Source organism: Mobula birostris, chromosome 30 (assembly GCF_030028105.1).
Source record: "Mobula birostris isolate sMobBir1 chromosome 30, sMobBir1.hap1, whole genome shotgun sequence".
In the NCBI taxonomy this organism is placed as follows: domain Eukaryota; kingdom Metazoa; phylum Chordata; class Chondrichthyes; order Myliobatiformes; family Myliobatidae; genus Mobula; species Mobula birostris.
In genome coordinates this window covers 17,452,542-17,596,720 of record NC_092399.1, presented here as the reverse complement: position 1 = coordinate 17,596,720, position 144,179 = coordinate 17,452,542, and the positions used below count along the sequence as shown (strand labels likewise).

General features: G+C 42.7%; 1 protein-coding gene, 1 long non-coding RNA gene and 1 pseudogene across 4 annotated transcripts; 1 reads left to right on the top strand and 2 right to left on the bottom strand.

Annotated features, from left to right (window-relative positions):
- Window positions 1-23,445: 23,445 nt before the first annotated feature.
- Window positions 23,446-112,317, bottom strand: LOC140190496 (uncharacterized). Of its 3 annotated transcripts, XR_011883619.1 has the most exons (4): window positions 112,140-112,317; window positions 96,936-97,120; window positions 36,381-36,557; window positions 23,446-24,751 (listed from the first exon to the last, which is right to left on the bottom strand). It is a non-coding gene; the product is annotated as an uncharacterized lncRNA (long non-coding RNA). The 3 variants fall into 3 exon arrangements; XR_011883617.1 differs by lacking the exons at window positions 23,446-24,751; window positions 36,381-36,557 and adding an exon at window positions 74,168-74,686 and having other exon boundaries at window positions 112,140-112,315; XR_011883618.1 differs by lacking the exons at window positions 23,446-24,751; window positions 36,381-36,557; window positions 112,140-112,317 and adding exons at window positions 74,168-74,686; window positions 97,233-98,447.
- On the bottom strand, window positions 94,675-95,346 carry LOC140190605 (annexin A3 pseudogene; annotated as a pseudogene).
- On the top strand, window positions 112,284-132,873 carry utp11 (UTP11 small subunit processome component). The gene is made up of 8 exons (XM_072247119.1): window positions 112,284-112,432; window positions 115,802-115,863; window positions 116,825-116,927; window positions 118,469-118,582; window positions 123,681-123,774; window positions 128,940-129,070; window positions 130,038-130,148; window positions 132,508-132,873. Exons 1-8 carry the CDS (start codon window positions 112,370-112,372, stop codon window positions 132,589-132,591), a joined length of 762 nt encoding a protein of 253 aa, XP_072103220.1. The 5' UTR covers window positions 112,284-112,369; the 3' UTR covers window positions 132,592-132,873.
- The last annotated feature ends 11,306 nt before the right edge of the window (window positions 132,874-144,179 follow it).

Sequence of the window (144,179 nt, the reverse complement as noted above, 5' to 3'; positions counted from 1 at the left end):
CTGATGGCATGAACACAAATTTTTCAAACTTCCAGTAATTGCCCCCCTCCTCATCTCCTTGACCATTCCCATTCCCATTTTCCTCTCTCAACTTCGCTGCCACTGTTACTGTGTGGTAACCGGAATCTCCAGAGCCGAAGGCCCCAAATCCTCAGCTTTGCTTGTTTCAGCAGCCGGGGCGAGGTCGATGGCGCTTGGGAGGCTGTGTCAGAGGGGCTGGTCGGAGGCTCAAAGTTTTCGGAAGGACGGACTCAGTGTCTACTGTGGTCGGCTGCTTCCGAGGCATCGGCAAGTTGACGGTGCCTGGAGGTTTATGGCAGGGAGTTTCTCCCTTTTGCCGCCTGCTATCGGGGACTTGGGAGTCGATCAACTTGGGGGCTTTGAGACTTTTTTACCATGCCTATGGTTTGTTCTTCATCAAATTATGGCATTGCTTTGCACTGCTGTAACTATATGTTATAATTATGTGGTCTTGTCAGTGTTAGTCTTTGGTTTGTGCTGTTTTCTGTGATATCACTCTGAAGAAACGTTGTATCACTTCTTAATGCATGTATGCATTTCTAAATGACAATAAAAGAGGACTGAGTGTTCTCATAATCTAAACTTATCTCCATACCTTACCCTCGCTCTGGTGCTCCTCCTCCTTCACTTTCTCCCATGGTCTTTTACCCTCTCCTTACAGATTCCCCCTTCTTCACCCCCTTATCTCTTTCAGCTATCAGTTTCCCAGCTCTTTACTTCACCCCTCCCCATCTCCCAGTTTCAGCCATCACCCACTACCTTGCACTTCTTCTTCCCCTCCCCCCCACCTTTTTGCTCTGACTTTTCATCTTTTTCTCCATTCCTGAAGAAGGGTCTCGGCCCAAAACGTCGACTGTACCCTTTTCCACAGATGCTGCCTGGCCTGCTGAGCTCCTCCAGCATTTTGTGTGTGTTGCTCTGGATTTCAAGCACCAGCAGATTTTCTCTTGTTTGAGTTTCCCACTCGTGACTACTTGTAAGTGAATAATGCTGGAAACTGTGTATGATCAAATATCTACTACCTTCTCTGTAAAATCTCCCTACTCTAACCTTGTCTCAGCTTATCTGCTACTGAAACGCTCATCCGTCCCTTTGTTACCACTACGTTTTGCGCTTTATATTAAAACAAAACCCATTTACCCAGCTGTTCCTCTGCAGCTCACACTGAGGCCAGACAGAGTGACCTGAACTAAAGGCAATATCTAAGGGTTTATTTGCAGACCTTTCTTGTTTTACTTCCCAGTGCCAGACAGTATTAAGTTGCTGGTCTGACACATACACTGACTCCCCTTCACAGCTGTGAAAGGCAAGAGGTTTCCATCTACTACTCCAAACAGAGGAGACATGGGAGATCGCAGATGCTGGAATCCAGAGCATCAATCTGATAGAGCAACTCAGTGGGTAAGGAGCAACTGAGGTTGGTGACTGGGGTGTAAGGGTGGGGGGTGAGGAGTGGAGAGGGGAGGGTTGTTGGGGGAAAGGAGTTGTAGTCATTTTGAGTCAAAACCCCGCATCAGGACTGGCATCGTTTTGACATCTTCAACCTTACTATTTTTTCTCTCCTTTTGTACTACTTAATATTTTAGTTATATATATATATATCTATACACACACACACACACCCGTATATACACATACACACACATATACACACACAGAGTAGATTTTGGTTAATGGGGCCGTCGGTAATCAGGGCAGTCACTTACTTGGGACACTTCTTAAAGGACAAAAACAAATTGAGAAAATAGCCGGGATCCCCTTCGTTTATTTCAGACACGATGCAGCTTAATTGGGGAAGGCGACCGTTGGCTGAACAGTTTCTAATTAGCGTCAGTCACGTGTACTTGTTAGACACTGCACCCTGCTGAGAGCGAACAGTTTTTAAACAGCGTCACTTGTGCGATTGTGCCTGCTCTGATTTTCTTCATTTGCAGTCAATCAAAAGAACATATCCACGTACATTGGATGAATTCCTCTGTTGATAATTATTAGAACAAACACCTAGTTTTATAGCACTGTAGTGGTTTTGGTAGTGTTCTAATTTATTCTGTATTTCATGTAAATACATCATTTGTTACATTATTCATCTTTTTTATACCTTTTTAACTATTTCCATAAAACTTAATTGGGGCAGCCCTTAATTGGGCCAAATGTATTGGTCCTGAGGTGTCTCAATTAACCGGAATCTACTGTAAGTGTACTTTATTGTAATTATTATATATATTTTTATACATATTGCACTTTATATGAGGTGTCCAGGGAGGGGTAGCGCCTCTGGTGAAGGGGCTTGTCGGGTCCATTCTGGGGCAGCTCTCTCACCTTTGGTCCCCACTGCACACTCAGCTCTCACCTGTTGCTCCAAGTAGCTGTGGGCCTGCAACAGCAGTCATACCCTGCACCTGGCACACCACTTCGACAGGCGGGCTAAGCCAGGTGAGGGTAGCCGGCGGCCTCGGTGAGAGAGGGACATGCCTGTCCGAGCATGAGAAGTCAGCTCTGAAGGAACAGGGTGGGTGAGGTCCTATGGCTTGAAAGGAGGCACTGTAATGCTCCATGGAGAGCGAAGGGCATGACAAGACACAAGAGTAATCACCGTTATCCACTGCAACCAAGGAAGACCTCTGCTTGTGATGCTTGTTCATACCACTGGACCCAGGCTTCTGAGTTTAAGACAGTGGAACTGCTCCAGCACAACAGCTTTTCCACTTTAAAAAACTCTCCTGCACAGGTTTCCTGTCATCGTCGGACATGATGGACAACCAGCGTATATTGTACTGTCTTGCTGCCACAAAACAACACATTTCATGCCATGTGCCAGTGATAATAAACCTTATTCTGATTCTGTACTCAATCCATTGAGTTCCTCCAACACCTGGCTTGGAACCATTCCAATCAGCCTGACAGGAGCTGCTTAATTTCATCTGGTCAATCAGTATTAATCTAGTCATTATTTTCAAATTTAGTAGACCCAATTACAAATTGCTCTGTGTTCAAATGTGCTATCATTCATTGCTAATTGGCATTCCCCTTTTAACTTGCTGGAGAAGTATGATGTCCCGAAAATTTGTATCTCTGATTCTAAAATTGAGGCATGTTGTTTCAACAATATAGCTCAGGACAATGTTCCATGGAGAATCTGAGAAATCCCCCCCCCCCTTTTCTCCAAACGACAATGTAAACGTGTCAAAATCTCAGACTACAAGGAGGATACAGGAACAATGTGTTGACTAGGATCTTATCACAAGCACAGACACAGATCACAAACAAGCCAGCGGTATACCCGACAGTCTGGGCAAGCTAATTGTGTGCTCTGCAAAAAAAAGCCTTCACTAATTTATGGAGGCCAGTAATTACTGCTTACTGAAATATACACACAAACCAAAATATGGCTATTGGTTACTAAATTCTTGTTGTTTCCTTTCCAGCTGTTTCTGCGGCTGTGTTTTTAGTTATCAGTATGTACAGCACAGATTAAAAATAAAGTTTCCCCAATCCTGTTCCCTTCTCTGGTTATTTACACGAAGCAATAGTTTCCATATAAATCCTCTACCCTCCTGCTCCCTGTCCAAAGCTGAAGCACAATGCCCCAAATGACCATTCATTACCCCGAGTTTCAAACTTGGGGATGCAGGAGAATAGTGAGCGTGGAATGAGGCGGGAAGGAATGAAATCCATTAAACATACCCATCCTGGTCCTCACACAAGGTCAAAACCATCTTTCCAGATCACCATCATTCAAGAGAAGACGTCTAGTCAATTTTTATTTCTCTTTATCAGCAGCAAGAGAGTGAAATCCCTTGTGATTCCAACCAGTAACTGAATCCATGGAGATCAGCAGTCAGGTCTGGATCTTCCTTCTTCAATGTTTCTACTTTCTTTTCCTTTCCTGAAACTATGACCCTGATCCTCATTTCTGCATATGTCAACCTTGGGAGCAATTAACTAGTAGGACTACCCTGAGACACAAGCTGAGCCAGATAATAAACATGTAATAACTTCATAAATGTAGTGAGACACAGTGCACATGCATCAAAGGAGTAGTAGTTTATTTGTATGGTGGCATACTTAGTACATGTTGAGTCTTCAGTCTTCTACTGTTATCTATATTCCAGGCAGCACCATCTTTAGAAAGGAAGAATATCACATTCCTCCTGGCTGACAGAATTCTAGGATCCTCGTATACAGGCATATAGGTGCATGATTAGATAACTAGACAGTTTTATCTGGAGTATTGAAGGATGAGGGAATATACAATTGAAGTCTATAACATAATGACAGTCATGGATAGGGTAGAGAGTCAGAATCTTTTCCCCCGTATAGACATGCCAAATACTAGAGTACATGCATTTGAGGCAAGGGAGAGAAAAGTTAGAAGGCAAATTCAAAGTTCAAAGTAAATTTATTATCAAAGTACATAAATGTCACCATATACAACCCTGAGATTCATTGTCTTGCAGGCATACTCAATAAATCCATAGATAATAACCATAACAGAATCAATGCAAAATTGGACCAACTTGGGTGTTCAACCAGTGTACAAAAGACAATAAACTGTGCAAATACAGAAAGAAGAAAAGAAGGAAAGAAAGAAAGAAAAAATAAGCAAGCAAGCAAGCAATCAAATTTGAAAGTGAGTCTATAGCTTGTGGGAACTCTTCAGTGAACGGGCAAATGAAGTTGAGTGAAGTTATCCCCTTTGGTTCAAGCATCTGACGGTTGAGGGGTAATAGCTGTTCTTGAACCTGCTAGTGTGAGTTCTGAGGTTCCTGTACCTTCCTCCTGATGGCAGCAGTGAGAAGAGGCCACGTCCTGCGTGGTGGGGGTCCCCGATGATGGATGTTCCTTTCCTACGACTGTGTTTTGTGTAAATATGCTCTATTGTGGGGAAGTCTTTACCTGTGATGGATTGGTCTGTATCCACTACACTTAGTAGGATTTTCCATTCAAGGGCATTGGTGTTTCCATACCAAGCGGTGATGCAGCCAGTCAATATACTCTCCACCACACATCTATAGAAGTTTGTCAAAGTTACACAGGTGCCTGAAACAGCATCAACGTTGTGGGACAAAGGGCCTGTTCCTGTGCTATTTTCCATGTTCTCTATGTACTTTACTCCTTTTTTATTAAAAGTGGCCTTTTAGATTAGATTAGATTAGATTATAAGGACACGTAGTCCTCTTTTATTGTCATTTAGTAATGCATGCATTAAGAAATGATACAATATTCCTCCGGTGTGATATCACAAAACACAGGACAGACCAAGACTGAAAAAACTGACAAAAACCACATAATTATAACATATAGTTACAACAGTGCAACAATACCATAACTTGATGAAGAACAGGCCATGGGCACAGCAAAAAAGTTCAAAGTCTCTCGAAAGTCCTACATCTCACGCAGACAGGAGAAGGAAGAAAACTCTCCCTGCCATGCCCAACCACAGTCTGACTCTGAGTCGTCCGAAAACTTCGAGCTCTGATCAGCCCTCCGACACCAAGTACCAAGCACCATCTCTGCCGAACGCTTCAACCCCAGCCTCAGTCGCCAGCAGCAGGCAAAGCCGGGGAGTTTGGGGCCTTCCTTCCGGAGATTCTCAATCGCACAGTAGCAGCAGCAGCAAACTGGGCATTTCAGAAGTTCCTCCAGATGTTCCTCTGTGCTTCTCACGTCTGTCTTCATCAAATCAGAATTGTGCATGGTGTCCTACTTACAAATACGATATCATTTCACCAGAGAGCTGCGCGCGCTGCGTCGCGCCGCCATCTTCTCTTACCACCGAAAAAGTGGCCTTTTAAATGAACAACAAGTATAAAGTAATCCAGTTATTGGCTTTTAGATAAAAGGCTACTCTATTTCTCTTTCTAGAGATGCTGCCTAAGCTGCTGAGTGTTTTTAGCGCAATCTGTTTCTACTGATAGCTTACTGAGTCTTCCTGATCTCAACTGAAACCAGAAGGTGTGGGACTCTCGTGTATGAAGATTCTCAAGGAATCCTATTTGCCTAAGATCTCTGTGTATACCAATCAGAGACCAAAGCCAGCAAGCCGCAGCACCAGACAGCAGCAGCAATTTACCCCTAGCACAGAAATAAGATTCTATGTGAGAGGTCAAAGGAAAATATTAGGTTTGATAAGATCAAAGGATTCAAAGTACACTTATTATCAAAGAATGTATAAGTTATACAACCTTGATATTTGCCTGCTTACAGACAGCCACAAAGCAAGAAACTCAAAAGAACATGATTAAAAAAAAGACCAACACCCAATGCGCAGAGAAAAAAAACACAAATCATGTAAACAGTAAAAGCAAGCAACAGCATTCCTAACCAAATTGAATCCGTAGACCCAGAGTCCCGAGTAGGCCCATAGCTTCAGTCTGTTCATCGCACAGCGGGACAAACTGCCGCAAAGCTCGCAGACATTCAGTGTGTAGCAGCCGGAGGACCCTCACAGCCTCAGAGTTGTGGAAGTGCGAGCAGAATCGGCCCAACCCTCTCCTCCGGTCCGGGCACCCTGCCGTTTCAGTCTATTTGGGCTGGTGTTTAAATTGTCCAAACACTGGATCATGCCCCACACTAGGACCTGGGCCCCACCGCAGCGGTATGCTCTGGACCTGTGCCCTGCTGCCCAGCCTGAGGCTGTGCTTAAATTTTCCAAACCAACTCAGTGCTTAGACTGATCCAACCTCACGCCTGCTTTAGGTGGACAGGGTCTGAAACTCCTCCACAATGATTCCTGTCGGATTTGCTCACTCCATCTTGACCTCCCCATTCCTCGAACATGTTGCGCTCTGACTTTGTATCTTTGCATCACAGCCGCACGGCTCAAACGTTGTCAGCCTTGCCTTCACTCACCTCTTCACTATGTGTGCTGAATGTTTATCACAAATTACAACAGAAAAGGTGTTATTAATAAAGTGCTTAGTCACACTTTTTGCCTTACTGACCGCCAGTAAGCTGTCGTCCAACTTCAGGAGCTTCATCTTAAACTGGAACGATAAGGTTCTTCAACAATTCCAAAGAAAAGGATGCCTGATATTTCTTTCAAATGAAATCGGTACGTTTAGTTGTGGAAATATTGTAAATACTCAGCAGTCGGGGCAGCATTTGTGGAGTGGGAAACTTAATTCATGATTCTGTTTGATGATCTTTCACCTGGCAATGGGTCATTGGCTTTAAAGATCACTTCTCTCTTCAAAAATACTACCTGAACTTTGAGTATATCCAACATCTGCTTTGCTTCAGATTTCTAGTCACGTGTAAAACTAGGTTAAAAAAATCCATTTCACTATTACCCATTTGAAATGTTAAACTTAAGTAGATCAGAAGCAGGTTTAGAGAGTACTCAGAATTGCTCTTCACTATTATTACACCCTCACAGTATTCTGCAGTACTGAAGATCCGGCTACAAGTTCACAACCAACAGTAGCCAGAAGCAACAATGAAAACAGAAATTAACCAGTGTACTTCACTGTGTTACAAACCACAATGTTACTACATGTAGATTTATATACTGACGACCATTATAAGTTACAGAGCCAGGCAATTTTTTCACTTTCTTCTTACTAAAATAGTTTTTATCAGAGCTGAAGACTCTGCCAAAGGAATGAAGGGGAAATGAAACTGAATGTTTTGGTATCTTAACACGCCTGTACCCAATGAAATACAGCATTGTAAGCTTTGAGTTGGCAGTTGTTCATTGAGTTTTCAATTGTTTCCATAGATTCAGATATAGAACAGAACAGGTACAGCTCCTGCTGAACAGACTGGAATTACTTACTGCCCATTACACCACTGGCATTTAGGGCTGCATTGGAGGTCCTCTGTCTCTTGTAGCATTCAAGGCTTCCTTTATCACGTCAGCAGCTTCCTCTCGGTTTTCGCTACCATCAGTCATGCAAGTCCCGAGTGGAAACGCAGCAAAACTGCCGCACTCAGATGCAGAAGGATTCTTCATTGTGGTTTTCATAACAACCTTGTTTTAACAGTCAGAGTTGTTAGCCCTGAATGGAACCCCCAAACCTGCAGGACCAGCGGACCTCTTTTAGTCTGGCCTCTACCCTTTGGCCTGTTTGGCATGGGTGACCATACCAGGAGCCGGAACATAAAGCCCTGACTCCAGCCGAGATAGCCCTTCGGGTCATTGAGACACGCAAGCCTCCAAACCATAACAAGGTCGTGGTCCTCTTGGAGGAACCACAATTAAGAAGCCACTTTAACTGTTTTTTCTCACTCACTTTTTCAGATGTGGGCATCAATAGACAATAGACAGTAGGTACAGGAGTAGGCACTCAGCCCTTCGAGCCAGCACCACCATTCACTGTGATCATGGCTGATCATCCACAATCAGTACCCTTTTCCTGCCTTCTCCCCATATCCCTTCACTCCGCTACCTTTGAGAGCTCTATCTAACTCTTTCTTGAAAGAATCCAGAGAATTGGCCTCCACTGCCTTCTGAGGCAGAGCATTCCACAGAACCACAACCCTCTGTGTGAAAAAGGTTTTCCTCAACTCCGTTCCAAATTGTGTACCCCTTATTCTTAAACTGTGGCCTCTGGTTCTGGACTCCCCCAACATCGGGAACATGTTTCCTGCCTCTAGCGTGCCCAGTCCAGTCACTGGCATTCATATTGCTCTTCTCTCACCACTCTTGAGAAGGCAGTGGGCAGCTGCCTTGTTGAACTGCTGCAATCCTCCTGGTGTATTGGTACCCCCTCTACCATCCTACACATTCTCTCCCTGCTCCACCAATAAACCTTCAAGAACCTATCCCAAAGCTGCCAAGACATCACAAGAAGCCTGCGTTCAAATTTACACATCAGCCCGGCAAAAAGCTGAGGGGAGATCTGATAGAAGTTTACAAGATTATTAGCGGCATAGAAAGAGTAGACAGCCAGTAGCTTTAACCCAGAGTTGAACCATCTAATACCAGACAGCAGATATATAAAATGAGAGGGGTATGTTTAAAGGAGATACGTAGGGCAAGTTTTTTAACACAGAGTGGTGGGTGCCTGGAATGCACTGCTTGGGCTGGTAGTGAAGGCAGGTATGATAGATGTATTCAGGAGACTTGGATAGGCGCATGAATGAGCAGGAAATGAAAGTACATGTCATTGTGCAGACAGCATGGATTAGTTTAGTTAGATATTTGATTACTAACATAATTAGTTTAGCGCAACCTTGTGAGCTGAGGAGTCTGTTCCTGTGCTGCACTCTTCTATATCTAAACAGTGAGTAAAAAAAAAATTCCTCACAGTACAGTAATTTCTTCCATGTCATTCCCTGTTAACAAAATGGCTTACTTTTTAACTATTCAAATACAAACGTACAAAGAGATATATTATAGAATCATATTGTTCTTCTTGGAGCAACACACACGAAATACTGGAGGAACTCAGCAGGTCAGGCAACATCAATGGTGGGAAATGAACAGTTGACCTTTTGGGCCAAGACCCTTCATCAGGATTGTGCTGATGCAGGGTCTCGGCCCAAAGTTTCAGCTGTCTATTTCCCTCCATAGATGCTGACTAACCTGCTGGGTTCCGTCAGTATTTTGGGCACGTAGCTCCAGAATTCCAGCATCTGCATAATCTCTTATATCTCTGAGAGGAAGGTCTCCAAGTTAAAATGATCATAGACTGCATCCCATAATTAACTCATAAGTGAGATGCAAGAGTGTTAGCCAGAAGAAACCACAGTCTAATCAGGGACAGGGGAAGCAGACAAACCAGTTCTCTTTGTTTCCTCCCATTTTGTGGACTCTGAACTGATTTTTGCTCTTGGATAATCAGTGCAACTGAATGTGGACACAAGGAACTTCAGGTAAATCTGAAACCATTCTCAGGGGAGTAGCTACTTATTAGGTAAAATGCCAGACCTACCAAAGAAGCAATCTGTAATCTTGTTAGACTCTGTCTGGGTTGCCTCATTTAGCTGGTTTGGACCAGTCAGAGTTGAAAGGCACAAATACACCAGGCTGGGGCGGACAGAGCCATGAAACAATGTTGGCTGTGGCCAACAATGACCAGTAAGAAGATGATCCAGGTAGGTCAGGTGACCTTGAGCCAATGGGATGGAGATCCAACAATTCAATTGACGAGGAACAGTATAAGAGTCGGGTGCTGCGATATACAGGGGAGATAACTCTCCAGCAACCAGAGACCAACCATCATGGATAAAGAGGACCCCACAGACATGTAGTGATTGGGACCACAAGGAATCCTTGGCCAATGTAGACTCCTTTCCCGGGTGATGCCTTTTCTCTTCATTGACTGTTCGTGGAGGCTCAGGGATTGTAGTAGGGTGCCCACGGGTAGATAGTTTGTGAGCCCAAGTGCTTTTTTAGTTGAAACAATAGAAGTTACTTGTCAGTAAATACAGATTCTCTGTGTCCCACTGATCATTATTACAAGGGGTGATTCTTGTAACAAGAGGGCCTCACCCATTCATATGCTGAAGTTAAAATCTACAGACATTGTGAGGCCTCCATTGGTCAGAGTTCACCATGGATATTGCGTCCTAGCTATCTAGATACACAAGCCTGGGCAGTATGATATGGAGAGCAAGCTGTTGCCCATGCAGCAAGCTCCCTCTCTCCATGCATCAGATGAACCCAAAGGAACAATAGAAACCAATACAGTTTGGTACCAGCAACATCACAGGAGTTGCCAGTCAGCATTGAACTCAATGTAGGACTACCTTAGGGACTCCAGCTCCAGATATTTCCCTCAGGTTTACACCCAAAACCTTCCCCATGAGTGGCTATAGCCTCAAGGCAGCGGAGGTTTGAGATCAGAGAGGCCCTTCTCCGAGATGAGCTGCCAACCATGGCTGACGAGTCTCACCTACCCAAAGCAACTGGTTTCAAGGTGCCAGTAACCTGCCTTCTCCTATTGGTTCCGCCAGGCTTGGTAGCTAAGCCACACATGAAGGCCAAGAGCTGGACTTGGTTGTCAGAAGCTATTTGAGGTGCACACCATTGGAAACATTTAATAGGTAATGGGAGTTTGTCCCCATTAGCACCCCTGGCTACAACAACCTATGATTATTTACTTCATAATCATTCAAATACAAAGGGGTATATTAGAGAATCATATTATTCTTCTTGGAGCAATACACACAAAACACTGGAGGAACTCAGCAAGCCAGGCAGCATCTATGGTGGGAAACGAATAGATGACTTTTTGGGCCAAGACACTTCATCAAGATTGTGTTGATGCAGGGTGTTGGCCCAAATTTGACTGACCTACTGAGTTCTGTCAGTATTTTGTGTGTTTTGCTCCAGATTTCCAGCATTTGCAGAATCTCTTCTATCTCTATTGCCATGTGTGATGCCAAGCAGAGCTACCGGACAGATGATGCTAATGAGAGAGATAATGGAAGACCATGGAGAAACATTCAAAATGCTAATAAGAGAGAAGAGAGAGATTAACAAGAAAGAAACACAATTCAGATATTGACAGACCGTTTGCTTTGAACCTGAACTGTTGGAAGTTTGATGAACAGGTGATACCCCAGCAGGAGGATAAAAAGAGCAGGTTTGCTAAGGCACAAGACACGCCACGAGACCCTGGAAAGAGCAGTGTGCCCCCACAAGTCAGTGGGAGTTTGGAGGACCGGTTCACGGGAATTGGTCAGAGGCTCACAGGGTGTAAAGGTACGATTGGTGGGAACCTGGGGTGTGTGTCCGCCCTTGCCTGGGTGCCGGGTTCACCACGGAAGAACGAACGTATCCGGAACGGAGGGGTCACAGTCGGTGACCACAGCGGGATCAGAAGACATCAAAAGGTCTGCCCAAAACCAACTGCATCTCTCGCTCTCTCTCTCTCCCCAACGGTATAACAACAGCGATTACTTCGAACTGCACTAAACTGAACTGAACTCTGCTTCACTTAAGACTGATGATTTTACCTCTAGACTGCGATAGAACTTGGTTGATTCCTATTACCCTATTTCTGTGTATATGTGTGTATTATCATTGCAAACCTGTTACATTTATATCCTTGCGATTAGTGTACTGTACTACTTATTTCTTTAATAAAACTTTATTAGTTCCTAGTAACCACAGACTCCAACGGGCGTTCCATTTCTGCTGGTTTTGGCAAACCAGTTTCGGGGTACGTAACACTATTAAAATAATCACAGACCACATTCCACAATTGACTCATAAATGAGACATTTAAGGGCCTCACCCATTCATATGCAGAGTTAAATTTGAAATTGACAGAACATTAAAAGACAAGCAAAGTGGTGAATCCAGTTTTTCACTTCGTAGTCTCCTACCTGATGGTTGAAGATCACAGAGGATGCTGGATGGATGGGTGGGATCCTTGATAATACTAAGGGCCCTCCACATTCAGCGCTCCTGATAAATGTCCTGATGGTTGGTAGGGAGACCCATATAACCATATAACAATTACAGCACGGAAACAGGCCATCCCGGCCTTTCTAGTCCGTGCCGAACACTTACTCTCTCCTAGCCCCACCGACCTGCACTCAGCCCATAACCCGCCATTCCTTTCCTGTTCATATAGCTGTCCAATTTAACTTTAAATGACAATATTGAACCTGCCTCAACCACTTCTACTGGAAGCTCGTTCCACACAACTACCACTCTCTGAGTAAAGAAGTTGCCCCTCATGTTACCCCTAAACTTTTGCCCCCTCTCAACTCGTGTCCTCTTGTTTTAATCTTCCCCACTCTCAATGGAAAAAGCCTATCCACGTCAACTCTATCAATCCCCCTCATAATTTTAAACACCTCTATCAAGTCCCCCCTCAACCTTCTACGCTCCAAAGAATAAAGACCTAACTTGTTCAACCTTTCTCTGTAACTTAGAAGATGACCCCTCTGATCCTCTCAGCTGTTCTCACAGTCCTTTGTAGGGACTTCAAGTCCGATGCTCAACTGCTCCCATACCAGAGAGAGATGCAGCTTATCAGGATGCTCAAAATGGTGCTCTTGTAAAACACAAACATGAGGAATTCTGCAGATGCTGGAAATTCAAACAACACACATCAAAGTTGATCGTACCTCTTCCTAGAGATGTTGCTGGCCTGCTGCGTTCACCAGCAACTTTGATGCGTGTTTCTTGAAAAAGACAGTTAAGATGGGGGTGGGGGGAGGCTTGCTTGCCTCAATGTTCTTTGGAAGTGAAGGCGCTGCTGTGCCTTCTTGTACAGGGAGGTGATATTAAGGGGCACCAGGTGAGGTCATCCTCACTGTGAATTTCCAGGAACTTTGATGCAAAGGGTACAGTTCACTGTATGCTTTGATGTACATTTTACAAATAAAGCTAATCTTTAACCTTTAAAATCTTCAAAGCCCCAAAGAATTGAGTCATTGAGAATGTTCTCGACTAACAATGATAGATCTTTGGGCATTAAGATAATCAAGAGATAAGGAAATTCTCCTGACTTCAAGCACAGGATTAGTTTTGATCTTATTGTATACAGGAGTAGCCTCAAGGAGCTGTTCCATTTTCTTATACTCCAGTTTTCTGTAGTTTTATGTTCTTTTGATGAATAGCATTGTTAAAATTGTGTCCCACCAGGAGTCAGTGCTTTCAGGAGCAAAGAAGGAGGAATCAATAAATAGGTAACAATAAAAGTATGGTCATCTTACAAAGCTAGGTCTGGTTGTTCAGTTCTCTCAATTCCCAATAAATACGTTCTGTGTGCCACCCATTAATGGAAAACATATTTTATTTCAATTTCATGGTTTATGATATTAATAAAGAGCTTATTTATATCACTACTCTAACTTTAAAATTAGATGTTCTAGTACTTCCACAAATTGTGGTTTAAACTAATTTGCGAGGGGGATGGGACCCGGAGCAATAGAGCAGTGAAAGAAGTGCATGGAGTAAAGCCAGATCTAACATACAGAGAGGCTTTGAGGAAAGAGAAGCAGAATAAACAGTGTAAAGACAGTAAGGTAGAAGGGCTGAAATGTGTGTACCTCAATGCAAGAAGCATCAGGAACAAAGGTGATGAACTGAGAGCTTGGATACATACATGGAATTATGATGTAGTGGCCATTACAGAGACTTGGCTGGCACCAGGGCAGGAATGGATTCTCAATATTCCTGGATTTCAGTGCTTTAAAAGGGATAGAGAGGGCAGAAAAAGGGGAGGAGGGGTGGCATTACTGGTCAGGGATACTATTACAGCTACAGAAAGGGTGGGTAATGTAGCAGGATCCTCTTTTGAGTCAGTATGGGTGGAAGTCAGGAACAGGAAAGGAGCAGTTACTCTACTGGGGGTATTCTATAGGCCCCCTGGTAGCAGCGGAGATACAGAGGTGCAGATTGGGAGGCAGATTTTGGAAAGGTGCAAAAATAACAGGGTTGTTATCATGGTTAACTTTAACTTCCCTCATATTGATTGGCACCTGATTAGTTCCAAGGGTTTAGATGGGGCAGAGTTTGTTAAGTGTGTCCAGGATGGATTCCTGTCACAGTATGTGGACAGGCCGACCGGGGGAATGCCATACTAGATCTAGTACTAGGTAATGAACCGGGTCAGGTCACAGATCTCTCAGTGGGTGAGCATCCGGGGGACAGTGACCACCGCTCCCTGGCCTTTAGCATTATCATGGAAAAGGATAGAATCAGAGCGCACAGGAAAATTTTTAATTGGGGAAAGGCAAATTATGAGGCTATAAGGCTAGAACTTGCGGGTGTGAACTGGGATGATGTTTTTGCAGGGAAATGTACTATGGACATGTGGCCGATGTTTAGAGATCTCTTGCAGGATGTTAGGGATAAATTTGTCCCGGTGAGGAAGATAAAGAATGGTAGGGTGAAGGAACCATGGGTGACAAGTGAGGTGGAAAATCTAGTCAGGTGGAAGAAGGCAGCATACATGAGGTTTAGGAAGCAAGGATCAAATGGGTCTTTTGAGGAATATAGGGAAGCAAGAAAGGAGCTTAAGAAGGGGCTGAGAAGAGCAAGAAGGGGGCATGAGAAGGCCTTGGCGAGTAGGGTAAAGGAAAACCTCAAGGCATTCTTCAATTATGTGAAAAAAAAAAGGATGACAGGAGTGAAGGTAGGACCGATTAGAGATAAAGGTGGGAAGATGTGCCTGGAGGCTGTGGAAGTGAGCGAGGTCCTCAATGAATACTTCTCTTCGGTATTCACCAATGAGAGGGAACTTGATGATGGTGAGGACAATATGAGTGAGGTTGATGTTCTGGAGCATGTTGATATTAAGGGAGAGGAGGTGTTGGAGTTGTTAAAATACATTAGGACAGATAAGTCCCCGGGACCTGACGGAATATTCCCCAGGCTGCTCCACGAGGCGAGAGAAGAGATTGCTGAGCCTCTGGCTAGGATCTTTATGTCCTCGTTGTCCACGGGAATGATACCAAAGGATTGGAGGGAGGCGAATGTTGTCCCCTTGTTCAAAAAAGTTAGTAGGGATTGTCCGGGTAATTATAGACCAGTGAGCCTTACGTCTGTGGTGGGAAAACTGTTGGAAAAGATTCTTAGAGATAGAATCTATAGGCATTTAGAGAATCATGGTCTGATCAGGAACAGTCAGCATGGCTTTGTGAAGGGCAGATCATGTCTAACAAGCCTGATAGAGTTCTTTGAGGAGGTGACCAGGCATTATAGATGAGGGTAGTGCAGTGGATGTGATCTATATGGATTTTAGTAAGGCATTTGACAAGGTTCCACACGGTAAGCTTATTCAGAAAGTTAGAAGGCATGGGATCCAGGGAAGTTTGGCAAGGTGGATTCAGAATTGGCTTGCCTGCAGAAGGCAGAGGGTGGTGGTGGAGGGAGTACATTCAGATTGGAGGATTGTGACCAGTGGTGTCCCATAAGGATCTGTTCTGGGACCTCTACTTTTCGTGATTTTTATTAACGACCTGGATGTGGGGGTAGAAGGGTGGGATGGCAAGTTTGCAGATGACACAAAGGTTGGTGGTGTTGTAGATAGTGTAGAGGATTGTCAAAGATTGCAGAGAGACATTGATAGGATGCAGGAGTGGGCTGAGAAGTGGCAGATAGAGTTCAATCCGGATAAGTGTGAGGTGGTACACTTTGGAAGGACAAACTCCAAGGCAGAGTACAAAGTAAATGGCAGGATACTTGGTAGTGTGGACGAGCAGAGGGATCTCGGGGTACATGTCCACAGATCCCTGAAAGTTGCCTCACAGGTGGATAGGGTAGTTAAGAAAGCTTATGGGGTGTTAGCTTTCATAAGTCGAGGGATAGAGTTTAAGAGTCGCGATGTAGTGATGCAGCTCTATAAAACACTGGTTAGGCCACACTTGGAGTACTGTGTCCAGTTCTGGTCACCTCACTATAGGAAGGATGTGGAAGCATTGGAAAGGGTACAGAGGAGATTTACCAGGATGCTGCCTGGTTTAGAAAGTATGCATTATGATCAGAGATTAAGGGAGCTAGGGCTTTACTCTTTGGAGAGAGGGAGGATGAGAGGAGACATGATAGAGGTGTACAAGATAATAAGAGGAATAGATAGAGTGGATAGCCAGTGCCTCTTCCCCAGGGCTCCACTGCTCAATACAAGAGGACATGGTAAGGAGTGGGAAGTTCAAGGGGGATATTAGAGGAAGGTTTTTTACTCAGAGAGTGGTTGGTGCATGGAATGCACTGCCTGAGTCAGTGGTGGAGGAGATACACTAGTGAAGTTTAAGAGACTACTAGACAGGTATATAGAGGAATTTAAGGTGGGGGCTTACATGGGAGGCAGGGTTTGAGGGTCGGCACAACATTGTGGGCCGAAGGGCCTGTACTGTGCTGTATTATTCTACGTTCTATGTTAACTTCCTGTGGAATAGGATTAACAAGGGCTTTTCTGTAAACTGAGCCGATAAAGGTGAGCCAAGCTGACTGGAAAGGTATCATTTCCCGCTACTGCCTGTAAGGAGTTTGTAAGTGAACAAGTGGGCTTCCTCCGGGTGCTCCGGTTTCCTGCCACAGTCTACAGACGTACCAGTTGATAAGTTAGTTGGTCACTGTAAATTTCCCCATCATTAGGATAGGATTAAATTAGGGATTGTTGGGCAGTTTAGCTCAAAGGGCCAGAAGGGCCTATTCTGCACTGTATCTCAATAAATAAATAAATCTGGTCAGAATGAGCTGATAAAAAGAAATAACAGCTGACCTTTGCTCTCCCTAAATTGGAGGAAGAAAAAAATCCTGAGAGTTCCTATTCCTGACCATATTTTAAGGTGCAATTGTATCCAATCAAGTACTGGAGTAAATGTGTGTCTGATTCTTAAGCCAACATTTGCCATCATCCAATTAAATTTCATAACAGGCAGCTTAGCAAACGTCTTCATTTTTTTAACACTGATTTAATCTACAAATTCAACCCCATGATATTGTCTTTTACAACTTTACCCAATTAAAAAGTGAAACACAACAGCAAGTTACTTCTGGATTTTCTTTTAGAAATCTGATCAACTTCTGCATCATGGTGCATCGAATGGCAATATTTCAATGCTCTTCATAGAGCATTGCAGGGGAACTTGGAGTAAGCTGTATGGGAGTGAACACTGTGGTAACTCATGGGACAATTACAATGCTGGACAGGGATTCATGTCAGGTTAATCCATTACTTTCCTCTCATCCTGTAGGGTCTGCTGTACAGTGCAACATACCCATCATCAATATTCAGTGCCTCAGGTGACTCCCTCATGCTCAGAATGTTCAATCCACCAAAGCATTCATCCTCCTAACTTACTGAAAGGCCATACACTACCCTTTGATATTGGCACAGATGTCCAAATCACTGTCTTCCAATCTCCAGATCCTCTTGTCCCCATCGTACACCTGAGGTTGCCATTGGAGACCTCAGACAGACTCACCTACCACACTGCTGCCTCAACCACCACCTCAGCCATGATCCTAGTACCCTCTGCCTCATTCTTTGTCATCCTTTGGTCATGGTTCTGAATAGGCATGGATAATTTCATCCTCAGTCTTATTTTTATTTACACAGTTTGTCTACTTTTATATATTGGTGTTAAGAACTCTTCATCTGTTAATGCATAGTGTTTCATGAAATTCTACTGTATTTCATTTTTCCCCTGTGGTTGTCTGAAAGAAAATGAATCTCAAGGTAGTATATGGTAACATATACTGCATACAGTATCCTTCAATAATAAATTTACTTTGAACTTTAAATGTTGAATTTTCCTCTAAACTCCCAAACCAGAGCCCATGACTAACCCAAAGTTAAAACAAATGACATTGGAAAATTCCTGCTGCCTGGACTCAATTGCCTGAACTTTTCAAAGTAAATGTTTTTCAGATACTAAAACATTAGCGGATAAGTTTCAAAAATGTTTAAATATTTGATTATATTAAATTAACACAGGAAATGATAGTACTTACCATTACTGAACAAATGGTTTAGTATCACAGTTAAGGTCATTTGGACTTATTTGTAGTCAGGCAGTACACCACATACTTAATAAGAATATTTAATTTTTGAGTAATATTAATTTCCAACTGCACAAAGTTACCACCCTACATCGATCAATCAACATTGTTAACATAAGAACAGTTAACAAGTAATTACATTCTATTGAGCTGTTTGATTGGGTGGTTAATAGAAATATTACCTTTATGAATGGAGACTCAAACCAACACTTTGGAAATGCAGCTCAAGTTCAGGCTCATTTTATACTCAATCTCTGTTGGTATTGAAAGTGGAAATGTCCCCTCAAAGGGAGTGAGAACTCCATAACAGCTTGTTGTGACTGTGAACGAAGTCACTGGAGAGACACTGAAGCTGGTGGATAAAAAAGTCTTCATTAGCCAAACAAGCAGGAATCAAACAGGAGACACTCTTGGAAGAAGAGGCCTGCCCAACCCAATATTACACAACATTTTATACGCTAAAGATCAAAGGTAACAGTAGGAAAATTCTATAGTTACAATGTATCTACAATGCTTCCTTTGAATTACATATAATTTGCAAACATATAGATCTTCACACCAATAATCCAGATACCCAAAATAAATGCTAATCCCCACTGACTCTAGGTTGCATTCATGCACATGCAGACATCTCAGGTCAATAAATGTTTCCTGGTTTGCAATCGACCCCAGTCTGCAGCTCCAAGAAAACTATTGTTTTGGGTGCATTGTAAACTCAGTCTACAATCTAAATTCAGGTCTGATGAACGGTTGCTTTGAAATTAATATTTGCTACATAATATAACTCTAGAAGATGCCCTAACACAGCTAATCACTCAAAATCACACTCTGGGGCTGTGTTATATTGACAGTGAAATGTTACCAGTTAACATAGATTGGTACATTGAGAGGACATTACCATCAGAAATCTCAATGCTAGATCAGACAATTTAAGAATGAAAACTGTGGGTACACTTCAAAAATAGTTGCTATTGTCACTTCTTAGAATTTAATATTATCTTGACCGTGATATATTGTGATCTTGAGGTGGCTGCTAACTGAGTAATGCAACCCTAGCTCCACTGGTTGATCCATATAGATGCTTCCATATGGAAATGCTGCCTATTGGTCAGGATTGTTTTTTCCAAGTTATTTGGGCTCTAACAGCAAAGCCATTCACTTTATGACGGACTCCCACTTGATTCAAGTTTTGGCACTGTTTGGGGTAGATGGCGGTCAGGTCTTGCCTGTTCACAATGCGCGCATCAGGTTTTCATCATGTCTTACAGTCTTGGTATACTGTATATTTCCATAACTGAGCCAAGAATGTAGCTCTCAGCTGGGACCTGAGAGTTGGTAAATGGTCTGTAATGTACATTCTGGGAGGAAATACCTAATGTGCTTTACCAATTAAAGCACAGTCCTGGGATACTCAAGGCACTAATAAATCCATAACATTAATCTGGAAAAAAATTAGTAAATCATATATTCAGCCAAATAACAGGTTGGCTAGCAACATAATTCTTCACATACACTGTAAAGTGATGCTGAGAGCCAAGCAGAGGAAATTTGTGGAAGTGTGTAAGAAACAGATGATTGCAGCAATGGAGCAAATATGGCCTCCACCTTGATGGGAGAACTCAAACAAGTTGAAGGAATTTTCTAAACAAGATTTATCTCTTGCCTTTATCTTCAAATTGTCTTCCACCTTGCATTGCAGCAGTTCTACACATTATCATTAATTTTTTCTTTGGAGGGGGTAAACATTGTGTTGCTTTATTGTGGGATTTTCTAAATTGTACTGTGTGTTTTGTCTGGAAATGAACAAAAGTCTTTCAGTTAGCTGTCTGCCACATTCCACATTAAAATACCACGGCTGTTATTCGAACATTACATCACTTTCTGCCTACCAGGAGAGTCTAAATGGGAAAAAATACAATAAGCTACAGAGTGCTGGGAAATTATATCCACATTCTAGAAATTCTCACCACCCAATTCAGAAATGTTTTACCAAAAACTATCCACTAAAGAGGAGACATCTGAAAATCCCAAAAATTAAACAATTGCATATTTAAATGGTATAATTTAATAATTGACAACACCTGTGGCCTGTTGAGTAATATGGGCCCAGACGTAACCTTAATCAGTTTGGATCAGAAGGTCCAATATTCAACAGGCATTTACTGCAGGAAAATGTCTCCAGGCACTTCAGAGGAACATGAAGAAAAATGACAGCTAAGCCAAAGGAGAGATAAGGATGGGATGATTGTATTTTTCTCAAGGAGGAATGGCTCACGGTAGGAGTGAGGGACAGATGGAGGTAATTCCGCAGAACTGCTGAAGACACAGTCACCATCTGTGGGTCAAGGATGGGAAAAAAAAACAGAAGTGGAACATCCAGGTTAGAGTAGGTGGATGGGTTTTAATCTTAGAATCAGGCTTAATATCATTGGCATATGTTGTGAAATTTGTTGTTTTCTGGCAACAGTACATTGCAATACATAATAATTAAAAACTATAAATTACAGTTAAAAGTGTACACATATATATAAATTTGATAAGTAATGCAAAGAAGAGTGCAGAAAGATTAGTTAGGTAGTGTTCATGTAGTCATTGTCCATTCAGAAATTTGATGGCGGAGGGGAAGGAACATTGAATGGGTGTCTTTAGGCTCCTGTACCTCCTCTTTGATGGTAGCAATGGGAAGACCGCATGTCCTGGGTGATGGTGGTCTTTAATAATGGATGCCGTCTTTTTGATGCATCACCCTTTGAAGGTGTCCTGGATGCTGGGGAGGCTGGTGCCCATGATGGAGCTGTCTGAGTTTACAACTTCCTGCAACTTTTTCCGATCCTGTCCAGTGGCCCCTCCATACCAGATGGTAATGCAACCAGTTAGAATGATCTCACGGTACATCTGTAGAAATTTGCGAGCGTCATGCCTTCTTTGTAATTGCATCAAAATGTTGGGCACAGAATAGATCCTCAAAGATGATGACACCCAGGAACTTGAAACTACTCACCCTTTCCACTTCTTATCCCTCAATGAGGACTGGTGTGTGCTCCCTCAACTTCTCCTCCCTGAAGTCCAAAATGAATTCCAAGGTCTTACTGATGTTGAGTGCAAGGTTGTTGCTATGACACCACTCAACCAGCTGATCTATCTCACCTGATGTAGGCCTGATCTTCTGTACTTTTCCTTACACACGATAAGGCTATTCAGGCAATCCAAGAGAGCAACTTCTTTACTGCCACTCTGGTTCTCCTTACTACCCTTTGTCATTGCAACTATCCCCTCTATTCTTGCTCCTGAGTTCACATCAGACCTCTGGGCTGTGATGGCCCGGAACCACGGCATTAGGACACATCACCCACAGTCCAATAGCCAATGCAAGTGCTTTCACTGCTCCTTAAAGACTGCTTTGAGGGCTTCCCTGACCGATGAGTCTTGGCATGATCAGCTCCCATGGGATTACGGCTGGGGCTCTGACTGCTTCAAAGGAGGACATGCAGCCGTCTGAGGTTAAGCTGGTATATGGGCAACCGTTACGAGTTCCAGGTGATTTCATTCCTGACACCGGCGTCCTACCCTCCTCAGTAAATTCAATTCCTTTTCACCTATTCCAACCTCCCATCATGGTAGACAGCACTATTGGGTTCCTGTTGACCTACATTCCACCTCGTTTGTTTTTGTCTACCATGAGGCACACCATTATCCTCTACAGTCCCCTTACCATTGGCCATTCTGCGTTTTGCAATGGGGAGAAAAGACTTTTATCATAGAAGAGGGGTAAACCTGAATGTATTTTAGCAGATCGCCTCAAACCAGCCCACTAAGATTTGGAGTATTCTGCTGCCATGCTCCTGGCGTCACAACAAGACCATGAGCGTGTCAATGCATTTCTAGAGGCATCTGTGGTTCCTCTACCCATGGAACACAGGACCCGAGCTGGGTGCTCGTTCGAGCTCCAGACAAGCTCACAATGGCAGTTTTAGTGAATTTGGAGGGGGGGGGGAAGGGTGACCTGTGTAGGGTAACATAATTGGGAGAAATGTACATGATTCACAACGACTGACGTTGAGTTGGGGTTTTGCTTTAAGAGGCTGGTCTGACATGATAATGTTATTCCGTAAAAGAATTTTTTTGATGCGCTTTTGGTGTAAAGGTTTTGGAGTTCAATAAAATGCGTTACGGGCTTCGTTAAACATTAAATGCCTCACTTCATTTTATTTGCGAAAACCTACAGGACTATCTTCCAAGCTTGGAAGCCACTGGAAGGGGTTGGGGGAGGTGCTCTACAGCATTTCTGACATGGTATACCGGGTGCTGTTGCCTGACTGGCAGAAGGCAGTTGTGCTGCATCAGGACTGGCTGGCGCTGTATCAGCCCTTGGCCACCACCGATCCAGCTAGGCTGCAGGAAGGAAGTTACCCTCCGGGTGCCCTGCCTCTTGCCTCACCAAACAGTGCCTTCCCTGGGGTGGGGGGAAGGGTGGCTACAGACAACCCCCAGCACCCCAGGTGGCAGCATCAACCACCACCGGGACCTTTGGACTCTGATGAGGGCTCTGGGGTTGCCGGGGACAGCTGACCCCTCAAGTGGGGGCAATGTGGTGCTCCAGGGGCATAGCCGACAACTCTCCCCTGCATTCCTAGCAGTCAGCGCTGCTTACTGTTCTTGTTTTAAAACGTATTCGCGGAATTATGGTGAGATGTTCAAGTTCATTTATTGTTACAGTTTAGCTCGGGTCACACAGTTGTTTGCTTGTGTGTTTTTGAGTCACCCTGACTGTAACTGGGGTGTGTAATCATCACCTCCCTGCCTGGAGGAGCTCAGCAGGCTAGACAGCACTGACAGCAAAAAGTAAACAGCTGATGTTTCGGGCTGCAACCTTTCATCAGGACTTGCGTGTGTGTGCGCGCGCGCGTGTGTGTATACATTTTTTTAAAAAATTAAACAAGTAGTGTAAAAAGAGAAAAATATATACAGTGATAGACTTTCCAGATATTTATTTTCCAGAAATACTTCTTCAACAGGCTGAGGGGCAAGCTCTTTGCCTGACAAAATTACAAAATCATTATAAATGAATATTACTGAAAAACTAAATAAAAAAACAAATTTTCTAACTAAATTAAATCAGGAAGTGTAAATTATATGATACTTACTTTTCTCCTTCACAGTTAATCCCTCTCCACTGAAATGAACGGGGCCACTGAACTTTCATTTGATGAAGGGTCCTGCATCGAAAGGCAGTAGAAACAGCTGTGGTCAGCCGTACAAAGGTTCAGGCTGTCTACGTTTGCTCATGCCTGCATCCTCCGAGCTCTTGCATTGTCATTGAGTTAAAAGCCACTGTTTTGCCTCTTAATGGAAAATTCAAGTCCTTAGTTCTGTTTCTGCTTCCAATGCCTGATCCTCTATTTCCAGGATTTTCTGTTTTTATTTCTGATTTCTCCCACCTGATGCACCTTGCATCTATCTGCAGCAGCTGTGCTGTGTTGGTCTCTGTGTTCCTACCTTGGGAAGAGGCAAATCAGTCAAGAGCTCCACTCTTAACTTCACTATGGTGAGCCCGGTACAAAACAGATGATGAAGAGGAATTATGAAATGGAACTGGACATGGTGAGGTTGGTTGACAGTCTGCACTCAATCTACACTCAGTATCAAGCCTTGAGTATAAGAAAGATTTCACTCCAATATCCTTGTGCAATCCATATTGGCAGACAGCTTGATTATTACCGGAGATGACATCTGTCTCTTCCATCAGCACCAGGTTCCAGCCACCACATGACCCATTTGATGTGGCATAAATTAACACAGCTGGGGACGAAAAGGTGCCAATTTTATATTTCATACTTAAATATAAAATTGTCTATATTGTAAGAGAAACAAACCCATCTTCTTGCATAATTATCCCAATTTTAGCATTCAGCATCGTAAGATCAAGCCTGAGGCTGTCTCAGGTTAACTGGACCTGGGATTATGCTTGTCCAGAGCCACCAAGGGCCTCAGACTATGAAATCATCACTGGTCTCCAAATTAATCAAATTTATCTCATGGTGTGAACCTTGGTGGAATCTATTGCAATAAGGCAAAGCAAGCCCCACATTCATGTTTGAAGTTGGATATTGGTATCCAAATAAGGGATTAAACCTGGAAGTACCTTGCTCCAAAAACAGAGAATCCTGGAAATTTCCATCTGGGCAAGTGAGATGCATGAGGAGAGAAACAGTCTGATTGTCAAAGGCCATTATCGTAACTAGACAAGGTTAGAAGAGCAAACAGTTTTGGCTAAGGCAGGAGGAGACTCTGTGTAGAGCGGAGGAAAACAGAACTCTGCAATAAAGAGAAAAAACAAAATGATTAAAAGAAGGTACAAAAAGTGATAATGAAAGCAGTTGATAAGGCATCATTGCTCTTAACTTTGCAAACACGAGGGAATCTGCAGATGCTGGAATTTCAAGCAACACACATCAAAGTTGCTGGTGAATGCAGCAGGCCAGGCAGCATCTCTAGGAAGGGGTACAGTTGACGTTTCAGGCCGAGACCCTTCGTCAGGACTAACTGAAAGAAGAGCTAGAAAGAGATTTGATAGTGGGAGGGGGAGATCCGAAAGGTCGACTGTACCTCTTCCTAGAGATGCTGCCTGGCCTGCTGCGTTCACCAGCAACTTTGATGTGTGTTGATTGCTCTTAACTTGCCCATTAAACAGCACTTCAATAGTAATTTTCAATAGTAAACTGAGATTATTTATTTATATAGTGTGATCTTTTGGTGCTTCCCTCTGTAGCAAGGCTGGACAAGCAGATATCCTTGTAGTTCTGCAGCAGAGATTTAAGATACATTGTATAGCCATGACTATGGTTACCATTCTGACCTTACAAAGAAACCACACACTGACTTCCGATTGCAGAGGCTCAAATTTGTTTTTATAGTCACAAAAAGCAGTATACCTTGTATTTTCATTAACTCAGATCTAAACACTGTCGTTTAATCCACACCTATGCAAACCTCAGATTACATCCAAGTATAACTCTGAAAAGCACACAATTTGACAAGTGTCTATCATTTCAAAACCATATATACTATCTGCAGACACCCACTTAATTTCCTTAATCGCAACCTATGTTCTGTATGACTGCACTGCTTTCTTAAATGACTAGTCCTTCTGGTTTCTAAAGATAATTGGCTATTTCTGAAACTCTGACTAATTTTAGACATCTTACAATTTCAAAGAAAAAAAACAAATCAAGCTGTTTTTCTTTGTTAAATTTGTAAATTAAATGCTCTTTCAACTGCCAAGCATTTCCAGTATTTTTTATTTATTTATTTCAGTTTTCTGGCATCAACAGCAATTTGTTTTCAATCCCAATATTATTGTATTGGACAGAGGGTTATGAAGATTGGTATACAGCATTGAAATGAGGAAAAACAGCACAAATAGAATCATAAGAAATAAATAGCAACAGAACAGAAATAAAACACAGAGCTGGAAGACAGGACTGAACTACCATGAGCACCACAGTAGCGCGACACTCTAACAGCTTGGGGTGTTCCAGAGTTCAGAGTTCAATTCTGGCACCGTGTGTAAGGGGTTTGTACGCTCTCCCTCTGAACTGTGTGGATTTCCTCTGGGTGCTCCAGTTTCCTCCCACAGTCCAAAAAAGAACTGGTCCTGTGGTTAGGCTCATGTTAAATAGGTGGGTTGCTGGTCAGCACAACCCATCGGGCTGGAAGGACCTGTTTCCGCACAGTATCTCTAAGCAAGCAGACAAATAAATGAGAGAACAAGAATAGCTAAGATAGATGTATAATGCATGTGTCTATTTACAACAAGCTTGATATGCAAGGGGAGTGAGTTCTGGATGCAAATAACCAAGTGCGATTATGACGAAGCAGCAACAGAGCATGGCAAAATGGCAGGATGGGTTGTAAATATTCCTGGATGTGATGTAATGAGGAGAGAAGTAGAAAGGACGAGAAAAGGAGAGGCAGTATTGATTAAAGAGACCGTTGTAGATTCAAGATGTCCTGGACTTATTGAGGACAGATCATAAACACCAGAGATTCTGAGGATACTGGAGATCTTGAGCAACACATGTAAAATGCCGGAGGAACTCAGCAGGTTAGGCAGCATCAATAGAGGCGGATAAACAGTCAATGTTCCAGGTTCAGACGCTTCATCAGGGTATTAGCCTGAAATGGTAACTGTTCTCCTCTATTGATGCTGCTTGACTTGTTGAGTTCCCCCAGCACTTCGCCGCAAGGATCAGTGCTGGTCCATTGTCGTTTGTCATCTACATCAACAATCTGGATGAAATTTGCAGATGACACCAAGGTTGGCAGGGGAAGGCATAGTGGACAGCAAGGAAGGCTATCAAAGCTTGCATTGGGATCTGGACCAGCTTGCAAAATAGGCTGAAAAATGGCAGATGGAATTTAATGCAGCCAAGTGTAGGACGTTGCACTTTGGAAGGACAAACCAGGGTAGGACTTACACAGTGAGTGGGAGGACACTAAGGAGTGTGGTGGAACAGAGGGATCTGGAGATACAGATCCATAATTCCTTGAAAATAGTGTTAGAGTTGGAAAGGTACATTGGCTTTCAGAAGTCAAAGCATTGAGTACAGGAGTTTGGATGTTATGTTGAAGTTGTATAAGATATTGGCGTATTGTGTCTATTTCTGGTCACCTACCTACAGGAAAGACATCAATAAGATTGAAAAGGTGCAGAGGAAATTTACAAAGATGTTGCCAGGACATGAGGACCTGAGATAGAGGGAAAGGTCGAATAGGTTCAGACTTCATTCCCTGGACTCTACGAGAATGAGGGGAGATCAGATGGAGGTATACAAAAATGAGAGGAATAAATAGGGCATATGTAAGCAGGCTTTTTTCACTGAGGTTGGGTGACACTAGAACTAGAGGTCATGGGTGAAAGGTGAAATGTTTAAGGGAACATGAGGGGGAACTTCTTCACTCAGGAGGTCGTGAGAGTGTGGAATAAGCTATCAGTGGAAGTAGTGGATTCCGGTTCGATTCCATCAACCAAGAGAAATTTGGATAGGCGCGTGAATGGAAGCGGTATGGATGGCTATTGTCCGGGTGCAGGTCAATGGGACTGGACAGGTTAATTGTTCAGCACAGACTAGATGGGCTGAAGGGCCTGTTTCTGTGCTGTAGTGTTCTATGATTTTATGACTTTAACTGGGTTAATTACTGGAATTTCAGGGAGGAAGAGAGGCAAAGGGCAAGGATGAGAAATGATTGTCAGAAAACATTAGAAGGAATCCAAAATATTTTACAGTCACTTAAACAGAAAAAGTTCAAAGTAAATTTATTATCTAAGTACATATATGTCACCATATTCAACACTGAGATCAATTTTCTTGTGGGCATATTCAAAAAATCCATAATAAAATAATAACTATAATAGAATCAATGAAAGACCACACCAACTGGGCATTCAATCAGTGTGCAAAAGACCACCAACTGTGTAAATACAAAAAGAAATAAATAATAATAATAAATAAATAAACAATAAATATTGGGAACATGAGATGAGGAGTCCTTGAAAGTGAGTCCGTAAATTGTGGGAACATTTTAATGATGGGGCAAGTGAAGTTATCCCCTCTGGTTCAAGAACCTGATTGTTCAGGAGTAATAGCTGTTCCTGAACATGGTAGTGTGAGTCCTGAGATACTGTACCTTCTTCCTGAAGGCAGCAGCAAGAAGGGAGCATGTCCTGGGTGGTGGGATACCAATTGAAATAGAGAGGTGCTACCTATCAGAAACCAGAAAGGAAATTTGATGCTCTTTTGTTCTTAAAGATACTCCTGAATGCTAAGCAACTGAACCTTCTTGACCAATCTCTCATGCGAGACCTTGTCAGAGTCCATGCTAAAGTCTACGTAGACAATATCCACTGCCTTGCCTTCAGTACCTTTCCTGGTGACTTCCTCAAAAATCTCTGTAAGATTGCTTAAGCACGACCTACCGCACACAAAGCCATGTTGACTATCCCTAATCCATCCTTGTGTGCAGTCAGAGAGTATTTTGTCCATGCATTTATGCAGTCTGTATGCAGATTCAGACTTGCAAAAGTCCAGAGCAAGAAGGAAACAGCAGGAGGAATGGTATCAGATGTAGCCCTGCAATGCAATCTCTAGTCGTTTTGTTTGTGATCAGTTCTGGAGGGAACTCATATCCACACTGTCTGGTAAGTGGGAGTTTTAGAAAAACAATTCTTGAACTACACAAGACAGAATGATGCATTTTGGGAGGAAATAAATAGCCCTTCGTCCTTTGCTCAGCACCATGTGATGGTATGTCCAGACAAGTTGACAAGGAAGTGACAAAGTCCATTCCCCTATGATGAAAAGGAGATGCCACTAATTTCTAAACAAAGCAAATGAATTTGAAGTCAAAGATTCCCACCCTTGAGCATTGTGACCAAACTGCTGAGTTTTACATTGTGACCACTGTTAATTTAATACAATTCCTCAACTGAAGTACAAACTATTCTCGCTTGGTTCAGATTCAAGAGATGAAAAGCCTGAGAAGACAGGAGCAGAAATACTCACCAAAATCTTACACCTGGATGAGGTCACAACAATAATAAAAGTTATTGTACTTGGACAGTTATTACCATGTAAAAAAAACTGTTTGAGCTTTCAGTCATAATCAGGTACCTTTCATCAAACCAAAACAACTTTATGAAAACATTGATCAAAGCACTGAAAATTCTGAGAAGCACAAAAGTTTTAAAACAAAAAAAAAGTTGAAGTAAATATTTAATGAAACAGTTAAATTATTGCCATACATAGTATCAAAACTCTACATCTCTAGAATACATTAAATAGAATATAGTTCTGAATAAATATTATGCTCTCTGAGTACTCAGGGAGACATCAGGGCATCAATATTACAATTAAGGATTTTGCCTAAATTGCCAAATTGAGTTCACATCAGTGAGCAGATTGTGTCTTCTGTGAAACATTTGCCTTCTGGGATAATCGTTATATCTTTTTCCAACATAATGGTGAGATAAATTATAGCAAGACGGTAGCAAGAGAAGCAATTCCCTGTATTTTAGCTAATGTACTATGTCACGTGGGGCACACAGAACTCTGCTCTGAGGCAACTGCTCTCCGAGCAAAACCTAACGGTTCGATTTGAAATATGTAAATAGTTTTATTGATGCAAGGCAACTAAATAAATAGCCATACAAACAACATGTCTCAATAAGGAAGATCTAGCGTTGTAAGATGCCCTAAGTCAGTTCACAGGAAAATTGTCAGACAGAATTGTTAAAGCACATGTTAAAGCACATAGCAGAATATTAGAGCAGATAATTAAAAACTTTGTCAAAGAGAAAATCTCCACAGGAATGGGAGAGAGAGAAGCAGAGACATTGATGGAAAACATTGATTAAGAACTTGAAATAATAAAATAGTTTTCACAAGTCAAGACATTGAAAGCCCAGTAATATCATAAAACACTGCAGTTAATATGTTCACACCAGGTTCCTTTACAAGACAATGAAATAGTGTCCAGTAAATCTGTTTTAGTGATGTTGGTTCTGAATTGGCCAGTATATTGGAGAATTGTAGGGCTGAATATGATTATAAAGATAGGGCAGGGTGGGGCAAAGGAGTGATTTGTTAACAAGGATCAGAATTTTAAAACTAATGCATTGCTTAACTAGGACCTCCATTAGATCAGTAAACTTATGTGTGCTATAGTGTGGAGACAATGAGATAAGTGGCAAGAGGAGAACTAAGAACTGTGACTATGAGGTGTTACACCACGGAAACCGGCATAAGCACGGGCCTGATGGGCCACAACGCTCGTGACAGACTTTAATCTTAACTATGAGGTGTTGAGGGTGATTATTCAGGAAGAAGCTTGAAGCACATAGTGGACTAGCTGGCGATTGAAAAAGGCGGGGTGTTGTGATCAGTCCGGTGATTGAAAATGGGTTAGTGGATCATCAAGTGCTCCATCACTGAGAGATAAGGGGATGGCCAGTGAGAAAGAGGAACGCTGATTACCCAGAGGATCTGGAGGAAACACTTCTACTCCTTCTGACCTACATGTAGAGTGGAAAATTGCTGTTCCTGGTCTTCTTTTGGCTGCCACATTTCCTAAGGCTTGTTACCTGGCCAATCAGTTGGCACAATAGAAGGGCAAGAGAAAGGCACAAAGTCTTCATGAAACATTAACTGGTGCGTGAAGTAAAAACAGTAAGTGCTAGAAATACTCAGCAGGTCAGGCAGAGTCTGTGGAGGGGCAAACAGAGTGAATTTCCAGATGAAGGATTCTCCATCAGGACTGAGAAAGTATCCTCTGTGGAATGCAAACCCACATTGGTGGGACCAATCATTCAGTCTGAACTCATGGGTTAGTGAAACTATGGCTGAAAATTTAGTTTTTTTTTGTCTATTTGACACCCTAAGGTTGTTCAATAACCTAAACAGTTAGCAATGTACACTTCGATGTCACTTGAGCAAAAAATCTTGTGTAACTGAGACCTTCCGCCCCACGTAAGGCACTGACCACTCACATTGAAGCTATCGTAAACTAGATCCCAAAAGAGGCTGATACCTGCTTCGGCCTTAGCTACAAAGGGACATAATGGGGGATCTGTGCCATCCATTGTCTTGCAAGGAATTTGCTCTCACCACCTCTTTCCTCTCATTGCCATCCTCTGTAAGGATACTGAATGGTTCTACAGGTATTATCTAAACTCAGTTGTGTTGTTTGAAACTCCTGATAACTACTGACATTCCCAATGGCTGAGGCCCCATTTCTGGATGTCTCCTTCAGCCAAAGATTCCAGAGTTTAATCCCAATGGCTCCCAATGATCTTCTTGTCGATATTCCCTGTGCCCAGTGACAACTTGATGCTTCCAATGTTCCTTTCAAATGATGTTTCTGACATCTGATAATTCCAATCATCTTTCAAGTTATAAAGTGACCCTTCTTTAGGACTAGAAAGGAAGGGGGAAGAGCAGAAAGGTGGGGGAAGGGAAGGAGGCTAGGTAGAAGATGACTGGTGAAGTCAGGTGGGTGAGGAATATAAAGGACTGGAGAAAAAAGAATCTGACAGGAGTTGAGAGTGGACCATAGGGAAAAGAAAACCAGGCAGAGTCATTAGGCAGGTGAGAAGGGTAAGAGGCCAGAGTGGGGAATAGAAGAAGAGGGGAGGGGGAGGGATTCTTTTTACCGGAATGAGAAATTGGTATTCATGCCATCTGGTTGGAGGCTAGCCAGACACAATGTAAAGTGTTGCTCCTCCACCCTGGGGCACAAGAGGAGGCCATCGATCAACATGTCGGAATGGGAATGGGAGTCAGAATTAAAATGTCTAGCCACAGGGAAGTTCCATTTTAGGTGGATGGAGCAGAGGTGCTTTACAAAGTTGTCCCCCAGTTTACAATGGGTGTCATCAGCGCAGAGGAGGCTGCACAGAAGCAATGGATGACCCCAGCAGATTCTCAGGTGATGCAGGTAAGGGCAGCATCCCTGGTGGAGGAAGGGAAGCACTGTTTTGTGAAGAAAGAGGATATCTCTGATGTCCTGGAAAAGAAAGCCTCATCCTGGGAACAGATGTGGTGAAGACGAATGTAATATTAAGGGAATATTATAAAAGGGAATATTATTTTCATAGGAGATAAGGTGGGAAGAGGTGTAGTCAAGATAATCATGGGAGTCAGTGGGTTTTATAAACGTTGTCGGTTGACAGTTTGTCTCCAGGGATGGGGAAAGAAAGGTCGAGAAAGGGGAAGGAGGCAGCAGAAATGGACCAAGTAAATTTAAGGGCAGGGTGGAAGTTGGAGGCAAAGTTGATGAAATTGACGGGCTCAGCATGTTTGCGTGAAACAAAACCCTTCTTTTAATGTCTGACTGTTGGACTGATCTCCACATGCCTTTCAATATGCTCTTGAAATAGGAAACCTCTTTCACATAAACTGTAGCCAATCATTAACCAAATCCTCATCTTGAAATATTTCACAAAACTGTACTTTAATCCGGTACCTCAGACAACAGCACTGAACTACCTGTGCAACCAAAGACAGGTAATGACTGCATCTCTCATAATCATGCTGGATCAAACAGCCATTCATCAATACTGAATAAATCACTAATGTTTGACATTGATAAAGATGTTAGTGATTAAATGTAATGGCCTTGGGCAAAGAACAGTTCTCACTTAGATAACCCATTGCGTTAGTCAGAAAAAAAAACATGCCTTAGTAGCCACTTACAGCCAATATGTCTGCTCTGAATTAATAGGACCAGCTGGTGAAAAATAGCTTGTGTAAGTTTGGATATTAACCCTTTAATACATGTTGGCTAATTCATCAGATTTGTCCTCCACTCAAAATGCTTGGAACATGGAGCTTTTATAAACAACACATTGATACAGCTGAGAACCAAGTACAAGACTTCATGGCAACAGCCTCATTTGTGGTCTTGTCATCTGTGTCAATGACCCAGTGAAGGATCATGGGACTACTCACATCACTCACGTCATGGCAGGTAATTTGAGTTTGGGATGATCACCAGATAATTCCTGCCTGTTACTGTTATCAAACTAGCCACTTAGCAGTGACATCTGAAACTCCCATACAGTAAAATCAATATGAAGGTCTTAACAACACTGAAGGGAAAGCGCCAATATTTCACAGGAGCTACGGAGGGTTCATGAAGCCTGAAGTCGACTAAAACTCGCACCTGTAAATACTCTCTAAGCTTCTCCAGCTGAAAACATGACAGCATGCAAAGTATGATCCTAATCTTGGATTAATTCCGATGAAGAATGAGGTTCCAAGAGAATGTGTCAGCCTCACTGACATCTTGTATCTCACCTCCAAGAAGCTTCCTACTTGTGTGGAGCTACTTTATCAGATCAACAGGAAATGGTTGAATCTTTGACATCCTCAGTCCTAACCACCCTCAGTCATATACCTGTAGCACAGGGATGATACGTATGAACATACTCCAAGTCATTCTTGACTCCTTCATTGAAAGTCTTACTAATCTTACTTCTAACATCCAGAAGACAAAGGTTGCTACCAAACAGCCCCCACCATTCTGACAATTGCAATCTACAGCAACATTATTACTTACTTACTTAACCCTATCCCCCCTACTGGGGCATCGACTGCTGACAGCAGCTCTCCAGAGTCCTCTATCCTGGGTCAGTCTTTCCAGTTGTCCCCATTTTCCAAATCCTTCCTCTCCCAGGGATGAGGTATTTGGAGCTTCTGTTAGTGTTTCTATAGCAATGGGACGCGGGTCTCCAACCGTCCTCCTTTTGCATTCGGGCTTGGAACTGTCCAAGGAGAGTACAGCAACATTACAGAAAGCAAGAATTATTTTCCAAATCTTGGAGGGCACCTATCATGGAAGGCAGACACTGACGTCAAAGTTAGACTGTGCCAACAGAACCTTGGGGAAGTTCAAGATCAGTTTCCACCAAGCAGCAGTGAGGCCTGGTTTCCAGAATGCTTCACAGAGAGATAAGCCTGTAACAGGCCCCTCAAAGCACCAACAGGATCTCTGCAAAACCCTTCAAATTGATTGGCAGCGTCAGTGAACCAATGTCAGTATCTTAGAGTCATAGAGTCATCAAAAAGTACAGCACAGAAGCAGGCTCCTTGGCCCATCTAGTCCATGCTGAAACCTTTTAAGCTGCCCACTACCATCGACCTGCACCAAGACCATAGCCCTCCATACCCCTACCATCCATGTACCTATCCAAACTTCTCTTAAACTTTGAAATCGAGCTTACATGCACCACTTGCACTGGCTGCTTGTTTCACACTCTCACAACCATCTGAGTGAAGACGTTTCTCCTTGTGTTCTCCTTAAACTTTTCACCTTTCACCCTTAACCCATGACCTCTAGTTGTGGTCCCATCAAACCTCAGTGAAAAAAGCTTGCTTGCATTTACCCTATCTGTAACCCTCATAATTTTGTATACCTCTATCAAATCTCCTCTCAATCTTCTATGTTCCAAGGAATAAAGTCCAAACCTATTTAATCTTTCCATATAACTCAGGTCCTGCAGACCCAGCAATATCCTTGTAAATTTTCTCTGTACTCTTTCAACCTTATCTACATCTTCCTTGTAGGTAGGTCACCAAAACTGCACAATGTCTCAAATTAGGCCTCACCATTGTCTAACAGAACTTCAACATAACATCCCATGTCCTGTACTCAATATTTTGATTAATGAAGGCTAATGTGCCAAAAGCTTTCTTTACGACCCTATCAACCTGTGATGCCACTTACAATGAGTTATAGACCTGTATTCCCAGATCCCTTTGTTCTACCGCACTCTTCAGTGCCCTACCATTCACTGTGTAAGAGCTACCCTGGTCTGAAGTGCGACACCTCGCAGTTGTCTGCATTAAATTCCATCTGCCATTTCTCAGCCCTTCCTTGTTGTCCACTACACCACAATCTTGGTGATCAAATCTTGGATCTTCTCCAAACATTAAGGCTCAGCCAGCTTCTGATATTGTCAATCAAGTTCCATCACAGCAAGAAGTTTCTGAAAAGGTTAGAAAAATATTTGCAAGGTATTCTTAATAAAGTTTAATACAGTATCCACATCCCTGGTTGGAGACTCCAAAAAAATGGTAAAGGAGCATTTAAGATACCAAGCCGTCTTGTCTCTTATGATACCTCCAAATATGCAATACAGCCTGGGGATCACTGTTGCTCTGCATAGAATTAGCATATCTCGAACAGCACAATACTTTACCAAAACAGTCTGCTGGTTGAATTCAACAGGTCAGGTAGCATCCATGGAGGCAGAGGGATATTCAGCATTTTGGGCTGAGATCTTGTATCAGGGTTGGAGACCCTGTGAACATGAACCAGGTGGGGCTCCAGTGCCAGAGGTAGGGACTGCAGTAATGGGAAATGAAGTAGGTTTGCTCTGCTCCAAATGATTATCCAGTGACCTCTATAGGAAACGCATTTACAGGAGGACAAGGAACGGCTCTGAAAGGAAGCGATGGTCTTTTATGTTAGATTATCTTGTAGGAAAGAATAGGATCATCACTGATGATTTCTGTCAGTTATTTTCCACATTATGGGAGTTCACTCACAAATGCAATCGAGATAATGGTGAGAACATTTCCACATCTACCCTTCATCTAGTTTGCCTTTCTTGCTTATGGAAAACTAGCTATTGATTTAATGAGCATGGAACATGACTGATTTGAATTTAACATGCTGTTAGTGTTTCACACAGTACTGTGCAAAAGTCTTAGACACATGTATATAGCTAGGGTACCCAAGACTTTTGCATAGTACTGTAGTAATTTTATGCGTTGCACTCTACTGCTGCCACAAAAAAAACAAATTTCATGATATACGTGAGTGATAATAAACCTGATTCTGATATGGGTTTCTATTGTGGACAGAGTGGGAAGCGGGCAGGGAGAGGGAAATCATGGTTGGGAAAAGGGGAAGGGAGGGAGGAAGGTGTGGGAAGCACTAGAGAGACATTCTGTATTGATCAATAGACCAGTTGTTTGGAATCAAATGACCTTGCCTGGTGTCTCAGGCCTGGATGTGTCCGCACCCACACCACCCCGCACCCCTGGCACTCCTTCTCTGCTACTGGTCCCACACCCGTCCCACAGTGCTCCTCCCTTGCCATTCCCAACATCCTCTGCTCCCGCTAGATTTACAAACGTGCTCTCCTTTCCATGTTGACAAATACGGTACTGTGCAGAGGTTGTGGGCACCCTAGCTATATACTCCACACAGACTCACAGAGTTACTTGGCACAGAAACAGGCCCTATAACTAAACTCATTCATGTCATTCAGGTTAGCTAAGCAATCTAATCCCATTTACCTGCACTTGGCTCATACCCCCCCTAAACCTTCCATATCCATGAGTCTGTCCAAATGGCTTTTAAACATTGTAATCATACCCACCTCCACCACTTCTTCTGGCAATCTCCCTTAAGCCTGGACAGCAGTGTGGGCGGGTGCAGGCCAGTCAGAGAACCTCACTATTTGTCCGGTTCTGGGTCTAGCCAAAGCAGCATTCACAGGTCCAGGCAACAGGCCACCAAAGGTTCTACGTGTCCCTCTTTGGATGCCTGGATGGCCCTGGAGAGAGAGGGAGAGCATGTCATTTTCACTGGCTCTCAAGAGGCCTTCCCGGACTATAGGGCACTGCAGGGGCTGGAGTGCAACCTGGCCAAGGATGGTTGTATTTTATTTTGAGAATTATATAAATATTCTGATGAAAGTTATGTAAATCTGTAAATATGTAAATAAACCTCTTTTTAAAAAATATTGGAATGGATAGTCTGTTTCCATAGCAACTCATACTTCTGACAGTTTAAGTAAACTGCTACCAGATGGTTTGATAGTTTTACAGAATAAAATTGATCCCTACCATCCGTGTAAGTGTACTTGAAAGTTAAATATTATATTTTTTACCTTTGTGTGTTTTGAATTGTTTACATGTCGCTTAACAAGTCTGGCATAGACAGACGGGGCAAATCCCTTCTGCGCATTCCACATAACTCATAAGTAATTTACTTGCCTCCCAGTAGTTGGCTCCACCCCCATTCCAGACAGCTGCCCTCATCAGGCCTCTGAGGCGAACGTCAAAGCAAAAGCTTTGCGAGCGCAATATGTCTTTATGCTTTCCCCAAGGAGGGAGATTACAAAGGTGAACATCCAAATCCACATCGATCTTGTTTGGAAAGGTACATTACCCCAGAAGCTTCCAATTTTCTTCCCTCAATATTTGAATATGAAGCTTGCACCTTCGAGTGCCCCTAAGACATTCCTTAACATTGACATCATTGACTAAGATTCTGTTTATTGAATCTCTCTTTAAAGTTAAGGTCCAATTTGTCCTTCTGATTCAGCAAACATCCAGGGGCTTTATTTAAAAGTGCTGTGTCATGGCATACTGTGACTGTTATGTACAAATGCCCACACATGCTAATAGTACTAGATCAAAAGTAATTTGTTACTTGCGTGAATCAGTACATTGTACCCCGATAAGAAAATGATTGAAAGTACCAGTACAAATGGGATAAGATTCAAAGTATGAATGTAGTATACATCTCTGAGATTTGTCTCCCAACAAAACAAAGAAAAAGCATGTAATCAGTTTAAAGAAAAAGAATATCAACCTCCCCCCTCCCACCCACGTGCAAAAAAACAACCAATTGTGCAAATGGCAACAAAATAAAATGAGTGAAAACACAGAATATAAAACACATCATCAAAAGGCATATTTCAGTTCAGCTCAGTGTTCATTATCTGCAGCCCACCCTCATTAAAATGTGTCCAAACTATCAAGAAAAAGGAGTGACCGGAAACTAGAACATATCATAAACGTGAATTAGAGGCCACGATCCACAAACTACATCGATTAAACCTCGCTCCAGCACCATCCTCCGACAGCACTGAGGGAGAGAGAAAGAGAGAATGGAAGGACCTTCCCTTGGGGCCAGCGAGTGAGAAGAGGAGAGAGGCAGTCACACGCAGACACTTCTCCAGCAGCAGTGAGCTAGAGACTGGTAGACGGCGCTGAGCACTAGTTTGCCTCTGCACCCGCCCTAATGATTTCAATCTTCCTCGGTGCTTTGATCGGCTAGGTCAGCAAGAGACGGAGTCTATCATGGTGTGCCTGAACCCCATCTCCGGGCTTCGTGGCGTTCATGCCACGCACTTTGCTCGCAACCTTGTGGAACCCTCTTGGAGACTAAAAAGCTCCAGGTTGCCCGATCGACCCGTAAACACACGACCAGGAGGTAGTTTACAGGCTCCAACAGTAGAAGAACCACATCCGAAATCAAAAGAAGACATGAAAAAAGTGAAAGAAGTTGCTCCGTGAGCTATGTTAGCAGTACACCAGACCAGCAAGAAATTTAAGGTGCTCTCTTCCCTGGTATGCCGGTAAAGTTTGATATATAGCAAGCACATAGCAAGAGCTCACCAACTTCTTAGCAGAATGAGGACTAATATTCACTATTTCTTTCTCTCTATTAGTGTGCTTCTGCAAAAATTTCAGTGTTCTGCTAAATCTGTGGCATAACAGAATAATTTCCAAATTCAGACTAAAGTTATTTCTTGTTAAGAGAGGGAAGATTCAAGAAACTAATCTTTTTAAACCAGGACGTATTGTTAGCTTTGACTCTGTGATTCAATATAATCCTGCAAATTGTAGACCAGGCGCCGTGGATGAGGATAATTCATGGAATCCCACAAATTCTGTCTTTCGGTGAAGTTGAGATGTTTGGCAATTCATTCAACCAGAGTTGCAGTCCTTTCACCAATACACCCACTCCTTATCACCCTAACAGTACAAACTGCTGTTTGTGGACTTTGTACAAGTTCCTTCTGCCACTCTTTGTGCAGTTCTATTGTACTTCAGAAGAATAAACTAAAAAGTCAAGTCTGTTGTTCATGCACCTCCTCAACTTCAAAATGTCAGGCATGCCACTGTTATCTTGTCAAACATAGTGCATCTGCTGACAATGGTCAATCATACCCAGTGGAGTTGTTAATTCTGACCCAGTCTTCTCCAAGGCTTCAGCAGTAAGTGGGCTCAATTTCCCCACATATCGACTGCCCAGTGTTAGTCTTCTATCACCATAATGTATTTTCACACTGACAGGCAAATTGAAAGAAGTTACACACACATACACACATGTAGAAGATCTTGCACAGATCTGACAGAATGTTTGAATTCCATTTGATAAAAGGGCTTGTCTATCAAATTTATGCTCTTTGTTACAATCAACATTAATACCAACCCACCTACATACTAAAAGTTCAACAGTCAAGAGAGGAAAAGATGCAAATGACAAACAAAGAGGCTTGTTACACCCTATGAAAGAACGAAGAAAGTGTGTGGAAGTTTAACACTGTTTATATAAGTTTAAAGGGTGGGTGGTACAGCTTAGAACCAGTGAATTTGTTACTAAGTTTCCAACATCCTTATTTAACTCCGGAATTAATGGCCATACTCTCATGGAGAAAAAAGGTCATCCACTTAAGACATAAACGAATAAGAATTACTTCTCTCAGAGGTGTTAGGGCGTATTCTGGAGATATGCAATATAATAAATATAATTTCAACAGAACCCAGTCTTCAGATCTGAATATGGATTGTAGATTGAATTTAAAATGCAGCTCAGACCAGTGGTCTTCCTGTAGCTGCATTCTGGAGTAAATTGAGATGTCTGCATATGCATGAATGTAATCAACAACCCACTGACCTGAAGTGTCTGCACAGGCATGAATACAAGTCAGGCTACGTCCACACTATGCTGGATAATTTTGAAAACGCCGATTTCGAGTAAAAATGACAGGCGTACACACTAAGTGTTTTTCAAAATATCTCTGTCCACATTAACACGGCTATTTGGGCTAATCTCCTCTACTGGGCACGCACAGGACACACAGAAAACAAGCGAAGAGCAAACGGTATACTTAGTGCGCGTTTGTCCAGTTACAGACTAGAAAAACTTCAAAGGAATTACTCTTGGCTCTCGCGCAGGAGGACTTAAAACTAAAAAAAACAAATATTGGAGCATATAGAGGCAACCGACAGGGAGATCACGGAGAGTATGACCCGGCTGACGACGAACATTGAAAAACTGACTAACTCTGTGGCATTAATAAAGCACCTTGTTAAATGTATAAAACATGTCTGCATCAGTGTTATCTTGTATTTCCATACAACGTTACATTAGGCTGTTACACATCTATTTTCAGAGAAATACTTGCATAAATAGGTAAACCACCTTCATACAGGCAAGGACAGAAAACAGGGCAAAGTGAGTTTGGCAACACACATCAACATTATTTATTCAGTAAGCTATGGGTCAAAGTATTTGGTCAGTACATTTCTAACTCTTCTGGCTTCAATCTCGTTGCCGTCTGTTCTGAAATTGTTAGGTTGTGTGGGGGGTTGCGTTCAAGAAAACAACGAAATGCCGCGCTGCGGCCATCTGTTCCGGCTCGTCATGACAGCGTTTTTAAATAGTCAAAAAAGCTCACTTTACAATTTAACTCTCACACCGTTCACACCGACTGCGCATTATAACAGCCGTATTGCAGAGCTTGCGCAGAACCAAGCAGAAGCAGAAAAGGTATTGTTGTTGTGGAGTTGTCATGACAGCGTTAAATCTCTCCGTTTACCCCGTACACACTACAATGGATATTAGGCATTTTCAGATTTATTCACTCTGGAGACTGTTTCTGAAAATCTCCGTTTTCGGGGGATGAAAACGCCGCTTTAGTGTGGACGGAGGGTCAAAACGAAGAGAAAGGGCTTCGTTTTCAAAATTATCTGGCGTAGTGTGGACGTAGCCTCAGAGACCATAGTAATTAACACTCATTTTGGCCATGTTGGTGGGAAGATCCAGCTATTTCGAAAATTACATGTAACTCAAAAGAAGCATTATGAAGGCATTGTAACTATAGAAATTGTCCTGCTATCTTTGTTCTTTAACATATAAAAATAGTCTGTAATGTTGGGTCGGGGAGACTCTCTCTCTGTTGAGTGTCTCCAAAGGCTGTCAGCTTGTGTGTCCCAAATACTTTTATATCTACCAACTGCATCTCTCCAGTGACAGTTATGACAAAAGGATCATGAATATTTGGAATTCTTTGTTCTGGAATGTGGTAAATGATGTGTCATTGAGTACATTCTGAGTTGCAAGAGAAATCAAGGGCTGTGTGATCAGGCAGTAAAGTGAAGTTCATGCTAATGACAACTTCAGTAGCTATCCTGAAGGTCAATATGGTCCATTTCTGCTTCAATTTTTTATGTAGTAAACTCGAATGGCTTGGGATAGGTATACAGAACCATCACAGAGGAGGTGAGCTGCTTATGCGCGTGTGAATTACTCGAGCAGAATTAAGGTTCAACCGAATTCATAACTCAATGGATTTCCTAGACTAACAGGACTCATTAGTGGCATTAACTGTGGAAACCAGATCAATTCCACTGAAATACTGAACTACAGCTGGGCACTTAACCTGCCAGGAGGAAAATCTTCATTTCCGATACATTTACTGGGAATTCACTTGCCACAGGCTGAAGAATTTTTTTTTTAACCCCATTAGGATAGATGGCACTTTGTGGCTTTCATTGGACCTTGGTCAAGTCTCAAAGGACCAGTACCAGCAACAGTAACTCTGTAGTAAAGTATCATCAGTAGCAGTATGATCACCCGAGTAGAGTATGAGGGTCTCCCAAGGGGTTATTCCCTTAATGCGGACGGGGGCACCTGTGAGTGAATTTGTTTAATGCGGGGAGGATGATGCAAGGGCAGTCACAACAGACAGATCAGGGTCAGGGTCCGAGCAACACACACAAAGTGCTGGAGGAACTCAGCAGGCCGGGCAGCATCTATGGAAAAAAAAAGTCCAGTTGACGTTTCGGGCCAAAACCCTCCGGCAGGACTGGAGGAAAAAAGCTGAGGAGGAGATTTCAAAGCTGGGGGGAGGGGAGAGAGAAAAACTCTAGCTGTTATATGAAAGCTGAAGGGGGAGGGATGAAGTAAAGAGCTGGGAAGGTGATTGGTGAAAGAGACAGAAGGCCATGGAAGAAACAAAAGGGGAATGCAAGATGACTGGAAACCTTTCACTGTTGCAGCTTTCCTCCGCTTTCACTGCTGTTACGATATGCCATCATCACTCACCGGCTCTACTGCTGAGGGCTTGCTTGGATCACTCTTTGCTGGAACCTTCCCCTTGACTTTACCCCCATGGTAGGGTCACCTACCAGGAGCTAAGCTGTGGACAGCAGCACTTCTTTGGATGTCAGAAACTCACAAGCCTCTCCACCATAACAACGTGATGATCCTCAGAGAGGTATCGTTCACAGGAAACAATAGGGACCGGATACAGAAATAGTTGAGCTTCCTTCATCTGCTTGGATAGCATCTGGTCAGGAGCAGATGGATCAGGTAGCGGGAAACTCCTGCTGACTGGCTGCTCACCTGTTACTGGTAGTTCACAGGCCACCACTACTCCCAAGGTTTTGCACCAGGCACATACCAGGGTTTTGCCAGAGATAAATAACGACTTACCAGTTACCAGCACATGCAAAATGATTGATGATATAATTGCCAGTTCTGGCAGTTCTGCCAACTATGTCTCCGATAATGTTAGTAAGAATGAATTGTATTTTTTCACTTCCCGCTTTTGCCTTGCACCATCACTCCTTTTGTCATCTCACCTCTCCTCCCTCCTTCCTGCTCTTTGGAAAGGAAGCAAGACTCCCACATAACAATTGTACTTTATTACTTATTCAATTGGGTATAAAAATACATAAAATTACTACAGTACTGTGCAAAAGTCTTAGGCACAAATATATAGCTAGGGTGCCTAAGACCTTTGTACAGAACTGTAGTAATTTTATGTAATGCACAGTACTGCTGCCGCAAAAAAAAAACAAAATTTCATGACGTGTGAGTGACGATAAACCTGCTTCTGATATGGGTCTCTATTGTGGACTGAGTTTGGGAAGGGGGCAAGGAAAGGGGGAATTATGGTTGGGAAAAGGGGAAGGGAGAAGGGAGGGAGCAGGACTCACCAGAGACATTCTATAATGATCAATCGACCAATTGTTTTGAATCAAATAACCTTGCTCGGTCTCGCAAGCCACCCCCCTGTTGCTGGCATTCCTGCTCTGCTACCAGTCCCACACACCTGACACTCCTCCCATGGCACTCCATGCTCACCATTCCCAAAACCCTTTGTTCCCACCAGATTTACAAACCTGCTCTTCACTCCACGTTGACAAATACAGTACTGTGCAAAAGGGTTAGGCACCTTAGCTATATATATATGCCTAAGACTTTTGCACAGTACTGTAAATACAGCCTGATTTCAATGAATTATTTTATCTGAGCAGTGGGAATGTGTAGCATAGTGAATTCACCCTCTGGCTGCCTGTTCTTTAATCTACTGCTAAATAAACGCTGCTCTCTTTGATACTAAAACAGAATGTACATCTTGTTCTGAAGAAGGGTCTCCGGATGAAAAGTGGACTGTTTACTCTTTTCCATAGATGCTGCCTGATCTGCTGAGTTCCTCCAGCATTTTGTGTGTGTTACTTTGGATTTCCAGCATTTACAGATTTTCTTGTGTTTATGATTTGTTTTGATTCTCAACTCAGTTGACACAGGCCATCAGAGTAAATCAGCCGATGAATTGGCACAAAGAACCTCACTCACAGATACAGTGGGAAAAGATACTTTTCCCCCAGTAACAATTCAGGAAACTTTTTTTAAGGATGGGTTATGGCATCAGTCGAGGAGAGGATATAGGCAGGCATGAGCGGAGGGTAAAATTGTCCTGGCTGTTTTGTGCAGTAATATAGAACTTTTAGTGCATTTCTGTATGTGGTGATGATTTCAGCTTTTTCCTAGTATTGGCAAAGAAAGAAGAAGGAAACAAGAAAACCACAGTCTAATTTTGACTGAGTAAGTGAAAACATAAATGCTTCCCCATCATTAGATAAACTAGCAGAGTGATTCCTAACCAGTGCTTGGAATTTCCAACAACCAGACACAGCTGGGAGCAATGTCACATTCTTCCAGCAATTCCAAACCATTGCATGAGGATTAAATGGAATTTGGGATCAGAAACTCCAATTACAATCAAAGGCCAGTACATGGTTCATTCCATCTTGAAATCTGATCGTAAGCACCGTTAGAATGTTAAACTCAGTTCTTTTGCTGTAACCAAACACATGCTGAAAGCTGCTAGTGTTAAAAACGTTTGGGGAGTTTCAGTTCTTGATTCACTTGAGTTTAGAAGAATGAGAGGAGAAGCAAATGAAACTGCAACATTCCTGTGGGATTTTTTTAGGCTGGAAACAGGGAAGATGTATATCCTATTTGAGGGGTTAAACACGAGGGTGGTGGGGTGGAAATATGTCTCTACCAAAGGAGGTGTAAGGTGTTCCGTCCCTCTGTCAGCCTGCAGGGTATCCTTGGGCAAGTTACACCACCTGCTTAGTAACCCCCCCACACCCCATCCCTCCCCCCCCCCGATCAAGGTCACATGAAGTCATGGGAGCAGGAGGTGGATGGTCGTATGAGCAGCTGGTGCATATCACAAGACCTGGTTATGCAACCAGTGATCCCAACCAGACAATCTCTGAACAGTATTAATAATGGCTGTGGTCAGCAGTCTTGTAAAGACACTGCCCAGAGGAAGACAATGGCAAACCACTTCTGTAGAAAAATTTGCCAAGGACAATCATGGTCACCATGATCACCTACCATGACACAAGATGATATAGTCAAAAAGGATTAGGGTGTTAGAAATGCATATGATGCTAGGAATCAATTGGAAATACAAGAGGACCTGGTGATAAGTTAAGTTTGCACATTTTCACCTATGGCTTTATTTAAATGACAAAGGTTTCATTAAGATGGTAGAATTAGAATCGAGGAGGAAACTGGTCACCTAAGAATTCTTTCCTCTCATTGAGTTACATATTACTTATTTATTGAGATACAGCACAGAATAGACCTTTCCGGTCCTTCTGAGTCACACTGCCCTGATTTAATCCTAGCCTAATCACAGGCAATTTTGCAATGACTAATTAACATACTAACCAGTACGTCTTTGGAATGTGAGAGGAAACCAATGAAAACCCACATGGTCATGGAGTACAAACTCCTTACAGGCAGTGGTGGGAATTGAACCTGGGTCATCTGTACTGTAAAGCTTTGTGTTAACCACTAAGCTACAATGCCACCCCAATGTGGAGAGGTTAAATGCGGATGAGGTTTTAATAAATTCCCATCATCATTGAGGCAGATGGCAGAACTCAAATGGCGATTACTCTCAGACCCACTAAATCAGTCCTGCATCCAAGAAAAAAGCTGTCTGTAATGGATGGACAGCACCCTAAGATAAAGAGCACCTCTTGAAGTGAAGTGTTAATCTGCTTTTGCCGCTTCTCACAAAAATCTCAAAATCAAAGCTAGGCTTTTGACTGATGGCCAATTTTCAGCCTTAGAAGTCTGCAAGCTAACTGTTAAAAAATTCCTTGGAATCAATCTCTTGTTCCTGATGATTTTGTGAAATAATTTATCTCAATCTCTCCTGACCATCAGCCACTGAAAGTAGTTGCTTTGTTTAACACAGCCAGAGGTAACACTGTTTACACCAACACTATTGGATCACACACTGTTCTGACATTGCACAAATTCACCTCACTCACAATACTTGAGGGTCACAATTCCTCCAGCATTTTGTGTGTGGTGCTCAAGGTTTTCAGCATCTTCAGAACTTGTCAGTACCTCCAGTTGAACTTCGTCTTTTTGTGTGTTTTCCCCCTAGCCGTCAGTCTGTGGTTTTGTATTGCCACCTGCTCTTGTTTGTTTTCATGCCCCATGTGCTCCTGTTCCCATTCCTGCTCTACTCCGGCCCCTGTATTACTGAGTACTCCACCTCTCAGCCCTTTCTGCTTTGCTGCCACTTCTGTCTCATTGTGCTCCACCTATCATCTGCCTCTCTGTTTACTGCTCAGTGTATTTTAGTCCTGTGTTTTCACCTGTTTGTTGCCAGATTGTGCCAGTGAGTTTTCCTGAGCCTTTCCAGCATTCGTATCTGAAATCTGTCTGAATATCGAATCTGCCTGTTTCCCGATTCTGGTTTTTGGATTTCTCTGGGATTTTTGATCTCCGCCTGAACTTTGACACTAACTTTGTTGCCCCTCTGGATTTGCTACTCAGTAAATATCAGAGTGCACACAGTACTTGGTCTGTGATTGAGTCCCTGCTCTAGCGTCCTTCCATAACCTCTTGTATTTATAAATTAGGAAACTGAACTATTTCCCCCTAAACTGACTGAAGCAACTAATGTAGATTAGATGACTAATTAAAATACCTGTTGCAAAAACACTTGAACAAATTGACACAAGTATATCAAGAATTCCCGATCAAAAAGGGCTCAGTATAAAGTTAATATCATATGTTAAGAATGCCATATGAATGAATCGCATATATCATTAAATGGCTCGGGCCATCAGAAAAGGTTAAGGAAGTTTTTCTGGTCACCAAACACTGTAACAAACTTGAGAAAAACTGCAGATGCTGGAAATCCAAAGCAACACACACAAAATGCTGGAGGAACTCAGCAGGTCAGGCAGCATCTATGGAAAAGAGTAAATAGTTGATGTTTTGGGGTAAGACCCTTTTTCAGGACTGAGATTGAAGGGGGTGAGAACTTGTATTGATGTACTGCTGAAATTATCCTCACTGGTTGTACTATGGTCTGGTATGACAACTTTAATGTGTGGGAATGCAAAAAGCTTAAGAGGGTAGTTGATAGTCCAACACCTCATGGATACATCCCTCTCCACCATCAGCGGTATCTATAGGAGGTGCTACCTCAAGAAGACAATACCTGTCATATCTGTCATCAAAGATCCCCATCACTTGGACCATGTCCTCATATCTACTATGTGACAGGAGGTACAAAAGTCTGAAGTCCCACACTACTAGGCTCAAGAAGAGTTATTTCCCTTCAACTATTTGATCCTTGAACCAATCAACATAATCCTAATCAATAGAGAATATGACCACTCGGTACTTTGGTTACCACTTAGCACTAAAATAAACTTTTTTTATTGTAATTGTGGTTTTTCTTGTAAAAATTAAGTTTGTTTTATACTCTTTGTGTGAATGCTGATAACAGGATGCTCTGTACCGGTGATGATGCTGGAAGCAAGCTTTTCATTGCATCTGTGCACATATGTACTTGTGCATATGACAATAAACTTGGCTTTGACTTTAGTTCTTGAACACGGGAAAACTCCCCAGGTCTTCTTCAAATAGAGACAGTTGGAAGGTGGGTTGAAAATGAGCATCTCCCACAGTATAGCCCTTTGTTTGCCATGGACCTATACAATTAAGCAAGGGACCCGTGGGCCCCAGGTTGGGAACCCCTGATTTAGATGCTCTCACGGCTTCCCTGAAAAAAAGTACATCATTCTCACTGACCCATGGGATCCCTTTTGAACCTTTATCGGAGCTGTATCCTGTGATGATACTGAGAATCTTAAGTCTCTTTGTAAGAACATGCCTAAGTCCAGTGAAAATTACAGGATGCTCTACCTCCCAAATCACTCATCCAGGTGCCAATTAAGCACCTCCAACCCAGAGATGACATATCCCAAACCGGCCTCACCAGCCACCTCAAAACTACAACAGAAGGAAGTCACCCTTGACCCTGAAGGAATGCTGAAAGAAAAGAATTCTCTAACCATAAACGGAAGCATCAACTGAGATTTTGTGATCTGATCTTTTGATTATGGCATACCTTGACATCATGACTCAGAGGATGTATGCTACCAACTCAATCTAAAATGATAACAAGATGGTCTGATTTATGTCTGGAATGACATTAATCGTGGCTGCTGGCTATATATTGAAATATTCATACCACTAAAGTGTGCTGTACTCCTGGGGATTGTGTGTTGACCAGCAGATCTGGCTCACAATAAAATCTGATTATATAAACCAGGCATTGATAGCTGGAATTCTAATCATACCTTAGTTAATTCTTTTTAGCCAAAGTTCTACGGAAGTTGGACAAGCAGTGATCAGCTGATAATATGCTGTGGTTTTAACTGATTAAACTTCAGTAACTTCCTGGCCTGTACATACTCAGGAGATTTAAGTTCTGTCTCTGCAAATCTGCCTTATAGAAAGTGTGATCTGGCCTAAGGGATATTGGCCAAAGGGAAATTCTGTCTAAGTTCCTCAATAGATTGGTTTGGTTTGGCTTAAATATGATATTGGGGTCTTGATAATCCCACTAACCAAAATTAGCTCCTTAAATTTCACCTAGAGTTCTGGTGAGAATAACTAACACGGGGATTTGTTCAGGCCTGCATAAAAATCAGACTAATGAGATAATGTGAATGTTAACCATACAAAGTAACAATGATCTATGCATAATTCCCTAGGTTTAAGATATAATAAGCCAAAAGGAATTGTTTTTTTCTCTCTCTCTAAATGACAGCAATCTTTTGACAGCTGAACATTAGTCATCTGGTTACATTAACTTCTGAAGAGAGCATCCAACCTAACTTAAGCTGACATATTGAAATAGAACTCTTTATAATTAGATTAATATCTCTATAAGTTTTAATGTTATGAGGTATTAACATGTTAATGGCCAAAAGGAATAATCTAAAAGCAAATATGGTCATGGTGTGCTACACAATACAGAAATAGGTCCATTGGTCTAACTGGTCCATGGTGACTAAGATTGCCATCTGAGCTGCTCCCATTTGTCCACATTTGGCCCATATCCCTCTAAATGAGGGGCTCCCAGCCTTTTTTATGCCATGGACCAAGGGGTCTGTGGACCCTGTTAGGGCATATTCTGGAGGTATGATATGTTTTGTAAAAACTAATTTTAACAGCAGCCAGTCTTCGGACCTGAATGTGGCTTGTAGATTAAACTTAAACCGCAGCTCTGAACAATGATCTTCCTGGAGCTGCATTTTGGGGGTTGATTGTAAACAAAGAAACACTCCAGTTGATCGCAGAAACCTGCGTATGGATGAATGTGGGCCAGAGTCGGTGGAAATTAATATTGATTTTGGGTGTCCAGAGTGTTGGTGCTTCATACATGGTGAGACCTGGATCGTTTACAAGTTTCATGGCCTGGGGGAAGTAGCTTTTTCCCATCCTAACAGACTTTGTCCCAATGCTACAGCACATCCTACCTGATGGTAGGGGGACAAAGAGACTGATGGATGGATGGGAGGGATAGAAACATAGAAAACCTACAGCACAATATAGGCCCTACGGCCCACAATGCTGTGCCGAACATGTACTTACTTAGAAATTACCTAAGGTTACCCATAGCCCTCTATTTTTCTAAGCTCCATGTACCTATCCAGGAGTCTCTTAAAAGATCCTATTATATCCACCTCTACCACCGTCACTGGCAGCCCATTCCATGCACTCACCACTTTCTGCATAAAAAACTTACCCTGACATCACCTCTGTACCTACTTCCAAGCACCTTAAAACTGTGCCCTCTTGTGTTAGCCATTTCAGCCCCGGGAAAAAGCCTCTGACTATCCACACGATCAATGCCTCTCATCATCTTATGCACCTCGATCAGGTCACCTCCCATCCTCCGTCGCTCCAAGGAGAAAAGGCCGAGTTCACTCAACCTATTCTCATAAGGCATGCTCCCCAATCCAGGCAACATCTTTGTAAATCTCCTCTGCACCCTTTCTATAGTTTCCACATCTTTCCTGTAGTGGAGTGACCAGAACTGAGCACAGTACTCCAAGTGGGGCGTGGCTAGGGTCCTGTATACCTGTAACATTACCTCTCAGCTCCTAAACTCAATCACACGGTTGATGAAGGCCAATGCACCGTATGCCTTCTTAACCACAGAGTCAACCTGCGCAGCTGTTTTGAGCGTCTTATGGACTCGGACCCCAAGATCCCTCTGATCCCCCACACTGCCAAGAGTCTTATCATTAATACTATATTCTGCCATCATACTTGACCTACCAAAATGAACCACCTTACACTTATCTGGGTTGAACTCCATCTGCCACTTCTCAGTTCAGTTTTGCATCCTATTGATGTCCTGCTGTAACATCCGACAGCCCTCCACACTATCCACAACACCCTTAACCTTTGTGTCATCAGCAAATTTACTAACCCATCCCTCCACTTCCTCATCCAGATCATTTATAAAAATCACGAAGAGAAGGGGTCCCAGAACAAATCCCTGAGGCACACCACTGGTTACCAACCTCCATGCAGAATATAACTCATCTACAACCACTCTTTGCCTTCTGTGAGCAAGCCAATTCTGGATCCACAAAGCAAGGTCCCCTTGTATCCCATGCCTCCTTACTTTCTCAATAAGCCCTGCATGGGGTATCTTATCAAATGCCTTGCTGAAATCCATATACACTACCTCTACTGCTCTACCTTCATCAATGTGCTTAGTCACATCCTCAAAAAATTCAATCAGGCTCGTAAGGCACGACCTGCCTTTGACATCTGACCTTGCAAAGTGAAACACCTCACACTTGTCTGGATTAAAATTTATATGCCATTTTTCCATCCATATTTCCAAATGTCCTGTTGTATCCTTAGGCAATCTTCCTCACTATCCACAATTCCATTAATCTTTCTGTCACCTGCAAACCTAGTAATCAACCCACCTACATTTTCATCCATATCAGTTATATACATCATAAACAAGAGATGCCCCAGCGCAGATCCACGCAAGCACCACTAGACATCAAATCAGAATGACCCTCCACTGCTACTCTCTATCTTCAACGGCTAACACAATTTGGATTCAGTCCCCATGTATCCCATGTGCCTTAATCTTCTGGATCAGCCAACCATGAGAGATCTTGTCAATACTTTATTATGAAGTCCACATATACAACATTCACTGCCCTACCCTCATCCATAATCTTCATCACTTCCTCAAAAAACCTCTATCAAGTTTGTAAGACATGACATTTCCCTAAATAAGAGCATGCTGAACTACCCTAAAAGGTGCATGCTTTTCCAAATGTAGATAAATACTATTGCTAAGAATTCTCTCCAATAGCTTTCAGACCACTACTGTAAGGCTCACTGGCCTGTTATTTCTTTGTCTGTTTTTGTTGTCCTTTGTAAACAACAGAACAATATTGGCTATTCTCTACTTTTCTGGGACATCATCTGTGGTGACAGATGATACAAATCTCCTCTCTTGCATCTCTCAATAACCTGGGATATCTCCCATCAGGCCTCAGGAATTTATCCGTCTTCATGTTTTTAAGAGCCCCAACAAATCCTCCTTCTTAATATGTCCTGGAATATCAATCTAAGCCTCTCTGATCTCATCAACCTCTCTGTCCTCCTTGGTGACTACTGATGCAATGTACTCAGTATCTCACCTGCTTCCTCTGGCTCCTTTGTCCTTAAGTTGTCACATCCTCTTCCTTTTAATGTATGTTCAAACGACTTGGGATTCTCTTAAGTCTCACTCACCAAGGACATTTCATGGATCCTTTCAGCCTTCCAGATTCCTTGTTGAAGTTCATAAGAACATAAGAAATAGGAGCAGGAGTAGGCCATCTGGCTTGTCGAGCCTGCTCTGCTGTTCAATAAGACCATGGACTCATTTTCACCTAACTGACTTTTCCCTATAAGCTTTAATTCCCCTACTATGCAAAATTCTATCCAAACTTATCTTAAATATATTTACTGAGGTAGTCTTCACTGCGTCATTGGGCAGAGAATTCCAGATTCCCGCTCTTTGGAAAAAGCAGTTCCTCCTCGTCTCTGTCCTAAATCTACTCCCCCAAATCTTGAGGCTGTCTCTCCTAATTCCAGCCTCACCTACTGGAAGCAACTTACCTGACTCTATCTTATCTATCCCTTTCATAATTTCATATGTTTCTATAAGATCTCTTGTCATTCTTCTGAATTCCAGCGAGTACAGTCCCAGGCGACTCAATCTCTCCTCATAGTCTAACCCCCTCATCTCTGGAGTCAGCCTGGTGAATCTCCTCTGCACCGCCTCCAAAGCCAGTATGTCCTTCCTCAAGTAAGGGGACCAGAACTGCACGCGGAAAGTTCCAGCCTGCTTCCTTTATATTTCTCAAAGGCCCCGTCCAATTTTAGCTTCCTTAAGGGAACATATTGGAAAATCCTGTCCTCCATTGTTAAATGTGGATTATGGTAACATCACTGAATGTTCCCAGCCTCCAAATTTTATTCTACTTTTAGTGGAATGATTTCCAAAGGCAAAGGACAATACATGGACGTTAGATGTGAGAGTATTGAGTGCTAATAACCAGGAGTGAATTTTCCTTGGCTTTTCTGATTTGAAAACAAAGTGATCTTACAAGAGATTGATAGAGGCAAGTGGAATGAATTGGAATTGATATTGGTTTATTATTGTCGCATGTACTGAGATTCAGTGAAAAGCTGCTCTTGCGTACTGTTCATACAGATTAAATCATTACACAGTGCACTGAGGTAAAACAAGGTTTAAAAAATATCCTTGAATGAACTGTAACAATTGAGAAAAAGCAGTGATGTAAACAATAAAGCATAATCTGGAACATTATATTGAATGCAACAGTAAGTATACATTAAGGATAGAAGTTCCAAAGATAGCCTTAGGACATGCACTCAGTGGCCTCTTTATTAGTTACAGGAATTACCTAATAAAGTGGCCACTGAGTGTATTTCTGTATGCTCATGGTCTTCTGCTGCTGTAGCCCACTTCAAGGTTTGATGCGTTATGTTTTCAGAGATGGTCTCCTGCACACCACTGTGGTAATGCGTGGTTACTTGAGTTACTGTCACCTTCCTGTCAGCTTGAACCAGTCTGGCCATTCTCCTCTGACCTCTCCCATTAACATGGCGTTTTCAGCCACAGAACTACCGCTCACTGGATGTTTTATTGTTTTTCGCACCATTCTCTGTAAACTCTAGAGACCGTTGTGTGTCAAAATCTCAGGAGGTCAGCGGTTTCTGATCACCCCATCTGGCACCAACAATTATTCCGCAGTCAAAGTCACCGATCACATTTCATTCCCCATTCTAGTGTTTGGTCTGAACAGCAACCGCACCTGTAGACTATGTCATTGAGTAGCTACCACATGATTGGCTGATTAGATATTTGCATTAATGAGCAGGTGTACCTAATAAAGTGGCCACTGAGTGTATGTAGAGGAGTTTTCTTATGCTGTGAAGAATAGCAAATTAAGAAACATCTAAACAAAGTGATCAAGTCAAAAATTCATTAGTCAGATGGTGTATTGTGTCCTTGATTGTGAATGCCAGCAGGATATTTGACCACAATGCAAGGTGAGCCAGGTTTCATTTGAAGTGCATAATCACCTATATTGCCATGAGCGATCAGGGCATAGCAATCAAGTGTAAAGGCTTGTTCAATCACCCATTGACCCACTCCAAGACCAGGAACTATTGTTCTGACTGAGATCTGACAGCTGAACATAAGGCCAAATACTGATTCTGTGTTAGACCAGATTCGTAACATTCAGCTTCTCATTTTTGCACTGAGATGGAGCCAGAAAGAAGAGCTTCTTTAAATTGGTTGCACACTTAAGTTTTAAAATTCGTTATAGTCCCAGCAGTTCTTATAAATCCTAGAGGGAGTCTTTTCATAAATGTTTGCAGTGCCAAAAGCATAGCGGATGCAGCTCTCTATCAGATTTGCTCTGCTTGGAGCTTGTTAAGCTGAGCCTATTAGTATAGTTTAGAAAAATAATGACCTAATAAGTGAAATTGCAGCTTACCTTTAGCAGAGACATAATACTGTGAATAGAATAAGGAGCAAGGATATAATAAACACACTGATTAGTAACTTTTTTTTGAGCAAGAGAAGATCTTAACAAGTTTCAATTAAAAAGGCAGCCATATTGAGATATTTCTGGATGGAAGAAAGTTTCAAGGGGGAGGCAGACATCTGACTGGGATTACATGGGCTAGGAATGATTTGATAAATTGCAATCAAAGGGACAGCTGGTTATGTAAAACTATTTGAAGTTCCAGCAGGATAACTGCATCAAAGGACAGCTAGATTGGTTAGGGTCGAAGAAGAATGCAGCCTCTCTCACAGCCACTTTAACAGACTACGGATATTTGCTCAAGTCAATGGAAACCAGATGAAAAACATCTGGTACTGGGTATGTGATATTTAGATCCTAACCCCCCAAAAAACGTGCTTTCGCTTTAATTTTGAGTTTGCTGAACTGCACAAATCCTGCTCAGTTTCTTTCTGAAAAATCTCAGGCACAGCGACGGAGTATTGTTTTACTTAAAAGGTTAGCAGTGAAGCGAAATGCAGGAGAGGAAAATAAAGGAGTTTCAGCACGTATTCGCAGATTGCAACATTTGGTTTCAATCGAGAGCTGAGCACACCGTTTTTCAGTTTAATTTCAGCAGCAGAACTGGCAAAGTTAGGAATGAGTCATGGGCTTGCTCAACACGAATCCACAGAATAAGCTTTAACAATGAGGCAGGCACTGCAAATTCAAGCTCTAACACTTCCAGAGACTGCCTAACTGTGGAATTGGAAGGGGAAAGGGACTCAAATAGAGAGATGATATATTTTCTTATTGCTGCAAATGATCCCATTGTCCTACTAAATCTCCTGCAAAGAAAATCATAGAATTGTCCACAAAGATGTTGAAAATAGTATAGCATTGCTTTACACCCAGAAATGTGTGCTAAAGCGATACCAAGCTTGGAAGAAGCTCAGTTGAACACAGCTTCTGGTGATCTCCAGCACTCCACTTTAGAAGGGCTTCGACCTTACAAGGCATTCTTTACAACAATACCATGGCAACCGTGGAAGATTGAAAGGCTGGGGAGGAGAGGGAGGCAAAATCCCAAATTTTCTCCAAGAAATTCAGGAGTCCTCATCAGAGAAAGTCATAGCTGATGAAGCTCCTGTGCTTCCAGAGGACCAGAGAAATTATGGGAAGAGCTCGGCAAGTGATGGTCCATTTATCTTCTCCAGATTTGAGAATCACCAGTAGTTTGTGCAACATGGAGATAATTTAAATGAAATACAAGAAATGTTTTCAGTAGGTGCTGGAAATCCAGAGAAGCACGCACACAGAATGGGGAATAGAAAAAGATGGAAGGGAGAGGGGGAGAAATTGATGGATGTTCAACAAATAGTTCATCATTCCGTCAAGTTGGAGGCTACCCAGAAGGAATATGAGGTGCTGTCCCTACAACCTGAGAGTGGCCTCATTGTGAGAGTAGAGGAGGTCATGGGAATGGGAATGGGGCTGGAAGTAGAAACGAAATGAGTGGCCATCACCTCCCTCTGGTGCCCCTCCACCTTCACTCTCTCCCTGTCTCTCATGGCACACCGTCCTGTCTTATCAGATTCCTCCTTCTTCAGCTTTTTACCTCTACCACCTATCAGCCGCACCTTCTCATTCTGACTTCTATCCCCTTCCCTTCCAGTCCTGATGAAGGGTCCCGACCTGAAATATTGACAGTTTATTCCCCTCCATTGATGCTGCCTGATCTGCTGGGTTCCTCCAGCAGTTTGCATGTGTTACTGATAGGAACCTTAATGAGCACAAGAACGCAGTCAAAGGCTTCCAACATTTGTGGGAAGTCAATGACGCTGGCAAGTTCTCCTGCTCAAGATGTCACTGGGTCATCACTTACATGAAAGTAAATGATATCATCTCTCTGCAAATAGAATGCCTGAGTAAGTGCTCCCTGGGGAGTAAATTGCGAGATCCTGTCAAAACCGGCTTTGTTGACTCATAACAATCCTACAGAGAGGAAATTGAGGGACAATCTGATCTTGACCTTGATGGAGGGAATAATCCATGAGACCTTCCTGCAGTGTGTCCCATATCTCTGCAATGAAAAGCTTGGGCATCCTGGGCGTGTGCGTATATTGCTTATCGGAGAGATCCAGGTAGGAAGTGGATGTGAAGACTCTGTAGGAGTGCGCTCTTTGCGGATAGGCAGCTCCTTGCCTCCTGCAGGAGATCTCTGACTGGACCAGTCACTGCCACACCAACAGCTACACGAGAGAGCTACAACAAGCATGGGCTCATTGGGGAGTCCATTATCAGTTCAATACTGAAGGAAGAAACTTCATTTAAGTGCTCTCAGGGGAACTTGAGCAACCTGCATTCAGTCCTGAAGCGGCGTGGTCAATTTCCTAATGTCATTAGAGTGTCCTTTTAAATACCGATAATTATAATTTATTATAATTAGAACAAAGCAATGTATTGTACTCCTAGATGTATTGACATTCTTCAACAGCATTCATAGGTTACACCCAAAAGCTCCAAGTAATGCAGATAAGAATGGAAATGGGTGTTAAATGAATAGCAATATCATTAAGTACACACTTGATGGTGGAAAAGTGTTACACAGACTCATGTGTATGGATATCCCTGGAGCGATTTCTTATTGAGTGCCACTTTATCACAAACGATGGCTAATGCACCTATTTGTTATCAAGTATGAAGGGCCAATTGTTCTAATTTTTCAGCTAAATACTGCAATGGGTGCTGGAAATTCAACTTTCACCTTTTCAAATTTGACTCTGCCTCGAGGAGAAAGTAAAGGTGCCACAGAAAATCCGTGGCCTAAAGGAAAAGTGGTGGATGCAAACGGAACAACAGCACGGCCAACACCGTCACTGACAGACGTGACATGCAAGGCCATCTGTGGTACAAGAACCCTAGGCCCCACCTCCTTGAGAGCCAAGAACACAGGTGAAGCTATCAAAGAGAGAGAGGTGGTCAGAGCCCACTTGAAGGGACATTTTGTAAATCTCTTCCACCTAGATACACAGTGGACAATCTTCAACATGCCAGGATTAGCACCTACCATCATTTTGCACGACCTTTTTCAACCCTATTAATGTCTTGGAAGATCTGTGGAGCAGACTGTTGTGACTGTGAGTAAAGTCACCAGAGAGATGCTGAAGCTGATGGATGTTAGAGGTCTTTATGTAACAAAACAAGCAGCAGGCATCATAATGGAGACCCCCTTGGAAGAACAGGCCTGCCTGACCCAATATTACATAATATTTTTATATGCTGAAGATCAAAGGTAACAGCAGGATATTTCTATAGTTACAATTTATCTACAATGCTTCCTGTGAATTAAATATAATTTTCAAACACCTCCATTTTCACAGCAACACTCCAGACACCCAAAATGAATGTTAATCCCCACTGTCTCTGGGCTGCATTCATGCATATGCAGACATCTCAGGTCGAATGGAGTGTTTATTTGTTTGCAATCAACCCCACTCTGAAACTCCAAGAACACCATTGTTCTGGGTGCATTTTAAACTCAATCTACAATCTAAATTCAGGTCCGAAGGATGGTTGCTGTTGATATTAATCTTTGCTATATATCATAACTCCAGAATATGTCCTAACACAGATTACTCAAACTTCACTGCCCATTGAATTTCATCCCCACATTGTACTTAGAATACTGAACAGTTCAATACAGAACAGGCCCTTCAGCCTGCAATGTTTTGCCAACCTCTTAACTTACTTCAAGAGCAATCTAACCTTTCCCTCCCGCGTAATCCTCTATTTTTCTTTCATGCTATGTAAGATTCTCTTAAATACCCCTAATATATCTGCCTTGATCGCCACTCCTGGCAGTGCATTCCACGCGCTTACCACTATCCATGCGAAAAAACTATCTCTGATACCCTCCCCCCCCCCGATACGTTCTTCCAATCACCTTAAGAGTATGTTTCCTATTAGCCACTGCTGCCTTGGGAAAAAAAAGTGATGGCTGTCCATTCTATCTCTGCCTCTTATCACCTTATACATCTCAGTCACGCTGACTGCCATCCTCATTTGCTCAAACGGAAAAGCCATAAGATCCTAAGACATACATAGGAGCAGAATTGGGCCATTCAGCCCATTGAATCTGCTCTGCCATCCCATCATGGCTGATTTATTATCCATCTCCACCCCATTCTCCTGCCTTCTCCCCATAACCTTTGACACCTTTACTAATCAAGAACCTATCAACCTCTGCTTAAAACATACCCCAAAACTTGGCCACCACAGCTGTCTGTGAGAATGACTTCCACAGATTTGCCACCATCTGGCTAAAGAAATTTCTTCTCATCTCTGTTCTGAAGGGACATCGTTCTATTCTGAGGCTGTGCTCTCTGGTTCTAGACTCCACCAGTATGGCAAACATCCTCTCCACATCCTCTCCACATCCACTCCACCTAGGCCTTTCAATGTTCAATAGGATTCGATGAGATTTTTATATGCTAACTACTTTATTGCCAGGATCATTCTCAAGAACCTACTTTGGACCCTCCCCAATGCTAGCAAACCTTTCTTTAGGTAAGGGGCCCGAAACTGCTCACAATACTCCAAGTGTAGTCCGACCAATGATACACAAAATACTCCGCAGGTGCTGGGGTCAAAGATTAGATTAGATTAGATTAGATTAGATTATGAGGACACTCAGTCCTCGTTTATTGTCATTTAGAAATGCATGTCTTAAAAAATGATACAATGTTCCTCCAGAATGATATCACAGAAACACAAGACAGACCAAGACTAAAATTGACAAAAAACACATTATTATAACATATAGTTACTACAGTGCAAAGCAATACCGTAATTTGATAAGAGCAGACCACGGACACAGTAACAAAAAGTCTCAAAGTCCCGATAGCCCCAACATCTCATGCAGACAGTAGAAGGGAGAAATTCTCCCTGCCATGAGCTTCCAGTGCTGCAAACTTGCCGATGCAGCATCCTGGAAGCACCTGACCACAGTCCGACTCTGAGTCCGTCCGAAAACTTCGAGCCTCCAACCAGCGCTCCGGCAACGAGCACCAAGCACCATCTCTGCCGAGCGCTTCGACCCCAGCTCCGGCTGCCAAGCAACAGGCAAAGCCGATGATTCGGGGCCTTACCCTCCGGAGATTTTGGATCACACAGCAGCAGCGGCAGCGAAACAGGCATTTCGGAAGTTTCCCCAGATGTTCCTCCGTGCTCTCACGTCGGCCTCCATCAAATCAGAATTGCGCACGGCATTCTACTTGACAGATAACAGATATTCATCACCGGAGAGGCCGCGCGCGCTGTGTCACACCGCCACCTTCTCCTCCCGCCTTCAAAGCAACACTCACAACACGCTGGAGGAACTCAGCAGGTCGGGCAGCACCGTGGAAATGATCAGTCAACGTTTCGGGCCAGAACCCTTCGTCAGGACTGAAGAGGGAAGGGGCAGAGGCCCTGTAAGGAAGGTAGGGGGGAGGGTGGGAAGGAGAAGGCTGGTAGGTGCCAGGTGAAAAACCAGTAAGGGGAAAGATAAAGAGGTGGGGGAGGTGATAGGCAGGAAAGGTGAAGAAGGAATAGGGGAAAGCACAATGGGTAATAGGAGGAGGAGGAACCATGAGGGAGGTGATAGACAGCTGGGGGAGGAGGCAGAGTGAAACTGGGATGGAGGAAGGGAAGGGGAGGGAATTATGTTCTTGGCATGAATATTGAATTCTCCAATTTCCAGTAATTCCCTCCCCCTCCCTTCCCTCATCCCAGTTTCACTCTACCCCCTCCCCCAGTTTATGCTTCAACCTTTATTGTCACAAGTGCGGGTACAGGTGGACCCAAAAGCAGGACACAAACACGTTTTGTAGCATTAACAAGAATAGAGTTTATTAATCGTTACCAGGAAAGCAGGGAAGCAAGGACTGCTCAGAGGGAGATCAAGGAGTGAACATAGCAGAAGCAGGAATAAGCATGGCTAGACTCGGACTTGGACTTGGAGCTCGGAACAGGGAACTCGGGACCCGGACTTGCACTTGGGACTTGGAAATCGGAACTTGGAATTCGGGACCTGGACTTGGAACTCGGAACTTGGAACTTGGGTCCCGGACTTGGAACTCGGAACATCACAGCCTGGACTTGGAACTCAGAACTTCAGAGCTTGGACTTGGAGCTCGGAACATCAGATCCTGGACTTGGAACTCGGAACATCAGAGCCTGGACATGGAGCTTGGAAAATCAGAGCCTGGACATGGAGCTCGGAATATCAGAGCCTGGACTTGGAACTCAGAATATCAGAGCCTGGACTTGGAATTCAGAACATCAGAGCCTGGACTTGGAGCTCGGAACATCAGAGTCTGGACTTGGAGCTCGGAACTTCAGAAACCTGGACTTGGAATTCAGAACATCAGAGCCTGGACATGGAGCTCGGAACATCACAGCCTGGACTTGGAACTCGGAACATCACAGCCTGGACTTGGAACTCAGAACATCAGAGCCTGGACTTGGAACTCAGAACATCAGAGCCTGGACTTGGAACTCAGAACATCAGAGCCTGGACTTGGAGCTCGGAACTTCAGAAACCTGGACTTGGAATTCAGAACATCAGAGCCTGGACATGGAGCTCGGAACATCACAGCCTGGACTTGGAGCTTGGAACATCACAGCCTGGACTTGGAACTCAGAACATCACAGCCTGGACTTGGAACTCAGAACATCAGAGCCTGGACTTGGAACACGGAACTTCAGAAACCTGGACTTGGAATTCAGAATATCAGAGCCTGGACATGGAGCTCGGAACATCACAGCCTGGACTTGGAACTCAGAACATCAGAGCCTGGACTTGGAACTCGGAACATCAGAGCCTGGACTTGGAACTCGGAACATCAGAAACCTGGACTTGGAGCTCGGAACATCAGATCCTGGACTTGGAGCTCGGAACATCACAACCTGGACTTGGACCTCGGAACATCACAGCCTGGACTTGGAACTCGGAACATCACAGCCTGGACTTAGAACTCGGAACATCAGAGCCTGGACTTGGAACTCGGAACATCAGAGCCTGGACTTGGAACTCGGAACATCAGAAACCTGGACTTGGAGCTCGGAACATCAGATCCTGGACTTGGAGCTCGGAACATCACAACCTGGACTTGGAACTCGGAACATCACAGCCTGGACTTGGAACTCGGAACATCACAGCCTGGACTTGGAACTCGGAACATCAGAGTCTGGACTTGGAACTCGGAACATCAGAGTCTGGACTTGGAGCTCGGAACTTCAGAAACCTGGACTTGGAATTCAGAACATCAGAGCCTGGACATGGAGCTCGGAACATCACAGCCTGGACTTGGAGCTCGGAACATCAGAGCTTGGACTTGGAACTCGGAACATCACAGCCTGGACTTGGAACTTGGAACATCAGAGCCTGGACTTGGAACTTGGAACATCAGAGCCTGGACTTGGAACTCGGAACATCAGAGCCTGGACTTGGAACTCGGAACATCAGAGCCTGGACTTGGAACTCGGAACATCACAGCTTGGACTTGGAACTCGGAACATCAGAAACCTGGACTTGCAACTTGGAACATCGAAGCCTGGACCTTCCTTAGACACAGGACACAGAACACTGAGCCGGGACACCTCCTTGGACACAGGACATAGAGCCGGGACTCTCCTTTTAGACACAGGATGCAGAACACTGAGAGACAGGATTCTCCAACTCAGAGTAGCAGCAAAAGGCCGGACCTACTCAGCGGAGACAAGGACATGAAGAGATGGTACTACACAATGATAGACACGAAATGGCTCCAAGTAGTGGCAAGCCCTTGACGCGGCCTAGGAACTACAGACAGCGGCTTTAGTCTCACTCCAGCAGGTTAACTCGAAGTATCGGCTCCAGCGGGGTAGCTTTGCGGCTCGATCAGGCAAGGTAACTTAATAGGCTGGCTCCGGTGAGGAGAGGCGACTTACTGGCACTCGCTTCGGGGAGAAGACTTGAGTAGCTCTGGCGATGTAACTTGGCTCATTCCAGCAGGGTGGCAGGGTGACTTGCTCGTACTTGCTTCGGTGACGTCCGATGACGACCTAGCACTGAGTAGCTGTAAGCCCGACACTAAATACTGCTCGTTCAGCTGAGACTCAAGTGCCTTTAATTACAGAGCCCAAGAACCACAGGGAAACAATGAATTAAGGAAAACGAGGAGTCAACGGTCCTGATCATGACACAAAGTAAATTTAAAGGGACCCAGGGAATAATCGATCAGGACTGTGACATTTATAGATTATCAACTCTAAACTTTGTTGGTTTCAATACCTAAGTTTGAAACTGCACATGGAAAAAAATAACAATTTGTCCTTGCATTAATTATTTCTCAACGCACTATCTCTGTCATCTCACGTCCTCTTTCTTGTCAAACAGATTCCTCCAGTGCTCTCCTGAGAGCATCAATTCCTACTGGATATTAATAAGCAGCTTTATATTATTTCCGGTGCAGGTTAGAAAACATACCATAGTACTGAGGCAAAAAAGCAACATACAGCAGATGGTTATCCTGAAGAAAACGCTAATTCACCCTAGTGTTAGTGGGAACCTAACACCTTGTTGACTATCTGAGCTGACAATAAAGAAAGAAAAATCTTACTCACCGGTTCCGTTTCATCCACTACCAATGCTTCTGACCCAATTGATAAAGCACAAATGGACTCTGCTATTAGCACTCATCTAGGTACAGGTTTCCCCCGCCATCTGAAGGTAGAACATTCCTATGAAACGGTTTGTAAGCCGAAATGTCGTAAAGCGAAGAAGCAATTACCATTTATTTATATGGGAAAATTTTGTGAACGTTCACAGACCCAGAAATAACCTACCAAATCATGCCAAATAACACATCAAACCTAAAATAACAGTAACACATAGTAAAAGCAGGAATGATATGATAAATACACAGCCTATATAAAGTAGAAATACTTTCCCACAATCATTACTGCATTGTTCTCTGTAGCGAAAATCTCACGCAAGCGCCGTCGGTAGAAAATCTCACGCAAGTGCTGTTGGCAAAAACACGGTGCAAGCGCTCTCCAGTAACCTTTAAGCTAGGAAGCTGCAAAGTCATACCAAATAACACATAAAAATACACAGCCTATATAAAGTAGAAATAATGTATGTGCAGTGTAGTACCACTTACTGGAATCAGGACAGCGCTGAGCACACTGATGATGGTGTGTTAGGCTGAGTTGTCGCAGGTTGGGGTGATGCAGTGGCCCCCACCCTCCGGGCCACCAACTGATACCGATCCGCGAAGCATGCAGGGGTGCAGCGGTAGCCGGGAGGCACACAGCACATCTTTAAGAAAAAAGCCGAAACAAACATGCTAATTAATTAGGTGCCGCCCGGCACGTAATTGTCGGCCCAGATCAGTGCCGATTTCCAATTGCGTCGTCTCTGATCTGGGCCGACAATTACGTGTCGGGCGGCACCTAATTAATTAGCATGTTTATTTCGGCTTTTTTCTTAAAGATGTGCTGTGTGCTTCCCGGCTACCGCTGCATTCTCAGCGAATCGGTATCTGTCCATGGCCTGGGGGTGTCATCTCGTCATCGTCTGTTTCCATTAGGGCAGGTAGCTCATCTTCTCCTATGACTGCCTGCCTCGATGTCGAAGGTCGAGGTTCGTCGTCTGATGTGGCTTATGTGGAAGGCTTGCTTGACTGCTGAGCCTCGCGCATTTTTCTATCACACAGTTCTTTGTAAGGACTCAAACCATCCTGCAAATATCCCCTAAACTGACGTACCCTTTCAAAATTAAAGTCGTACTTTATCATCACTCATTCGGTTTCGATTGTTATCCTTTCCTCTTCCAATTGCATCAGCTCTTCATCTATCAGTTCTCGGTCATGGGATGCCAACATCTCTTCAACATCATGTTCGTCAGCTTCCACAAGCCAAACTCACTTTGTCCTTACTTCGTTCACCACGATCGAAACGCTTAATTATGTCTAGTTTTACGCTAAGTGTAACACCCTTATGAGCTCTTTTAGGCTTTTCCGATACCATAGAACTCACCTTGCAAACGGCTGCTCACAGGCATGTGTTTAAGCAATGCCAGTGAGAATGCAGTTCCGAATCCGGGGAGAGCGGCTGCTCGGGGCACGCAGTGCGCTGCCTTTTATCGCGCGCTGATTTTTTCGTGTGCTGAATTTTTATCGCGCGCTGCTTTTTTTTCGTAACAGTGAACACACCTTCTGAAAGCGAAAACAGGGTACTAACGTAGGTCTTTCGTAACAGTGAGGTTTCGTAAAGTGAACGTTCGAAAAGCATCAGATATTTGATGATCTTGGCTTTAGTAAACAATGGAATTTCCATAGTAGGCAATGGAATTACTCACAAAAATATCAGTTTGTGAGTAATTTTTTAACTCATTCAGAAGAATGGAAGTGATGGGTACTCGTATTTGGGCAGATTTCGGTTTCCCTGTCAGTAGTTTTTCAGCAGGAGTTGGCAGGGTGCAAAGCAAAATCACAGTGATAAATACAGTACTCCATTCATGCTTTTATCCAACACTGTACAGTGGAATCAGTTTGCAGGGATCTCGCCAACAAAAAGCCAACATCAGTACCTGGCTCCTGTGCTGCACCCACATGAACTACATGCAATTTTTGTGTGTGTGTTACTGCCTGTTATGCCACTGGCATTTTAGACCATAAGACCATAAGACAAAGGAGCAGAAGTCGGCCCTTCGGCCCATCGATTCTGCTCCGCCATTTTATCATGAGCTGATCCATTCACCCACTTAGTCCCACTCCACCTTCTCACCATAACCTTTGATGCCCTGGCTACTCAGATACCTATCAATCTCTGCCTTAAATACAACCAATGACTTGGCCTCCACTGCCGCCCATGGCAACAAATTCCATAGATTCACCACCCTCTGGCTAAGAAAATTTCTTCGCATCTCTGTTCTGAATGGGCACCCTTCAATCCTTAAGTCATGCCCTCTCGTACTAGACTCCTCCATCATGGGAAACAACTTTGCCACATCCACTCTGTCCATGCCTTTCAACATTCAAAATGTTTCTATGAGGTCCCCCCTCATTCTTCTAAACTCCAAGGAATACAGTCCAAGAGTGGACAAATGTTCCTCATATGTTAACCCTCTCATTCCGGGAATCATTCTAGTGAATCTTCTCTGTACTCTCTCCAATGTCAGCACATCTTTTCTTAAATAAGGAGACCAAAACTGCCCACAGTACTTCAAGTGAGGTCTTACCAGCGTCTTATACAGCCTCAACATCACATCCCTGCTCCTATACTCTATTCCTCTAGAAATGAATGCCAGCATTGTATTCGCCTTCTTCACCACCGATTCAACCTGGAGGATAACCTTAAGGGTATCCTGCATGAGGACTCCTAAGTCCCATTGCATCTCAGAACTTTGAATTCTCTCCCCATTTAAACAATAGTCTGCCTGTTTTATTTCTTCTGCCAACGTGCATAACCATACACTTTCCAGCATTGTATTTCATTTGCCACTTCTTTACCCATTCTTCCAATCTATCCAAATCTTTCTGCAGATTCTCTGTTTCCTCAGCACTACCGGCCCCTCCATCTATCTTCGTATCATCAGCAAACTTAGCTACAAAGGCATCTATTCCATAATCCAAATTGTTGATGTACAATGTAAAAAGAAGCAGCCCCAACACGGACCCCTGTGGAACACCGGCAGCCAACCAGAATAGGATCCCTTTATTCCCACTCTCTGTTTCCTGCCAATCAGCCAACGCCCTATCCACGTATGTAACTTTCCTGTAATTCCATGGGCTCTTATCTTATTAAGCATCCTCATGTGTGGCACCTTGTCAAAGGCCTTCTGAAAATCCAAATATACAACATTTACTGCATCTCTCTTGTCCAGCCTACTTGTAATTTCCTCAAAAAATTGTAATAGGTTTGTCAGACATGATTTTCCTTTAAGGGAACCATGCTGAGTTCTGCCTATCTTGTCATATGCCTCCGGGTACTCTGTAACCTCATCCTTGACAATCGACTCCAACAACTTCCCAACCACCGATGTCAAGCTAACAGGTCTATAATTTCCTTCTTGCTTCCTTGCTCCCTTCTTAAATAGCGGAGTGACATTTGTAATCTTCCAGTCCTCCGGAACCATGCCAGAATCTATCGACTTTTGAAAGATCATCGCTAATGCCTCTGCAATCTCCACAGTTACTTCCTTCAGAACATGAGGGTGCATTCCATCTGGTCCGCGAGAATTATCTACCTTTAGACTATTCAGCTTCCTGAGTACTTCCTCTGTCGTAATTGTGACTGCGCACACTTCTCTTCCCTGCCACCCTTGAGTGTCCGGTATACTGCTGATATCTTCCTCAGTGAAGACTGATGCAAAATACTCGTTCAGTTCCTCCTCCATCTCCTTATCTCCCATTACAATTTCTCCAGCATCATTTTCTATCGGTCCTAAATCTACTCTCACCTGTCTTTTACTCTTTATATACTTGAAAAAGCTTTTAGTATCCTCTTTGATATTATTTGCTAGCTTCCTTTCATAGTTAATTTTTTCCCTCTTAATGACCTTTTTAGTTTCCTTTTGTAAGCTTTTAAAAACTTCCCAATCCTCTGTCTTCCCACTCATTTTTGCTTCCTTGTATGCCCTCTCCTTTGCTTTAACTTCGGCTTTGACTTCTCTTGTCAGCCACGGTTGCATCCTTTTTCCGTTCAAAAATTTCTTCTTTTTTGGAATATATCTGTCTTGCACCTTCCTCAGTTCTCGCATAAACTCCAACCACTGCTGCTCTGCCGTCCTTCCCGCCAGTGTCCCTTTCCAGTCAACTTTGGCCAGTTCCTCTCTCATGCCACTGTAATTTCCTTTACTCCACTGAAATACCGACACATCAGATTTCGGCTTCTCTTTTTCAAATTTCACAGTGAACTCAGTCATGTTATGATCACTGCCTCCTAATGGTTCCCTCACTTCAATCTCTCTAATCACCTCCGGTTCATTACACAATACCCAATCCAGTACAGCCGATCCCCTAGTGGGCTCAACAACAAGCTGTTCTAAAAAGCCATTTAGAGCAGCAATGAAGCTCCTCCATCTCTGGCGGTGTTCTTCATTGTGTCAGTAGCTTGGTGTTCACTACTGTCAATCACGCAAGTCCCGGCTGGAGACTGAGGAACACTATTGCACTCAGATGCAGAAGGATTCTCCATTGCTGTTTCCATAACAATTTTATATTACCAGTCAGGGTTGTTAGCCCTGAGCTGAAGGACCAGTGAACCACTCACTGTTTGGCTCTACCCTTTGACCTGTTTGGCATGGGTGACCCGACCAAGAGCCAAAGCACGAAGCCCTGACACCAGCCAACAGAGCTCTTAGGGTTATTGAGGCACAGAAGCCTTTTAACCCACAATGGTGTCTGGTCCTCTTGGAGGATGCAATCTTTGTACATAACCCTCAAAAAGTTACTGCTTCACAATTTGGGTATATGTTTTTAAAGCTTTCCATAAGTCTATTAACGCCCTACACCTGTATGCATTCTAATCTAAGAATATCTCTGCCAGTCTCCTTCCAAGCTGACTCAGTTTAATAACTTCTGGACCCTCCCGTGGAAGACAGAGCCATCCATTCTACTCTGCAAACCAGTTATTGAAGTTCAGTAGCAACTAATCAATACCACCTCCAAATTTTCATCAGTGTTGGCATCTGGCAGGTTTCATTATACTGAGGGCTCATTTTGCCAACTCACCACTTGAAATAATCCATGTGAAAACTGACCCGATAAGGTGTCTTTCTATTCGGATCGATGGCTTCAGTTCTAGGGGCTCAGTCACCCACAAGCGTTGTCAGCTAACTCAGTGATATTTTTGCTTTTAAATGAATGTCCATCATAGCAGAGTCAGGTGCACAGCACAGGAAAAAAAAGCCCTTTGGCTCAAAATATCTGTGTGCCGCAAACACGGACTCTGCCATGAAGACTACACAGCCCAGCAGGCAACAACTACACTCGTGAATATGCAAGTTCCAGCTAATTACTGTTTCATTACGGTGGCATTTAATGTCCTTCTTTTCATTCTAGTCTTGTCGAGCCTGACCAAAAGCACGCTCCCTGCTTACCCTCATCCTTGTCCAGGAAACAGGTCTACCATTTCAACTGACGCTATAAAAGAGCAGTATTCATTTACGGTTTAGTTATTGCTTCCAGCCGCAGTGCTGGCATTTAACTTCCAGTTTCCGAGTTTTAGTTAACTTTTATTGTTTTCCTTTTCCTTTAAATTCAACAACAATTCGCATTAAAGTCATTGAACTATCAACCCACTTCAATGTCTCTCTCTCTCTTCACACTTGGGCCAATTCCGAACGTTGTGACACTGTGCCAGCCATCAAATACCGATCAATACCAATCCCAGTTCCGACACTTGACCTTCAGCCCTTCAGACCAGTATTTCAAGTACCCATCTAAAACCTTGTTATACTATGTGAGTACCCAGCTCTGCCATCCTCTTAGGCAGTAAGTTCCAGATTTCAACCACCCTCTGGAGCAAAGTAGATGACACAGAGTAGCTGTTGCATTTTCCTCTGTAATTACAGTCACTGTAGTTGATGGAAAGAAATGTGTCACAATATTAAGGTACAGTATATAAATAAAGCCGTGTTAGTACTACAGAGAAAAGATATGATCTAATTTGGCCATTTGAATCTGTTAGGCTATATTCTGGAGCTAGGGTATATAGCAAATATTAATTTCATCAGCAACTAATGTTTAGACACAAATGTGGATTGTCGATTGAATTTAAAATGCAGCCCCAAACAATAGTATCCCTGGAGCTACAGACAAGAGTTGATTGCAAACCAGACAATGCTGATTAACATTCATTTTGGGTGTCTGGAGTGTGGGTGCGAAGAAAGGTGTGTGAAAACAATATGTAATTCAAAGGAAACATTGTAATTATAGAGCTGTACTGCTGTTCCCTTTGATCCCTAGCATATAAAAATGTCAGGTAATATTGGGTCAAGGAGGCCTCTTCCTCCAAGAGTGTCTCAATATGATGTCTGCTGCTCATTTTTGTTGAATAAAACACTTCTAAGTCCACCAGCTTCACTGTTTCTCCAGTGAGTTTGTTCACGTTACAACAGGATCCACATGATGTTATCTATTAACCCTTCCTGCAAAATATCTTTGGTGCCTCCCTGTCTGACCTACTCACTGACAGGTTTCCTGCCTGAGGCCCAATGATTCACTCACTGGCTGTGTAGCTTTTTGGAAGAGTTGCCGCAGTGAGGCCTCAGGCTCAATTGGACTCATGGGGATGTGGAAGGTTATCAGCCCTCTAGAAGAAAATGCTCATCTATTTAACTTCAATTCTTAAAATAAACATCTGACCTAAAACAGAGTTCTACGCACAGGGAGAAAGAAGGAAAATAAAGATTCTGATACATTCATGGCCTTGGATTATCTCAAAGTACTTTACAATGAGGTAGTGTTTTGAGAACAGTCAAGTATTTTGTTTGTATTCACTGATGATCAAACACAGTGTAGGGTGCTGGAGTCACTCTCATGTTTCTCTTCAAAATAGTACTATGAGTCTTTCATCCTTCATACTGATGTTTGACTTGTTATCAATTTTTCTAGTTGTAACACAACTTGGATGCATCACAACTTGGTTTGGCAAAAGCTCTGGCTAAGACAGCAAGGAAAAGTAGAGCCCAGTCCATCAGGCAAAACAACCTCCCTGCCATTGACTCCATCTGGAATTCCTGCTGCCTCAGGAAATCAACCAACAGAATCACGGACCTGTCCCATTCTAGTTCTCTCTTCTCTCCCCTCCCATCAGACAGAAGATATAAAATCCTGAGAACACGAATGACCAAACTCAAGGAAAGCTTCCAATCCATTGTTGTAAGATTATTGAAAGAATCTCATAGACTAAAGGATAAAGTCTTGATCCACCAGTCTACCACATTGTGGCTCTCAGACTTTATTTTTACCTCCTGTGTGATGATATTGGACTTACTGACCATGAAGTTCAAATGACGAACTTAATCCCGATCGGATATAGATAGCTACGAATACACTCACAAAAGGGAAGTTATATTGTAACTACCTATTCTCCAAAAACTAATTCACTTCCCTGTTTATCTTCCACTGCACATTTAGCTGCCACTGTCCATTGTTGGAGCAGTGGATTCACGTTCTTTACCAAAGAGGTGACACTTCTAGCTAACATAGCAGCTTAAGCGCAGTTCAGTTATTTTTGGTGACACGTTTAAATCCAGAGAAAACTCTTAAAGCACATTTAAAATGCACTGATAATTTTCTATCTTAAAAAAAAATTACCAATTACAATTTCTAAAACACGAAGGATTGCTGAAACACAGGTACAATTCCTATATGCTAGAATCAGAACCATAATCAGGTTTAGTATCACTGGCATATGTCGTGAAATTTATTTGCAATATGTAATAAAAATAAAAAATACACTGAGAAATATATATATAATAAATTAAATAAATACTGCCAAAAGAGCAAAAAAAAGAAAAAAACTAGTGAGGTAGTGTACCTAGGTTCATTGTCCATTCAGAAATCTGATAGTGAGGGGAAGAAGTTGTTCCTAAAGCACTGAATGTGTATCTTCAGGCTCCTGTGCTTGCTCCTTGATGGCAGTCATGAGAAGAGGGTATGTGCTGGGTGATGAGAGTCCTTAATGATGGGTACCACCTTTTGTAGAGATTACCTTTTGAAGATGTTCTCAATGCTGGGGAGGCTAGTGCCCATGATGGAGTTGGCTGTTTACAAATATCTTTAGCTTTTTTCCGATACTTTGCAGTGGCTGCTCCATGCTAGATCGTGATGCAGCCAGTGAGAACACTCTTCATGGTACATGTTTAGAAACTTGCGAGAGTCTTTGGTGATATACCAAGTCTCTTCAAATTCCACATGTCATGCCGTCTTAGTAAATGCATCAAAATGTTGAAATTCTGTCAGCAATAGTTGTGTCATCATCATACTTATAGATGGGGTTTCAGCTATGTCGTGGGTGTAGAGACAGTACAGCAGTGGCTAAGCATACATCTTTGAGGTGTGCCAGTGTTAACTGATAGGTGGAGGTGAGGAGGAGATCCGCATAGCTCTCCCATTGAGGAAGTCAAGGGTCCATTTGCAGAGGGAGATACAGAGGCCCAGGTTGTTGAGTGATACAGAGGGCGTGATAGAGTTGAATACTGAGCTGTCATCAATAAACAGCAGACTGATGTACGTATTGCTATCGTCCAGGTGATCCAAAGCCAAGTGGAGAGCCAGTGAGACAGCATCTGCTGTAGACCTATTGTGGTGACAGGCAAGTTGCAGCAGATCTACGTCCTTGCTTAGGCAGAAGTTAATTCTGGCCATGACCAACCTCTCAAACACTTCATCACAGCAGGTGTGCGTGCCACTAGGTGATAGTCGTTGGCTCAGCTCACCCTGCTCTTCTTGGGCACTGGTATAATTGTCATCCTTTTAAAGCAGGTGGGAACCACTGACTGCAGCAGTGAGAGACTGAAGATGTCCTTGGGCACTCCCATCAGATGGTTGGCATAGGTTTTTAGTGCCCTACCAGGTACACCTCAGGGCCCGATGCCTTGCAAGGCTTCACCCTCTTGAAAGACATTCTGATGTTGGCCTCTGAGACAGAGATCACCAGTTACTGCAAGAATATGCACAGATGTAGTTTTATTCTCCCTTTCAAATCATGAATAAAAGGTGTTTAGCTCATCTGGGAGTGCAGCATCACTGCTATTTTTAACGTTGGGTTTCACTTCGTAGGAGGTAATGGCCTACAAGCCCTGCCAGAGCTGATATGCATCTGATTCCATCTCTAACTTCAATCAGAATTATTTTTGTGTTCTAAAAACACAAACAAACATTGCAGATGAACTAATTGTCCATCACAGAAATCGAATGCAGACAAATGAATTCTAATTCACTCTGTGTTCTCCTTGGTCTTCTCGATGTTCTTTATCCATTCCCTATAAACTTGAATTGGTGTCTATATTTATACTATTTTTCTGCCACTTGGGTGAATTCACATGGATATGATTTTTTTTCTGATACCCCTTTTACACAAACAGTCTGAAAGCTTCTTAGAGATATTGTTCCCAAATTCCCATAATTAATGCTGTGAAGCTGACACTTTGAGTGTAACTATTAACATTTGATATGCTTAGTAATATTATACATCTGGTCTGCAGACTTCTTGAACTAAGTAACTTAGCCAGCTTGTCTGGTTTGAAAAAAAAAACAATTAAGTTACCAATTGTCTTACACTGCAACTCAGTCCGGATACTGAGACCCAACGTCCTGCTTTCTATAGACAGTGCGCCTGTTTTCAAGTCTGTCCTTTCCACTTCAAACTGTATGCAATTTACATTAAAAATGATGACTGGCTCCCGCTTACGCTAAGAAGCTAAACAAAGAATATTAGTTGGAAATGTATCTTATTCAAAAACAAGACTTTGATCTCTGTTAAGTGTCAGTTGCTGTGTTTAGAAAGCTGGGCTTGAAAAAAAAAGGCGGCGGCTCCTGGCTCAGGAAACAAAAATCTATCATTCCTGCACTGCACGTTGTCCAACTTCAACACTATATTCTGGTTTTTTTGTTTCCTTTTTATGACCTGAATGTCATTGATGATATTCAAAACAAATGATTTTCATTGCACTTCATGTGGTAATAATTTTTTTAAAAATAGCAATCTCAGTCCAAAGGTTGTTGCAGAATTCCTCAGGACCCAATTCAAGAGCAACTGTCTTCAGCGGTGACTCTTCATAGATTGAGTCCCTTCAGTTCACCATGTCCATGCTGACTATCAAGTACCAATCTGTATATTGTCACTTACTTCTTCAGCCCTTTATCTCTTCCATCTATAACCTCCCACCTTCTTACTTCATCACCCTTCCCCACTCCTCCCACTTTCCCCCTCACCTGGTTTCACCTATTGCCTGCCAGCTTGTGCTCCTTCCCTGCCTCCCCAAACTTCCTTTCCAGTCCTGATGAAGAGTCTCGCCATAGATGCAACCTGACCAGCTGAGTTACGCCAGTACTTTGTGTGTGCAGAACTTGATCCAGAGTTTTATGTGTCTTGGAAATTCAAATAAATGTATATTAAGTGTTGTGAAACTACCTTTCACTCAGGCATTGTATTCCAGATTCCAAACACCCTCTGGTTGAAAAAGTTCCGTCTAAGTTTCTTATATGTAACACTAAACCTATGCCTACCACCTGGCCAGAAAGGGATCATGGCTGTAAATACTGTTGCTTAGATAACCAAAGGTTGTGCTGACATTCTAAAGACACAATCTTCCCTGCATCAATAGATCAGAACTAAGGATATGTACTGATCAGTTCATGGGGTTAAGTTTCATTTTCATCCTTTCAGAAAATGAAGTAATCCAGGCCCGCTTGAATGATGACCAGAAGAACATTCAGACATAAACTGTTAAGTGATGAGGGGGCAGCGTGGTAGGATGGCGGTTAGCACAATCACTGTACAGCACCAGCAATCACTGACCGGTGATCAATTCCCACCGCTGTCTGTGCAGAGTCTGTACACTCTCCCCGACTGTGTGGGTTTCCTCAGATGCTTCAGCTTCCTCCCACAGTCCAAAGATGTATGGATAAAGTTCGGGTCTGTAAGTTGCGAGTACGCTTTGATGGTGCCGGAAGCCTGACAATACTTGCAGGCTGCCCCCAGAACAATCCTTGCTGATTTCATTTGACGCAAATGACGCATTTCACTGTATGATTTGATGCTTCAATGTACATGTGACAAATAAATCTAATCTTTACGATCTTTAATCTTTTTAACCTCACATGACATTCAATGCCATCAACATTTGTGAGTCCTCTATATTATCCTGGAGTGGGGACTGGACACAATTGGACAGAAACTAATGTGAACTGATTACAGTGACATCTCATCAGTGAATTTATCAAACTGGGTATTAATGTTTCAAATGAGAATTCAATTGATCTTTGAATTTTAGGGAAGCCGATCATTTCCTGTAGGATAAGTAGTTGGAAAATTTTCCTAAAATACCATGTAAAGCTAGTATGCATGTCATGACATTCAGTTACTGGTCAAATTTATCAGTTACGGTTATAGGTGTTCCCCTACAGCTCTCAAGTATTTTTGGTGGTTTGCTTCCAGTGAACAGTCCTCATGACAATCCAAAACAGCACTGAAATATTAGTTGTCTTGTGACCCTATCCAGCCTTTTCCCTCTTTCTCTCTGTGATGATTGACCAAGGTGAGGATGGTAAAGACCCAAGTGTTCGAGCATCCGCGTCTAAAATTGAGACACAATATTTTTTTTAGATTATGAAGACACGCAGTCCTCTTTTATTGTCATTTAGTAATGCATGCATTAAGAAATGATACAATCTTTCCTCCGGTGTGATATCACAAAACACAGGACAGACCAAGACTGAAAAACTGACAAAAAACACATAATTATAACATATAGTTACAACAGTGCAACAATACCATAACTTGATGAAGAAGTCCATGAGCACGGTACAAGTTCAAGGTCTCTCAAATGTCCCACATCTCATGCAGACGGAGAGAAGGAAGAAAAATTCTCCCTGCCATACCCAACCACGGCCTGACTCTGAGTCATCCGAAAACTTCAAGCTCTGATCAGCTCTCCGACACCGAGTACTGAGCACCATCTCTATCCGAATGATTCGATCTCCTTCTCGGTTGCCAACAGCAGGCAAAACCGGGGATTTTGAGGCCTTCCCTCCGAAAGATTTCCGACCGCGCAGTAACGACAGCAGCGAACTAGCGTTTCAGAAATTTTTCCAGATGTTCCTCTGTGCTTTCACGTCCATCTCCATCACATCAGAATTGTCCACGGCCCCTATTTAACAGATACAATATCATTTTTCATCAGAGGGCTGCGCACACGCAGTGCACTGCTTCTTTCTCCTCCTGCCTTTTTCAATATGAGATTAAGATGAGGACAGGGTTCTAAACTAGACACAAGACGAGAATCCAAAATAGAGGGGTAATTGATTGCCGAAACTCTGTTCAGGTGCTCTTTAAATATTAAAATCCTGGTGCCAAAACATGGCTAATTAGCAGAATCTTCAAAGGGGCCATGCCAGCTGACCATATTGCAGAAAGTCAGAGCATCTAAACCCCAGAAGCTAGTGAAGTCAGGTGTGTATCATAACACTCTCACTTTCACAAGAACTTCTCCCATGAGTTTCAGCAACCACCACTTCCCCAAATAAAGCAACTCTTCTGCCAAAGTTAAGCTTAGCCATTTTGTAAGCTAAACCTTGCACATTCTTACTTTAGGCATGAATCATTTCACTGGGCTCAGGTGGAGGATCTGAAGCCAATACTTCCCTCCCCCAGCACACCCTGCCAAGTCTTCTATGAGCTAACATTGCCTAAGATTGCCTGGCAGAATAGATCTGATATTGCATCTGATCCACATGATACAGATCATATCCCACCATTTTGACGAGCCTTATTAAGGAAAAATAACAGCTTGAGTTAATGTGATTCAGTTCCAGGCGTAGGGGAATACTGGAGGGAGCTTAGGTAAAGAAGGAGTGACAGATCAGTGTGTCATGGGAACCTGTGTACTTATCATCAGAAACAGGGTGGTTAGGTATGAGAAAGAAATGCCTCACATAAAAGATTGTCAGGATGTGTGGATTTCCTCTATCTCACAAGTATTGGCAATGCTTGGAGCTGTGTTGCTAGGTGGTTTCCATAACAATGGCAGCAACATTGAAGTAATTTTGCTTGTACAGTTTAATACAAAAGCAAAATGCAGCCGATGTTCTAAATTTGAAACAGACGTGGAACACACTGAATACACTTAGCATGTCAAACAGCATCTGCAGAGAAGGAAAATGAGTTACCGACCTAGAAATCCAGTCACAAAGAGCGCATGTTTGAATACACCAGGCAGCTGATGTCAAGTATTAATGATAAGTCTTCTATAGAGCATCTGGAGTCACTCTGCTATATTTAAGGTGCCAGTTGCAATCTTAAAAAAATATTAAATTATAAGTTGAAAGCCGAACTTAGTTTAAGAATCACAATGAACCAAATTCTTTAAACCTCTGGTGGAATGATTCCAGATACCCTGTCAGATACATAAAATAGATCCTCAAGGAGTAACAAGACATGTGTTTGTTGTTCCACAAAAATAGTCTGGGAAAAGTAAAACAAAGATTTCAGAGTGTACTGAATCTGAGTATTTTGAGTGACTGGGTGCTTTCCAGCAACTTCAAGTGCAAGTGTCACAACCCTTCAGCATGATTTCTCATCCAGATACTCAGTAGAACCAAAGAGGCAAATATTTCAAACAGCAGAGAAATAAAGATTAGAACCTTCTGTCATATCTAAAAACTTAACTCTTAAATTAGTAAGTGAGGGAAAAAAAGAAATGGATTCGGGACACTTCCATTTAAGGAAAAGAATAATTTATGAAACACAACTACTGCAAGCCAACTGATCTTTCATCTTAATGGTAGATGAATGAAACAGCATTTCTTGAGATTCAGTACGCTGGCCGCTAACCTCAAATAAAAAGGCATATATGATGAAAGATTCTTGGGTATTTCAGCTTTGAATTGAGGTAACTGAGACAAAAGGAAATCTACATAAAACAAGCTGAAAGGAAACAAATTTGGATTTTGCAATAGGGAAAGAGGAGAATGCAATTTATGCCAAAAATTTCAGGACACTTAGTCATGAACCACTCTCTCATTTGTTCAATTTGATGGTGTGATTCCAGTCGTTTTTTCTAATAAATTCTCCACAGTGATCTCTCTGTCAATGACTTCGTACACAGGTCCAATGCTACACAATTTTAACCCAAGAAACATTAGCTCATAGCTTCACCAGGTACATTGTAGTCTTCTGGATACATTCATTTCAACAATTTCAAGTAATGATTTTATTATTTCTACTTGCATCCACTTCATTTCTCTGGATCGCTTTCTACCTCCTTTTCCTTTGCAACAATTTTTCCTTTTAAATGTTTTTCTTCTCTTCCTCCTTAGCACTAATTTCCCCTTCTGCTCTTTCCCTAGAATGCACATTAGGAGCATGAACAGGCCCACCACAGCCCCTCAAGCCCCCTACCCACCTTCATAGCTGATCTATCCCAAGCCTCATCTCCTCTTTACCAGTTTCCCAATGTTCACAATACCATAATCGTTCAAAAAGCGCATCCTCTTTCTCTTTAAAGATCTATAATGATTGACTCTTCAGGGATAGAAAATTTCAGCGATCCACCATCCTCTGTGATCCTGTGCACTAATGTCTTCATTTGAGATGTTACACTTTTCAAACAGGTTGATACATTTGAACACATGACCACATTTACTAGAAATTCTTTGCATCTGAAGCGCTTTGGGAAGTCCTAGTAGAAACATCTCTAGGTATTGTACCCTGTCATGTCCGCTAAAGATTTTACATTCTTCAATAAGATCACCCTTGATTCCTCCAAACTTCAAAAATTACAGATCCAAATCCTTTAGCCACTCACATACTGAGAGCCTGCTCATTCCAAGTTAGTCCATCACCAGCTTTATCACATGCTGATAAATGCTTGATAATCTAAGTGTTAATCTGGATCAGGTATAGAAAATGTACATCAAAGAAAATACACATGACTACTTTACATCAGCTTAATGTGAAAAAGACTAAGGAGCTGGTGGTGGACCTAGGGAGAGCTAAGGTACCGGTGACCCCTGTTTCCATCCAGGGGGTCAGTGTGGACATGGTGGAGGATTACAAATACCTGGGGATACGAATTGACAATAAACTGGACTGGTCAAAGAACACTGAGGCTGTCTACAAGAAGGGTCAGAGCCGTCTCTATTTCCTGAGGAGACTGAGGTCCTTTAACATCTGTCGGATGATGCTGAGGATGTTCTACGAGTCTGTGGTGGCCAGGGCTATCATGTTTGCTGTGTGTGCTGGGGCAGCAGGCTAAGGGTAGCAGACACCAACAGAATCAACAAACTCATTCGTAAGGCCAGTGATGTTGTGGGGATGGAACTGGACTCCCTGACGGTAGTGTCTGAAAAGAGGATGCTGTCCAAGTTGCATGCCATCTTGGACAATGTCTCCCATCCACTACATAATGTACTGGTTGGGCACAGGAGTACACTCAGCCAGAGACTCATTCCACCGAGATGCAACACAGAGCGTCATAGGAAGTCATTCCTGCCTGTGGCCATCAAACTTTACAACTCCTCCCTTGGAGGGTCAGACACCCTGAGCCAATAGGCTGGTCCTGGACTTATTTCCTGGCATAATTTACATATTACTATTTAATTATGTATGGTTTTATTACTATTTATTATTTATGGTGCAACAGTAACGAAAACCAATTTCCCCCGGGATCAATAAAGTATGACTGTGACTATGATCTCTGTTCAAAGACACAGGTAGCACAGCGGTTAGAACGGCACTATTACAGCTCGGGGCATTGCAGAGTTCGGAGTTCTATTCTGGAACCTTTCTGTAAGGAGCCTGTATGTGTGGGTTTTCTCCAGGAGCTCTGGTTTCTTCCCAGAGAGTAGGTCACTGTAAATGGTCCCATGATTAGATTAGGGTTAATCAAATTAGTCAGAGGTTGCTGGGCCGGCAAGGATTGAAGAACTGTATCACTAAATAAATAAAGAATGAACACATCCCAGTGTTCCCAAACTGGAAACCATGGATAATGTCTGGGAGATTCATTCCCTAACAAAATCTATCACTAAGGTATTCAAAACAGGTCACTCTGCCCTTTACAAGGAATCAACATGCAACTTCCATAAAGCTACCAGAGATGGCAAGAGACAAAAACCAGTCCAAAATCAAGTCCTGAACCAACTGCCTAGGATGGATCCCTGAATTCCGACCATCAGTTGCAATCAGTAAGAACAGGCAGCAACACCTCTACCTCATCATAGATGCTCCACAAGACTGTGTTCTTAGCCTCCTTCTGTACTTATGGACTGCATGGCCAAAGAATGCTCAACTCCAACTGCGAGTTTGCTGATGATAACTCTGGAGTAGGCAGTATCTCAAATAACAATGAGTCAGAGCAGAGGAAGGAGATAGAGAGTCCAGTGACATGGTGTCATGACTTCAATATCAGCAACACAAAAAAGCTCTGTCATTGACTCCAGGAAGGGAAGGCGATACAAGTGATCTTGTCTATATCATCAATATTGAGACTGAGGTAGTTGAGAGCTTCAAATTTCTAGGTGTGAACATCACCAGTAAGCTGTCCTGGTCCAAGCATGTTGATGCTTCAACCAAGAAAGCTCACCAGCTCCTCCCCTTCCTCAGGAGGCTGAAGAGATTTGGCACGTCCCATTGGATCCTCACCAGTTTTTATCGATGTGCCTTAGAGAGCATTCTATCTGGATGCATCACTGCTTGATATGGCAACTCCTCTGCCCTTGATTTCAAGAAACTGCTCTAGACATTGCTCAACATCACAGAAAACCAACTTCCCCTCTAAGGACCCTTCTTGATGCCTCAGTAAAGCAGTGAACAAAATCAAATCTCCCTCCCTGTAGACTCTCTCTTCACCCCTCTCCCTTCAAGCAGAAGATACAGTCTTGTGCTATTGAACAGTTCCCTAGTATGATAAGATAGATTCTTGATCTCACAATCCATCTCACTATGACCTTACACCATATTGTTTACCTGTATTACAATTTCCTCTGCAACACTTTATTCTGCATTATTATTGTTTTACCTTGTACTACATCATTACACTGCTGTAATGAATTGATTTGTATGAATATTATGCAAGACAAGCTTTTCACTGTTCCTCAGTCCATGTGACAATAATAAACCAATTTACTGATTTCTCACTTCTCAGATACTGTGTAATTGGGGAGTATTTGTGTCATTTTCTGGGTAGTTTTCCACACTCACCCCATCTTCCTGTCCACTTAATAGTGATAGAGTTCCTCTTGTCCTTACCTACCACCCCATCATCCTCCACATCCAACACATTATCCTCTGCAACTTCCGCCATCTCCTAACACTAAACATACCTTTAACTCCCTCCACCACTCCCCCCCACTTTCCACAGGGATTGCTCCCTTCATAATCCCCTTGTCAATTCATCCCCTCCCCACTCATCTCCTCCCCCCGACACATATCCCTACAAGTGGATATGTACACCTCCTTCCTCATCTCCATTCAGGGCCCCAAACAGTCCTTCCAGGTGAGGCAACATTTCATCTGCAAATCTGTTGGGGTCTTCTACCGCGTCCACTGTTCCTGATGTGGCCTCCTCTACATTGGTGAGACCCATTGTAAATTGGAGGACCACTTCATTGAACATCTCCGCATCACCTGCTACATGTGGTACTTCCCAGTGACCAAACCTTTTAATTCCCATTCCGACTTGTCAGTCCATGCCCTCCTCTTGTGCCAAGATGAGGCAACCCACAGGTTGGAGGAGCCACACCTTATATTTCACCTGGGTAGCCTCCAACTTGACGGCATGAACATTGATTTCTTCTTCTGGTAAGCAAATTTTGCCCCACCTCTTCCTTTATTCCCCACCATGACCTTCTCATCTGCCTACTACATCCCCCTGGGTCCCCTCCTCCTTCCCTTTCCCCTTAAGGTACACTCTCCTCTCCTATCAGAGTCTTTCTTCCTCAGCCTTTAACCTTTCCCACCTACCTGACTTCACCAATCACCTCCCAGCTAGCCATTTTCCCCTCCCTCACCTTTTTATTAGGGCATCTTCCTCCTTCCTTCTCAGTCCTGAGGAAGGATCTTGGCCTGAAATGTTGACTATCCTAAACGTTAACTTTTCCCTAGATGCTATCTGACTTGTTGAGTTCCTCCAGCATTTTGTGTGTGTTGCTTTGCATTTCCAGCATCTGTAGGATTTCTTGTGTTTATACTTTTCGTCAATGATTTATAGATCTTTGACATGTTTTTATAAACAACATGAAAATCTAATGGATGATGAGTTTAAATTAAATTTTGAGGGAAACTTCAAATCCAACTCCTGGCAACTGCTCAATTTTTTTTATCTGTGGGGCCGTGGTCTCACACAAGGATAGGCAGAGAAAATGAATGAACTGAAAAATGATTAACACTTTTTGATGCTTTTTCTTTCACAAGTATTCAACACAGTCCAAAACAGCAGACTACATTGTTCAGCCGATTGAACTAGCTCATGATTTCTTTTTCAACATCATTCCAGAGTGTAATGAATTGCACCCTATCCTCGTTATATGCGTCTTCAGACTATGTGGATTCACAGTTATGCGAGGAACTTATTTCTACCAAGGTCTTGTTGTATGCGTCCAAAACTCACAGTTATGCGAGGAGCATTGCTTTCCCGCCAATACAAGTCACGTGTGCACGCTTCAGTCTCACTGTTGGGACGAGAAGCACTGCATTCCTGCCAATACAAGTCACGTGCGCACGCCTCACAATCTTACAGTTGGGACGAGAAACACCACTTTCCTGCCAATACAAGTCACGTGTGCATGCCTCACAATCTCACAGATGGGACGAGAAGCACCACTTTCCCGCCAATACAAGTCACGTGTGCATGCCTCACCATCTCACAGTTGGGACGAGAAGCACCACTTTCCCGCCAATACAAGTCACGTGTGCGTGCCTCACAATTTCACTCTCGCACTGGTTTTGGCAAGGTGTGGATGCGCGATCTTGCGCTCTTAAACTTTTGTTGGTTTTACCAACGGTGCAGTGATCTTGTGCTTGAAATATTTAACTATGCCTCCTAAGCATCCGATGTCATGTCTTGGGCCGTCATCTGAGCAGCAGAGGACTGCTTTAACACTTGAAAAAAAGTTGGGAATTATAAACGGCGCGGCATCAGCTGAAGGTAACACAGCTCTGGGAAGCTACTGCCGGGAATAGAATCTTGCCTCTAAAGTTCTTGTGTTGCTTGACAATGCGCCAGCCCATCCTAAATGTTTGGACAGCATTCATCCTAACATAACAGTGCGTGTCCTGCTGCCTAACACAACATCGCTGACTCAACCAAGATGTGATCCACATTCAAGGCATGCGTTTTTTTTTACGGCAAACTATCTCTCAGATGCTGCAAGCAACAGACGATTTTGAAAATCCTGGGAGTTTACCAACGGTGAGGAAATGGTGGAAGTCGGAACACTTGGCACAAATGGCGATGGACATGGACCCACGATTAGAACGGAGTCAGCACTTCAGTCGTTCCCTGGCGTCAACCCTTCTTCCCTACAAGCAAATTTATGCTGAAAAACAAAATGCTGCCAAGCAAACAACCCTCACCACTTTCTTCAAATCGGTGTAATCTTCTGCTGCTGGCAGTTCTAAGAGTTCTGTGAGTCTTACTTCACCCCTTGCTGTGCTTGATATGATCCTGACGACCACAACCATCCACCTTATCCATGTAAAGCTGCCCGACACCACAACAACCACCCAGCTCCCGGAGCGAACACACCTGCAACCTACTGTACACCCTAGGATGTTAACTTTCTATGATTTATTACATTGAATATTACCCTAAATTAATTAAATATAATACAAATCCCTAATATAATACGCATCCCTATTTTCTCCATTTAAATAATTATTCACATTATGCGTCAACATCGAGGAACATATCCCCTGCATATAATGAGGATAGGTTGTACCTAAAATTATATTCTGACTGAAAACAGGAAGATCTTACAAAAGCCCAAATGAATGTTCAATTGATTTATTTTGCCTATGGTAGAGAGAACTGCTTGTAAGAAAATTGGTTGGAAACTTAAAATACTGACACCAAAGACACTCATGAATTTTTACAGATGTACCATAGGGAGCATTCTAACTGGCTGCATCCCTGTCTGGATCGAAAGAAGCTGTTGAAGGTTGTGAACTCGGTCAGTTCCATCAAGGGCCTGATTCTGATACTGCAAAAAAGTCTTTAGCACAAATAACAGGACAATGCTATATTGTCTCACGAGAAGGAAAACTATCAACAGAGCAAAGTTTTGAAATAATTTGTTGGATGAGATTATATGCCCAAGTACTTCTGAACCTACGTTTATCAAAACCAAGGTTCCATCTAAATTCTGCGCAGTCATTTGTTCTGATAAACGATCATGGGAACTAATGGAACTGTTTAAGCAAATCTCACCATCTGGCTTTAATTGATTCCTGTCATGAAAGATTTTTGATGCAGCTCCTGTTACACCAGACATTAAATGTAATTTATATTTCAGTGCAATTTATATATATATATATCTTACAAAATGAGTGTTTAAAATTCAATAGTTGGTTATTAAATCTGACTATTTTATATTACTGAACAGCTGAAACTGTCACAATGCTTAGGTATAACAGAGAGATGCAGATTATATAGAGAGTAGTAAATTGCTGGGACTGATAACAGTTTAGTTGTATTATAGACTCTGCACATTCTTTAAGCAGTGAGAAGTAGGCATAGTGAAATACAGCAGGGAAACACGGAATCTGCCCCAAACATCAACCACCTATTTTCACTAATCCTACATTAACCCTTTCTCATTCTCCCCATATTCACATTAACAATTCCCTCCAGTTTGTACCGCTGACCTACACAATTAGGGCACTTTACAGTGTACTTGAAAAACTACAAACATGCATGTCTGTGGGATATGAGAGGAACTGGAGGACATAGAGGAAACACATACAGTGCTGGGGAAAACGTGCAGACTCCACGAAGACAGCACCTGAGGTCAGGACTCAACCCGGGCTGTTGGCCCCATGATGCAGTGGCCACTTTGCCACTTTTGATAACTATTAGTGGTGTTAGTGTGTATTCCGGCGTTAAGGTATATAACAAATATCAAGTTTAACAGTAGCCGCTCATCAGATTTGAATGTGGACCTTAGATGAAATTTACCTGAACAATAGTTCTCCTGGAGCTACAGACTGGAGTTGATTGCAAACCAGACAATGCTGATTAACATTCATTTTGTGTATCCGGCGTCTGGGTGCAAAGAAGGAGGTGTGTGAAAACAATATGTAATTCAAAGGAGATATTGTAGATGCTTTGTAACTACAGAATTGTTCTGCTGTTACCTCTGATCGTTAGCTTATAAAAATGTCATGGAATATTCAGTTGGGAGACTTTATCCTCCAAGAATATCTCATTTTGATGAATAAAACACTTCTATATCCACCATCTTCAGTGTTTAGCAGATGATTTTGTTCATGTTACAACAGTGGTTTTATATTGAAATATTCAACAAGTTTCAATGACATGAATTGCTGTGGGAGGTCAATTATTGTTTCAAGTTGAAGAAACATTTTCTCTTCGACCTCTGAAGCCTTAATTTTAAATAATCATTTATATTTACATAGACTTTTTAAGATAATGAAATGCTTCAAAGAAGTGGTTCGAACTCTGGATGTTCCACTCATTGACTTTGATTCACATTGGAATAACTTTAATGCATATTCCAGCTGTGACTGCAGTAAAGATCACTGAACCAGAGGGCTAAATATTGCTGTTCAACACACACAAAATGCTGGAGCAACTCAGCAGGTCAGGCAGCATCTACAAAAAGAAATAAAGAGTTCACATTTCAGGTCAAGGCACTTCATTAGGACTGGAAAGGAAGGGGACAGAAGCCAAGATAAGAAGGTGATTCCTCTTAATGGTCAACTGGGAAGACCAGTTTCATGTTACCATTTGCACTAGGCTCATTGATTGTGGTTGTGACACGTTTTCACTGCCAGAATGTAAAGCTCAAAATTCAAATCATTGATATTAAAACAAGTATTCAATAGTAATTGAACTTTATAGTCACAGATCTGGCTACATGACAAGTGAAGCCTTTTACTTGCAAAATAACTAACTCCTGGGGGAGCTTAAAGGATCAGGCCATATCCGCAGAAGGAAATGGACGGTCAACAGATCAGATCAAAATCCTTTATCTGGACTGAATGAGTGGAGAGAAGGTAGTCAGCATAAAGAAAGGACTGGGTATTAGTGGGATAGGTTGGGGTTGGGTGTGTTTTGGAAAACCTAGGTAAATCAGAGCCAATCTGATTAGAGAATTCAACTTTTAAAACTTTTTATTAGTCTATTGTTCAGTATTTTCTGAATGGTTCAGTATTTCTTTGTTGCGTTGGTTAAGTATCTGAAAAAGAACGCAAAATTAAAAAGCATGCAAAAGGATTACTTTAAAGTAGAAAAATGCCAGAAGGTCTGCACTAAAGGGCAGAGTTTGGAGTGGAAAGTTCCTTGATAAATATGTTTCACAAAAACAGTCACAACCGTTTCCCCGTGGGAACCATGACAGAGCTGAATTTCTGAGTTCCACCGGTGGGAAAAGTATCTGATGCCATCAGAGGTTCTGGGATCAAGGCAGGTCCGGTCAAATAACCTCAATATGAACTTCCATAATTGGAATTAATTTTTCAGGCAAGAGCAATTTACTTTGCTGGATTTGTCCAGTTTGTGATCCTAACCTTGAACAAATTTAATGGAGAGACAGGGTGAACGTGAGTATTGGTTGGGAGGGAAGAAACAGATCACCGTGGGACTTGTGTCAGTGCATTCCCAGTCTGGCACTGAACAGTGGAAAGATGGTAATCTCAAGACTAATCCATGGAAGTCTCTCCACAAATCAAAGCAGATACTTTCCTCAACAATATTCCCAAAAGATAAAGTTTCCGGAGTGAGATGAATTAATTGAAAATAGTTATCAGCACGGCTTACTCCATGCATAATGCATTTCCATCCCATAATGTTAGTACAAATAGACTTGTGTGATTGAGTTTCTAGGCTGGCTTGTTTAAAAAGCGGTAATGGAAAATTCTACAGCAACCTCCAATAAAATTGGGATATTTCCAGAAACTGCAGTGAGTGACAAACTTTTTTACATTACTTACATCAGTGTGGCAGTGGTGACACTACCTCAGATCTACAGGGACTCAAGTTCAGATCTACCTATCTGCGTGCAGTCTGTGCAGAACTTGTTCATTATCTCTGTGACTGACTAGTCTTTCCCCATGTACGCTCATTTCCTCCCACAACTCATTGATGTGCATGTAGGGTACAGACCAGTGGTAGAGCTGGTTGAGCCACTGCCTGACAGCACCGGAGACCACGGTTCAGGGATTCATCTTCGAGCCTGAATGAATATGCCATAGTTGCCACCGGCTTCATCAAGACCTGCCTGGATGAGTGTGTGCCTTTGAGAACATACCAGACAGAACCAAACCAAAAGCCGTGAATGAACCAGGAGATTCATAGTCTTCTGAGGGCTGATCTGTGGCATTCCAGATCAGTGATCCAGAGATGTTCATAAGTCCAGGTATGACCCTATGGAAGGCTATTTTAAGGATGAAAAAGCAATTAAGATTGAGGTTAGAGATGGAATTAGATAAACGTCACCTCTGGTAAGGGTTGTAGGCCATCACTTCTTACAAATGAAACCTAACATCATGAATGGCTGTGATGCTTCACTTCCAGATGAGCTCAAGGTCTTTTACGCTCGCTTTGAAAGGGAGAAAATACATCCGTGCAAATGCTTGCAGCATCTGGTCACCCTGTGATCTCTATCTGTGAGACCAACATCAGAACATCTTTCAAAAGAGTAAACCCTTGCAAGGCGTCAGGCCCTGATGGTGCACCTGGTGGTGCTCTGAAAATCTATGCCAATCAACTAGCCAGAGTGTTCAAGGACAACTTCAATCTCTCACTGCTGCAGTCGGAGGATCCCACTGCTTCGAAAGTGCGACAATCGTAACAGTGCCCAAGAAGAGCAGGATGACCTGCCTCAACAACTATCACCCAGTGGCAGGCACATCTACTGTGGTGAAGTGCATGAGAGGTTGGTCTTGGCTAGAAGCAACTCCTGCAATCACCTGGACCTGTTACAATTTGCCTATCATCAAAGTATATCAACAGCAGATGCAATCTCACTGGCTTTCCACTTGGTCTTGGATTACTTGGACAAAAGCAGTACATACTGCTGAGTTTTGAGCATTCAGCACTATCATACCTTCAGTACTAATCACCGAGCTCCAAAACCTGGGCTTCTGTAGCTCCCTCTACAACTGGATCCTTGTTTTCCTCACAGGGAGACCACAGTCTTTGTGAATCGATAGTAACATCTCCTCCTCACTGACAATCAACACTGGTGCACCTCAAGGATGCGTGCTTAGCCCACTGTTCTACTGGTGAGTGGTGTCGCAGCAACAACCTTACACTCAACGTCAGTAAGACCAAGGAAGTGACTGTGGACTTCAAAAGTGTCTGGCTTACAGCTACTCGGGGCTAGACCGTCACCTGATGTCACCTTACATCACCCAAGCAAGTCACCTTGCCGGAGCGAGCCAAGTCACATCGCCAGAGCAAGTCAAGTCTTCTCCCTGAAGAGACTGCCAGTAAGTCGCCTCTCCTCACTGGGGCCAGCCTGTCAAGTTACCGCACCTGAGTGAGCCTGCTATGCTACCTTACCGGAGCGGGTCCGTCAAGTAACCCACCGGAGTGAATCAAGAACTGCTGTCTGTATTTCCGGGGCTGAGTCGAGAGCTCGCCGCTACTTGGAGCCACTTTGTGCCAAGATAAAGAACTGTCTATCGTTGTGTGGTTTTGTCTCTTCGTGTCCTCGCCTCCACTGGGTAGGTCCAGCTGTTTGCCGCTATCCTGAGTTGGGAACTGTCTCTTCGTGTTCTGTGTCCTGTGTCCAGGAAGAGTCCCGGCTCTGAGTCCTGCGTCCAAGAAGAGTCCCGGCTCTGTGTCCTGCGTCCAAGAGTCCCAGCTCTGTGTCCCGTGTCCAGGAAGAGTCCCAGCTCTCTGTTCAGATTTTCCGAGTTCTAAGTCCAGGCTCCAATGTTCCGAGTTCCAAGTCCAGGCTCCGATGTTCTGAGTTCCAAGTCCCAATCCAGGTCCAATCTGGGTCCCGAGTTCCCAGGCCAAGCCCAAGTCCAAGTCCAGGTCCCGAGTTCCCAGGCCAAACCCAAGTCCAAGTCCGGGTCCCGAGTTCCCAGGCCAAGCCCAGGCCCTGAGTCCCAGTCTAAGTCCAGGGTCCGAGCCGAACTCCAGCCACGCATATTCCCACTTCCGCTTTATTCACTCCTTGATGTCTCTCTGTACAATCCTTGCTTCTCTGCTTTCCTAGTAACTATTAATAAACTTTATTTTTGTTAACGCTACAAAACATGTTTGTGTCCTGCATTTGGATTCACCCATGCTCCGCACGCGTGACAGAACTGTCTAGCCAAACATCGACCCAGCAGACACAAACACTGTTTTCTAAACTCTTGCTAGCCAGAATCCCCTACTGGATTCCTCCCAGAGTGCAACTTACAGAATTCAAAAAAGTGACTCGAAATTCCCAGGTACCAGTTTAGAAAAAATTGTGTAATTACTACGATAGTTATAAAAGGTCAATGTGTTGTTAGTCTGTTTTGCCCACCGGCCAAAACCCCCTCCACCCACCCGGGTCATCGATAATGCGGGCAAATCTGTTAGTTCACCTGGAAGCTCCCATTTTGAGGGGGGGCGGCGCGGGTACTGTCATGGTCCTGATCGATTATTCCTTGGTCCCCTTAAATTTCCTTTGTGCCACAATCGGGACCATTGACTCCTTATTTTCCTTTAATTCATTGTTTCCCCGTGTTTCTTGGGCTCTGTAATTAAAAGCACTTGATTCTCAGCTGAACGAGCAGTATATGGTGTCCGGCTTACAGCTACTCGGGGCTAGACCGTCACCTGATGTCACCCTACGTCAGCGAAGCAAGTCACCTTGCTGGAGTGAGCCAAGTCACATCGCCGGAGCCAGTCAAGTCTTCCCCCCGAAGTGAGTGCCAGTAAGTCGCCTCTCCTCGCCAGAGCCAGCCTGTCAAGTTACCGCGCCTGAGTGAGCCTGCTATGCTACCTCGCCGGAGTGGGTCCGTCAAGTAACCTGCCGGAGTGAGTCAAGAGCCGCTGTCTGTAGTTCCGGGGCAAAGTCAGGAACTTGCCGCTACTTGGAGCCACTTTGTGCCAAGATAAAGAACTGTCTATCGTTGTTGGTTTTGTCTCTTCATGTCCTCACCTCTGCTGGGTAGGTCTGGCTGTTTGCCGCTACCCTGAGTTGGGAATTGTCTCTTCATGTCCTTATCTCCGCTGGGTAGGTCCGCCCGATTGCCGCTACCCTGAGTGGGGAACTGTCTCTTTGTGTTCTGCGTTCCGTGTCCTGTATCCAAGGAAGAGTCCCGGCTCTGTGTCCTGTGTCCAAGGAAAAGTCCCGGCTCTGTGTCCTGTGTCCAAGGAAAAGTCCCGGCTCTGTGTCCTGTGTCCAAGGAAAAGTCCCAGCTCTGTGTCCTGTGTCCAAGAAGAGTCCCGGCTCTGTGTCCTGTGTCCAAGAAGAGGCCCGGCTCTGTGTCCTGTGTCCAAGGAAAAGTCTCGGCTCTGTGTCCTGTGTCCAAGAAGAGTCCCGGCTCTGTGTTCCGATGTTCTGAGTTCCAAGTCCCAATCCAAGTCCAATCCCGGTCCCAAGTTCCCAGGCCAAGACCAGGCCCTGAGTCCCAGTCTAAGTCCAGGGTCTGAGCCCAACTCCAGCCACGTATATTCCCGCTTCTGCTTTATTCACCCCCGATGTGTCTCTGTACAATCCTTGCTTCCCTGCTTTCCTAGTAACTACTAAAAAACTCTATTTTTGTTGACGCTACAAAACAAGTTTGAGTCCTGCATGTGGGTCCACCCGTACTCCGCACGTGTGACAAACACACACCAGTCCTCATCGAGGGATCAGCAGTGGAAAGCTTGATCAGCTTCAAGTTCCTGGGTTTTAACATCTCTGAGGATCTATGCTGGGATCAACATATTGATGCAATTACAAAGAAGGCACAGCAGCAGCTGTATTTCATTAGGTGTTTGAAGAGAATGGGTATGTCACCAAAGACACTTGTAAGTTTCTACAGATGAACCATGGAGAGCAACCCAACTGGTTGCATCATTGTCTGTACACTGCACAGGACCAGGAAAAGCTGTGGAAAGTTGTGAAATCTGCCAGCTCCATGGTGGGCACTGGCTTCCATAGCATCGAGGACACCTTCAAAAGTTGACGCCTCAAGAAGGCAGCATCTGTTATTAAGGACTCACTATCCAGGATATGTTATCTTCTCATTACTCCTATCAGGAGGAGGTACAGGAGCCTGAATACATACGCTCAACGTTTCGGGAACAGCTTCTTCCCTTCTGCCACCAGATTACTGAATGAATGATGAACCCATCAATGCTACTTCAGTATTTTATTTTCCTCACTTTTTGCACTATTTATTTTTCTTTTTATACAGTATATACTTCTTACTGTAATTTATAATTTTTATTATTATGCATTATAGTGCACTGCTGCTCAAAACAACGTATTTCATGACATATGGCATTTGAGGAGAATGGGTACATTAAAGTGAAATTAAACCCGATTCTGATTTTTTTTAAATGGGATTAATGTTTTTGTCATATGCACAAAGTCACCGGAAAGAAGTACTGGTAGACATGAAGTAGTCTCTTTATTCAGAAAAATGAGACACAGCAGGCATCAGATTGAAACTCTTTTGGAGGAAGTTATTTGCTCAACCCAACACTACATGACATCTTATATGCTAAAGATCAAAGGACAACTCTATATTTACATATATCTATAATACTTTCTTTTGAATTATGTAAAACTTTTACATCTCCTTCTTCACACCCACACTACAGACACAAAAATGAATTTTAAATCAGCATTGTCTGGTCTTCGAATTAACTGCAGTCCACAACTTCTAGGAACCCATTGTCCACAACTGTATTTAAAATTTAACTTACCAGTCCATATTCAGGTCTGAAGACTGATGGCTGAAGTTAGTTGCTGAAGTTATTTGCTATATGCGTTAACCACAAAACGCCCTAATGAATATGAGGAATGGTTGACACAGATTCAGAGGGCCAAAGGACTTGTATTTGTCCTTTATCTATGACCCTTTGTTAATTTGCTACAATAATTCTTATTCTGGGTTAAAGTCAAAGAGAGGCAAAGGAGAATTGATGGTCGTAAATGACAGAGAATAAGTTTCGGGGTACAGGGAAGGGGAATGTACTGCATAGTATTGCTCTCCAGGGAAATTGGTTCAACTCAACCCTCCTTCTAAATAAATATGTTCAATAATAAAGGAAAGGTGTAAATTGTCTTGTCTCCTTAAATTTTCAACATACAATTCTCAAAAACAGTTTTGTGTTTTAACTTGATGGAAAATCTGCCTGTCTGACTGTGTACTTGCAGATTATTCAATTTATAATATGATGCATCTGCTTTGCAACCAAATTTTAAATTTACATTGTTTCTTGTCCTATTCCTAGAATATATCTGTTTAGTGAACAATCAATGTAATACAGACAGCTTCATTTATAACTGTAAGTTATCATATACTAAGATTAGTTTTATAACTATTCATTTAAAACGATCTTACTGAATTGATAAAACCTGATAATAGCTAATAAAGTTGTTCCTGATCACACTTGGTGAACTAATATCTCTAATTAGTGGTGTGACAAAAAACCAAATTATCAGAAGATTGATGCGGACAAGAGAGATAGGAGAGACAAATAGAGAAACGTTCAAAATGTTAATGAGAGAGCAGAGAGATTAATGAAAAGAGACACAGTTCCGAGTATTGACAGACCGGTTGCTTTGAACCTGAACTGTTTGAAGTTTGATGGACAGGCGATACCCCAGCAGGGGGATAAAAGGAACAGGTTCGCTAAGGCAAGACAGACACCACGAGATCACGAGATAACGAGACCCTGGAAATGCGGTATGCCCCCACAAGTTGGTGGGAGTTTTGGAGGTCTGATAGCGGGACCGATCATAGATGCACAGGGTGAAAGGTACGATTGGCAGGAACCTGGTGTGTGTGTCCGCCCTTGCCTGGGTTCACCACGGAAGAACGGTCGTTTCTGGAACGGAGGGGTCACGGTCGGTGACCTCAGAAGACACTAAAAGGGTTCGCGCCGAGAGCTAACTGCGAGGAACATCAAAGATCTGTGAAACAAAATTTGCATTCGCTCGCTCTCTCTCTCTCTCCAACGGCACAACAGCGATTACTGCGAACTGTACTAAGCTGAACTGAACTCTGCATCACTTAAGACTGATCATTTTACCCCTAGACTGTGATAGAGCTTGATCGATTCCTATTATCCTAGTTCTGTGTACATGCGTGTTTTATCATTGCTAACCTGTTGCATTTATATCCTTACAATTAGAGTACTGTGTTACTTATTTCTTTAATAAAACTTTCTTAGTTCCAGTAATCCAGACTCCAACTAAGTGGTCCATTTCTGCTGGTTTGGCAACCCAGTTACAGGGTACGTAACAGTGGTGAAACAGAAAGCTCAGGAAAGGAAAGCAATGAATCCAGAGAACAATCGTGGTATCTACGAAGCTCACCAAGTTTGTAGTAAGCCTGACTTTTAGATCTATCTTTGGTAGATCAGTTAGCCTCTCTTCCGCATTTTTTATTGTGAGTACTTTTTCCATAGTCTATTCTCCTGAAGATACCAGCTTTATCTTGCTCCATCTCAGCCTTCCATAGTTGGACCATTCAAGTTATAGGCTATTAAGTACAGAAGAAGAAAACGTGCAAGTGGTTAACTCATTGCAAGATCCAGCAAGCAGCAGCTGTCCTCCTGTAGATCATTTGAAGCTAGCCAGAAGATTAATTGACAAAACAAATCCGCCCTGAATAAAACCTGCTCCCACACTACCATTCAGGGCCCTAAATAGTCCTTCCAAGTGAGGCGACACTTCACCTGCGAGTCTGATGGGGTCATCTACCATATCCAGTGCTCCCGGTGTGGCCTCTTATATATCGACGAGACCCAATGTAGACTGGGAGACCGCTTTGCCGAGCACCTCCATTCTGTCTGCCACAAAAACCAGGATTTCCCGGTGGTCAACCATTTCAATACTACTTCCCAATCCCATTCCGACATGTCAGTCCATGGCTTCTTCTACTGCTAAGATGAGGCCACAGTCAGGTGGGAGGAGCAACACCCTATATTCTGTCTGGGTAGCCTCCAACCTGATGGGATGAACGTCGATTTTTTGAACTTCTGGTAATTGCCCCTCCCTTTACCATTCCTTATTCCTGCTTCTCTTCGCTCTTTACCTGCCCATCACCTCCCTCTGGGGCTCCTCCCCCTTCCCTTTCTTCCATGGTTTTCTACCCTCTCCAGCCCATTATCTCTTTAACCAATCAACTTCTCAGCTGTTTACTTCACCCTCCACCTCTCCTACTTCCAACTATTACCTACCATCTTGTGCTTCTTCCTCCCCTCCCCCCACCTTCTTAGTCTAAGTCCTTCCCCTTTCCTTTCCAATCCTGACAAAGGGTCTCAGCCTGAAATATCGACAGTTTACTGCTTTCCACGGATGCTACCTGGCCTGCTGAGTTCCTCCAGCATTCTGTATGTGTTTCTTTGGATTTCCAGCATCTGTAGACTTTCTTGGGCCATGAACTATGCATTAAATGGCAAGGTTACATTTTAAAGTGTTCTAATAGCAGAAAGAATCTATTGTGTTTCCCTGTGTAGTTTCAGTGAAAGTCCCGCACCTAATAATTCACTTCACTAGCCACGAAATTATCAACCCCAAATTAAATTTTGCACAGGTTTTATTTTCTGAAGACTGGTTCTCATTTTAGTTAATCCATAACTGTGCTTGCGTAAATTCATAACCCCAGAATAATCCCTAACAGACAAGACAGCAATGATAACTTCCATTCCTCAGAGAGTAGACAGTGAATTGCTGGAACGAATCTAGTCTTTTACCTTGTTCAGCCTCTGCAGGTAATCTTTGTAGCAGGATAATAGGGGTATGGTGTGGACCAGGCCGAGCTGCAGATTTGAAGAAGGCAAGAGGCAGTAGGTTGTGCTTCATGATAAACTCATCCTAATGCTCAAATGTAGTGGTCTTCTTCTTTCTGACCTAGAACATTTAACGATTAAGTGCCAACTGCCCTATTTATTGAGAGAGTTCTCCGCTGTGATGTTGATTGCAGTTTACATACTGCCAAAGGCAGATGTCAAGCAAACACTTGACGTACAGTGCCATGACTAGCAAAAAAGAAACAGGCAACCCTGATGTCTTTCACATCCTTGCCAGGCTTGCTTGAAGAATTAACTTCCCAAGTACCATCAGCACATCACCTGCAGCATCAGGGGACCCAACATACTCAACCACTGCTACACTACCATCAAGAAGGCCAACTGTTCCATCCCTAGACAAGATTTCAGGAAACCTGTTCATCTGGCTATCCCCCTCCTACCTGCATTCAGGCAGAGGCTAAAAAGCAAGGCACTAGAGGTAAGGACAATGAAGAGGTGGTCACGGGAGGCTGGGAAATGGCTATGGGACTACTTTGAGTCGGTGGATTGGGCCATGTTTAAGGACTTAGCAGAGCAGCCGAATGAATATGCCATGGTTGTCACAGACTTTATAGAAACATAGAAACATAGAAAATAGGTGCAGGAGTAGGCCATTCAGCCCTTCGAGCCTGCACCGCCATTTATTATGATCATGGCTGATCATCCAACTCAGAACACCGCCCCAGCCTTCCCTCCATACCCCCTGACCCCCGTAGCCACAAGGGTCATATCTAACTCCCTCTTAAATATAGCCAATGAACTGGCCTCAACTGTTTCCTGTGGCAGAGAATTCCACAGATTCACCACTCTCTGTGTGAAGAAGTTTTTCCTAATCTCGGTCCTAAAAGGCTTCCCCTCTATCCTCAAACTGTGACCCCTCGTTCTGGACTTCCCCAACATCGGGAACAATCTTCCTGCCTCTAGCCTGTCCAATCCCTTTAGGATCTTATACGTTTCAATCAGATCCCTTTTAATTCAGTTTTGATATCCATCATGTCTACTTCACTTCGAGAGATTATGATTCGAATTAGGCCTCTTTCATCTGTACCGGCGCCCGACATGGCTTCATAAAGCTTACTTGCAAAATAGCCAGCTGGGTTCTTAGCATATTGAACTAACCCCAACATTCCCATCTGAAATGTGCCAGACATTTCATCCTTAATGCTGTCTTCAACATCTTTGTTAGTTATTTGATAATATTCTTCAAAAACTTTTCGGAGATGAGCAAAATTCCACCTGCAAAAGACCTTAATGAATTTTGTCTCATCAGTTCCCCACTTGTCTTCTCCTGCAGCAAACAACTCCTGAGCATCAACCTTTGCAAGACTTGCATCTACATGTCGACTTTCATCTTGTTTCCCCTTGAGTAGGGACACAAGAAGGTTTTCAAAGTCACCAGCATTCTCACTCTGCAGAGATTCCTTTAAACTAACCGCATTCTCTGATTGGTAAGCTTCAGCCAATTCAAAAATTTGTTTGTTTGTTCTTGTAGTTAAAATTTCTACTAGGATACGTTCATCAGTTCCAGCACCCTCCATTGCATAATTTAATTGCTGTGCATCAAACTTAGCAGGAGTCAGCATTAATCCTTCAACCACAGCTTCAAAATTCCCTCCAAGCTCCCCCTTCATGGATGAGTGTGTCCCCACAAAATCATTCAGTCTTCTGCTACCAGAAGCCCTGAATGAATCAAAAGATCCAACATCTGCTGAGAGTTAGGTCAGTGGTTTCGTGGTTTCCCTTCTACCATCATCAATGATACCCTCACCAGCATCTCCTCCATTTCCCACACTTCAGCCCTCACCCCATCCTCCCGCCACCACAAGAGGGACAGAGTTCCCCTTGTCCTCACCTACCACCCCACCAGCCTCCGGATCCAGCACATTATCCTCCGCAACTTCCGCCATCTTCAACAGGACCTCACCACTAAGCACATCTTTCCCTCTACACCCCTCTCCACTTTCCGCAGGGATTGGTCCCTCCGCGACTCCCTTATCCACACGTCCCTCCCCACGGACCTCCCACCCGGCACTTATCCCTGTAAGCGTAAGTGCTACACCTGTCCCTACACCTCCTCTCTTGCCACCATTCAGGGCCTCAAACAGTCCTTCCAGGTGAGGCAACACTTCACTTGTGAGTCTGTTGGGGTCATCTATTGCATCCGGTGCTCCTGGTGCGGCCTCCTCTACATCGGTGAAACCCGACGCAGATTGGGGGACCGCTTCGTTGAGCACCTCCGCTCCATCCGCCACAACAGACAGGATCTCCCGGTAGCCACTCACTTCAACTCTGCTTCCCATTCCCATTCAGATATGTCCATACATGGCCTCCTCTACTGCCATGATGAGGCTAAACCCAGGTTGGAGGAGCAACACCTCATATACCATCTAGGTAGTCTCCAGCCCCTTGGTATGAACATAGATTCTCCAACTTCCAGTAATTCCCTCCCCCTCCCTTCCTCTATCCCTATTTCACTCTGCCCCCTCCCCCAGCTGCCTATCACCTCCCTCATGGTTCTTCCTCCTTCTACTGCCGATTGTTTTCCTGCCTATCACCTCCCTGCTTACCCTCTCCCACCCCTTTGTCTTTCAAATTACTGGTTTTTCAACTGGACCTACCAGCCTTCTCCTTCCCACCCTCCCCCACCTTCTTTATAGGGCCTCTGCCCCTTCCCTCTTCAGTCCTGATGAAGGGTTCCGGCCCGAAACGTTGACTCATCGTTTCCACGGATGCTGCCTGACCTACTGAGTTCCTCCAGCGTGTTGTGAGTGAGAGTTAGGTCAGTAATGTTCAGGTCTGGCAACCTAGGAGAGTGCATAAAGTCCAGGTATGACCTCCAGAAAGCCATCTCACATGCGAAGTGGCAAATCCAGACCAAGGGAATGCTATCACTTCCTACAAAGCAAAACCAAGGAACAAACAGTAAGAGACAACAGGGTTTGACTCCCAGATGAACTCACTACTGTTTATGTTCTCTTTGACTGACAAAACATGGAGGCTTCTTCATGACTTCCACAGATGCTAATGATCCTGTGATTTCAGTCTCTGAGGCTGACAACAGATTATCCTTCAGGAGGGGGGAGGGGGGAGCCCACAGAAAGTCCCAGCCCAGATGGTATACCTGACCAAGTACAGAAGACCTGTGCTAATCAATTGGCTTGAGTCTTTAACCTCTCAGTTCAGCATCATACTGGTGCCCAAGAAGAAGGTGGTAACCTACCTCAATGACTGTTGTCCAGTAGCACTTAAATCCACAGTGATGGAATGCTTTGAGAAGTTAGTCATAAATCACATCAGCTCCTGCCTGAGGAGTGACTTGGATCTGCTCCAATTTGTCCACCGTCGCAACAAGTCAACAGCAGATACCATCGCATTGGCTCTTCACTCTTCTCGGGAGCATTTAGACTGTAAAGATGCATACATCTGAATGTTCATCATTGATTACAGATCAGCATTCAACACTATCATCCCCTTGAAACCAACAAATAAGCTCGAAGAACTAGGCCACAATACTTACTTGTGCAACTGAATATTTGAATTCCTCACTTGTAGACCCTCGGCAGTATGGCCCGGTAAAAACATCTTCTCTACGATCTCCATCAGCACAGGAGCTCCAAGAAGTTGTGTGCTTAGCACCTGGCTCTACTCACTTTACACTACAGCTCCAATGCCATATTTAAGTTTACTGATGACACCACTGTCAGCTGAATCAAAGGTGGTGATGAATCAACATCTCGGAGGGAGATTGAAAATATGGTTAGATGGTGCCACAGCAACAAACTCTCACTGTTATGGTTATTATTCTATTATGGATTTATTGAGTATGCCTGCAAGAAAATGAATATCAGGGTTGTATATGGTGACATATATATACTTTGTTTATGGATTTATTTTGAACTTTGAACTTCGGAAACATTTTTCATCTAGGTTACACAGTAAATTTATCCCACTTTTTTTAAAAAAAGTCAGAATACGTGTGTGTAATTTGGAAACAATTCCATGCTCTTTCAGATTCAAACTTTGCAGTCTCTGAATCAAAACTTGTTCCTTGTTAGCCACTTTCAGGTCAAAAGCCATTATCCAGGCTCAAGTTCTACAATTAGGTACCATCTGGCTATTGAAAGCTGCGATTCTCACACTGTATATAACACTGGATAAATGTAATGATCTGTACAAGGTCCCAGAAGAGGCTGGGATAGGGGTGGGGAGGTCGTAGGTACTGGAATGTGGACCAGCAGGTGGAATGCAGGAAATAATCTACACAATCACCGGCACCAGCCTACCTTCCATCAAGGACATAGATACAGAAAAGTAGCAGAAAAACGCCAGCAATATCATCAAGGATTCCATCCACCCTGCTCACGGACGATTTGTCTCACTCCCACGCCAGTTCAACCAGACTCAAAAAAAGTTACTTTCTCCAAGCAGTAAGGCTGATTGACACCTCCACCCACTAACCCAGCCCGCCACAACCCCATACCACTGATACTTTATCATCACCTGTCAGATTCACCTTGTGTACAGGCATTCCTGCAGCTAGCATCATTTTATGTACATATAATCAATCTGTATATCAGCTATCTTCTGTACTTATATATTCATTGTGTTTTTATTATTGTGTTCTCTATCTTAGTGTGTTTCTTATATGCTGCATCAGATCTGGAATATTTGTTTCATTCACCTTTTCACTTGGAAATGACATTAAATAATCTTGAAATGTTGAAGTTAATAACTAGGGAAACCAAAGACAGCAAAGTGTTTCCTGTTCTTTTTGATAAAGATGGAAAAACAACTTACATTGACATCTATTTATGGTCAGAATGTAAATTACTGTGCCTTACATGGTCAAGAAAGTGAAAATCAAAACAAAATGCAGATACTGGAAATCTGAAATAAAAATTGAAAACGTTGAACTGAGCCAGACCATTAACCCACTGCGTGGAGTTGAACCAACAGGTACCAACTGCCCTCCTGCAGACTGCTTGAAGCTCACATTTCACGTGTGCCTCAGGAGAAGGAACTGTTCTCATCAACCGTCTTTTGCAAATCTTTCAATTTGCCTCAGAAGAAGGAAATGCTTCTGAGGTACAGTTGCTGCAACGATGCTGAAAAAATCTCAAAAGAGTTAGGAAGCATTTGAGGAAAGAGAAACAGGATTAATGTTTTAGGTTGAGGACCCTTTCACAATAAACTCTCAATCTGAAGGAACAACTCTTGTTTCTCTCTCCAGAAACTCTGCCTGATAAGCTCAGTCTTTCCAACATTTTCTGATTTGATTTGGGGACAGGGACGTTCAGGCTCTGAGGCTGCAATCAGTCTCCTGCAAACCAACAAGAAACTTGTTGAAACAATGACAGGCTGTTTAGGAAATCAAATAGAAAGATATAAGACTCTTCTTCAGCCCATTACCGCTACTGGGGCATAGGCCGCCAACAGCAGTTTGCTTGAGTCCTCTTAAACTGAACTTTGATCGCCCCAGTGGCTTCTGCTTTCATCACATGACTTCATACGTCTTCTAGGCACAGAACCTTCCTCTCCCAGTGATGAGGTCTTTGGAGCTTCTGCAGCTCTGAGTTTTTTACAGAACAGGGTTGCTAGCTCCATGCTCAACCCTCCTCCTTTCACTGCCACACTTGGGACTTACCTGGCTGAGCTTCTAAGACTCTAGAAGCAACATTTTTTGATAATACTTTCCACTTCACTAATAAGTTTACAGTTAAGAATTTACACTGCTTGAATTTACACAGAAACCTCAGAAATATTATTCAGATGCCAATCCCTGATCTTCAGGGAATGTAAAATTTTACCCTAATGTAGATATTTTATAAAGGACGTAGTCAGTTTTTTTACCCCTGAATGGTTTGGGAGACTTATTTAAAGATACAACATTGCCATCTATTGGTTCTTCTAAGCATTACACTGTTAGCCAGTGACTTTAATATTTATTTTGAAATTCAGTCTTGAAACTTTTTATCTCATGCATATACAACTGAAAATCAGCACTTCCAGAGGGAAATGTAATGTAATTCTGCGTTACTTGAAAGTTTGTCCTGACAAATTTGGTATCAGCTTACCTTGTCACCCTGCCACTAATTCCTCTGGCATCATTCGCCCTGAAACACCTCTTTCTAAGCACAGTAGGGGAATACACCACGTTGTTCTCTGCCTATCACTGGGCACTCGAGAGACCAGCACTGTACCTGGCAGAGTCACCTGCTAGGAAGAGAAATAACATGTTCATCTGTGGGGTGTGCACTCCTGCACTGAACGGAGGGAGCCCAGTAACTCATTGACAGGAGCTGCTCCAAAATTCACCATATGCCCTCCTGCAAACTACTTGAAGCTCATGTTTTGCATGTGCCTTCGAAGAAAGACCTGTTCCTCTCAACCATCGATTGAAAACTTCTCAATTCGCCTCAAAAGAATGAAATGTTTCTGAGGTGTGGTCACTACAATGATGTGGTGAATGACGGTACTTCAACAAGGTGACGAGGATGAGATCATCTGTCTTGATCGTGTTTCGTGAAGCGAAAGCATTGTTTGGGACTCTGGGGTAGCTTCCCGTGCTCTGAGGGTAGGCTGTGAGTGTCGCTGGGCTTTCTGTCCATGAATGCATTGAAGTTGAGACATATCTTTGTCCTTATCCAGTCTCCACATGCAAAAGATTTGGAATGGGATTACAGAAGAATGGTGTGAGGCAGAAACTCTGGCTGGTTATTTGCCTCCTAACAGGAGGTCCACATTGGATCTGTAACTGTTCCTCATTCAGCACACACAGGGAGATACTCCTATTTTCCTTATAAATCAGAATCCCCACCCAGTCCACCAATGTGTGGCTCCCGTGCGCCTGGGATATTTCCCCGAAATCTCTAATTCCACTCTTCATCCCCAAGCAGTGATTACCTCCCCTGCCTGCTCCTCTCCAATGCGCCCAATCACCAAACCTGATCCCATTCACCAAGAATAGCACAGCTGTGCAGAAGATGTTGCTGCTTCCTCTTGGATCCAGGCACCTGGATTTGAACCTGATCTCCAGCGCTATTATGTGTAAGGGCTGCCTATCTCCCCTGAATGCTGTGGCTTCTACCCACAGCCCAGAGGTGTGCTGGTTGCTAGGTTAATTAACCACTGTAAATAATTCCTAGTGTAGGTGTGTAGTGGGAGAATAGATGGGTATGTAAGAGAAAATAGGAGACAGGAGAATGGGATTGGTGGGATCACTCAAGAACCAGTAGAGACTTGAAGCCCTGAATGGCCTCCTTCTCCATTTCAGTAAACATGAGAAGTTTCTTTCTTTTCATCGCCAGTCCCCTTCTGAACCCAGGTCTTCGTTTATCCACCATCACTTCCAGTTTCACAACCTAGTGAGTTCACGAGAATTTCTAGACAATGATCTAGCTTTGTCAGCTCCCTCACTCCCTAGTTTTTTTTATATATATATACACACTTTAATTCACATTTTTTCTATTATTATGCATTGCACTGCTGCCCACAAAGACAATAGACAATAGATGCAGGAGAAGGCCGTTCGGCCCTTCGAGCCAGCACTGCCATTCACTGTGATCATGGCTGATCATCCACAATCAGTATCCATTTCCTGCCTTATCCCCATAACCTTTGATTCCACTAGCTTTAAGAGCTCTATCCATCTCTTTCTTGAAAGCATCTAGAGACTTGGTCTCCACTGCCTTCTGGGGCAGAGCATTCCACATATCTACCACTCTCTGGGTGAAAAAGTTTTTCCTCAACTCCGTTCTAAATGGCCTACCCCTTATTCTTAAACTGTGGCCTCTGGTTCTGGACTCACCCATCAGCGGGAACATGCTTCCTGCCTCCAGCATGTCCAATCCCTTAATAATCTTACATGTTTTAATCAGATCCCCTCTCATCCTTCTAAATTCCAGTGTATACAAGCCCAGTCACTCCAATCTTTCAACATATGACAGTCCCGCCATGCCGGGAATTAACCTTGTGAACCTACACTGCACTCCCTCAATAGCTATAATGTCCTTCCTCAAATTTGGAGACCAAAACTGCATACAGTACTCCAGGTGTGGTCTCACCAGGGCCCTGTACAGCTGCAGAAGGACCTCTTTGCTCCTATACTCAATTCCCCTTGTTATGAAGGCCAATAAAAGACAATAATAAATAAAAAGACAATAAATTCCATGACATATGCTGGTGATATTAAACCTGATTCTGATTCTGGTTTTATACCTGACCTAGAGCTCGCTGTGAACACACATTTCAGAATCAGAATCAGATTTACTATCACTGACAAACAGTAAATAGGGAAACTTGTTGTTTTGTGGCAGCAGGACAGTACAAGACATAAAAATGTTACAAAAATAAATAAGTAGTGTAAAAGATAAATAATCAAGTAGTGCCCATGGCACTATTCAGTAATCTGATGGTGGAGGGAGAATTCAGTGTGGGTCTTCAGCCCCCTGAACCTTCTGCTGATGGTAGTAACGTAAAGAGGCATGTCATGGATGGTGTGTGTCCTTAATAATGAATGCTGCCGTCTTGAAGCACCATGCCTTGAAAGTGTCCTTGAGGGCAGGGAGGTCTGTACCTGTGATGGAAATGGCAGAGTCTCCAAATCTCTGCAGCCTCTTACATTCCTGTGCATTGGAGGTTCCCTGCAAATGGATGCAACTGGTCAGAATACTCTCCACCATATATCAGTAGAAAGCTGCAAGAGTCCTTAGTGATGTACCGAACCTCATCAAACTCCTAGTGAAGTAGAGCTGCTGGCATGCCTTCTTTGTGATTCCATCAATGCGTTGGCCCAGGATGGATCCTCTTTACCTTTGATGCAACAAATTATAGTCAATAATGCATGACCGTGTAATTACTTATAAAGCAATAAATTGCCTACTCATCAGAAATCAAGTGATTGGTGAATTTCCCTTCACTGAAGCAAGTTGTTCAGCTAATTCAGCCTAAAAGTACATTCCACCTAGTTCCCATGGGCGATTTCACATCTGCATTCGGACGGCATCGTATCAAGATTCTGGCAATGCTTCACCATTAAACAGTCATTAGGAAGAGAACAGAAGTATCCAAGGGGCCTTTGCTCTTCAGCTCTCTTCCTCTGTAAAGATTTTAGTTTCTGCACTAGGCTGGTCTCTGATTACTGTGTGGAGACCAAGACTTCACCAGAAGGAAACAGCTTCCTACTAACTTCCAGCTATTTCTCCTAGATTATCTCCAGGACTCAAGACACATGTAAGTCCTATAACTACTCACAAAACTGCATGACTGAAAGATAGTTAAAAAATGTAAGCTGTTTCATGCTCTATATCCACCAACCTTTCCCCTCCTTTAATCATTATGAACTATTGTTGTATGTGAAGGCTCCTACATGATAAATTTATGTTGCTACCTGAACAAGTATTGACGAATATACAAAGCCTAGGATTTTGATTACAATCCTCAAAGTCATTCTGTCAATGAGGATTGTTCAGAAAATCTGATGGATATCTTTCATTTGATTTATATTTCAGCTCACCTTTCTGGAAATAGTATCCATATGGGACAGTGTGCATTTACATGCAAGAGTGGTATCACCTGCATAAACACACATGTTGCTAGGCACGTGTGGAATCCTTCCAACAGAGTTCTGCACAAGTTGTGTAGAATACTGTTGGTGCGTGCATGATGTCCAGATGATGCAATCCTGCAGCTAACCAGCGATCCGGGTTCAATTTCCTCCGCTGTCTGTAAGGAGTTTGCCCTGTGGCAGCGAGGGATTCCTCCGGGTGCTTTGGTTTCCTCCCAGTCCAAAGGTGTACTGATTGATAAGTTAATTCACCACTCTCTGGCTAAAGGACTTCCTCCTCATCTCTGTTCTAAAATGACACCTCTCTATTCTGACGCTTAGACTCTCCCACCATAGGACACATCCTTTCCACGTCCACTCTATCAAGGTCTTTCAGCATTTGGTAGGTTTCAATTAGATCACCCCTCATTCTTCTGAATTCTCGTGTAGCCATCCCAGAGCCATCAAACGCTCTTCATGTGACAACTCCTATAGCTTCATTAGATGGTAAGGTCACGTGTTGGCGCGTGGCCAAGTGGTTAAGGCGTTCGTCTAGTGATTCAAAGGTCGCTAGTTTGAGCCTTGGCTGAGGCAGTGTGTGTGTCCTTGAGCAAGGCACTTTACCACACATTGCTCTGCGACGACACCGGTGCCAAGCTGTATGGGTCCTAGTGCCCTTCCCTTGGACAACATCGGTGGTGTAGAGAGGGGAATCTTTGAGCATGGGCGACTGCTGGTCTTCCATACAACCTTGCCCAGGCCTGCGCCCTGGAAACCTTCCAAGAGTTAAATCCCATGACAAGGACTGCCATTTGCACATCTTGATACCATGTGAGCTCAAGAGCAGCATTTAATAACATTCCAGTATGTTTGTTCTCTTGCTCTTCTAGGTGCAAAGATCCACAGGACTCTTGAGGAAGCATTCAGTAAATTATACCCACTGAACCAAAGTAACCACCTGACTAAAAGACCCATGATCGTGCATCAGTCTAAGGGAACTTTTGAATTTGGCTGGCCTTGAGACAACTGAACCACCAAAACAGAGTCCCCAACAACCTGCAGGATTATGCTTGGTGGTTATTGTGACGTTCTGCACTGACTGATTTTCCCACAGCTCAAGGAAAAATCAGTCATAATTGAATGCCAGAGCAGAGTTAATGGGCTGAATGGCCTAATTCTGCTCCACTATCATATGCTTATGGTCTTATGGTCTACGGCTCAGTGGCAGCGACCAAGAAGCTCCTTAGTTCAACCTGCCTTTGGCTCCTGTTCAGTGCTAGAGAAACTGCAAGCCTTTGTTGCTGTTATATTGTAAACTCTCCTCCCATCATTCCTGAGGCTGAATGCTGAAGGAGATGCAACAAATGAAACACCATCAAATGGTTTCAGTGATTCTGCATGTGAGGAACTTCCCTGACACCACATACACCTGCGGCACCACTGACGTGCCTTTCCCTTGCTTTTTTACAAAGTCAAACCCGATCAAAATCAAAAATAACTCAGGTGATATGAATAACTCAGGTGGTCTACAAGAAGGGTCAGAGCTGTCTCTATTTCCTGAGTGAGGTCCTTTAACATCTGCTGGGGATGATGCTGAGGATGTTCTACGAGTCTGTGGTGGCCAGTGCTATCATGTTTGCTGTTGTGTGCTGGGGCAGCAGGCTGAGGGTAGCAGACACCAACAGAATCAACAAACTCATTCGTAAGGCCAGTGATGTTGTGGAGATGGAACTGGACTCTCTCACGGTGGTGTCTGAAAAGAGGATACTGTCTAAGTTGCATGCCATCTTGGTCAATGTCTCCCATCCACTACATAATGTACTGGTTGGGCACAGGAGTACATTCAGCCAGAGACTCATTCCACCAAGATGCAGCACAGAGCATCATAGGAAGTCATTCCTGCCTGAAGCCATCAAACTTTACAACTCCTCCCTTGGAGGGTCAGACACCCTCAGACAATAGGCTGGTCCTGGACTTATTTCATAATTTACTGGCATAATTTACATATTACTATTTAACTATTTATGGTTCTATTACTATTTATTATTTATGGTGCAACTGTAATGAAAACCAATTTCCCCCGGGATCAATAAAGTATGACTATAACTATCACTATGAAATTCGTTCTTGGGAGCATTTATTTGCTGATGCTGAGGGAGCTTGTAATGTGATGAACTGGGATTTATACTTTTCTGCAACATTTCACCATCTTCCACCATACTGAGTTGAGTTAACTTTGATCAGTTCGATGTTGTTGTTGATGAGTGCTGTCGAGTCGCCATTGATTCATGGCGACACTATGGATAGTGTAGTTGTCCAAAGGGTTTTCGTGGCAAGATACAAAAGTTGATTGCCAGGTCTTTTTTCCGCACAGATAACATCAGCGACATGTTAGCGGGCGTCAAGCCTGCGAATTTCTGCATTTTGCTAAATCTGAGGATGCAACTACAATTTAAAAACTTTGGTTTGCGTAGCATCTTTCATGTTGTAAGGAACCTGAGAAGCTTCCAATGTGTCTATTTTGATCAGCTCCTTATATATGCCAGCACACAGCTGTAAGGATTAAGGATTGAGGATCGAGAACCAACTTTATTTGCCATATATATTTACATGTGTTAGGAACTTGCAGTGGTGTCTTGGTCAGGGCAAAAACAGTCAACAATTATAAAGAATAAAGAATTATATAAAAAATAAAGTTGGGGGTTGAAGTATGGATATGTAATAAAATGTCCATAAATACATAAACCAGCAAGTATTTACAATGTAAACAACATTATAAACAGTGACTCAAGTGCTTACGGTGCAGTTGGGGGAGGAATAAATAGAGAGTACGAGAATGGTTCTTCAGATTATCGGCCTGGGGGAAGAAACCTTTAAGGTGGCATGATTCCTTGTTTTAATAGCCCTAATACTGCTTTCCAGAAGACAGCTTTTGGAAAAGGCAGTTTACTGGATGGGGAACATCCACAATGATTTTTCTCTGCATATTACTTTGTCCCGGACACGTACAAGTCCTACAGTGACGATAGACTGCACCCAGTGATCTTTTCTGCTGACCCGACAGTACGTTGTAGTTTCCAGCAAACCAAAGTTCAAAGTAAATTTTATTATCAAAGTACATATATGTCACCATATACAACCCTGAGATTCATTTTCTTGTGAGCATACTCAATGAATCCGTAGAATAATAACTATAAAATAATCCACGAAAGACCACCCAGCTGGGGCACTCAACTAGAGTGCAGAAGACAACAAACTGTGCAAATGCAAAAAGAAGAAACGATAATACAAGTAAATAAGCAATAAATACCATGAGGTGAAGAGTCCTTGAAAAGTGATTCCATAGGTTGTGGGAACATTTCTATGATGGGGCAAGTGAAGTTATCCCCTTTGGTTTAGGAGCCTGATGGTTGAGGGGTATTAACTGTTCCTGAACCTGGTGGTGTGTGCCCTGAGACTCTTGTACCTTTTTCCTGATTGCAGTAGCGAGAAGAAAGGATGTCCTGGGTGCTGGGGGTGTTCCTGTCCCAGACAGTAATGGCAGGTGTGAGGATGCTCCCTGTGATGGTGGTGTAGAATTGCACCAGTAAACAGCAGAAATACTGTTTATTTTACCTGAAACTGCTTTTCACACTGCATTTAAATGATGGGTCTTTCCATCCCCTCATGGTCATTTAAAATCAGTTTAATAATGTCACATGCACCCATGTGCAGTGAAAAGCATGGCTCTGCAATGCATCATGTAAGTTTTGTTAATCGCATGTATGAAAATCAGAACCTGGTTTGCTCACCACTGCAAGCTTAGCTCCAATGAATTCCACAGGTTTTGGGAACACTTCTGGCCCCTTTGTAGCTTCATCCACTATTCCCAAGAAATTCATGCCCATGACTGGTCTGGCAAAATCCACATGAATCCTTTGCCAGGGTAATGCAAATCATTTCCAGGGATGAAGAGTCATTCCTTCTGGCGTCTTCTGGATGTGCTGGTATCCCAAACAGTGCATGGCAGATTGCTCGATCTGCTAATCTATCCCAAGCTACCAAAGCTTCGAGCTAATGCTTTCATTTTGACTATGCCGAGATGATCAGCATGTAGCTCCTCCAACGCTTTAGCTCTTAGCTTTGATGGTACAACTCTCAATCCCCACATAAGACTACCTCCATCAAGGGCAAGTTCATCCCGGTACTGATAAAAATGGGTGAACTGGAAGTTATGCTGCACTTTCCACCCATGTAGACCTGAGGCAGTGTGGGTCCTTTGTGGGTTCCCTTTAGATCATCTTTCCTGTAATGGGGAAGCTTTTGATTTGCATTAGGGAGAATACGTCAAGAGAAGTGCCTACTTTTGCAAATTTTTCTGGTATTTCTTTTTCCAAGGATAAGCGGGACAATCCATCAGCATTTCCATGATCAGTTGCCCTGTTGAATTTGATCTTGTAACTGTGCCCTTCACAAAAAAGAGCCCGTCTCCACATGTGTGCTGCTGCCACTGTTAGTGGAATACCCTTCTGTTGACTGAAAGTTGTCACTAGTGATTGGTGATCAGTAATGAGGGTAAACTCTCTCCTGTACAGGTACTGGTTGAAATGTTTCACATCCCAAACCAGACACAAGGCCTCTCTGTGAATCTATGCGTAAATTTTCTCTGCAGCTGAAAAGAAAGATAACGCAAAGGCAATAGGTTCACTTCCACCACTCATAACACTGGACAACAAAGATTTTGCTTCCTGAATACCTTTAGGTGTATCTTATGAATTTTGGGCTACTGATCATGAAAATCATCATAAGATTTCCCTATCACGCACCATTTTTAAATAAACATATGTTTATTATTTCAATTCATAATTCAAGTCAATTAAAATGTTGGCTACAATGGAAGCTGGAAAGTTTCCTGTCTTGTCCAGGCATGCTTGGACATGGTTAGGAGGCGTGGCTGCTGCATGGCAGGGCAGATTTTAGTAATAATTACTGCGTTCAAGACTATAAGGATGAAATTTGCTAGCACCAGGCGCAAACTTTTCTATGAAGGATTCTGATTTGAGACAGATGCTTCTCAGAATAACTGATGCCAAGATTAAGGGAGGCATTTCTGTTGGTCCACAACTCAAACAGGTCATCAATGACAGGCAATTTGAAGAATTTCTAGTGGGACCGGAGAAAATCACGTGGAAGGCATTCAAGGAAGTTGTTGAAATTTTTCTCGGCATCTACAGAGCACCAAGCCACATGCAGCTGGTTGAAACCATGCTTGAAGCATATAAAACCATGAAATGCAACACGTCACTAGAGATTCATTTTCTGAATTCCCATTTAGACTTCTTCCCTGCAAATCTTGGTGCTGTTAGTTACGAGCATGGTGAAAGGTCTCATCAGGACATTGCGGTCGTGGAGAAAAGATACCAGGGCAACTGGAATCCATCAATGCTGGCAAATTATTGTTGGACACTTAAGCAAGAAGCCTCAGACACTGAGTACAAATGAAAATCATTAACAAAATATTTTTTAACTTAGTTGAACTATTGCAAAGCATCGGCACCATTAAGCAATGTTGTTTCTCCAAATTCCTACGTGATACATGTAGTCTGAAATTATATTTGTGTTCATCTTCAAGCATTCTATCATAAACGGAAAAAAAATTCTGAGGAAGCAACACTTTTGAAAAAATTTGTTGTCCAGTGTAACGTGACGTGACTGCTCCGAGAGCATAAGGTGAGGTGTCACAGGCAAGCTTCACAGGACAATGTGAATCATAATGTGTGAGGACAGTGTCTGATGTCACCATTTCCTTTGTCTTTCGGAAAGCGACCACATACTGCTTTGCCTATTGCAGTTTCTTCCTGATCTGAAGTAATAAGTTCAAGGAGTGGAGCATAGCAGCCATGTTGGTAGGAACCTGTTATAGTAATTGACAAATCCTAAAAAAGACCACAATCACAAAAGCCCGTTGGCGTTGGGGCATCCACCAATGCTAGAATTTTCTTAGCACATTTGTGCGTCGGTGGTACGTCACAGTAAATGATGCTTGGTTTAAAGAATTCATACTTGCCACGCCACGTTCTGAGCCCCTAATCTTCTAAACATAGTCTTGAGATTTTAGAGATGCTCTTTGTCATCCTTACTGGTAGTAATAATGTCACCCAGGTAACACTAAGTGCATGGGCAGTCTTGCACCACCAGGTCCATAGCTTTCTGCTAGAGTGTAGGTGCAAAAATAAGCCTATTATGGCAATAAAGCACTTTGTGAATGTTTAGGTATCAATGGCATTCAAACTCGATTTGTGGGATGACTGAAACAGCTGAGCCAGTGTCCAATTCCATTTTAATTAATTTGCCTGTTTTCTTCTGGTGTAAGCCATTTTGCTTCTCTCTTGTCTGTTTTCACATTGTAAATCTCAAGGCTATGGAGTCCTGTGTCATTCTCATCACTACCAGATTTTTTATTAACAGCATGCAGATTAGTGCTCTTTTTGAAACTGCAACTTGACTTTATACTTTTATTTCTTCCTTATGCCGAATGTACTTTTTATATCTGTCCTACTTTGTTGCATTTTCTGCAAGTTTCACCTTTGAACATTCACACCTTTTAAATGTGGTGAATGTGAGTACTACCACAATTGTAATACAATTTGTTCGGCCAGGCAGGTGTCTGTTTAGACGTAGCAATTTTGTTCACGCTCACTTTCACTCCTGACTGCAACTCAATTGTGTCTCTGGCTGCTTTTTCTATTATATAGTGATTTCAACTGCTCGTTTAAATGTAAGTTGTGCCTCAGTTAGGAGCCGTTTTTGAATGCTTTCTGGCAAGATTCCACAAACTAAACGATCTTTCAATAGATCTTTAAGCCCATCACTAAACTGACAATACTCAGATAATTTCTTCAATTCAGCCACCTAAGCTGAAATGGGCTCCCCTTCCTTTTGATTCTGCTTATGAAACCGAAAGATTTCTGCAATCAGTAATGGTTTTGCTTCTAAATGTTCCTGCATTACTTTCACGATTGCTGTAAAGCTCATTTCAGCTGGTTTGGTTGGAGCAGTCACACTTATTACAAACTATATGCTCTTCCACCAATTGCACTCAGCAGAACTGACACTCATTTCTCATTGCCTATTCTATTTGCTTCAAAATACTGCTTAATTCATTCAGTATACACAAACCAGTTGTCCACTGTGCAATCAAATGCTTCTATCTTTCCAATGTAGCCAGCCATTTCTGCTTTTATTTATTTATTATTATCACCTGGCACTCACTGTTTATGAACCTGTGAATTTCATCCATTTTTTGCCTTTTTTAAATTCAAACGTCTTTCTTTTCCCCTTCCAAAAAAAAGGCTGTGTTTTTTTTCAAACTTGAATATCTCTTTCTTCCCTTCTGAATAAGAAAGCATGCTGCATTTTTTTTTTTAAAAACTCATGTATGTTTAGTTCTACTTAGTGACATGCATACATATGACTTGGTGGCATAATGACATATGCCATTCACGTACTTTTACATATAACCTATAATGAATATAACTGAAATAACAAGTACACTATACCACAGTTACGTTGTTGTAATTTAATTGTGCTTTCCTGTGTCTCTTCTTTCCTTTTTTCTTCACCTACCTCTCCAGACCATAAAACTTTTCCATGCTGTAACTATGGTTCCTCATGATTAGCAGATCTGCAAAGTAAAAGGTATGGGATCCTAGAAAACCTGGCTGCATGGATTCAGTATTGGCTTGCCAACGGAAGGCAGAAGATGCTAGTAGATAAGAGTGTATTCTTTCTGGAGTTCAATGACTAGTAGTGTTCTGCACAGATCTGTTCTGGGATTCTGGCACTTTGTGACTTTTATAAATGACTTGGATGAGGAAGTGGAAGGATGGGTTAGTAAGTTTGCAGATGACACGAAGGTTGTGAGTGTTGTGGTTAGTGTATAAGGTTGTCATAGGTTACAATGGGACTTTGACAGGATGCAGAGCTGGGCTGAAAAGTGGCAGATGGAGTTCAAACCAGAAAAGTGTGAAGGCTGAACTTGAAAGCTGAATACAGAGATAATGATAGGATTCTTAACAGTGTGGAGGAACAGAGAGATCTTGAGGTTCACATTTATTGAACCATCAAAGTTGCAATGCATGTTGATAGGGTGGTTAAGAAAGCAGCCGGTGTGTTGGCCTTCATTAGTTGGAGTACTGAGTTCAAGAGCTACGAAGTAATGTTGCAGCTCCATAAAACCCTGGTTAGACCACACTAGCGGTTTTGTGTTCAGTTCTGGTCAACTCTGGAAGGAAATGGAAGCTTTTAAGATGGCGAAGAGATTTACCTCCCTAGATTAGAAAGCATGTCTTATAGGGACAGGTTGAGCAGAGGTGATGAGAGGTGTACAAGAGGCATAGATAGAGCAGACAGCCCAGAGATTTTTGCCCAGGCCAGAATTGGCTAATAGAAGAGGATATAATTTTAAGGCAGTAAAGTATGTGGGGGGGGGGGGAATGTCAAAGAGGCAATTTTTGTTCTTGTATTGTGGTAGCTGCCACCAGGGTGTTAATAAAGGCTGATACATTAACAACATTTAGGAGACTCATAGATAGGCAAATGCATGAAAGAAATATGTAGGGGGGAAGGAGCAGCGCAAACTATAGGCTGAAGGGTCTGCACTGTTCTATGTTCAAAGACCAATGCTCTACCTGAATTTTTTTTTGCTAAAGGTTTGTTTCCTTCTGTAGTTAATCTGAAATAGTGAATGCAGTATGAAGGGTTTCAGTTTCGGCCTTCCATAGGTGCTGCCTGACATGTTGTGTTGCTCCTAGCAGCTGCCTGTGGTGCTAGTGTCTGCAGTTTTCCTCGCCACAGACGCTGAGCGCTAGCTGACTATCTCCACATATTTTGGGGTTGTACCTGGCCCCGCCGACCGTCCACGCTCCCGTTTCCAGCTCTTCCACTCCAGGAGGATGTCCATGAGGGGCGGGGTTAGTCCCACAAAGGCCCCGCCCCTGTTTTGTGCCCGGATGCACCGAGGCTGGGGCGTCTTGTGAGGGGCACAGGTCGGCCGGAAACCCTGTGCGACTGACCGTAACCTCTGACCCGGAAACGGCTGGTTGTTGCCAGAGAGCAGCACACGGGACGCGATGTCTGCCGCGTTTCGGAAGGCGCAGAAATCGGTGCAGCGGAACCATCGGGAGCGGAGCCAGGTGGGTGCTGGGACGACAGTGGATAAATAGCGTGGCAAAGGTAGTTAAAGAGACAGCGACATAATCGTGAGCTTCCTCTCCACATCTCCTTCTTCCTTTCTTGCACCCCGTCCCCTCTCTTCTTCTCTCCCCCTCCTTCGTGGAGTTCAAGCAGGCGTTAACGGTGAGAATCTAAAGCCCGGCTGGAGGTTAGGGGATAGGAGGAGGCTGGTGACGGACTCTATCGAGAGTGCCTTTATCTCCCTCATTCACTCCTGAAACCTGGTTCTGTTGAGTTCGTAGGACCGAAGAGGCCGGCTTCTTCCAGGTCCGATTATACCCAGGGACTGCCAAATGTACACGTTATGGCTATAAAAGCATGTTAGAGGCTTGAAAATCCATCGTGACTGCCTTGAGTTTATTGTCATATGCGCAAGTGCAATGAATTCGGAAAGAAAACTTATTTGCACCTGAGTCAAACGTATATAGCATCATATAAAAAGCATTCGCAGAGAAAAAGAACGCAAATGTACCCCTATAACTCTTCAAGATCTGTTCATCATCGACAAGGCTCAAGTCAAGGGTGTGAGGGGATGCTGTCCCTTTACTTTGGCGAGTGCACCTTCAGCAACACCGGGAAAGTTCGACGCAACGCTAGCCGCATCAGCAGTTCTGGGAGTGGACACTGACACTAGCTCACTTGTCCTGTAGTGAGCTTGGGCTATTTTGTGGAGCTGCAATTGGTGGAATCTCCCCAGTGCTCCCCATAATCCGTGTACAACGATTATACTTTCCTAATAGTGTTGCTACTCAAGATTGCAATACTAGACTGAGGGAGTGTGTGTTTTTTTTAGTTAAGACATTAAAATAAGGGCCCATCAGCTGGTTGTTAAAGATCCCATCACAGAAGAACGCCAACTTCCATTGGTTTTCTGCCTAAATTTATTATGAATTAGTTTTTGCAAAAACAGATAATCAGCTAGATATCTCACTGCTGTTGTGGCAGCTTGCTTTGTTTCCTGCCTTACAACAGTGCTGAGATTTCAGAAGTTGTTCATTGACCATAAAGATATGGTTGGCGAAAGGCGCCATGAAAATAAATTATCTTTTTTCTGCTGAGGTGAAGTGAAGCATTCTCTCTAAAAAGCACGCGCGCACACACACACGCACACACAGACACAGACACACACACACACACACACAATACGTATATATCCTTATGCTATGTCAGGAACACTTGCCTTTTGCTGACACTGTCACACAGGATTGAATTCCTTCATGGCTTGGTGGGGAGATGCTGCCTGTGAGGGTCAATGTTGGGTGGGTTGGGGCAAGCATTACGGCCACTAAGTGTTGAAATGAGTCAATGCATTGGAGTAGAAATGCCTGTACCAATCTGATCTTGATGAGTGATTATATAGATGGCATCAGTTAGTCTCGCAAGACCATGGCTCTGCGCTTGAAAAGTCTTGCTTCAGTCTCTCCAGGGCGCAGGCCTGGGCAAGGTTGTATGAAAGACCCTGCAGTTGCCCATGTCTCCCCTCTCCACGACACCGATGTTGTCCAAGGGAAGGGCAAGGGCCAATACAGCTTGGCACCAGTGACATCGCAGGAGTTGCCAGAGCGAGGTTGAAATCAACTTCGGACTGCCTTAGGGACGCCCGCTCCGGATTTGTCCTCAGGGTTTACTCCTGAAGCTTTTCCCATAAGTGGGTATGGCCGCAAGGCAACGGAGGTTTGAAATCAGAGTTTTCCCTCTCTTAGCTGGACTGCCTTCCCAGGCTGATGAGCTCCATCTACCAGAAGTGATTATATAGATGGGTGTTTATTCCTTTACTTTGCCCATTAATGTGGTCACTGTCTACAAGTATAAAAACCCATATCCTTACAAAGACGTAGGCATTCTAATTGGCTGTGTCAGTGTCTGGTATGGAGGGGCTACTGCACAGGATTGAAGTTGTTTCATATGGCAGGTGTTTCTCTCTTCACACTTCTGATTGTTTCTTGTCAAGCCACCTCTCTGGCTCCTGGCTGCATCAATGGACCGTGGCAAAGCTGTCTCCGATCTTGGTGAGAGGGCATGTTTGGACCAGGTGGAGGACATCCTGGGTTGGGACACCACAGGGGCAAGCTGGGGTTTGTCGGGTGCCCCATCAGTGTAGTCTTTGCGCTGTTTTGACAAGTTGAGTCTATTTGCTGCTGTCCGTTTTTTTTTCTGGTAGCCTGGGAGGAGAGAGGTGGGGTCATGATGAAGTGTAGCCCAGGAGGGGCAGACACGAGTCTGTCTGTTCGGGAGCCGAAGTTGGATCAATCTTCATCTGGCATCTGGTCCACAGCCGTTCCAACATGGGAGGCCCTGAGTTGGCATCGCCTGACGGAGTCCTTGAAGTACGCAAGCTTCTGCACGATGTCAGTGTTCTGATCCAGGTTGTGGAAGAGGAGCTAAGTAAACCGCAGAGGGTTGTAAACTCAGCTCCATCAGGGCCTCGCCTCCATTGTGTATCGGACATTTTCGAGGAGCGGTGCCTCAAAAAAAGCGGCGTTCGTCACAAAGGACCCCCACCACCCAGTACGTGCCCTCTTTTCATTGCTACCTTCAGGAAGGAGGTACAGAAGCCTGAACGCGCACACTCAACGAGTCAGGAACAGCTTGTTTATTAACGTGCAGCATGGAGTTGGCTGTCTGCCCTTTTGACGACATACGCCGGTGATACTAAACCTGATCTGAAGACGTTAATGGAATGTTATACCCCAAATGATTATATACCCTAAATGATTAGTCTGTGTTATCAACTTATGCCTAATTTTTTTGCCAATTCGTTGGGGTGTTCTGGAACTTGCTAGTTATACCAACAGTAATCGGCATCGGTAGAAGTTGGTGTAAACAATGGCCATCCTGTATTAAGTCTGAAATTGAAGATTGCAAACTATCATTTATTCACATCAGATAGAATATACTAGAACCTGTGATGTGGAAGTTTTTCAGTTTTGATATAATATGCACATGCTGTTAAATATGTATATGTTACATTTATCTGGATGTAAATACGCAAGTAACTCATACTTCTCATATTTGGCACCGTCAATATATAATATAATCTTTTATTTGTAAATAAAGTCCATTGCTAACCTGAAACATGATATTTACAAACTCTGGAAATTTTGGCTGGTTAATCAACAATTACATTTACAGTTAACTGTCAGGCAAATAGTTCAAACTCAGCATTGGAATAATACATCGTGAATAATATGGAACTGCTTTGCACATTTCTAAGGTGATTATTTCCATTGATGTGTGTATTTCCAGGAAAACTATTAAATTTAAAGCGAAGTTTTTCACTCTTTTGCAGACATTCCTACATTTTAGTAACATTTAACTTACTTCTACAGCTTGGATCTCGTAGGCACTTGGGTTTCTTGGAGAAGAAAAAGGACTACCAGCTCCGTGCACAGTGAGTGCTTTAAAAAACATAATTTCCAAAGCATTTGGCTTGAACTAAAGAACTGTAATAATTAAGAATTAAAACTGCAGATGCTGGAAATATAGCATAAAAATAGAAAATGCTGAAAATATGCAGCAAGTTAGGCAGTACTTTTAGCAAGAGAAACAATATTGCCAATTCAGGTTGAGTAACTTTTAACCAGGAAATGAAAATCAAAATGCTGCAGATGCTGGAAGCCTGAAGTAAAGTCAGGAGATTCAGGAAACAGACAACATCTGTGGAAAGAAAAAAAACACAGTTAATGCTTCAGATGAAGGACTGTCAACAAGAAAAAGACAGAATGAAGGCATAAGGAAGAAAAAGATTTTTTTTTTACTTTTTTTTTCTAGCTGCCCTCATTCCACTATTAAGGGGATAGCTCCCCAGTTGTAGACTTTTCTTGTGTTAAAATGGGCTGATTTATTCATAATGCAGTTCTGATGTGGAACTAAAACATTAATGTTATGTTTAATGTTCAAAAACTATTTGAAAGAAAAATACAAAAAATAACATACTTCGTTTTTACTTCTAGTGAGGTGCTCACATATGATGTGGTGGCGTGCTGACGTATGCAATTCACGTATTTTTACATATAACCCATAATGAATTTTTTAAACAAAGAATGCTTAATCAAATGATATATTTACAGTATTACTCAAATATTACTGAAATAACATGTCCATTGATCCTGTGGAATATATTTGTGTGGGCTTTTGTCAGAGATTCACACAATATTCTCTTTGTTTAATTATTGACGTAACTATTACAGCACAATTTGACACCAATTGACTGAGTTTCCCTTGCACACCTAAGGATCCTGAATATATGGAATACAAATATTTAATCTAGACCTGTATTGTATATTTTAGTTGTTTCATGATTCAAATATTTTCTTGAAATGATCTTGTTAATTTATTGTTGCGCTTTTTAGGAACTACCATCAGAAGCAAAATGCCCTAAAAGCACTACGCCAAAGGGCATTGGATAAAAATCCGGATGAATTCTACTTTCGAATGACCAGAACCAAACTGCAGGTGAGTTTCTTGTGATACTATAAATTGGGTTTCTTTAGTAGAGATAAGCCCAGGATAGCTTGTGCTAATAAGGTAAACTTTCTTCAGGTTTTCATCACTTAATATCATTTCCAGAAGTGTAAATAATACCAATGATTTTTGGTTTCTCTGCATCAAGATATGATACATAAACTAGATCCCTAGCAATGAATCTGTTGATGATAAAGGAATTTTTACTTTCCTAATTTGGCATTCACTTTTACAATCAAACCAAATATTTGGCTTTTGGAAAGAGACCCTTATCGTTACAGTTGTAGGAGACAAAGTAATTTTTTGAATAAATTGTTCTATCTGTTTTCAAATAGACCATAGATGGCCCACAAAATCAAATTAAACCAAATGAACTATTTCAAGCAGTCCCTCCAATCCTCACATTTACAGCCAGATTAAATGTGTTAGATGTTGCCTTCAGTTTGTGCAATTCCAGCTGGGTTAATTACATGGCTCTGTTGATTCCATTAGCTTTGCTGAGAAAGAAATGACCAAATCATGATACAAACAAAGATTAAAATTCCCTTTTTTCCAGGCCCCTTCCTTTGTGAATATATAGTGTTTACCCAGGAGAGAAGTTTGATGTTGGTGATGTTCATGATCCCTGTTACGTGACCATCTAACAAATGCTTCTTTCCCAAATTAAATACATTTTGCAGTACTTTTCAAAGGTCTTGGGCACATGTATGTATATGTGCCTAAGACCTTTGCATAGATAGATAGACAGGGTGCCTAACACTTCTGCTCAGTACTGAAGTAATGTTGTGTATTGCAGTTTACTGCTGCCACAAAAAAAAACAAATTTCATGACATGTGATTATAAACCTGATTCTGATATGGGTCTCTGTTGTGGACTGAGAGTGGGAAGGGGGCAGGGAGAGGGGAATCACGGTTGGAAAAGGGCAAGGGTGAGGGGAGCCCCAGAGAGACATTTTGTAATGATCAATAAACCAATTGTTAAGAATCAAATGATCTTGCCTGCTGCCTCAGGACTGAGTATGTTTGCACCTGCGCCACCCCTGCCCCTGGCACTTCTCATCTGCCACCTGACTCACGCCCCTCCCTCTGCGCTACACCCTCACCATTCCCGACATCCTTTGCTACCACCAGGTTTACAAACTTGCTCTCCACGTTGACAAATACATACAGTACTGTGCAAAAATATTAGGTACCCGAACTATGTATTTGTGTCTAAGATTTTTGCATAGTGCTGTACATGTATGCTGATGAATTCAAGAACAAAGGTGCAATTTCTCTATATTATCTCAGTGTGATCAAGATCCTGCTATCTGCTCAATGACTGGGCATCATTAGTCCTCTGGTGGTAGAGAATTCCAAAAGTTCACAATCTCTCTGAACAAAATTTATATCGTGCCCTCTTTTTTGAATACCATATTCCATCTTACCACATCTGTCTTGCTAAGCACCTAGCAGAATATTAGAAAAGAAAATGCTGACAAATATTCTGTATTGTTTCTGTGCACATCTTTAGAAATGTTTTCTGTGTTTAGGATGGAGTTCATGTCATCAAACAGTCTAAAGAAGAAGTAACAGAGGAACAGCTGAAGCTCATGAGAACACAAGATATTAAATATGTAGAAATGAAACGTGCCATTGAGGCAAAGGTGAACTTTATTTTTGTTATTTTGATGCTTTGGCAGTGGTTGTCCCAAAATGTCCCTGCTATCACTTCAATGGACTCTGTCTATATTAGAGAAAGGAATTTTGTTTGGCATAAATTTTGTTTGATATTTGCAGCTATAGATTGTGTAACCTTTTTCTCTTAATTAAAAGATGATGACATACTTTTTACATCAATCTTATTATGGCTGTAGTACAGATACCTACTGTACTTTTCAGCCAGTCGCAGTTTTTCTGTTCGGTGTACGTTTTGGAGAATTTAAACTTGAAGTGCAGCAGTACTAGAATGACCACTTGGTGGCACTAAAACACCTTCTGTTGAATTTTTCTCTGTACTGAAAGAAAGACTGACGTTCACCATAAAACACTGGAAACTGCGTAGGTCAGTCACCTCTGGAGAGTGAAACAATTAATGTTTCAGGTTTGGGACCCTTTGACAGAACTTAGGAAAAAATTTAGTTTTTAGTAACAGAAGCGGAGGAATGGGAATATCTGATATATTGAGACCAAATGAGTGAATGTGGCAGTTAGAATCATATTATCCTTCTTTGTCTAAGATACGTGTTGCTTAAAGCAGGCCAGGATGTATATTAGTAGGAAAAGAAATACTGAACTAAAATCTCAAATCCTAAAGAGCATAAGATGTATGAACAGAATTTAGCCATTTGGCCTGTTGAATCTGTTTCACCCTGCTGTCATGGCTGATTAATTCAACCCCTTCTCCCCATAACCGTTGATGCCCTTACTAATCAAGAACCTATCAATTCTGCTTTAAATATACGTAGTGACTTGGCCTCCGCATCCTCTGTGGCAACAGTCGAAGTTTTGGGCTGAGACCCTTCTTCAGGACAGGAGAGATAGAGGGGAAATGCCAGAGTAAGAAGGTGGGGGAGGGGAAGGAGGACAAGCTGGAAGGTGATGGGTGAAGCAAGATGGTTGAGGGAAGGGGGGAGATGATGGATGGAAAAGGCAAAGGGCTGGAGAAAAAGGAATCTCGGAAGAGAAGAATGAACCATGGGGGAAAGGGAAGGAGGAAGGGCACCAGGGAGAGGTGATGTATGAGGAGACGAGGTTAGAGGCCAGAGTGGGGAATTGAAGAGGGCAGGTGGAGGGGGAAAATTTATCGGAAATTGGAGAAATGAATGTTCATGCCAGGTTGGAGGCTGCCTAGATGGAGTATGAGGTGTTGCTCCTTCAACCTTGGAGTGGCCTCATCTTGGCAGAAGAGGAGGCCGTGGACCAACATGTCAGAATGGGAATGTGGACAGGAATAAAATGATTGGCCAACAGGAAATCACGCTTTTTGAGGGTGGGGCATGGGTGTTTAATAAAGAGGTCACCTGGTCTACTTCAGGTCTCACCAATGTAGAGGAGACTGCATTGGGAGCACTGGATAGATTTGTAGATGAAGTGTTGTCTTGCCTGGAAAGACTGTTTATGGCCCTGAATGGAGGTAGCACTTCAGCTGCTTGCAGGGGGTAGTGCTGGGGGGGGGGGGGGGGGGCGTGGCGGTGTAGATTGGTGGGAGGACAAGGGAATCACGAAGGGAGCGATCCCTGCGGAAACCAGAGAGGGTTGGAGGGTGGGGGAGGTAAAGATGTATTTGGTAATAGGGTTCCTTTGAAGATTCCGGAAGCTGCGGAGAATGACGTGTTGGATGCGGAGGCTCAGGAGTTGTAGGTGAGGACAAGAGGAACTCTATCCTTGCTTTGGCAATGTAAAAATGGGGTGAGTGCAGATGCCGAGGAAATAGAGGAGATATGGGTGAGCGCAGCATCAATAGTGGAGGAAGAGAAACCACTTTTTATTTTGTGAAGAATGCTGTTCTGGAAGGGAAATCCACATCCTGGGAACACGTGGCGGAGACGAAGGAACTGAATAAAGGGAATAGCATTTTTGCAGGAGACAGGGTGGGAAGAGATATAGTCAAGATAACACTGGGAATCAGTAAGTTTAAAAATTATATCAGTCGTCAGTTTTTCTCCAGAGATGGAGACAGAGAGATGAAGAAAGGGGAGAGAGGTGTCAGAAATGGATCAAGTGAATTTAAAGGCAGGGTGGAAGTTAGAGGCAAAGTTGATGAAATTGACAAGCTCAGCATGGGTGCATTAAACAGCACCAATGCCATCATCAATGTAGTGCAGAAAGAGTTGGAGAGCATTACGAGGGTAGGCTTGGAACATGGACTGTTCCACCTCGCCAATGAAAGGCAGGCATTGCTGTGGCCCATGCAAGTGCACATGGCTGCACCTTGAGTTTGGAGAAAGTGGGAGGAGCTGAAAGAGAAATTTTTGAGGGTGAGGATCAATTCTGCCAGATGGAGGAGGGTAGTGGTGGAAGGTAACAGGCATTATCCCGCATTTTAACAGCATAGAGAGACTCGGAGTGGGATGGGGAATTAGTTGCAGGCAAAGCAGAAGTTCTGGGCCAGTGCTGTTTATTGAACTCAGGTACACCGTAAACTGATCACCCAGTCTGCTTTTGGTTTCTTTGCATTGAATGAGTGGGAGCGAATCACTGCTTCACCTAGAAAAACTGAGTTCCTGGATGGCTGACATGAAAGAGGTTTTCCAACTCCTCCAGAAATGTTCACTTTGTTCTACCCATCATTCTCCAACCCTCTCTGCTAACGAAAACTAACTTGTTTTTTTCTCTTTCAATTCTGAGGAAGGGTCTCGGACCTGAAAGGTTAGCTCTTTGTCTTTCCACGTTTGCTGCTGGACCTACTGAGGACTTCCACTATTTCCTCTTTTTGATTTTTGGCATTTGCAGTTTTTGAAAAAAAATTTTTTTGGCGTTGCAATTCAACACACCAGATGCTGTAATTTGATATAGCAGAACCAAGTCAAGGCACTGAATTCTAAAATGTCTGCATCTATCTGTAGTTTCAACCTTTTATTTTTGGTGTTATTGGTAAACAGGAACATAATTGCAAGAGTAAACCACATAAAATATTCTACTGCCAATAAGATGATTATTGATTGATTAATTTACCCATTTCAATAAATAAATCAATCACGTGTAAATATTCTGCTGTTTAATGAAATAATCATTGATCTATATGTACAATAAGTAATAGAAGCAGCAGATGTTTAAAATTTCTTCTTCTTCCCCACCCCTCACATGGTATAGTTGCTGGATTCTCTCCTCTACCTCTATGCAGTCTTGCCCTCCTCTTGGCAGTCTACACCAGCGCTGGAGTATAGACTTACTAACTCTTAATATATTTTAAATATTATTACTTCTGAAAGTTCCCAGTAGTTTATGAATATCAAAAGAATTCATAAACATTCACCAGTAATAACCGTTTTCACAACCAGTGAAGTCCCACCAGCTGTCGAAGACGTTCTGCGAGTGCAGCTGGGTTCTTGTACTGCAACAATCCTTGCACTGTGCTGACAGCCAGGCTGCCCGTGGAAGGCTGTAGCTAGGTTATACTAGAAGAAACAGCGTGGCCCAAGGGTAGGTGTTCAATGATCACTGCAATAGAAGATCTACTTCACTATCCTGTCTGCTGGGTAGTGATTCTATCTGTGTTGCCAGTCTTTGGGATTATTGACAGTAATGTATGCATGGTGTTTTTTCCCATCCTATACATGCATGTCTTCACTGCTGTTTTGAGTACCTGCCCAATAAGCTTGCAGCTTCTAAGCCAGGTCATTAAAATATCTTCCATTTTTAGACCTCCTAACCTTACCAAGCAGACTGAAAATTCTCCTGGAAATTCCTGTAAATGAAGACTAGATATTACCCTGACTTTTAGTCACCTCTTCAAAAAAAAAAATGTGATTATTTTCAACAGCCAAGATATAGTCTTCACAATCCATACCGTCACTGTTCTAGGTCAACTGGGAATTTTCAAGTTGTACATCAGTCTATCCCTAATTATAGACACTAATAATTATCCGACAGCAGATGTTAGGCTAACTGGTCTGTAATTCCCCAGTTTCCTTTTCTTGCTTTTCTTAAATATTGGAGTGACATATGCAATTTTCCAATTCAAAAGAACAATTCCCAAATCAAGACAATCTTGGAAAGTTATAATTAGATAAATTAAGAATGGAGAAAGTTTTATGGAAGCTGCAATGCATTAGTTAGAAGGCTTCAATAATGAATTACTGTGCAAGTTAATGGTAGTTCATTACCAAAGAAGCATTATTATATATTCATTATATAAATAATAAGATCATGTGTATTTTGTTAGGGGTTTGTTTTCTGAGGCATATGTCACCTTCTGTACAGAATATGTTAGGAGATATTTTCTCTTTTTTGTATCCTTTACATGTGCTGTCTGTACATTCATTTAGTTAGAACACCAAGTATGTATTATCCACTGCTGTGTACAATCCTTTTCCCATGTTGAGCCAGTATTTTTGCTTGTTTTCATTTTCAAACTGAGATACCAGTGAAGGACCTTTAATATGTCTTGATTCCATGAATTATTTTGTATAATGTTTTTCTGTTCTCTGAAAATTAGCAGCTGCCGTCACGTCAAACCAATCGTTCTTTCCATTGACCATGAACAACAGATATTTGTAATTGTTATCTAATTTGATTTAATTAACGTGGAATACTGTTTAAGAATTTTCAATTTCTATTATTTAGAGTAAAATATGATGAATAACTGGCAGGAGTTTTTTTTTAAATATGCCAGTTTATTGCTATAAGCCACATTCAATGCTGATTTTAACAGGCGTTGTTACAGTTCATTTCAGCTCTCCAGATCCAAACAGAAGCAAGACCAACAGTGGTCACAGCCAAAGAGTTAATGCTGTCTAGCTTGACTCATTAAATAAGGCATGTTACCTTGTAACCAAGCAGAAATTGTGTGCAGCATACAATTTGGTCCAATAAGCTATAGTCCAATACGACTCAAATGTAGCCCAATATTCTCAGCAACATTCTCCTTCCAAGTATAAAAGGTTTTGATCAGCAAAATATCTGCACTTTAGTGCATTAAACGAAACCATGCCATTTCTTACAAAAAATTCATTTCCTAGAGAATCCGTTGATGGAAAAAAATGTTTTTAGTTTTGATCGCATTTGCATCAATTTAGCTCTGATTTTCCATTGCATTCACAGAAAATTGAACAGCTCAAGTCTGAACTCCACTTTTTAGATGCTGATGGGAAGACCCCTAATAAGCACATCTTTTTCTGTGATTCTAAAAAGGAAGGTACTGTATTATGTTGCATACTGTATTTTTTGCATGTTTTTGTTTCCAGAACTTGGTAGTGGTCTGACCTTACTGCAGTTCATTTTATGAAATCATATACAACTTCAGAATTATTTCTGTTTAATTCTTTTAAGGGCATTACTTTGAAATACCCAAGTTCAAGGTTTTTTATGAGAGAATATAATGCTTTGAAAGTCAAAAAAGCCTTTCATTCCTCAAAAAATAAATGCTCTGGGCAGAGTGGATCTGTTTCAGTTGAGGGTGAATCATTTACAGGGCTCTATGTTGAGAGGGGGGGAGGATGAGCACCCCAGTTGGATGGACACCAGGACATCAGACCCAGGCAATGATCAAACGACGATGAGGAAGCAGTGTGCATGTGGCAAAATCTGCAAGAACGATCGTGGCTTGAAGATCCACCAAGCGAGGATGAAATGTTTGGCGGGAGCAGGAGCAGCGCAACGCGCAGGTGTCCAACCTGGTGAGACGAAGGAGAAGCCAGGCCCGGAGTCACCCCATAGTGCCCGGAACCTCCAAGTGTTGCAAACTAATCCTTCTAACATGAAGTCTAACAGGAGGCGGATCAAATGGCCTGCAGCTAACATGACTTCACTGTGGAAGCAGTTTGATGAAGATGTTAACCAAATTCTGGAGGCAATGGCGAAGGGAGGGGTTGATAGGAAGCTGCAAGCCATGACAACAACTATTGTCCATCCGCAGTACCACCGATGCGGCAGAGAGGGCTTCAAGGTGGCTGTGGCTCAAAAGAGGGGAGCCATGGAGTCATAAGTAGCTAGCCATCTGGACACAAGCTGGGGTCTGATCAGCCCCGGCTGGGTCACCTGGAGGAGGTTGTATGATGTTGAAAGACCCGAAACACCCGATGATTCCAGGAACATCACTGAAGATGTGTCCAGAAGCATCAATAGATGTATGTACACAGGACAGTACGGTGGTGTAGCTAATACCTCACTGCTCCTGCGACTCAGATTCATTCCTGACTAGAGTTTACATATGACTGTGTGGGTTTCTTCCAAGTACCACTGTGTCCTTCAACATTCAACAAAAAAAAATGTGTAGGTTTGTAGTTTGATTCACCATTCTAAATTACCATAGAACCATAGAAACTACAGCACAGAAACAGGCCCTTTGGCCCTTCTTGGCTGTGCCGAACCATTTTCTGCCTAGTCCCACTGACCTGCACACGGACCATATCCCTCCATACATCTCCCATCCATGTATCTGTCCAATTTATTCTTAAATGTTAAAAAAGAACCCGCATTTACCACCTCATCTGGCAGCTCATTCCATACTCCCACCACTCTCTGTGTGAAGAAGCCCCCCCCCTAATGTTCCCTTTAAACTTTTCCCCCCTCACCCTTAACCCATGTCCTCTGGTTTTTTTCTCCCCTTGCCTCAGTGGAAAAAGCCTGCTTGCATTCACTCTATCTATACCCATCATAATTTTATATACCTCTATCAAATCTCCCCTCATTCTTCTATGCTCCAGGGAATAAAGTCCTAACCTATTTAACCTTTCTCTGTAACTGAGTTTCTCAAGTCCTGGCAACATCCTTGTAAACCTTCTCTGCACTCTTTCAACCTTATTTATATCCTTCCTGTAATTTGGTGACCAAAACTGAACACAACACTCCAGATTCAGCCTCACCAATGCCTTATACAACCTCATCATAACATTCCAGCTCTTATACTCAATACTTTGATTAATAAAGGCCAATGTACCAAAAGCTCTCTTTACGACCCTATCTACCTGTGATGACACTTTTAGGGAATTTTGTATCTGTATTCCCAGATCCCTCTGTTCCACTGCACTCCTCAGTGCCTTATCGTTAACCCTGTATGTTCTACGTTGGTTTGTCCTTCCAACGTGCAATACCTCACACTTGTCAGTATTAAACTCCATCTGCCATTTTTCGGCCCATTTTTCCAGCTGGTCCAAGTCCCTCTGCAGGCTCTGGAAACCTTCCTCACTGTCTACTACACCTCCAATCTTTGTATCATCAGCAAACTTGCTGATCCAATTTACCACATTATCATTCAGATCATTAATATAGATGACAAATAACAATGGACCCAGCACTGATCCCTGTGGCACACCGCTAGTCACAGGCCTCCACTCAGAGAAGCAATTCTCTACCACCACTCTCTGGCTTCTTCCATCGAGCCAATGTCTAATCCAATTTACCACCTCTCCATGTATACCTAGCGACTGAATTTTCCTAATTAACCTCCCATGCGGGACCTTGTCAAAGGCCTTACTGAAGTCCATGTAGACAATATCCACTGCCTTCCCTTCATCCACTTTCCTGCTAACCTCCTCGAAAAACTCCAACAGATTGGTCAAACATGACCTACCACACACAAAACCATGTTGACTCTCCCTAATAAGCCCCTGTCTATTCAAATGCTTGTAGATTCTGTCTCTTAGTACTCCCTCCAATAACTTACCTACTACTGACGTTAAACTCACCGACCTATAATTTCCCGGATTACTTTTCGATCCTTTTTTAAACAACGGAACAACATGAGCCACTCTCCAATCCTCCGGCACTTTACCCGTAGACAGCGACATTTTAAATATTTCTGCCAGGGCCCCCGCAATTTCAACGCTAGCCTCCTTCAAGGTCCGAGGGAACACTGTCAGGTCCCGGGGATTTATCCACTTTAATTTTCTTCGAGACAGTAAGCACCTCCTCCTTTTCAATCTGTACAGTTTCCATGGTCTCACTACTTGATTCCCTCAATTCCATAGATTTCATGCCAGCTTCCTTAGTAAATACAGACGCAAAAAACCTATTTAAGATCTCCCCCATTTCCTTTGGTTCCGCACACAGCCAACCACTCTGATCTTCAAGAGGACCAATTTTGTCCCTTACAATCCTTTTGCTCTTAATATACTTGTAAAAGCTCTTTGGATTATCCTTCACTTTGACTGCCAAGGCAACCTCATGTCTTCTTTTAGCCCTCCTGATTTCTTTCTTAAGTATTTTCTTGCACTTCTTATACTCCTCAAGCACCTGATTTACTCCCTGTTTCCTATACATTTCATACAACTCCCTCTTCTTCTTTATCAGAGTTGCAATATCCCTTGAGAACCAAGGTTCCTTATTCCTATTCAATTTGCCTTTAATCCTGACAGGAACATACAAACTCTGCACTCTCAATATTTCCCCTTTAAAGGCTTCCCACCTACCAATCACATCTTTGCCAGAGAACAACCTGTCCCAATCCACGCTTTTTAGATCCTTTCTCATTTCTTCAAATTTGGCCGCCTTCCAGTTCAGAACCTCAACCCTAGGACCAGATCTATCCTTGTCCATGATCAAATTGAAACTAATGGTGTTATGATCACTGGAACCAAAGTGCTCCCCTACACAGACTTCTGTCACTTGCCCTAATTCATTTCCTAACAGGAGATCCAATATTAGGTAAGTGGTGGTAGATTCTGGAGGAAGAGGGTAGGGAAAGATAATGTGGAAGAACAGAATGCATGAGAGGCAGATCAGTGCTTGATGGTCAGTATGGATTCAAGAGCTGAAGAATCTCTGCTGTATAACTTTATATTTACAAAATCAAGAGTAGTACCGACTAGCAAAATTGGGAACAAGATCGCTTACAAAGCTTACTCTTACCATGGAATAGAGCGGCATTTGTTAGGAGAATATGGGATGTTTTCTGTTTCTTTGCAATGTCATACGCTAATACAGCGTAGAAACAAGCCCTTTGGTCCAATGTGTGCATTCCAGACAAGGTATCCACAAACCTCATCCCACTTACCTTCCTTGAATCGCAAGAGAATACTGAATGGTGAACTTGTGTGACGTAGATAACAGATTTCTAGTCTATCCTTAGAATGGCCAATACTTGAAAATATTAGTAAAATATATGTAGGAGCCATGTATCTGTTCTCTATCTGCATTGTATTCTTTGTTGCGCATTTATTATAGTAACTAGTCACATAAGTGGGGTGTGGTAAAAGTGAAGGGAATGAGTTACATATTCATGTTTTGCTCCTGACAGTGTGGGGCAGGGGACCAACAGATGTTGTATCTTTTGTTGACCGCTCAATTGCGCTTAACTTACACTTGGGTATGCTTCAGTTTCATTGCTTCAAGATTGTATGTTTGCTAATTGATAATAAAGGATCGAATATATTTCTTTGACTTAGGAACAATCATTATCGGAGCTGAGGGTGCACCATACAAGTATAGCAAATCCATGAGGGTCACTGGCAGCAGTAGTCTGGTTTGGTTAGGATGGCCACTACCGTATGTTTCTCCCCCAAAACTTTGAGTGTAATTTCAATTGTCTAATAGATACTGTATACACTACATTGTCCAAAACATTTATTTGCCAACTATTAACTTTTATACCTTGACAGGAATTAAATCATCCAAAATTTCAATACAGTTTACAGGCATACACTAAAATATCCAGTGTGGGTTTTTTTCCTACTCAGACAGGCAATATGAATTAGTAAAATCTCTTGATTATTCTGACCTTGAAGATTAAAAAATGTCCAGTAATACACATTGGATTATAACATCTGTAATTTTCTTGCTTGATCTCTCATCTTAATAAATTTGCAATTTTCTAATTATGTGTAAATGCCTGAGCTGAGGCATGGTCTTCAGATACATATTCTCCAGTAGTTTATTCACCTATTTAATTTACAACCATGGCATAGAAACCTTTGGGTCCTAAGGATTTATCATTTTTTTTACCCCTCTCAAACTTTTTCTTTTACTTGCTTACCTTGACTACATTGTTGATTGCTCGGGAATGTATGGTCTTTTGTACTCTTCCTCTACAAATGAAGATTGATTAAGTTTTACTAAGAATGTTACTTGTATTTTTAAAAGGCTCACACCTTCCTTTTTTTTCTAACATAATGCTCCTGTGTAACATTCAATTGTAACATTCCACATTCTTTCCTAGTTGATATATATAGGTGATGAATAATCACATTGTAATTTGCTTTGCACCATTCTAGACAGAGCAGAAGAATATTATGACATATTATTCCAGTTCCTTGTGATGTGTATTGGAGGAGTGATGTGCTTTGACACATTTTGATATCACTGTAATTAAATTTAGCTCCATCATAATGCTTGAAAAACTCTTCTGTTTAAACTTTTGCACAGTGAGGGAATTCGACTTGGCAAAACGCCTTAATACCGTACCAGAGTTGGTGAACCGAGTGTATAACCGACCAACCATTGAAACATTACAGAAGGAGAAAATTAAAGGAGCCACAGATCCCCATGCTCTGAAGGTAATCAGAAATCTCAATTACCTTAAATTGGGAAATTGGCTTATTATTCTCTCAGTTACCAAAGTACAGTGAAAAACTCTGTTTAGCATGTGATCCGTACAGCTCATTTCATATCATCAGTACGTTGAAGTTGTTGCTTTTGTTCCTTTCTGCACCTTGTGGCGCATCAGGCAACAACTTCGCTGTTTCTTTAGCATTTTCGTCTGTTTTTATGACACCGGGATGCTAGCTCGACGCTCAACTCTGCAGCGTGCAAAGAGCCAGCCAGATTTGAACCCGGGACCACGCTCCTCAAAGTCCGGTACGGATGCCACTACGGCACCAGTCGGCCGTACGTTGAGGTAGTACAAGGGAAAAGCAATAACAGAAGAACATTATTAGTAATTCTGACAGTCATAGAATTTCGATCGGGGGTTCTCAACCTAGTGTCCATTGACCCCTTGCTTAATGGTATTGGTCTATGGCCTAAAAATGTTTGGGAGCCCCTGATTTAGATTTAAGAATGGAATGAATTTCATGGAAGAATAAGTAGGTCTACAGAGAGCAGCTTTGCAATGCGTCACCACAACCCAGCATCGTCTTGCATCAGCTTTTAAAGTGAGAGCAATGTCACTGGAGTTCCAAAGCACTGTTAATGTTTTCGAAAAATAATTACCTCAATACCAATAAAATGCCCCATTTGACTGTCACTTGAAACCCGTTACTTTTGTATTGGGTCATTATTCCACCTGTGAAGAGCAACATTAAAAGCATTTGTAACATCAAGTGTGAGGTTTTCTTCTAAACAAATTGGTGTACTATGAAAAATCACTGATGTAATACCTAGTTGCTATAACAGTAACTTTTTGGTAAGCGCAGGGGAAAGAATTCAGTCATAATTCAAGCTATCCTTCCTTTCCCTTTTCCAAATGATGCACCTGTACAAAGATTGTTCCCCTTCACAATAATTTGTAATTTGCTCTTTCAGAAACTTGCTCAGCAGAGGAAGCATCAGTACAGTCTTCTGAAGCAACACATTGAGAGAGAGAGGAAAATGTTTGTGATATCGCAGAAAATTCAGACCCGTAAAGACATAATGGTAAGTGTATAGCATGCATAGGTTAACAATAGTACGGTATATAGTGAAGTGGCCTCTATACAAAGTAACTACTTTAGAATTAATTGAAATAAGTTGCCATTATCCTTGGAAGGTTGGTTGGGTAACCCCCTCTTTCCTGCATTAACTCGAACTCTTGTTAATCCCTTAACCAGAAAAGATGTTGCAACACTAAAGCTATAAATGGAAAGAGACCAATGCTCCAGGATATTAATAATTTCATAGCAGATAGGTCCAATCATGTGCCAAAACCAGAATTTGCCCTGAATGCCTGTAACCTGGAAGACAACAAAGAAGATGATGCTGTGCTGAAGTGCAGGAATGTATAAACATCTATTTTGCCAATGTGAAGTCTTGGTGGTTATGATATAGCTTCCATTAATTTGCATTTACCTAGATCAATGACAACAGTGGCTCTTGATTAATCAAGGAGGTTCCTTAAGGTTGTCATTGCCAGGGGTTGTAATGGGGATAAGCTCCCACTACCTATTAAATGTTCCCAATGGTATGCATCTCAAATAGTCTCTGACAACCAAATCCAGCTGCTGGACTTCATATGTGACTTCACTGCTAAGCTGGCGGAACCGTTTCTATTAACAGGAAAAGGGTTCAAAAGTGGGTCCCTGGCACCTTAAAACCAGCCGCTCCGAGCAGATGGGTCCCGTCAGCCGTGGTTGGCAGCTCATCTAGGAGAAGGAAAACTCTGATCTCAAACATCTGCTGTCTTGCAGCTGTACCCTCTCATAGGGGAAGGCTTCAGGAATAAACACAGAGGATAAATCTGGAGCTGGAGTTTCTAAGGCAGTCCTGTGTTGATTTCAACACTGACTAGCAACTCCTGCAATGTTGCTGGTGTCAAAACTGTACTGGTCTCTGCCATTCCTTTGGATTCATCAGTTGTGTGGGTGGGGGGGCGCGCGGGGAGTCTGCTATATGGGCAGCAGCCTGCTCTCCATATATTACTGCCCAGGCTCTGGTATCATGTAGACAGCTGGCACACAATATCCATGGTCGACTTCGACAAACGGAGGGCCTCAAGATTCATCAAGGAAACCTCATCACTAACAAAACAATCCTTGAGCAAAAGAGCAAAGAGGTCCTTCTGCAGCTGTACGGAGCCCTGTTGAGACCACACCTGGAGTACTGTGTGCAGTTTTGGTCTCCAAGTTTGAGGAAGGACATTCTTGCTATTGAGGGAGTGCAGCGTAGGTTCACAAAGTTAATTCCCGGGATGGCAGGACTGTCATATGTCGAAAGATTGGAGCGACTGGACTTGTATACTCTGGAACTTAGAAGGCTGAGAGGGGATCTTATTGAAACATATAAGATTATTAAGGGATTGGACATGCTGGGGGCAGGAAGCATGTTCCCGCTGATGGGTGAGTCCAGAACCAGAGGCCACAGTTTAAGAATAAGGGGTAGGCCATTTAGAACGGAGTTGAGGAAAAACTTTTTCACCCAGAGAGTGGTGGATATATGGAATGCTCTGCCCCAGAAGGCTGTGGAGGCCAAGTCTCTGGATGCTTTCAAGAAAGAGATGGATAGAGCTCTTAAAGATAGCGGAATCAAAGGTTATGGGGCTAAGGCAGGAACTGGATACTGATTGTGGATGATCAGCTATGATCGCGGTGAATGGCGGTGCTGGCTCGAAGGGCCGAATGGCCTACTCCTGCACCTATTGTCTATTGTACTGCCCAGGCCCACAGTATTCATGGCAGTTGAAACAAAATAAAATTTGTCAAGTGTGACTAGTTTATTTATGCTTAAAAGATCAGATTATTGAGGTTCAGAGACTGGGTTTGGATGTCCTGGAGTGTTCCTCTGCCCAGCTGGGTAGGTCATCTTATTAGAAACTTTATTTTGCATTCCTCTTTATCTGGGAAATATTTTCTTGGTTTCTATGAGCTTAATAACCCCAAAATGATGAAGGAAAAACCTGTCCCCTTCTGTATGGAATTTATGGATCAAAAACAATTCATTGATGTGGTGTAAAAACGAGCCCTTTCTAGATAATAGATCAGATTTCTTAACAGACTGCATCAGCTATTAAAAGTCTAGAGGTCTGTTTGCATAAACAATGTGAAAGAATTCATACCCGTGTTTCAACAGGTGAATTTCTGTGCTTTATCTGTTTCATCTGAAAGTCTGCTAGTTAATACATTGTGTAAACTTTCTGTGGATATTTTATTGTAACCTTTTGCTTGTGATTGGAGATTTTCCTTTTAAAGAACTCCAAAATAGAATTGTTTAGAAGTTGTATTAATATATTAAAATGGCTAGTAGTATATTACTTTTGTGGAGATGCAATTTTTTTAAATTATGGAAAATTATCTTTTCACAGGACAAGACTAAGAAGGTGAAGGTAAAGAAAGAAACAGTAGACTCTCCGGCCATCTACAAGTTTGACTTTAAGAGAAAACGCTGACATATCTTTACAAAGCAGTTCAAATTTTGCATACCCTTTTCTAGAAGTTTTTTTTGGAATATATTGTTTTTCAGACATTCTTAATATTGGTTGGCTCTTGTCATTGTAATATTAAGCAAACCGATACTATAAATATATCTGAGAACACATTCTTAAAAATACTGTACTGTGCGAAAGTATGAGGCACCCTAGATTTATATATCTGACTAAAAGTTGTGCACAGTTTTATGTAAGCCTAACTATTTGTAAAGAAAAAAAATAAAACTTTACTGGTTCCTGTCATAGCAGCAAACATAATCGGTGAGTTTTATACCTCTCGATGCCTAAAAAAAAATAATCTAGGACCTTCTGGTTTTATGAGAAGCATGTTACTTTGGTGCCTTTAATAAAACCAAGGAATTCAACTGCAACAACATCTACATTGTTCTTCACGGTCAATTCTAAATGATAACAACAGGAATTCTGCAGATGCTGGAAATTCAAGCAACACACATCAAAGTTGCTGGTGAACGCAGCAGGCCAGGCAGCATCTCTAGGAAGAGGTACAGTCGACGTTTCAGGCGGAGACCCTTCGTCAGGACTAACTGAAGGATACTTGTTTGATTTCTTGATAAAAGCAGCACCTAGGGATTAAAGGAGTTGTTTTCAAAGCAGATGGAAAAATCTACCACACTGCTCTTCCTTCTTTAAGTAAAACAATACCCTGGATCCAGGTATGTCCATCTTGATTTAAAAAATATTTCACTCTTTTAAAACACATCAAAGTACCCCTCATCATCATGCTCATCAGAAAACCTACAGCACAATACAGGCCCTTTGGCCCACAAAGTTGTGCCAAACATATCCCTACCTTAGTCATGCCACATGACTGTGAATGTTCTTGTCAAATTTTTCTACAGAAATGGTTGTCATTGCCACTTCTGGACAGTGTCTTTGCAAGATGAGTGATCCCTGCTGTTATCGATACTTATCAGAGATTGCTGGTGTCAGTGGTCGTACAACCAGGACTTGTGATATGCACCAGCTGCTCATTCCACCATCTACCACCTGCTCCCATCGACTCGCGTGACACAGATCTGGTGGGGCGAGTGGGGTTGGCCAAGCAGTTGCTACATCTTGCCCAAGGGTGACCTGCAGGCTAGTAGAGGGAAAGAGTGCCTTATATTTCAGTGATTTAGATGATGGAATTGATGGCTTTGTTGCAAAGTTTGCAGCCAATACAAAGATAGGTGGAGGAGCAGGCAGTTTTGAGGAAATAGAGAGGCTACAAAAGTAGTTAGATTAGGAGGATGGGTAAAGAGGTGGCAGATGGAATACAGTGTCTGGAAGTGTACAGTCATCTAATTTGGTAGAAGAAATGAAAGGGTTGACTTTTCTAAATGGAGAGAAAATACTAAATCTGAGATGCAAAGGGATTTGGGAGTACTTGTGCAGAATTCCCTAAAGGTTAACTTGCAGGTTGAGTCTGTGGTGAGGAAGGCAAATGCAATGTTAACATTCATTTCTAGAGGACTAGAATATATAAAAGCAAGTCGGTAATGTTGAGTCTTTATAAAGCACTAGTGAGGCCTCACTTGGAGTATTGTGAGCAGTTTTGGGCCCCTTACCTTAGAACGGATGTGCTGAAACTAGACAGGGTTCAAAGGAGGTTCACAAAAATGATTCCATGTGTCATATGAGGAGCATTTGATGGTTCTGGGCCTGTATTCACCAGAATTTAGAAGATTCTGGGCCTGTATTCACTGGAATTTAGTAGAATGAGGAGTGACCTTGTTGAAACCTATCGAATGGTGAAAGGCTTGATAGAGTGGATGTGGAGAGGATGTTCCCTATGGTTGGGGTGTCTAAGACCAGAGTAGAAAGTAGTAAGTCTCAGAATAGAGGGACGTCCTTTTAGAACGGAGATGAGGAGAGTGGTGAATCTGTGGAATTCATTGCCACAGGCAGCTGTGGAGGATGATAGATTCTTGATTGGACGGGGCATGAAGGGATATGGGATGTAGGCAGGAGAATGGGGCTGAGAGGAAAAATGGATCAGCCATGAAGAAATGGTGGAGCAGACTCGATGGGCCAATGACCTTATGGTCTTGCACCTCCTTTGGTAGAGACACATCTCCACCCTGCCACCTGGTAGGACCCAACATTTTTTAGGCCATGGGCCTTTAATCAAGGGGTCTGTTGGGAACCCACTCTCGAACTTTAAATATCTAAAACCTTATGCTTGTGTACCTGCACTATTTCACTGTGAGGCGTATGTGACACTTGGCTCAATGCTTCCCTAGCCATCTGTTCTCAATGCAAGTATCAAAATTTGTCTCTGTCAGTATAGTGTCCACAAAACGAGCACGAATCTCCATCCAACCAAGATCTTAGTTAAAAAGCTTATGGTGGACGGAGTCAAAATCCTTACCAAAGTCAAGAAATACAACGGTTAGATCTTTCCTGCTTGGCTGCCTCCCTTAAATTATTTTTCAATATTACAATATTCTCAATGCAACTGGGATGGCTGTGACATTAGCGTTTTGGCTAGAATTTTAGTAAATAATTTTAATAGAAGTAATTGGTCACCAGTTGTTAATTCATTTCAACTTTTTCGCATTGTCAGAATTAGGAATTTGGACAGTTTAGCTGTGTTTTATAAGGGAAGGAATTTTAACCATCGCCTGAAAGGAAAACATACGGGATAACAAACTCCATTTGGTGAACCTCAGCTCAACCCAGACCATGTGGGCTGGCCACCATACCCTTTATAAAAGCATAATTTGCATTTGAAATCTTGAATGCATTAAAATCTTGTGAGAAAAAGAATCAGTCTAAACATAAACGAGAGAAAATCTGCAGATGCTGGAAATCCAAGCAACACACACAAAATGCTGGAGGAACTCAGCAAGTCAGGCAGCATCTGTGGAAAAAGTGCAGTCGACATCTCGACCCAAAACGGCAACTGTACTCTTCCATAAATGCTGCCCGGCCCGTTGAGTTCCAGCATTTTGTATGTTGCTCAGTCTAAACATAAGTTAAATCTATTAATATCAGCCTTATTATTAGTAACTACAAGAGGAGATTTAAAATAAAGCTCCAATCATTAACATTATTGGGGCAACCTATCTCTGCTGTTGTTGAGTGCCATTGAGCCGTCGTTGCCTCATGGGCACCCTTTGAATAGTGTAATTGTCCATAGGGTTTTTGTGGTAAGATACAGTTGCCAGGCCTTCCACGCAGATGCTGCTATTGCCCAGGTTGGTACTTGCCCGGATTCAAAATCAGGGCCGTCCACCTCGAAGTCTGGTGTTGATGTCACTACACCACCAGGTGGCCTCTAGAGGACTATTCTTGAACCCTTTGCTAACATTGTTCTTATTTTCTTCTCTTGTTAACTTAAAAATACTCTTTTTGGCAACAAATCTCTTTAATAGCATTAGATTTAAGTTCACAATTCTTTCTGGCTTTAAAATCCCATCATCTATTATGTATTAAAAGATCTGTGAACTTCCTAAGTCAGGAGAAAGTAACACAAAAAAAAAGGTATTCAGATGTAATTTTAGCAACATGGTATTAATCTCATTTTCAAATAAAAGTACAATTTGATTTGAAGACAGTTATATCCTTTTTGAAAGAAGAATTAATTAGTGTATTCTTTGACTGTGCCTTTCCTGAAAGAGTACTCTCCTGTGTTTCTTTACCCCCCATTGCTGGAATCAGAATTATATTTATTATCATTGATATAGGACGTCAAATTTGTTGTGAACAATTAAAAATTGGAATTATTATAAATTAATAAGGTACAAAACTATTATAATAAAAACTGATCTCTGAGTTGACAGTAAGTTGGATCATGCTAGACTTTACTTGACTCCCTGCCACCAGTACTTCATAGTCATAGTCATACTTTATTGATCCTGGGCGATTTGGCCTTTTAGGTGCAGAGGGTCACCTCTGTCCCTTCATACCCATAAGGCAAAGAAGCTCCTAACAGCAAGTAGGAAAATATTACTGACAGGAAATATCCTGAACTGTTACCGGAGAACTCTGATAAAGATAACCTTTATTTGTTTCACGTACATCGAAACGCACAGTGAAGTGTGCCGTTTGCGCTCATGCTCAACAATCCGGTGATTGTGCTGGGGGACAGCCCACAAGTGTTGCCACGCTTCTGGAGCCAACACACCATATCCACAACTCACTGACCCGAACTGCACGCCCTTAGAATATGGAAAGAAATCAGAGCAATTGGAGGACACCCTCAGGTCCATACGTAGAATGTACAAGCTCCTTACAGGTAGAGGCAGAAATTGAACCCCAATCAGTGATTGTAGCATTGTGCTAACCACTATGCTACCACACCCTGATCTAAAATAGATCTAACCAAACGTAAATAAATTTAAATTTAGTATCTTAAAAGTATCAGGACAGCAGTAGAACCTAAAATGAAAATAAATAAACTTCTTGCCTGCACTTATCAAACACGATCCCCTTCGGATGACTATCTGAAAGAAAGCCAATGCTTGCTTCAAACTGAGGAGGTGGATGTGGAGTGCATCTCGCCATTCTTTCCAGCACCTCGTTGCTCTGCTGCTGGACTTGATGCGTGGAAGGCCTTTTGCTGACACTCATGACCTCCAGGTCTTTCTGGGTTTCTGCGTTTGGCCTGGTATGTCTGGAAAGAACTAAACTGTGAACGACTGACAGTCTTTCCCAGCTGTCAGTTAGATTGATTTCAGCCCAAGTATTATGTTATTAGGGGCAGAAGGGACAGCAAATACTGACCCCTGTTGAAAGTTGTTTTGTGACAACAGGATTAGGCTTGGCTGTTGGTTCCATTCCCCCTGCATCTTGTAGTTGGATATCTGCCAACAGCTACTGGAACCAACTCCAACACAGCAGTAGCTTTATAGAAGACAGACGCAAATTGGCCAAATAAGAACTAACTCTAATGATGACACACAGTGCTTTAATGTTCCAATTCAAATTTGAATCCCATAATCATTAGCTGCTAATTCCAAACACACTGGTGAAGGAGAATTGAATGCATGGTCATGGTTAAATGTTGGTACAGTGACATTGTGTTAGCTTTGATGCCAGTACGGTGGAAAATCATTGCCATCATCTTGGTCTATTTTGAACATCATTGCGTAATGAATTTTCTTGCTCTTCTGTGAAAGTTCCTGCCGTCAATATTTAAATGTGCACCATATGAATTTCTGGAAGCAGCGCTGGATTTTTCTTGGCTTTCAGACAAACTTGGTACTCCCACACTGCATTCTAAATGGGCTTGAATACCCAAGCAGCAACCACCTGTGTCCCTTACCTGAAGATCACTAATTTATTATTCACCGTCATTCAGGAACAGCGAGAGTCTTCATTAGAGCCCAAGGAAGATCTGTTTTGTCTGCCTCGTCAGCATCACTGAACCTCATCCCCAGGAGGCTTGATACAAATTAATTAACCTAATTAAAAGCACTGATTGCAGAGATGATTGGTGTGATGCTGGCGGCACTTGCACATAAGCTGCATGGGGCGGAAATGGAGCCAACTGATGTGTGACTGTGGAGACTAGACTGCAGAACTAAGCAAACCTCATTAAAACAGACTTCATTTTACACAACTTTTATTTTAATTTATAAGAGCTGGTCACCAATTCTTCCACTTTAAAAAAATTGTTAAGTAAACAATGATTTTATAACTGGTAGTGGTACATTCCTCCTCACACAAGTTTGCCAAATTATACTGCAAAGGTCACCAGTTAATGGTTCATTCCGAACCAGCTAAACAAAGTAAAACATTTTAATTTCTTAAGCAACCCACACACTCAATGCTGGAGGAACTCAGCAGGTCAGGCAGCATCTATGGAAAAGAGTAAGCAGTCAATTTTTTGTGCTGAAACCATTCTTCAGGACTGAGAAAGGAGGAAGAAGATGCCAGAATAAAAAGGTGGGGTGGAGGGGAAGGAGACTAGCTGGAAGGTGATAGGTGAAGCTGGTTGGGTGGGAAAGGTCAAGGGCTGGAGAAGGAAGAATCTGACGGGAAGAGAGTGAACGACAGGAGAAAGAGAAGGAGGAGGGGACCCAGTGGGAAGGAACAGACAGGTGAGAAGTAGTAAAACACTGGTTTAGAGGGCATGTGTTATCATGAGAGGCTACATTAAACCTGGGTTGTTTTCTCTGGAACATCGGAGGCTGATTGAGGTTTACAAGATTATGAGAGGCATAGACAGAGTGGACAGAGAGTATCTGTTTCCCAGGGATAAGATGTCTGATACCAGACGGCATGAATTGAAGGTGAGAGGAGGTAGGTTCAAAGTGGATGTGAGGGGTAAATATCTTACTCAGAGAGTCATGGATGCATTGGTACAGTAGTAGAGGCAAATACATTAGTGATGTTTAAGAGATCTTTGGCTAAGCATGTGGATGTAAGGAAGATGGAGGGATATGGACACTGTGTAGGTAGGAGGGATTGGTGTTTCGGTGTTTTTGCTTTGATTTTAGCTGGTTTGGCACAGCATTGTGGACCGAATGGCCTGTTTCGGTGCAGTACTCTTCTATGTTCTAAGTAAAACATAGGGTGATGATGGGATGAGAGGCGTTGATTGTGTGGATAGCCAGAGGCTTTTTCCCAGGACTGAAATGACTAACATGAGAGGGCATGGTTTTAAGGTGATTGGAAGTAGGTACAGAAGGGATGTCAGGGGTGAGTTTTTCACACAGAGAGTGTGATAGGTGCATGGAATGCACTGCCGGTGATGGTGGTGGAGGTGGATACAATAGGGTCTGTTAAGAAACTCATTAGATAGGTACATGGAGCTTAGAAAAATAGAGGGCCATGCAGTTTCTAGAGTAGGTTACATGGTCGGCACAATGCTGTGGGATGAAGGGTCTGTAACATGCTGTAGATTTCTACGTCCTACGTTCTAAAAGGTCAGAGTGGGGAATAGAGGAAGGGTGGGCTGTGTTTCTTTGGGATTTCCGGCATCTGCAGACTTTCTTGTGCAGTGGTTTTAATTTCTTGCCTGCTTTTGTGTAGTCTTTAGGGTGATGAGAATTGATGTTGTAGCTTTAAAATCTACAATTAAAGATTTGAGCTAAATGCCCTTTAGTCCTTACCGACCTGCAGTTGCAGTGTAGTTAGACAAGGAGGTTAACGGATAGTTCGTGACTCATTAATCTGAGTACCAGCCAAGGATTTGGACCTGGTAGGGAAATGAACAGAACAGCCAATGAAGGACTACCCACACTTTGATAATTCATCATTCAGCCGCTCTTTTGTGTAATTATTTTGATAAATGTGATGATTTAACCAGAATGTAGTGTGTGAATTGATTATCATTGTATGCAGACTACACAGGTGAGCTGGTGGCAGTAAATTTTCTATCTAAAATTAGATGAATTATATCGGACAATGAAAACAACATTTCATTCCAGGCTGGGAAGGGAATGGGAAAATTAAAAGGATTTCTCAGGTTTGATTTTCATTGAAGGTGTGCTGAGGCATTATTTTATCATTCACCGAATGTCAGCAGATGATTCATCCTCGATCCACTATCCACTATCATGGCCATTGCAGGGACCACTGGGGGTTGGGGGCACAGTGACACCGCTAGTGTGGACCTTCCCATTCAGCTCCAGAAACTCAGGTTCAATCCTCATCTCTGATGGTGTCTGTGTGGAGATTCCATATTTTCTCCGTGACCTTCGATGCTCTGGCCTCAAAAAGTAGGTAGATTGGACAGTTAATGGGACGCTGAATTGCCCTATTGTGGAGATGGGTGATGGAATCTTGTGGAAGTTCATAGTGATAATACAGGTACTTGATGATTAGTAGGTCAACAACCCTAATTCCGTACTGTTTCTCTGTGACTCCATCAATGTTGGTAGATATTTCATTTCCCTGGAGATTCTGCTTTCCTCCCATATCCTTGAATGTGCAGACAGGTTAATTGACAGAGTATGTCACGCTTACGCTCAGTAAGGGACAGCAACATGAGAGATGACCTCATTGAAAAACTAGGATTCTGAAAATAGATGCTGGGAGGAAGCTTCCCCTAGTAGGAACAAGCAGGATAGACAAAGGAGAGTCAGTAGATGTTGTACACTTGGATTTTCAGAAGGCCTTTGACAAGATGCCGCACATGAGGCTGCTTAACAAGCTTTTTAGAGGCGTCCGTTAGTCTTGCGAGACCATGGATCTGTGCCTGGAAAATCTTCACTCTCCAGGGCGCAGGCCTGGGCAAGGTTGTATGGAAGACCAGCAGTTGCCCCTGCTGCAAGTCTCCCCTCTCCATGACACCAATGTTGTCCAAGGGAAGGGCATTAGGACCCATACAGCTTGGCACCAGTGTCATCGCAGAGCAATGTGTGATTAAGTGCCTTGCTCAAAGACACAAAACGTTGCCTCGGCTGGGTCTCGAACTCACGACCTTCAGATCGCTAGTTGAATGCCTTAACCACTTGGCCACGTGCCCACACTTAACAAGCTAAGAGCTCATGGTATTACAGGAAAGATACTTGCAATGACAGAAGTCTGGCTGAGAGGTGGGAGGCAAAGAGTGGGAATGAAAGGGACCTTTTCTGCATGGCTGCCAGCGACTAGTGGTGTTTGGCAAGGGTGTTGAGATCCCTTCTTCTCACGTTGTATGCTAGTGATTCGGATGACTAATTTGATGGCTGTGTGGCCAAACTTATGGACAATACAAAGGTAGGCGGAGGGACAGGTAGTGTTGAGGTAGTCTGCAGAAGGACATCAACAGATTTGGAGAATGGGCAAACAAGTGGCAGTTGGAACATAGTGTGGAGAAGAATATGGTCATCCACTTGGGTAGAAGGAATAAAGGCATAAGCTATTTTCTAAATGGGGAGAAAATTCAAAAAATCAGAGGTGCAAAGGGACTTGAGGGTCCTTGCGCAGGGTTCCCTGAAGGCTAACTTGCAGGTTGAGTCAGTAGTGAAGGACGTCCATTTAGAACATAGATGAGGAATTTCTTTAGCCAGAGGGTGGTGAATTTGCGGAATTCATTGCCACAGACAGTTGTGAAGGCCAAGTCATCGGGCATATTTAAAGTGGAGGTTGATAGGTTCTTGATTAGTCAGGGTGTCAAAGATTATGGGGAGACACCTGAAGAATGGGGATGAGAGGGATAATAAATGCTTGCCTTTGTGCTGAAGTCATTGAGGGATTTAGACATCTGAAAACCTCGCCCAGATTTCACCCTTGTGGCCACACGGATATTGGAAGAACTGCATATTTACCCATGTTTCATGCAAGTTTACTTTATGACTTTCTATTTTAACAAAGTAATTGTTTAAAAAAAGATATGTAAATGTGAACTAAAATGGGGTGGGATATAGTTTCATGTTTCCTAAGCTAGGCTCAAGCTTTTTTGAAGTTTTTTTTTAAAAAAAATGTAATTGTTACATCACATCGTAAAGGTGTGGTCTATCTTGCTAAATCTCATCCACATTTTTTCTGAGGCCTCAATCTGAGGGTAGGATTTAACCATTAGTTTATAAGAAATACAAAGAAGATAGATGCACCACTTGAAAGGGCGCCATGGCAACGGAGTGGTTAGCGCAATGCTATTACATCTCGGGGGGGGGTAGGAGTTCAATCCCAACGCTGTCTGTAAGAAGTTTATATGAGGGATTCCTCCAGGTGCCTCAGTTTACCCCACCACCTCCCCACCCAGTCCAGTAGGTAAATTGTCCCGTGATTAGGCCAGCGTTAAATAGGTGGGTTGCTTGGCCAGAGGGGCCTGTTCTGGCCTGAATCTAGATAAAAAGAAAAATCAGTCATGATGAAATGGTGTGGCCTTCTCGATGGGCCCAATGGCCTAATTCTGCTCCTATGTCTTTTGGTCTTGTGGTCTAGGAGGGGGAAGTTTCAGAACTAACCAAACACTCGGTAACGCTGACAGTGGCAGTTTAGACGTGATTCATCCATGCTTTTCATTTTGCTGAGAGTGCAATCAGTGAGCCAAGCTGGGACAGAAAATTGGAGTATGTCTGCCATAATTCAACAAAATAACGTCAAAGTAGAATGTAAATGACATGATCCTCAGGAGCATTAATGTGCAGGGGGACCTTGGGGTGCACATCCATGCCTCCATGTAAGTGGCAAAGCAAGCAATTAGAATGGTAAAGTCCTGAGTCAGGTCATTGAGTATACAAGTTGAAGCTGTATAAAACTTTGGTTATACACACAAAATGCTGGAGGAACTCGGCAGGCCAGGCAGCATCTATAGAAAAGAGTAAACGGTCGACGTTTCAGGCTGAGACCCTTCACCAGGACAGAACCTGATGAAGGGTCCTGGCTCAAAATGTCAACTTTATTCTTTTCCATAGATGCTGCCTGACCTGCTGAGTTCCTTCAGCATTTTGTGTGTGATGTTTCGTTTTCCAGCAGATTTCCCCTTGTTCGTAAAACTTCGATAAGGCCACATTTAGAACATGGTGTACAAATCTGGCTCACACTTGGGGAAGGATCTGGAGGTGCTGGAAGGGGTACTGAAGAGGTTCACTAGGACACTGCTTCCATTGCAGAATATTGGCTACAAAGAGAGGTCGGACAAACATGGATAGTTTTCTCTGCCGCATTGGAGGCTGAGGGGCAAACTGAGAGAAGAATCTAAAATTATGAAAGGGAAGATAGTCAAAGAGTTTTTTCTCCCAAAATGGAAGTGTCTTATACCAGAAGGCATAGGTTTAAGTTGGATCGTATTGGAAGACTCAACAGGTCAATCAGAACTTTTGATGAAGCATCACTAACAACTTGAAACATTAACTCTGTTTCTGTCTCTACAGATGCTGTCTGACCAGCATTTTCTGTTTCATTTCAGTTTTCTAGCATCTTCAGAATTATTTTTTAAAGCTTTTCATCAAGGAGCGACATAATCCCTATAACGTTCTAGTCTCAACCAAGTCGAAAACTAGAATACACTTTGCAGCATGCATTCCTGAATGTTGCTCTGTGTATGCAATGTCCTGGGATATGCTAATAAAATGTGACTTAGTGTTTAGCACGTTGGAGGCAGCTGGTTGGGCAAGGATCTAATATGCAGTGTACATGCCAGTCTGAACTTTGTAACCCTGATCTCAAAAAAAATAGGTCATTGGCTGGAATACAGAGAACAAGAGAGTTCTCTTTGTGCAATTGTTGTACAATAAGTTAAAGAAGTAAAGAATAATTTAATGGAAGCTTCAGCCTGTGCGTGTTTGGCTTTATGTACAGTAATGAATTTGAATTTGCCTCAAGAGATAATGTTTCCTTCTAGTCCACTGCCATCCACCTACACAAGGGTCCAGCACATAATATTTCAAAACAAGTGCTCTTTCTTTCAATTTTTTCAAATCAAAATGCCTCTCTTTTGAGTATAATTGTCACATGTATTAAGAGATAATGTGGTATGTCTTATTACAACCCACACTCATTGCAGTAAACAGCTGAAGTCTGCACGAGCCAGGTCACAAGGCTGCATACTTTTTATAAGTCATCTTTTGTGTATGTGACTATTATTCCTACAGAATGCATCTTGTGTTATCTTTGAACCAGAGGAAAAGCTCTAAACTATAACCTACACCTCCAGCCCGTTTTTACTG

What these genes read in the sequence shown, in the direction of transcription:
- utp11 (XM_072247119.1), top strand. Translation starts at nt 112,370, where the DNA reads ATGTCTGCCGCGTTTCGGAAGGCGCAGAAATCGGTGCAGCGGAACCAT. An exon ending in GACTACCAGCTCCGTGCACA is followed by an intron (nt 115,864 to 116,824) that starts GTGAGTGCTTTA and finishes TGCGCTTTTTAG; the next exon opens with GAACTACCATCAGAAGCAAA. An exon ending in AACGTGCCATTGAGGCAAAG is followed by an intron (nt 118,583 to 123,680) that starts GTGAACTTTATT and finishes TTGCATTCACAG; the next exon opens with AAAATTGAACAGCTCAAGTC.